This window comes from Xyrauchen texanus, chromosome 25 (assembly GCF_025860055.1).
Source record: "Xyrauchen texanus isolate HMW12.3.18 chromosome 25, RBS_HiC_50CHRs, whole genome shotgun sequence".
NCBI lineage: Eukaryota > Metazoa > Chordata > Actinopteri > Cypriniformes > Catostomidae > Xyrauchen > Xyrauchen texanus.
The window spans coordinates 24,292,991-24,399,522 of record NC_068300.1 but is presented as its reverse complement, the minus strand read 5'-3'; the positions used below and the strand labels follow the sequence as shown (position 1 = coordinate 24,399,522).

Here is a 106,532-nt window from a genome sequence, read left to right as displayed (position 1 = left end):
TTTCTTAGTTTTTGGTGATTCACATTATTCATGCATATTACCATCTACTGGACAGGGAGGAGAGTTTATAGTAAAAATAAAAGGATTTAAATATTTACATTTATGCATTTGGCAAACGCTTTTATCCAAAGCGACTTACAGTGCACTTATTACAGGGACAACCCCCCCGGAACAACATGGAGTTAAGTGCCTTGCTCAAGGACACAATGGTGGTGGCCATGGGGTTCGAACCAACGACCTTCTGATTAACAGAAGGATCTGTTTCTCAACCACACCAATCATATAGCTTCTGAAGACATGGATTAAACCACTGGAGTAGTATGGATTACTTTTATGCTGCCTTTGAATTATTTTTTGATGTTTTAAAGTTGTTGACCTAAAACTCTCTGTGTTCAGCAAATGAAAGACAGCCATACATATCTGGGATAGCATTAGGGTGAGGAGATGATGAGAGAACTTTAATTTTTGGGTGAACTATGCCTTAATATATGACAGTGTCTGAAAGATTTTGGTTTATTAATGATATTTACAATCTTGGTTTGTGAGTTGAGTGGACTTGATTCATCGCGGATGTTTTTTAGTGTAACATGTGTAATTTCACCTCCTCTCAGTTGTTTGTGTTCTAGAGAAGTGATTCAAGACCACACAAAAACACATGGAAGACAGATCCAGCGGAAACGAGCAACTTCCACAGTAACACCCTTACTCCCACTTTCTACGCCCACATGTTCTGACAGCTACACATGCCCACGTGTTCATGACTGATTCAGACTGTGAGATGGACAGTTTAAAGAAACATCCTCACAGCTGTTTGGATTCGAACCGAAACACCACGATATAACATTATTTTAGAATACTAGGCTTCATCGCTAGTATATAGCTGGATTAAATCAGACTGGATAGAATAAATATTATTATCACCACGTAATACTGGAATTTTAATTTGATTATCTTTAAATATTCAATGAGATTTTGCGTTTAATATCCAAACATCTGGTACGCACTGGTCTGCGCCTTTAAGACAGGGGCGGTGCTGCCGGCATGACGTAGCAATTCATAGAATTGTTTCCAGCTCGCAGTTTCCATTATGAAAGCGATCAATTGAGCAGCAGAGTCGTCGGCAGCATGTGCGTTTAGTTTAATTTATTTTGTTGTGTGGTTTATTAAGATACGCCGGGATTACTCACAGAATCGCCTCAGTTACACTGGATATAAGAGAGAAACACGAAAAAATGTATTAAGGAATATTTAACCAGTAAGTAGCCTTATGTTTTAGTAGAGTTGTTTATGTTTTAATGCGCTTCAGGGATATACGTGTCAAGAATGTTCAGGGCAACTCGCATTTTAGGTGCAACTTGTTTTTGTTCAAGTGAGCCGCCAACAATGGTTGTTCTTTGGACTGGAAAGAGTTTAGATGAGTCGCACCTGAGTCAGCCGGAGAAAGGGTTTGTCATTGGGTGTGTGTGTTGAAATGGATGTAGAAAACCTGTCTACATATCAGAGTAATCTTTATATTCGCACGTCACTCCAGAGAACTGTTTACAGGGAAACTGAATGCTCGAACAATCATTGAGTACGACCTGTCCCTGTGTAGTAGTAGTAGTAGTAGTAGTAGTAGTAGTAACCTAGTTTATCATTTACCAACATCTCTGTGGACACTTGCACGTCTTTTATAGCTCAAGTTGAAGAGTAAACATGACTCCTATTTTCTTTTTTTTCTTCTTTTATTTCTTTTTAGCATTGGGTATATAGAGAAAAAGTACGTATGAGTATTGTATGCTTGTCACTCTAATCTCAACCCTGGTTTTAACATTTCAGTTGTAATAAAAGTAAATTATGTTCATCTGCTCATTATGCATTTTGGCAGCAGATCCCATACAATGCGATACAATAAGAGGTTTAATTCTTATTAGACTGTAACAAAAACTGCAACGTTCTGGATAAGTTAGTTTAATATATATATATATATATATATATATATATATATATATATATATATATATATATATATATATATATATATATACACACACACACACACACAGGGTTGGGAGGGTTACTTTTGAAATGTATTCCACTACAGAATACATGCTGTAAAGTATCATTTGTAACGTATTCAGTTAGATTACTCAAGGTCAGTAACGTATTCTAAGTACATTGGGTTACTACTTCAGCACTGGTAAATTATTTCACTTATTTTGACTGTAAAAATTCTGCCAGTACATTAAGATAAAATATATGTTCTCTGAAAAACCTAAATATCTTATACAGTGTTGTTTCTTAAAACAAGAAGAGGATTTGTAGATATTTTACAGGAAGACAACACAAACATTATTATCAAGAATATGATTTTTGACCTAATATCAAATGTCTTAATAGAAAAAAGAAATTATCTAATGTGAATTTTCTTGATAAAAAATATGATCTTGCCTGGTAACATGTGCATGTAAAATGACTGGAAATGGCATTTAACTCCGCATAAAGCTGACAATTTACATAAGTTTTATTTCTATTTCTTCTGCTCCAAACTTATTCCCTGTCTGCTCGTATGAATGTAACACATCATAAAAAAATGTTTCACTGCTGTTCAAATGCACTTTGGATCACCATCAATTATATGTATAAATGTTTTCCATCTGAAAGGACTAAAAATTACATTAAATAAATGACAATAAAATGCAAAGTAATCTGAATGTAACTGTATTCTAAATACCAATGATTTAAATTGTAACTGTAGTGGAATATAGTTACTTATATTTTGTATTTTAAATTCGTAGACCCGTATTTTGTTACTCCCCAACCCTGTGTGCGTGCGTGTGCACGTTAAAAAGAACATCTCTAGAACGTAGTTGGTTCACAAACAGTAACCAAATGTGAACCATATACTAGTGACAAGGGAATGTGTTTGCTTTGTTGGTCACCAGTTAACATTAAATTGGCAGATATTCTTAACTTGATTTACTTGGTAACACTTTACAATAAGGTTCCATTGGTTAATGCTTTAGGCATCATGAACTAACAATGAACAATATGTTTATTTTTACTGCATTTATTAAAAAAATTTAATTGTTAGTTCATGGTGCATTAATGTGAACACATACAACTCTTGAATTAAAAATGTTATGTTGAAATTAGCACTAACCAAGATTGCTAAATGCTGAAAAGTATTGTTCATGTTAACAAAGTAACTTCTTGTAAAGGTAAAAGTGAAAACTATTAAGCGGAACGGCACACTCAGTGAGACTTTGCCCTCTCCGTAGTGACGTCATCTAACGTCAACCATTTTTCTTCTGACATTGTTTGTAGCCTACACGTGATTCAATTTCAACAACAACACCGATGGAGGATGCTAGTATCGGAGCTACACTTTTAAGGCCATTTTATACAAACTTTATCTTTAGGGTACAGTCTTTACACTGGGCACGTGAGACGTGCGTGCGGTTCTGCATCCCTGAAGCCACAGTGACGGAAGAGAAAAGGGCGCCCAGCCTATTTTAAACATGCAGCACATGCTGAACTCAGTGGAAAACATGTTAAAAATGCACTATAAACCAATTCATCAACACAATATTTTACAATTAAGGCTTTTGAATAGACAAAATACTGTAGGAACTTCTCACCCATTTACTGAAAAAAGACCTCTTGATGCAAGTCTTGAACACAGTAACAGGCACACAACAATTTCCTCATGAAAATAATATTTCATGATGGCTAAGTTTATAATATATTTAAGGTACCCACTTCCAATAAACATCTTTATATCTGTTATGTTATTTCTGTTAATGTAATTGGAAATTTAGCGCAATTATCTGAATAGAAGGCTTGAAGAACAAGATTGTTTACTCATGGCGACTGCCGACTTCTCATTGCTTTGTGCATCATACGTATTTGACCAATCATAGGCTGTAGCAGATCCTACAGTCTGTCGGTCTTCTAAAAAGTACCTATTCTGGTGTAGGGGCTACAAAGTCTCTATAAATGGCTTAGAGGGACTATAGTTCCTCATGTGAGAAAGCGACGAGAAGTAGTTCCAATTAAAAGTACCTGAAATGGGCTTTAGTCCATGCAGTGCGGAAGAGCCTATTTACTTCTAAGCTAAATGGATGGTTTTAGATATGTCTGTTATGTGCTTCACTTTCAATTTTGAACTTGTAGTGAAAGTTCAATTAATGTGACCCACTGTATTGTTACAGTTTATATTTGGCAAACTGTTGATGCTGGAAGTCATGGATCTGCATGTCCACATTGGCTCCACTCCCAGGCTCTGCTGGTGATGTCCTACCATACACCCCTTTAATGCCTTGATGGCAGGGCTTTAACCTCATGGATAAGAACTGACTGATGTAAAAATAAAAAAATAAAATCTACAGGCACTCTCCCTAGCATAGAAACACAATGTACTGTTTATTCTTTAGCGTAGCATCTGCATGAAGGTCTTTACTGGAAGAATGGACAATTGTTAGTTTCAGCCTTTCACGGTTCTGACTGAGGCAAAGCAGAGGCAGGGCATGTGATAAGTTGCATAATGGAACTTGCATGGGTATTTCATTGATTACATTCTGACTTGAGCCCAAGCATTCCAGGACCGTTCTAACTGAACGGTTTTGTTTTCGATCACAGATGCTTGATTGTGTTTGGGCTTAATTTCTTAAAATAACTGATGTTGCATCACTGACTCTTCATGGCTGAGCTGTTTGTTATATCTGCATGCCCGAATGTAACAATGGAAAAAACTGCATGTTCATCTAGCACAGCTTTTGCGAGACAGTTAATTTCCTCCCAAGAACTATTACTATATCACTATAAAAAAAAAATCTTTTAAATTGCCCATTTAGATGAACCTGTTATGTGTTTCAAGTGGAGATTTTGTCCTTTTTAAAGGGTTATAAAAAAATAAACACTTTTGAGATGGAACCTGTATCACATCACTGAAAACGATGGCTTTCATTCTTTATTGTTAGGGGAAAATGGTTATATTTAAGTTTTATTGAGCCATTTCATTCTTCCGGTTTCAAAACGAATATTGAAGCAACATCACAAAAATGACAGATTGGTAGGGCAGCACGCATTTACGTCACAAGATTCTGAGCGCTTCCCCAGATTATTCATCAGAAGGAAAGTTGTCATCCAGTCCCAGTGCTGCCTCATGCATGAGCTTGCAATAGAGCCTAGGAGTGTAACTATCCATCAATCTGAATTGATGAAATCGTATCGTTGGGAATTTGATCGATGCTATGTTGGAATTTCTGTCAATAGATGCAGCAATCTTATGAAATTCATTTTGCTTTAAGCATTATATATGCTTCTCATTTGGGACACAGCTGTGCTCCATCTATGCTCGCCTGTCAACAGGGCTGCGAGCTCCGGTTACAGGATAGCGCAGAGCGGCTCACATGTGCGATTTTTAAATCGGGCTTCCCTCGATTTCGTGGCACATGCAACACTGAAAACCATTTCATATTAATTTTTAAACAACACAATACTATTGTTTTAACTTGGTTATTCCACCAAATATTGATTTCTGAACACTTCCCCTGATTTTCAATCACAGCTTTCGTGCGTCTTGGCATGCTCCCTACCAGTCTTTCACATTGCTGTTGGGTGACTGGTGCAAAAATTCAAGCAGCTTTTTTTTCCACTTGATCACATTCCAGAGGTTTTCAATGGGGTTCAGGTCTGGAGATTGGGCTGGCCATCAGTGGGTCTTGATCCTGTGGTCTTCTATCCACACCTTGATTGACCTGGCTGTGTGGCATGGAGGATTGTCCGGCTAGAAAAAACAATGGGGAACATTGTCAGAGCAGAAAGAAGCAAGTTTATTTCCAGGATAACCTTGTATGTGGCTTGACACATGCGTCCTTCACAAAGATGAATCTGCCCAATTCCAGCCTTGCTGAAGCACCCCCAGATTATCTGCGATCCTCCACCAAATTTCACAGTGGGTGCGAGACACTGTGGCTTGAAGGCCTCTCCAGGTCTCCAGACCTGCTGGAGGATCAGTGATGATCAGGGGGTGCTTCACCAAGGCTGAAATCGGGCAGATTCACCTTTTCTGAAGGACTTAATTGGAGTATAAGCAATAATTAGATTAAGATGTTTGTATGATTTGGGCAAACCTCTTCAATCCTGTTTACATGCAACTTGCCAATATTCTGTTTATTCGCTGAGAAATTTGATGTTTTAATACTTTTTATAAATGATTAATTACAAAAAACATCTGTATCTACAAAAATATGTATCTTTAAATACTTGGCATAAGGAAAATGTGTCAGTTTGAGTCTTTTTGAACTATTTATTAAACAAGCTGGTTTTGATTCACAAAAAAAAAGACTCTGTTCATAAGAGTTTTTGTTTGTGAATCGGAATACACATGCTGGATGTTGTTGTGTTCTGCCCACAAGGACAAACTCATTTGAAAGAGGAGTTTCCTTGGCATTATTTTTCAGTTTAAGGTCTTTTTTTTTTTTTTTTTTTTTAATATCTCCCAAACATTCAATTCAGACCGTAACCGGACATTCACAACTTGGGGGAAATGTATATATTTTTTTTTTTTTGCCGTGGGTCTGTAGATTCTGCAGTGGGGGAGCAATATTGCTGGGATACAGTGCAAGAAACTCCCGTTACATGTGAAGCCAAGAAATAAGTGCAGTTTCTTCTGTTTCATCAAAGCGTTTACATGCTTGTATAACGTGATTTAAAATAGGAGTACTCCACATATCTTACCATGATTTATCATTATTCTGATTAGTAGCATAATCGCAATACCATAATTGCAGTATTTGTTTACATGAGCAATAGTTTAATCGCAGAATGTGGATGCATGTAAATGTAGCCAATTAAGCTGTCATGTATGGGGCTATGCGCGAACTGCAGAACGCTCACCCTGACGGACTGTTTATTGTCGCCGGAGATTTCAACCATGCGAATCTCAAGACAGTGCTCCCTAAATTCCATCAGTATGTGGACTTTGCAAAGAGAGGGGCGAATGCACTTGATCTTGTTTACACAATCATCCCAGGCACGTACTGGGTGGAGCCCCGCCCCCACCTCAGCTACTCAGACCACATGTCTGTTATGCTAATTACAGCATTCAGACTGCTCATCAGATGCACACAACCGCTTCAGAAGCTGGTGAAAACCTGGCCAGCAGGAGCCATCTCTGCTCTTCAAGACTGTTTTGAGTGTACTGACTGGCAAATGTTCAGTGAGGCTGCAAACAACTTGGAGGAATACACTGCATCAGTGACCAGCTACATCAGCAACTGCATTGATGTCAGTTTCTCCAAGACCAACACCACACGCTCCAACCAGAAGCCGTGGATGACTGCGGAGGTGCGTGCACTGCTGAGGACCCGAGACTCTGCCTTCAGAGCAGGCGACAAGGCAGCCCTAAGAACAGTGAGGGCCAAACTGTCCCGGGACATCAGAGAGGCAAAGCGCGCACACGCCCAGAGAACCAGTCACTTCCAGGACAGCGGTGACACGCAGCGCATGTGGCAGGGCATCCAAGCTATCACCAACTACAGGACAACATTAGTTGTCTGTGACAAAGATGCCTCCCTTCCAGATGCGCTGAACGACATCTATGCTCTGTTTGAAGTGCAGAACGACATGGTGGCGAGGAAGACCACCCCTCCTCCCAACAACCAGGTGCTCTTACCACGGCTGATGTGAGGAACTCTACATAGTCAACCCATGGAAGGCTGCTGGACCAGACAACATTCCTGGCAGAGTGCTCGGAGGATGTGCAGACCAGCTGGCAGATTAATGTGGCACATTAAGACCCATCTGCCCCCCTCACTAGACCCACTGCAGCTTGCGTATCGTCCAAACCGTTCAACAGACGATGCCATCGCCACCACCCTCCATCTGGCCCTCATCCACCTAGATAAAAAGGACTCATACGTTCGAATGCTGTTCATAGACTTCAGCTCAGCATTCAACACCTGATTGGAAAGCTGAACCTGCTGGGCCTGGACACCTCTCTCTGCAACTGGATCCTGGACTTCCTGACTGGGAGACCTCATTCAATCCGGATCGAGAACAGCATCTCCACCACCACACTGAGCACTGTGGCCCCCCAGGGCTGTGTGCTCAGTCCACTGCGGTTCACTCTGCTGACTCACAACTGTGCAGCAATGCACAGCTCGAATCACATCAACAAGTTCACAGATGACACGACCGTTGGGGGTTTCATCAGCAATAACGAGTCCGCATACAGGGAGGAGGTGCAGCGGCTAACGGACTGGTGTAGAGCCAACAACCGGTCTCTGAATGTGGACAAAACAAAAGAGATGGTTGTTGACTTTAGGAGAGCACAGAGTGACCACACTCCACTGAACATTGACGGTTCCTCTGTGTAGATCATCAAGAGCACCAAATTCCTTTGTTCCTTTGTTGGGACTTGCACTGGTTCGGACCACAAAGCCCTGCAGAGGATAGTGAGGACAGCTGAGAAGATCATCGGGGTCTCTTCCCTCCATCAAAGACATTTACAAAAAACACTGTATCCGCAAAGCAACCAGCATTGTGGACGACCCCACACACCCCTCACACAAACTCTTCACCCTCCTGCCATCTGGCAAGAGGAACCGAAGCATTCAGGCCCTCACGGCCAGACTGTGTAACAGCTTCTTCCCCCAAGCCATCAGACTCCTCGATACTAAGAGACTGGACTGACACACACACACACACACACACACACACACACGTCCTGAGATACTCTTTAATTTTGTCACTTTATAACTGGCTGCTACCTCAATAACTGTTATGTGCATAGAACACGATCTCATAGTATGTTATGTTTACATTTGGCATTTTTAGAAACTGTCATCTTTTGCACTACTGTGTACTATTCTTCTGTTTATTTGACAGGGACAGCGCACAATTTAAACAATTGTACCAGAGTTAGCTAACAGCTAATTTGCATCTGTTGTCACTGGTCTCTTAATGCGTCTATTGTCCTGTTCATTGTTAGTAATTTATTGTACTGTCCCGTACTTTTTGCACACGTTTGCACGTGCACTATATAGGTATGTTATTTAGTCTGTGTAGTCATGTGGTTCTGGGTTTGTCCTATGATGTTTTATGTAGCACCATGGTCCTGGAGGAACATTGTCTCGTTTCGCTGTGTACTGTACTAATGTATATGGTTGAAACGACAATAAAAACCACTTAACTTTATCAAACAATGTATGATCAAGTATGTGATGTAGTTTTTTTTTAACAACTGAAGTACCATATTTGGTTGTGGATGTCCCAATCTACATACTGGATTTGCACTTCAGAGAGCTCAAAATATTCAAATTATATTTTGGTTGCATTTGTGAGATCATAAATGCAATTGATTGTATAAAATATAGCATAAAACTTGTAATATTGATCTGAGGCCCATGAATTGTGAGGTATCGGATCACTGTCTAAGAGAATCGATATTAGTGATGAAACTTGCAATTTACAGCCACCACAGAGAGTTCAAACTTATTGATGTAACTGCTGTTCTGCAGGTGCGAGACTTCAACCGCGTTCTGGGAACAGACATGAGAGCTGACTTCTAAACACCATGGTCAGATTGAAATAACTCTAACACACCTTAATGCATATCTGGACAAGACAAGCATTTCTTGGCTGGAGTTGTGCTAGTCACGCTCCAAACTCCATCTTGTTTTCCCTCTTTCCGCACACAATACCCGCACAAGTTTATATTTTCCAGCAAATTTGGAGAGTCGTTTCTCAGTCTGAGGTGTGAAAAATTTGGCCTTAACTAGGTGGGTTTCGTGACCCTTTAATGATCACTATGCAAACGTGAAAGATTTTTGACGTGTTTGCTCTGTCTCAGTACATTTTCGCTATATAGTGAATCGAGGTAAACTGTGCCAAGTTTTGACATTGCAGTGACCCAATTTACCCCTAATGGTCCTTTTTGTCTGTAGGCCTATATTCAAATATTTTTTTTTTTTTTTTTTTTTTTCTACCTGCAGGTTTTCCCTGTGCCAACTATTGTGAAGTGTAATGGAATGATTGGAGTTCTGCAAATTTGAAAATGGTGCAGGGCTGAAATAGCTTCCATTCTCAAACAGGATGGCCTCTGCCCAGCCATACTGGGATCAACATCATGACCATAACACCATGGACAAGTGAGTGTGTATCGAATCTTCAGTTTAAAAGAATGGTTTACCCCAAAATTATGATCGCCCTTATGCCAACTCAAACTCGTGTGTCTGTCTTCTGTGGAGCACAAACAAATATATTTCGAAGGATATATGATTTCTGTTTGTCCATGCAATGCAAGTCAACAGGGTTCAACACTTTAAAGCTCCATAGAGGCAGCTTAAAGGTAATCCACATGACTCGAGTGGTTTAATCCATGTCTTTTGGAGTGGTATGTTCCGTTTTGGGTGAGAAACAAACCAAAATGTACCTCCTTTTACATTATAAATCTTGACATCTGCAGGCTTCTTGGTACATCACAATTTTAGGCTTGATGCACTTGATACATGCACTTGACATGCATTGCATGTACAAAGAGACATCATATGTCCTTTAAAATAGCTTTGCATATCAGGAAAAAAAATGTATTCGTCCGAAACCACACAAGGTTGAGTAAATTATAAGAGAATTATCAATTTTGGGTGAACTTTCTTAAAATGTTTATTTATTTATTACAGAAACTCTTACACTAGTCACCACAAGATTTTGATAGCCTTCCATTTTTGTATTTTGCAGGATGTTTTTTGGTTTTGGTTCCGAGTCCATGGATAACAGCTTGAGAATTTATCAGCAAGACTCTGCATCAGTGGCCTTTGAAAGTGAGTTTGTTCTTGATGTTGAATTATGTCTGCTCACACCGCACTTGATGGCACTTAGTGGTGCATATCACAGTCTGGTCACCCTCTGTTCTCGGAGCATTTTGTGTATGTTTCTCAGGAAGCGCAGAAGGTTATAGGAAGTTATAAGATTGTCATTTGCTCTGCTGATAAGTAAACCCTTTTGATAAACTCCCAGTGTTGTGGCTGACACAATCTCAGGAAAAAGAGCCTTTGCAAGATTAGTTGCCTCATTAGGATGATGCTACAATGATGTATATGACCCTGTTGATTGTATATGTTGTAGGTGGCTTGAATTACAGAAGAGCTTGAATTCTCATTTATGTTCTTTTATGTATTTTTGCTTCACAGGAAGAACGTCTAGCTTGTGTTCTCCACCATGTCTGTCTCCAAAGACTCGCAATCCTACACAGCTCCTCTTTTCCTCTCCGTGCCACTCACCTAGGGGAGACCAGGTGGTTCCATCCTTACAGAAACTGTCTGTTTATGAGCACATACCCCCTTGTTCACCCAGACAAAGCACCAAGCCCCTCCCTCCCCTCCCAGATATTGGCGACCTGTCCTCTGATGAAGCAGAGGACAATGAAGTTGAGTTTTTCTCCAGCACCTCGGAGAGTCAGTGTTTGGTGCCTGTACGCTGCTCTAAAACCTCAACCTTTAATTATGGCATGCCGGGCAGGCGCAGCTTCCGAGTAAGTGGTCAGATAAACTTTGCTTATTATGAACAGATACAAGAACATCAGAAAGTTTGTGGGGTGAAGCCTCAGGGGGAGCAGACAGTAACTCAAGACCGAGATAGACCACAGGAAAGGCCCCAACGCCGGCTGCACCGCTCCCTTTCTGGCCCAGCTGGATCTTTTAAGGCTGCCAACTTTAGGCCGGCCAGCCTTCACCACAACCACCCACAGGAGAAACCCGAAGTCCCACCTCGCATTCCAATCCGTCCTTGCCTGAGTGAGTGCACAGATGGCAGACGACTATCAACTGATGACTATTATGTGGACAAACCCCCTAAAGTTCCACCCAGGGAGCCCATCCCTCAGGTCATACCACGTACCATAAGTCCAAAGAGCCTCCCAATTTATGTCAATGGAGTAATGCCTCCTACTCAAAGCTTTGCTCCCTATCCTGAGTATGTCAGCAAGGCTCAACAAAAGCAGAGCTGTGATGGCTTACCGGCTCCCCGAACCCCAATTTTGCCCATTATGGAAGATGGCAAGAAAGTCAGCAATACCCATTACTTTCTCCTCCCTCATAGGCCTGGGTACTTGGAGAAGTTTCAGAGGTTTTTCAAAGACTCCGACTCATGTTGATTATAAGCCCTAGTGGAACCATTAGAATCTGAAATCCTCTCGGAAACTAGGAAGTACACTGAGGCCAGATATAAACTGATTTATTATTTGAATAAAACTTGCAGTGTTCCAAACTAATCTCCTTTTTTTTTTTTTTTTTTTTTTTTTGTGACTGGGCAGTATGTCCTTTGACTCCAAAAAGTCAGAAACACACATAATTGGTTTACTACTGCTGGAAACTCCAGGACAGCTTTGATAGAAGTGTTCTTTATGGATGATGTGTCAATGTTCTTTTGTTGTACTATTTTTCTTGCTGTATTAAGTTATAGTGGGCAGTATCCTTTTATGAAGGAATAGGATGAACTGTTACACTGTAAAATATAATAAGTATAATAAATATAATAATAAACCCGAATATAAGCTGGTCTTATTGTGATTTTGATTTGTCACTAGTTGAATGCTAAAGAAGGTCTTTTTGTTTTTCCTTTTAACCTGTATACAAACTATATAAATTCAGATCCGATTGCTGAACAATTGACAACGGATTGCAAGACTCATTGGATTACTAGCAAAGTTGAGAACTACACCACATGATGTAATCTGACCAATGAGATGTTTTAAAGTTGAACTTGTTGTTGGTTATATAGTGGTAAAAATGGTAAAGACTAGGCACAGAGGTTAGTATTCCAGTCTCCATGTGAAGATTAATTGCCTTTTTTGTGCTTTGTGTTTTGGACCATATAGATGAGATAAACTAATAAATGTATCATTTGATTTGAAAGAATGGCACCTGTAGTTGGAGCTAATTTCAGTTTGCCAAGAGCAAACCGATTCAGTCACGCCAAATGCCATTTAAAAAAAAAAAAATTGTATTACCCACCATGTCTGTTACACAGGCAGTAACACCACCTATTTAGTATTTGGTGTCTACAACCAGGACACTGGATATTAAGGAGATGTTTGCCATGAAGTTGCTTCACTGAAGCATTTAGCGCATGTATAAAAATTTAAGTTATGAAATCCCATGAATGGTCCTGGCCTTGCATTTTATGTTTCCAACTAAATGTTAAGCACAAGTAATGCAATTTGTGTTTTTTATTTTTTTTATTATCAAATTATCAAACCAATAACAGTTTTCAATTTCATGTTTTTCTTTAAACAAAAAAATTACTGTTTTCTATGTGAATGCTAATATTAACTGACTTTGTTTCAACAAGAGGAAACATGCACTATCTTTTAAAAATGTACAGTATTGGTGTAGTTTTTACACTCCATAATGGTCTATTTAAAGAAATAAAGCAATAACTTATTTATACACTGATGTCCTGAAATTCTTTCAGCCCTGTATTTATTTGATCATACTCATTTTTATCATACAGTTTAAATGTCTAATTCTATGTTCACAGCAAACCTAAACATTCGTTTTTGTTTCTAGATATTTAAGCCAAGTTAAGCTCCTGCATTGACCTAGAATGCACGATATGCTTAAGGGGTCGTATGTCTTAATCTCTGCTATTTGTTCAAACTTGTGATAATGAGTCGATTGTCAAACTGCTGACACTTCCGCATGAGTCGCTTCCTTTAAAGTGCCCACGCACCAATATGCCAAATGTTACAGAGAAGTGGAGTATTTCAGATGAAAGTTGCCCTCGTTGAGTCACCGTTTCTGTAGACTTTAAATCAGTACTGTATTCCAATCATGCAGTCTGAACTACAAGATCAATCAAATATAATTGTGTGTATATATAGCCTATATTTAACGTTTACTGCGTGTAAATGTTTTCATTTAAATAATAACTATAAAAATAAGTTAGGGTGTATAAAATTTACTTTGCACCATTCTTTAGCACGATGCAGTTTACTGAGCACAGTTAGCAAATCTGTGACGCACTGGTAGTCTGAATGCCAACAGCGCCACCTCTTGTCGAAACTCTCAAATTGGTGATTGTAAATGTTGACACGAGCAGGTTGTGTTGGAGTTTATGGAGGTTAAAATATGTAAGCTAGACCAGTGGTTCTCAACTTGGTTTGATTCACGGCCAAGTTTTCACATTGTTGATCAAGTGGTGACCCAATATGGTATAAAACGTTACCTGAATTTAATTACATTTAGGTTGCATTTTCTTCTACCTTGCATAATTTTGTTCATGGTTTTCAGGGATGCATTAAATGACATTCAAAAAATAAACATAGTTCCCTTACGACTTCAGTCCACTTGACATTGCGTTTACTAACGCATATGGGGAGTGCCTTCATACACAACCTATTTGAAACCTCTCTACAATAACGGCAATATTGTAATATTCGGAACCAGCGTTTAACCTACACCGTCACGTGTCATCTGTTACTTTTCTCAGCGCTGTTGTCTGAAGATTGCAAGGGCGGATTTCTATGTGTTTCTTAGGTCTAACCTGGAGTGCGCAGTGTACGGTGTGTGCATTTTGATTTTTGCCTAGTGTTAACAACAGGAATTTACTGAAAGCACATAAGCAGTAAAAGAAGAGAAAGGGGATGAAAAAAAAAACTACTTTTAACGTTACTTGTTAGATTACAAGTATTTAAGATTTCAATTAAACACAGTTTAGTTTACAATTTAATGTTAAACTATTAAATATTTTATAAAAATACAAATTTTAATCAAAATGATTGCAGTTTAAATTTGCATCACTGTCGAGTGCACTCACTCCATGAAGTAAGCCAATTTTAAGTTATAATGACTCGTTTGTTTAGTTGTTTTGCAAAATGTAAATTCGAAACTTGCATTATAATATCTAAGTATTTTTAGATATTAAATACTTTATTTTATTAAATCAGTAAAATATAAGTTATTAGCTGGGGTTAAACAAGCTCTCAAGCACATTAAACAGCAGAAGGAAACTGTCAAAGCACCTGACACCCCACACAACACTACATGAGCTTCTATTAAATGTTTTATATAGAGTGATTGGGTTGGGCACTTTTCAGATGCAGCTCAGTACCATTTTTCCAAATATAAATTTTTTCCATAAAAAAAAACTTGTCCAAATTCATATTAGTCCAACAAATGTTTTCTTTGTAGGAGAATATGTTGTGTCCACGTAACAGTCATCGTGCAACTCTCATATAAATGATGGTTCAAGTGCCTACAGTAACTATAGAAAATGTCTCGTTTACGTACGTAACTTCGGTTCCCTGAGATGAATGGAACGAGACATTGCGTTTATTAACACTTATGGGGAGTGCCTTCATTCACAGCCTATTTGAAACCTCTCTACAATAACGCCAATATTCTAATCGACTCTTGACATTGCATTTATTAACACATATGGGGAACAGAGTCCCTTCACGCTGCTCTACACGACATAACTTCCCAGAGAGGAAACATGGCGGCACAGTCTTATGGGATGGCGACTGACATGAGCATGATGATCCTCGTGATGGCCAGGAGGAGAGCACTCATTACGAATATATGAACTATAGTCATATAGTATGAATTAACTCCCTATGAAACCAGACGGAAGGGAGTTTATTTATAATAAAGTGCTTGGGACTTTATGAAATTATAACTGCCTGAATGCATGTGGCTGTGTAAATGATGGGGAGCCCGTACTTAAAGGGAAGGGCATAAGTATATATATATATATATATATATATATATATATATATATATATAGGGCCAATGAATAGCAAGTGCTCTAAACAGAAAGGACTTGTGAAGAAAGAGACATTATGTCAAGGTTGTAAAACCTTGGGAATGTGTTTTGCGAGGACCATCCTGCTGCAAAACATATGTCATGTAAGGACACACCATTCGTCCATGCCCATGCCTCTAGCTGAGTGTGCTTAACACCAATTGGGCAAGTCTGACCTTGCGACTCATAAGCCAGGGTAATTGCATCGCCAATCCAATGAGAAGTCTTTGCTTGGAGACGGATATTCCTTTTGTGTGTCCTTTATAGCATATAAAGAGCTGGAATTTGGTACATAGCCTTTCCTGGCTTTGAAAGTGGCTCTTGAAAGACCGCGACCAAACTCGACATGAATGCATGTCACCTTCCCATTTTACTGAGGCCAGAGCCAGCAGTAGTGCGGTCTATATGGAGAGCGTGTGCAAATCAACAGAGTCCAAAAGCTCGAAGGGGGGCCCTGCGAGAGCTTTTAGGACTAAAGTTAAGTCCCAAGTCGGGACTATAGTCTAGGTGGGTTTAATTGTCTTGCTCCTTTAAGGAACTTTATGATTAAATCATGCTTGCCTATAGAGGCGAGGTTTCATGTGCGTGATACGCAGATATAGTTGCCACATAGTGTTGACGGGGTGAGTCCTGCGTCTAACTGCTCTTGAAGTAATATTAGAATTTCATGTATGGGCAGTTTACTGGGTCCTTGCTGTGTGAGAGACACCAATCAGTGAACACCTTCCATTTTAGTGCATAGAATAACCGTTCAGGAGCCACACATGCAGTTTCCACAGCTGGGGCTGAGTATGCCAGATTGTGCCTAGTGCCTGAGAGAGGAGATCCCTCCTCAGTGTTATTACCCATGGTGAGCTGTACAGCCTCCCATCATTTCCAGAAACCATGGCTGGTTGGCAATTTCAGTGCAACTAATAGAACTGTTTCCTGCTTGAAGACCCTGCTTGTCTTCTGAAGTGATTTGATAGGTGTGGATGAGAAATAGATAAAAGTCCTTTTTTACTATAAATCTCCACTTTCTTTTAAACATAAGAAGAAGAATGTGAATGTGAAAGTGGAGATTTATAAAAATATAAATCAGAAATATCAAACTGTGGCATATATAAACCACCAAGGTGGAATTCAGGAGATTTCACCCTCAAACTGTATTGAGGATTTGGGAAATATCTGGGAAAAGCAGAAATCAATCTATTTGCCTCAGTGGAGAATACCCAACAAGTTTCTCACCCGCATCTATCAAATCACTTCAGAGCACATGTATTAAACAACTGTAGTCTTATGGATTACTTTTATGCTGCCTTTATGTGATTTGTGGACCTTCAAATGTCTGGCCACCATTCACTTGCATTTATGGACTTACAGAGCTGAGATATTCTTCTAAAAACGTTTGTTTGTGTTCAATACAAGAAATATAGTCATACACATCGAGTGGCATGAGGGTGAGTAAATGAGGAGAGAATGTTCATTCACAGGTATAATCAATGGCCAATCATCACATTAACTGTTTGGCTAATTCAACATTACACACTAAAGTAGTTTGTTTCAACACTGTCTCAGTGTTTGTTTAACACTCCTGTTGTGAGGAGGTATGAATGCTAAGGAGTGTTGATTTCATTAACAGCAAAATATGTTTTGTTCTATGGTTTTTAGATTATAAGGGGGAAAACATTATTTTGGTTTCCTTCAGATATTCGAAGAGTCAATAATAGTTATTTTGAATAGTTATTTCTATTAAATGCATTTTAAGTTATTTTAACTATTTAACCATTCAAACTTAAAGATGTTTTAGTGTCTCTTATTGAATGTGCAATCATGCTTATGTTTGTGTTTATTAATAATTATAATGGTTATAATGGCCGGGCTGTGATAATATTGGGGGCCTGAGTACAAAGTTGTCCAGCGTCCCAAAAATCCTAACAGCAGCCCTTTACATAACATCAGAGCCCACATGATCCACATCACGTGTATTCACATTGCATGCGTATATATCGGGTCACTTTTATTACAGATTTCTCAATCGCTTTGGCTCATTGTTTGAAACAGTCTTAACATTCTCTAAACTGTAAGTGCAATTGTCACAACTGTTTTATGGGACTTCACAACTCTATTGCATGTCTGAAAAATGTATTAACTCACCCAAAACATTTCATTCATGCTTCAAAACCTAGTTATTTTGTCATTAATTTGGCCAATGCCACCAAAATGAAAAGCTTTTTTGTCATCGTGTGAGCCGTACTGGTCAAAATGTTTAGATGTTTTTTCCCCCATGGTAGTCATCCCTGGAAATGTTTGTCATTTTCAAATGTAATATTTGATGACATTGACTGCTTACTGTACTATACAAGAATGTAGGTTTTGTCTAGCTGAATACTATTGTGTATCGCAGTGAACTTTCAAGCTACCGATTTCAAAAGTAGGTAAAAGTTTACTTGGAAAAATCAATACTGTAGTACACAGAAGTAGTATGCACATTTGAATATAAATTTTTTTTTGTAGCAATGTGTTACATGTAAACAGAAAATACACATTTGTATGCCCATTTTCACACATTTCTTACATGTAAAGTCAGATATATATTTAAAGAATATACATTTATGTCTGACAGATTTTGATAATTGAACGGATCATTTTGCATGTGATGGATCACTTGAAGGGCACATTAGAAGCTAGATGTGCAACGTCATTGGGATATCCTGGATATCCTCCCATGACGCCAACTTGCAGATCGATGTATCTCTTTCTTTATCCAGCAGATGGCGGTACAACATCCACAAATTTTCTTGCTCTCTGTGCTGTTGACGGGTACAGCAGGGAATGCAAGAAGAACACGCATCAAAATATAGCCTATTTGTATTATTATAAAAATATAACATTAAAATACTGAAAAATGAGCTATAAAGTTGTATTTCAGTATTTTGTGATGTGGTATGAAATTCATACCGCATCACAAAATACTGAAATGCAACTTTATAGCTCATTTTTCAGTATTATAATATTATATTTGTATATATTATATTTTTATTTATATTTTATATATATATCAAGGAGGCAGTCCTTGCAGCTGTTTCTTGCCTGTTTCTCTTGATTTTATATATACACTGCCATTCAAAAGTTTTGAAACACTTGACTGAAATGTTTCTCTTAAAAATCGTTTGATCTGAAAGCGTATGCTTAAATGTTTGAAATTAGTTTTGTAGACAAAAATATAATTGTGCCAACATTTTAATTTATTTACTAAAATACTAAAAATGTATTTTAAAAAAAGTTTTTAAATTGATGACCAAATAATAAAGTAAAGCAGCCAAGAAGTGCTCAACATATAGATGGGAACTCCTTCAATACTGTTAAAAAATCATCCCAGTGTGATACCTCAAGAAGTCGGTTGAGAAAATGCCAAGAGTATGTTTCTGCAAATTCTAGACAAAGGGTGACTACTTTGAAGATGCTAAAATGTAAATGTTTTTATTTATTTTAGATTTTTTTAGTCACAACCTAATTCCCATATTTCCATTTATGTTATTCCATAGTTTTGATGACTTTACTATTATTCTAAAATGTGAAGAAAAATTATAATAAAGAATGAGTAAGTGACCCCAAACTTTTGAAAGGTGTGTGTATATATATATATATACCACAGTTAGTTCCGGTCCTCGAATCTGATTGGACGAGTGACGTTCCATGAGCACTAATGGTGTGACAGCATCACTCAGATGCTTCACTGTGTGTGTATCACTCTGTGTTCATGCTGTTCTAAACTAAAGTGTAAGAGTAGTGCATATGTGTTAAAAGTTACTGTCTTTATTTGTGAAATTACATATGTTAGCCAGCAGGTGGTGGCTAAAGTTTGTAATATGTAATATGAGCCAGTTGGTGACATAAAGTGAATCCATTAGTCTTTGTTTACATAGAACAGTGCTCTGTGATCCCTGGTATTACGAATACATTACCAAAGGTAATAGCTTTAAACGGCTTTAAACTGACAACTTCAGGATTAAGGCTCATGCTGCGAGACACAACAGACTAATTTATTACAGAACTCATGAGCTTCCACATCGGATACATACTGTTTAAAATGGCGGAGGACATTGCTGTTTCTATAGTGAATGACTCTTGCGCACCGTCTACCCTGAAATAGAGAGGAATACCCCCACTTGGACAAATATTTTCCACTAAAAAAGCTGAAAAAAAGCAGAATCGAAGCAGTGCTGATGTAGGGCCATATCGCACTCTTGCTCGTGTGATATTGCTTAAATATATATATTTTTTCTTTTTAGTTTTATTTAAATCCCTTTGGTACTATTTTCACAAGCAAGTGGTACATTTTCAAAACTCTTAGTACAAAATACCAAACTGATCACACATGTAACAAAGCTAATCATTCTTTCAAAACCTGCTAACATGCTTTCATGAGGGTTGTACATGTTTCCTTTCATATAATCACTGTTTCAGAACACAAGATTATTGTGATGTGTTATAAGAACATTTACAACAGAACGATCTTCTTTCTATTTAGTCATTTTATCAATTTGTTCAGTCTGTAGCAAACAATGCAAGACAAATGCTTCAAATGAAACTTAAAGATGTTAAATAATATTTTTTTTTACAGTTGTAAAGTCACATTAGGAAATACACTTACAATGCTTGACCAAATTGACATTACTGTAAATTCATAATGCCTGTAATATTAACCCAATGTGTAATCAAAAGATATGAACAATGAAGATGCAGTATGATGCTGGACTGACATTCCTTGTCGATTCTGACAGAATATGTTGTCAAAAGGTAATCCTGTAAGAATCGTGTAACAAGTACAGTAATGTACACTGTAATGTAATTTACTGTACCGTACTCTTACAGTACAGTATGAATTGATAGTTTAGCAGATGCTTTTAAAGTAACCAAAAGTGAATTACAAATGAAACTCACACATTTGTCACAGTCCTGTAATATGCTTTACAGTAGTTAGGCCTTTGTTTACTGAATCACATAGTGGACAATGATGGGCTCATCAGATCCTGCCCTCATCCTCCTTCTGATGTGACCTCTGTGACCTCTGTGACTGGCTTCCAGTATACAAATTCATTGTTTGGTTCCTGTTCCTTGCAGTCTATCCTACGCTTTGTTGACAAATTGCAAATGCTCATACACACAATCTGAATGCATACTGTAAACAATATTGGTTACTTATGATATAAATTGGCAATACTGTACCAGATGCATTATGTTTTCCTGTTCTGAACATGTGATTTACTGTAGATGTTGGTATTTTACAAACACATAAAATAGTCAAACCAGTTGAAAATCTATAGATATACCAAATGATTAATTGATTAACCATTATGATCAGTTGGATGAAATTATACAGAAATGTTTTAAAACTGAATGAGGACAGATGCAAATGAAAAGTGTGATTTTAATAGCATTATGAAAGGCAGTTACTTTCAATGAAAGGTATATACAATGGCCCCCAAAAGTAATTGAAAGCTTAAGCTGAAATGCAAAGGAATTCATCTGCATGAATTCCTTTGCGTTTGAGAACAAAATATCAAACTTATTATAATTTTATATTATATAAAGAAAGATAAGATAAGTACACCTTTCAAGCTAAATATTTAACAAAAACAAGCTTATTATGTTTTGAATTATAAATTAACAGATGTACAGTATGGTTTAAAATTAGGAAAAAAATTATTTGGACCCTTGATAATGGCTTCATTAAAAATGACAAGTTCTAGTGTTTTTAGTTTCCAATCTGTGGCAAGGAGGAGGGTCTGAATCGTGCTAATCAGTCGGGAGGGGTTTGAAGATAACTGGAGGTGCCAGCTCGAGAGAGATGCATGCGGCCGCGCTGCACGTTTGTTTATGTTGGTTTTAAATTTACCATTAAACTTTATGTTTACTGTTCAGCCGGTTCCCACCTCCTCCTTGCCCATCCTTATGTGTTACAATGGTGCCGAAACCTGGGAGGGAGGAGGGATGTGCTGTCGTGGAGTCTCACTCCCACCTCACGCTTTCCCTCTCACCTTTCCCTCCCCTTGTCTCTCCCAGGGCTCCAGAAAGGTGGGGAGGAGGGCAGGCTGGGCCATGAAGGCACATGGCTGGCCCTGATATATACTCTAAATTACAATATATTTATTTGGAATTTATTTGGAATTTGGAAGAAATGTTATCAGTATTTTATAGAATAAGTACAAATTTTCATTTTACTCAAACACTTACCTATAAATAGTAAATCCATTCCAGAGAAACTGATAATTTTGCAGTGGTCTCTTAATTGTTTCCAGAGCTGAATATGTACTGTATACCTATACCTATATATATATATATATATATATATATATATAATTTTTGTCTAGGATACTATCATTCTGATGCAATTAAACTTTGTAATGCTGAGCTTTTCATAGTACTGTCTCCTTAAGATTTATCGCTTATGATGTATTTATTCCTCTTTTGTAAGTTGCTTTGTATAAAAGCATCTGCCAAATGAATAAATTGGTACAGAGAGAGTAATACGGCGAAAACCATACATTAGCTTAAAGAATAAGAAAGCCAGGATAAAACTGATACAAGAACATGCACAGAAAAACAGCAGCTTTTGGAGAACTGTCTTATTTTCAGATGAGTCCAAATTGAACCTGCATTGACCTAAAGGCAGAGTAATTGTGTGGAGAAAGGCAGGGGAAGAATTCCAGCTACAATGCATTAAGGGCATCTTAAAGTACAAATGTAAACATGTAGAAGTCTGGGGCTGTTTCTCTTACAGTGGTGTTGGTGAGCTTGTGTTCATTGATGGAATCATGAACTCTGAAATGTACAGAGAAATGCTGGATTCAAACATGCAGAAATCAGTGAAGAAATTATTTAAGACACCGAAGTGGATCTTTCAACAGGATAATGATGCAAAGTATACCAGCCACCTACTGAAAGAATACTTAGCAAAAAAAGAAAATTAAGGTCCTAGAATGGCCCTCCCAGAACCCTGACCTAAATCCTACAGAGCACCTATGAGACGAAATGGAGATGATAATGTCAGATCATTGATGTTCTAGTGTGGATGAACTTAAAGCTTTTTTGGCTGAAACCTAGAGGAAACTTGTTATTCTATGCCCAGACGTTGTCAAGAAGTTCTGCAAACGAAAGGATTGCAAACTAAAAATCTAAAACACTTGAACTTGTAATCTTTAATGAAGCCATTATGAATTCTCCAAATAATGTTTTGTCTTAATTTTAAACCATATATCTGTTTTATAACTTTCAGGAAGGGCAGCTGGCGTAAAACCTGCGCCAACTCAAATCTGCAGATCATAGAGGGTCCGCTGTGGCGACCCCTAACAGGAGCAGCCAAAAGAAGAAGTTATTTGTTTCATAATTTAAAATGTAACAAGCTTCTTTTTGTAAAATGTTTTGCTTGAAAAGTGTGCTTATGTTATCTTTCTTTACAATAAATGCAACTTGGTTTGATATTTTGTTTTCAAAAGCAAAGTACTTTGTTGATTTATATGTTCAGTAAAGCAGCCAAATACTTTTTAGGGCCACTGTATATAGATGAAACACTTATTTGCTGTGGTGATTACATTACTTACTGATTTTGTGTTTTGTACTTAGTCAAATAAAAATGTGCTAAAATGTTTTCAAAAATAGAATTTGTGATGATCTGTTGTGATATTAGAGTTTTGAAAATGTAGCACTTACTTGTGAAAATAGTAAGCGAATAATATTAATAATAAAAGAATTCGAGCCCAGAACATTTTACACACACATTGTTTAGTCATTGGGCAAATTCTAATCAATAATGATCATCCCTATGCCCTACTCACTCCGAAGTGCAGAGCTCTTGATGTGGCCACTCTGAAGAGAGCATGGCATTACTGGATGAAAGCAGCATTTGTGAGAAAACAAACAATCAAAAAAACACCCTGCTTGGAATGACCATTACTTAGAGTGGCATCCCCTACCTTTTACTCTTCTGAAACATATCTATACTAGATAGATAGATGGACTGTTGGATGAGTGGAAGGATAGACAAATTAAGAAAGAAAGAAAGAATGCAAGAATAAATAGCAGTCAATGCAACATGTTGAATCACCAGAAGCCATCTCACTCTATTTATCCCATATAGTGCAGAATAAAGCCTGGAAATGTTATTCAAGCATACAACGTCATTATCATTCATTCTGGTTTTGTGTGAAAAATCTGCCAATGAATAGAGACTTCAGATAATTATTTAGCAAACAAAATGCATCTTGCATGGTGGATCTGCAGTCCTTGATCAACAAAATGCCAACATTGATTCCGGAGGTGGCTCAGCCCCGCATGAAGGTCTCATGCTCCTCTGGATTCCAAGACTGTCTGTTCCAGTCATAATCGTTTATGAAAAACAAGTTAGAGATGCTGGGATGACCTGATAACACTCCAAGAAGTGCAAAAAATATCTCACCGTAATAAATTAGCTATGTTTAAACTTTGTTTTCAAAAACAAGGCCTTGCTATTATAGCAAAAGTGCATTTTATTACACATTTGGCATATGATTGATATATTCACATTGCATCTGGTTATTTTGCCAAAACAGTTTGAAAAAACATGACAAAATATAAAAATGTGGGGCCAAAAATCAAAGCAGGATTTTAATATGCCTGCAATATCAATAAATCAAAAAGGCAAACAAGGCAGATCATCCTCAACTTTCAAAGTCTCAGCATTAAATATTTTGAAAGGTATAGAGAGATTTTACTTTACACATATAGCTGTGTAAATCGAATGCTATTTTATCAAACAAATTACATTTTACCAGCAGTTAAATATCTAATTTCCCCAATTGTAGTAAATGAAGAATTAACCACCATCTCAGAGTGAAATATCTCAGAATTTAAATTCCTAAGGTCTGTCTAGATTGTCCACACGCACGCACGCACACACGCACGCACGCACGCACACACACACACACACACACAAAGCATGATACCTTCCTTAATTCCCATCTCTTATATAAGAACAAAGGCCTTGTTGAGTTCAATGGGAAATTTCTGTTCCATTTCGATTAGATTATCAATTGAACTAACATTTGTGTTTCAGTGTTTTGCTGTAACCTCCATGCTGATGGAACATAAATGACATCAAGTTCAGACAAATTTTGCAGAGTAATTTCATTTGTTTCATTGTTGATGCCCTGCTTGCCAGCTCACTCAGACTAATAAGGGTAAAAATGGGCATTAAATCAATGTTTAGGCTTCTGAGACAGATTCCAGATGCTTGTTGTCTTTTTAACAGGCATAATTCAGTGTGGCTGAATTTACATTGACAATGAAATGGAAATTTTAGATCCAACAACAAGGTTCCAGTGTTGTAAAATTTGGCATTTAACCCCTTAAACTCTGGTGCATTTTTGGGCTGCCGCCTGCAATGTTTCACACTAACATTTAAAAGTTCACCATTCACACCTACTGTGGACTAAATGCAAAAAATGTGTCAATTATTTTAGAGAACCTCCCAAATGAAAGACTCAAATTATTAATAAATATTATTGTATGTGTTTATAATCTTATGATAAACAAAAAATATTTTTGGAGAAAAAAAAACAAAACAACAAAAACTTTTTTGTTGTTGTCCTAAATTTGTAAACATGTAATTCTGGTTCTGTTCACTCAATCTTGCTTTGAATAGGCTCATTTTCAACGTGAATGTTTTGAGGCCTTATATTGTTATTTTAAGTAACATAAATGCAGAGGTGATGGTTAACTCTGAAAAGTACAGATTCTAAGCTTTCCAATGATACCTCAGCTGCCTTATGTATACAGAGTCTTTAAAAATTGTAAGCATAAACTTAAGGACCTCATATAGTTGTTGATGGATAGGTAGCATGGATGGTGAAGTTTCTAAACTTATAAGTCAAAGTTTTTAAGTTACAATGAAACGGAATTATAAAACATGATAAACTTGAACAGGACACCAGAATATGCATCCTTTTATGCACTCTTTGTTTTCATTGCTCTTCATAATTACACACACAAGGGGCAAAAGTCAGAGTTAAGGAGAGCCACAAGGGGCATCAAATGATGCTCTTCATGTGCTAGTCTTTCAAATTGATTTAGTGAAACCAATTGGGGCAGCATGTAATATTGTGACTGTTACTTTCATCTACATTAAACAGACCTCTTTCTTCTCTGACATTTTCTGGCAAGGTCCGGACAAACTGATTAAAGCAAAAAACAACCAGTCCATCACATGCTGATAAACCTCGAGAAATGTCTTATTAACCTTCGTGCTCATGCCACTGAGCAGTCCATTTGAAATACCCTCACTAAACTGATAAACACAGCATTGATTCAGATTATATTTTATCATAACATTTATTGAACAATTAGATTATCAATTGAACTAACATTTGTGTTTCAGTTTGTGTTAACATTTGTGTTTGTTGTAACCTCCACGCTAATGGAACATAAATGACATCAGATTTTTTTGCAAATTTTGCAGATTAATTTCATTTGTTTCATTGTTGATGCCCTGCTTGCCAGCTCACTCAGACTAATAAGGGTAAAAATGGGCATTAAATCAATGTTTAGGCTTCTGAGACAGATTCCAGATGCTTTTTGTCTTTTTAACTGGCATAATGCAATGTGGCTGAATTTACATTGACAATGAAATGGAAAATACAGACCCAACAACAAGGTTGGTGTTGTGCTATCAATATGTACAGGTAAAACATGTGTGAGCAACTGTACCTCACAGTAAACAGTACAACATCGTATAGTGATATACAGTACAGTAAGTGTGACCTTTACACATTTGCTATGGCTGTAGAAAGAAGATTCAATATGTGCTGTATACATTTTATATAACTGTATTCATAAAACTCATTTTGTGTCTTCTGGATATAGCGTATAATGGAACTGGAAGCAAGTTAACCACTGCACAGCTTCATCTACATGGATGAGGCTGGCTTCAACCTAACGAAAAGCAGAAGGTGTGTTCTAAATATCATCGGCCACAGAGCTACAGTTGATGTGCCAGGCCAACGGGCGGGAACATAACCATGGGTGCTGCTATCTCTGAGAATGGTGTGCTAACGCATTGTAAAGTATTCAATGGAAAGGAGGAGGCGAGAACCGGCTTTTCAATATAAATAATAGGTTTAATGATAAACTTAAAAGAAGACACAAACACACGACGGACATGTCCGCTAACGATCTCTCTCTCCCGCACGGCCCTCTGTAGTCAGCCTTTAAACCTCACGGAGGCATAATTAGCCTAATACGGGACCGGGTGTGTAGGATCACGACCCGGCCCCGCCCTCCGCCCTGCCACATTCCTCCCTCGTTCTCTCAGGCTGGGGAGCCCCCGGCCTGACGTACATCCCCTCTTTCCCTGGGGAGGGCGCCTTCCGCTGACTGCCGGCAGGTCATCCCCATCTACCTGGACGAGGGAGGGACAAGGGAGGGAAACAGAAATGATTCAAATGGGAGGGTACTCCTGTAACAGTGTAGTACCCCCCCAAAAAACTGTACAATTTAAAAGAGGATAAAGGCCAACGCAGAGCGACAGTGAGAGAGAGAGAGAGAGAGAGAGATGAAAAAAAAACAAACTTACTCGCCAGTTCTCCGAAACGCCGCAGCTTGTTCCTCGGCCACTCCTCCACCCTTTATCGGACGACAGCCGCGCCTCTCCGGGCGGATCTGAGGCAGTCCTCCAGCCCCTGGCGGACGGAACACCCCGCCACGTTCTCGTGGACTAGAAGGGGTCTCCCCCGCCCCTGGCAGCGGTTCCCTCGCTCCAGGCGGTCGGCAGTGAGCCCCTCCCCGCTTGCGGTCGGCGGTCTTAAATCCCGCCGCGTTTCAGCGGCCGGTAGGCAACTCCTCCGCCCTTGGCAGCGGCCCTGACCGCTCCAGGCGGTCGGCTAGGAGCCCCTCCTCCCCTCACGGTCGGCGGGGTGGACGGTAGTGGCGAGAACTCTACTACGGTGTATCCCTCCTCCTTCCCGGGCTTCGGCACCAGTGTAAAGTATTCAATGGAAAGGAGGAGGCGAGAACCAGCTTGATGATATAAATGATAGTTTAATGGTAAACTTAAAACAAAGACACAAACACATATGTCCGCTAACGATCTCTCTCTCCCGCACGGCCCTCTGCAGTCAGCCTTTAAACCTCACGGAGGCATAATTAGCCTAATACAAGACCGGGTGTGTAGTATCACGACCCAGCCCCACCCTCCACCCTGCCACACGCATATTCCCATTATTGGAACATACAATACAGAGCGTCTTGTCACCTTTTTAGACACTCTCTACAGGGATCTCATCAGATTGGAGATGACCTACCAAAGTACGTGATAGTTTGGGACAATGTCAGTTTCCATCGCTACAACATCATCAGGCAATGGTTTGCGGCCCACAACAGGATACTGATGGGGTTCCTCTCACCCTGCTCCCCATACCTTAACCCCATTGAGGAATTTTTCTCAGCATGGAGATGGAAAGTATATGATCGCCAGCCACATACACAGATGACCCTTCTGGATGCAGCATGTGATGACATCACAGCAGATGCCTGCAGAGACTGGATAAGACACTCTAAAAGATTCTTTCCACGCTGCATCGCAATAGAAGATATTCCTTGTGATGTGGATGAGAATTTGTGGCCCAACAGACAGGAACGTCAGGAGGTGTAGGAAGACTGCTCTGTAATTCCTACAGCACTGCATGTACAGTTTTCCGTAAGGAGATTGTCCCATGTTCACATTTCTACTTTTGTTTTTTGTTTTCTTTGTGCTATGCATTGCTGTCTTTTCCTTTCTGTATTGCAATGACATGGTCTGTCAACAAATTACAGTACAAACAGTAAAAGCTTAAATGTGAATCTTGTCCAGTCTCTTGCAATCAAACTCCCACATACACTAAGGTGTAACCTACAATTTACAATAATTGTCATCAAAACTTTAGCCAAACTCATCCGATTTTAGATCTTTGAGGCTTGAATCGCTTGGTCAGGGTGTTCAAGTTCAAGATGCTAACTGTCAAGACGGTCATGTCTCAGATCCAAAATTACGATTGGCTGATCACGATCGATCTCATGGATGCATATTTGCATATTGGAATTCTGCCACAGCACAGGAAGTTCCTGAGGTTTGCATTCGGGGACTAAGCCTTCCAGTATCGGGATCTTCCATTCGGCCTAGCCCTATCACCCCGCACATTCACGAAATGCATGGATGCAGCACTGGCTCCTTCGCAACTCCGGGACATCCGCATTCTGAATTACATAGACAACGGGCACAGTTGTCTCCCACTCGTATCACGTCCATTCAGAACACCCTGAGCAAACTCAGGCTAGGTCAAGGTTGCACTGTTCACCAGTATCAACAAATACTAGGTCTCATGGTGTCTGCGTCCACGGTGATCCCTTTGGGCCTGCTCCATATGTTTCAGCTGTGGCTAAAAGCCAGGCGATTTCATCCAAGGGCCAGTCCCCTAGGGCTAATAAGAGTTACGCCCCACATGCTTCGTTCCCTTGCTATGTGGTTCAGACCCCAGTTTCTTACCTTGGGTCCCACTCTAGGTGCGTCTCGTCATCGCAGGCTGCTAACGACAGACGCCTCCACACAGGCTGGGTAGCGGTCTTAAGTGGTCGTCCAGCTCAAGGGGATGGGAGGGTCATCAGCTCGGTTGTCACAGTAACTGTCTCGAGTTGATTGCGGTATTTCTGGCCCTGAAATACTTCCTCCAGAGGCTACCATGTCTTGGTGCGGGTGGGCAATACAGCGGTAGTCTCTTACATAAACCATCAAGGAGGTCCACGTTCACGTCAGCTAAATTTCTGGCACGTCGGATTCTCCTTGGGGCCCAGGGCAAGCCCCTGTCACTCAGGGCAGTTTATATCCCTGGATGCCCGTATGTGGGAGCAGATTTACTATCCAGACAGAAAATACCGACGGGTGAGTGGAAACTCCACCCCTAGGTAGTGGAACAAATCTGGGTGAGATTTTACAGGGTAGAAAAGGACCTCTTCGCCTCTATGAACAGCGCAATGTCTCCTCTACTTCTCCCTGAGTCACCCAGCCCCTCTGGGTCTGGACGTGATGGCGCATACATGGCCCTGAATGCGTCTGTATGCGTTTTTCCCCGGTTTCTCTGCTCCCGGGAGTCTTGGCCAGAGTTCGCCAGCAAGGGTCTTGCCTCTTACTGATAGCGCCGCGCTGGCCAAACAGGGTATGGTTCTCGGAGCTAATATCTTTCCTCGACGGCTCACCTTTGACGATTCCGGACAGGAGGGACCTTCTGTCTCAGGTGCAGGGGACAATATTTCATCCCCGGCCCGAATTGTGGAAACTTCATGTTTGGCCCCTGAAGGGTACCAACTGAGGGACACAGGGCTGTCACCTGAGGTTATCGAGACCATTCTTAGTGCTAGGGCTCCCTCTACCAGAAGAATCTACAAAAATAAATGGGGTGTCTTCGAAAAGTGGTGCAGTTCACATGGTGCAGATCCAGTTAACTGCCAAATTGTTTCAGTTCTGCACTTTCTGCAGGAAAAACTGTCAGCAGGCATATGCCCCGTTACTCTCAGGGTTTATGTGGCCACCATTTCGGCTTGCCATGCCTTGATGGACGGGGTGCCTTTGGGGAGGCATCCTCTACTCGCTCGCTTCATTCGTGGAGCCATGCGACTGAGGCCTTCTGTTAGGACCAGAACTCCTTCATGGGACTTAGCAATAGTCCTGGAGGGTCTGGTTGAGACCCCTTTGAACCTCTAGAGTCAGCATCTGACAAACTTTTGACTCTCAAGATGGTCTTTCTTATGGCGAGTACCTCTCTTAAGAGGATTGGGGATCTACAGGCTCTGTCTGTTTTGCCGGCCTGTTTAGAATTTGCCCCAGGTATGGCCAAAGCTATTCTGCATCCTCATCCTGACTACCTTCCTAAGGTGCCTTTTTCGACACTACATCCTGTCACTCTGGAAGCCTTCTGCTCCCCGCCGTTTTTAACGCCAGAGCAGGAAAGTCTTCACGGACTCTGCCCAGTCCGTGCCCTTCAGACTTATGTCCACCGCACTAGCCAGTGGCGTAAGTCAGGGCAATTATTTGTCTGCTATGGGGGCCGCAACAGGGGGGCAGCCGTTACCGAGCAGACTACACATTGGGTGAGGGATGCTATTGCCCTGGCCTATGAGGTGTGCAGTCAAGCTTCGCCAGTAGGTGTCAGGGCTCACTCCACCAGAGGGGTCGCCTCCTCTAAAGCCTTGGCTAGAGGGGTCCCTCTGCAGCAGGTTTTTGATGCGGCAGGCTGGTCCTCTCCGCACACATTCATCAGATTTGATGGTTTAGATGTTTATGCTACTCCGGGCTCTTATGTCCTTGAGTTGACATCTCAAGCTCATGCCTGAACAAGTTTGTGATGTGGCAGGCTGGTCCTCTCCACACACATTCGTCAAATTTTATGGTTTAGATGTTTATGCTACTCCGGGCTCTTATGTCCTTGAGTCGACATCTCAAGCTCATGTCTATTTACTCAGCTGTCCTAACTTGTAACATCTGAGCGGCCTCCCATCCACCAGAGAGAGCCCTCAGCTGAATACTGAACTCTGTCACTTCCTGTTTCCTGCCTCACCAGTTCCTGCCATGTCACTTCCTGTTTGCTCTGTATTTAAGCCATGCACACTCACTCACACCTTGCAAAGTATTGCCAGTTCTTCTGCCTTACCAAGAATTTATCTGTTGCTATCTCATTCTGCTTCATGTTATAATCTACTGCCTGTTTATTGGAATTACGTTATTTTACCCCTTTTGTATTGTTTGACTGTTTGGATTGATTACCTGTTGCCAACCTCTGCCTGTATTACTTACTATGTTTGTGATTTCTGATTTGGATGTGTTCATTAAAATCTTCTGCAAAATGGATTCTAACCCGACCTCTGATCTGAGTTCGTTACATTGCCCGATCTGAATCCAGCGGAAGTATCACAGATTCAAGCAGCTTTCAACTATCAGAGTGAAGTGCTACATGTATTCAAAACTCAAATTACCAGTCTACAGGCTGCTAACGAACCTCTGACCCATTATATTCAATCTCTTGCACCGACCAGAAAAGAATCTGTAAAATTTGCTTTACCTGAAAAATTTGATTGTTTGGCTGATAAATGTAAGTGATTTCTACACCAGTGTCAGATATATTTCTTCAACCAGCCTGAGGCTTTTCATCTGGAAAGGATTAAGTGTTCATTTGTTATGACTCTACTCACTGGAAAAGGGCTAGATTGGGCATCAGCCGTATGGGACACGGACAATCAGGTATAGACTTCCTTTTGATTATTTCACTAAACGGGTCAAGGAAGTGTTTGAATATCCTGCAGGGGGACAGGATATCTCTGTACAGCTTTTGCACTTATGCCAGGGAAAAAAACCTGTTGCTGAATAAGCTGTTCATTTCCACACACTAGCTGCTCAAAGCGGTTGGAATGATATCGCTTTGAGGTCTGTCTTTGGTAAGGGGCCTAATCATGAGTTACAAGCAAAACAAGCATACAGAGATGAGGCTACTACACACTCTAAATATATCAACATGGCTGTCAAGATGGACAATTTAATTTGTAATAATCCCGACCGAAATCTCAACCTTTTCACCACCAGCCATGTCTGGCAATCATTCAATTCCTGTACCATCAGAGCCTCATGCAAATTTGATATACCAGGTTGTTTTCAATAAAGATAAAGCGGCCCAACATCCACCTCACTGTCCCTGGGACGGTGCCATTGAACTCCTGCCTAATGCAGCTCCTCCTAAAAGTAAGGTATATCCACTGTCATTTCCAGAAGCTCAGGCTATGGAAAATTGTTGAAGAGGCATTAACTTCAGGCTTCATATGCCGTTCCACATCCCCTGCTGCAGCAGGATTCTTTGTGGAAAAGAAAGATGGTGGCCTCAGACCTTGCATTGATTACCGTGGCCTCAACTCAGTGACAGTCAAATAGATATACTCTTCCATTAGTTCCTTCAGCCATAGAACAACTATGCGAGGCTCGAATTTTCACTAAATTAGAATGAAACCTCATCCGAATCAGAGAAGGAGATAAATGGAAGATGGCCTTTCTCACCACAAGACGGCACTATGAGTATCAAGTCATGCCCTAGGGTCTTGCCAACTCACCAGCAGTATTCCAGTCTTTCATCAATGAGATTTTCCTTGATCTCTTAAACTAGCGTGGCATCACCTACATTGATGATATACTTTATCTACTCCAAAACCAAAGCACAGTACATTCAACAAGTTAAGACTGTACTAACTTGCCTACAGGAGAACCAACTTTATGTAAAAGCTGAGAAATGTGAGTTTAACACCACCAGTACTACGTTAATAGGTTATATTATCAGTCACCAAGGGGTAGAGATGGATATGTCAAAAATCAAAGCAGTAACAGAATCGCCAACTATCAAAGAACTGCAAAGATTCCAAGGCTTTCCAAATTTCTACCGATGGTTCATCAGAAACTACAGTATCTCCGCAGCTTTGTTAACTTCTCTTCTGAAAGGTAAACCCAAGAAGTTGCAATGGACTGACTCAACACAAGTAGCCTTTGAAAAGCTCAAGATCAAGTTCACAACAGCTCCTATTCTCAAACACCCGGACCCTAGTTTACCATTCATCATAGAAGTTGACGCTTCTGACTGTGGGATAGGAGCTGTGCTCTCACAAAGACATGGTACACCAGGCAGAATGTATCCTTGTGTTTTCTTTTCCAGGAAACTGACCAATGAAGAATGGAACTATGATGTGGGCAACAAGGAGCTTCTATCTATCAAAGCTGCATTAGAGGAGTGGTGACACTGGCTAGAGGGGTCGGTCCACCCATTCCAGGTAATCACAGACCACAAGAATCTTGAATACATTAAGAGTGCTAAACGTCTGAATCCAAGACGGGCATGCTGGTCATTGTTTTTCACTAGATTTCAGTTCACAGTCACGTATTGACCTGGCAGCAAAAAAAGCAAAGCAGACGCACTCTCCAGGAGGTATGACCCCCTCACATGGCCCCTGTTACCCAGACTCTACCTCGTACCCTCGTTCTACCACCATCTGTCATTATCATCCCCATCCAGTGGGACATCATGGAAGAAATCCAACGGGAGCAACAAACAGACCCCATCCGAACAGCATGTCCTCCTACCAAACAATACATACCATGTACTCTCAAACAATGCATCACCCAGTGGGTCCATACGTCTCTCAGCACCAGACACCCAGGTATCCAACGAACTATAAGGCTGGTATGTAGCTCATTCTGGTGGCCAAGTTTAATTCAAGATGTCAATAACTGTGCCAAGTCTCGCTCCATCTGTGCACAATCAAAGATTCCTTGGGAACTTCCTGCTGGACTACTTGAACCACTCCCCATTCCACAAAGACCCTGGTCTCCTCTCTCCGTGGATTTCGTCACAGATCTCCCTAGTTCCAACAGTTACACTACTATTCTGGTCATATTTAAAGAATCTGTCTATCATCTGATTCCACTTAAAGGTCTCCCTACAGCCATGGAAACTGCTAAGGCCTTGTTTCACCACGTATTCAGGATCTATGTTCTGCCAGAGGACATTGTGTCAGACCGGGGCCCTCAATTTTCATTCACGCGTATGTCAAGTATTCTGCAAACAGCTATACATTAACATCAGTCTCACCTCAGGCTACCGCCAACAGACAGGTGGAGAGACTAAATCCGGAGATTGGTCGCTTTTTCAAATCTTTCTGCAGCCATGAACAGGAAAAATGGAGTGACTTTCTTCCATGGGCCAAATATGCTCAGAATTCACTCACCCATTCCTTCACAGCACTCACCCCCTTCCTATGTGTTCTGGGCTACCAACCACCCATGTTCCCTTGGTCAGGTGAACCTTAGACGGTGCCAGCTGTGGACGATTGGGTCAGGAGAAGTGAGAGGGTGTGGGACAGCGCTCATGTCAGGCTTCAACATGCCATCCGGGCTCAACGTATTCAGGCCAACTGTAGGAGGCGTCCCCACCCCAACTACCAGCCAGGCTAGTGAGTCTGGTTATCTACAAGGGATCTTCGATTGCAGCTACCCTGCAGGAAGCTCAGCCACAGGTTTGTACTGAACTCTGTCACTTCCTGTTTGCTCTGTATTTAAGAAATGCACACTCTTTTGCACCTAGAAAATTATTGCCAGTTCACCTGCCTTACCAAGCGTTTTTCTGTTGCTTTCTCGTTCTGTTTCATGTTTTGATCTACTGCCTATTTATTGGAATTAGATTCATGTGTTCATTAAACTCTTCTGCAAAATGGATTCTAACCTGACCTCTGGTCTGAGTTGATTACATAACTATATACAATTATAATGGTTATTTGCATATAATTATTTACATTTAGCATTGTTTTATCCCGGCTGTTCACGACCCTATGAGAACATTTTTGGGTCACGTCCCACCAGTTGAAAACCACTGAATAGTCCATCCAAAATGTGTGCACTAAAAGTATTAGATGCCCTTACAATACTGAACTGACTTTTTTTCCTCACTCCCTCGTTAAATTGGACCGAGTCAGAGTGTTATTATAGGGCCAGAAGACCTCTGTATACCTATTATTCATCAGGTTATGAGTAGCACAAAGTGATCGCAAATCAGCTCATTTACATGAAAATTGTCAGCACATGATCCCTGATTTGTTTGTAGTGAGGAGTTAACAGTCCCTTGGAACATAGAGCAACACCCTACACTGCATGACCTTCCTGGTCATGACCTCTTCACGCTCATACTGTCCCCAGATCAGACTTCACAGCGCTCATCAACCCATGAAAGAGTTCAACAAAAGGAGAGGTATCATGTGAGCGGACGAGACACAAGAGTTCGTAGTGCAGTGGTTTGGTGTTCCTTGACTAGATCACATGCTCGGCATATGGAGGCATCCCTGTAGTCTTCATGGCACATTTAATGAATAAAAGATGGGAAGGGAGAGAATAATATATTGTACTTAACTTGAAATTCCTTTTTTATTGTAAAAGCATTGTTTTCAATGTTGCGTGCAAGAAAATAGCAGAGCAAAAGATATAACAGTGCTGAAATTTTTTTACGTTTAAATGTTAGAATAAAGTTTACATTTTTTTGACATTAACATATTACCATTCTTGTGTTTCCCAAACATCAGAAGCCATGCAGTGTATTCATCAATACCTTAATTCAACAATTTAATTCACAGAAGTTTTTTTCATGAGAAATCATATGTTAGAAATAGAGTTTTCTTGTTTAAAAACATTTAACTTTTACTCCCATAGAGTGAAAGTTTATCCCCTAACCAACTGAAAACAACAAAACCTATCATTTTAATTTTAACTTTTGTGTAACACAGAGAAATAAAATATTGGGGTTTGGAAGGAGACAAGCACATTCCAGGTAAATTACTTGCATCGGTCATTGCTTAAATATGGAATGAGTAACCACATTTGTTCACAGATGTTTCCTTTCTTAAATATAGTTCACTCAAAAATAAAATTATCTAATTTACTCACCCTCATGCCATCCTATATGCATTTGGCAGATGCTTTTATCCAAAGTGACTTACAGTGCACTTAATATAGGGACAATCCCCCTGGAGGAACCTGGAGTTAAGTGCCTTGCTCAAGGACAAAATTGTGGTGGCTGTGGAGATCGAACTGTCAACCATCTGTTTACCATTTCTGAGCTTTAGCCCACTACACCACTACCACTCCTGCATATAACTTACTTTTTTCTGCTGAACACAAAGATTTTTAGAAGAATATCTCAGCTCTGTGGGTCCATACAAGTTAATGGTGGCCAGAACTTTGAAGCTTCAAAAATCCCATAAAAGCAGCATAAAAGTAATTCATGAGACTCCAGTGTTTAAATCCATATCTTCATAAGCTTGTGTGTGTGAGACCAGATCAATATTTCACTATTTTTTTTTTTTTACTATAAATTCTATATCCACAAAGAATGCAAATCGCCAAAAACAAAAGAGGTGAAAGTGGAGTGTTATAGTAAAAAAGGAATTAAATATAGGTTTACACATATTTTTTTTGGAGCTTCAAAGTTCTGGCCACCATTAACTTGCATTGTATTAACCTATAGAGCTTAAATATTAAAAAAAAAAAAAAAAAAGATTTTGTGTTCAGCAGAAGAAAGAAAGATATGCACATCTGGAATAGCAGATGTGAGTTAATGATGAGAGAATTTTCATTTTTGGGTGAAATATCTATTTAAAAATAAAGTGTGGAAAGGAGGTAAGCTAAAATTTTATGCCTGTCTTGTATCAGTTTGAAATTCTGTTTTTTAATTGGTTGGTCACAATGGGAAGATTAGTACTACCTTTTCATGAGCCAAGTCATATGATATCATGCGATCTCACCATATCGTACGAATTATCATTTTATTAAAGCTTGTAATTTATCTATGTCTGCCTGCCATACCTGGAGGAAGTAAATAAAGCTATAATACTATCTATTAAATATTTCTGTGGGCTTGTATATCTGGAATGTTGACAAATCACACTCTATAGAACATGAAGGTTTATATGTTTTATTTGACATATTAGGTAATTTGGCTAAATATGATTAAATAACTCATTAGTGCCTCTAAATCCTGGATTTGTTACATCTGTAATAGCTGAGTCACCCCTCAAATAAAAAGGGCTTGAGAAACTGGCTTGGCAACATTTGTGCACCAGTTTAGCTTCTCCTGCATGCAGCACATAGTACATACATCTGTTTTGCAAGTTATTAGCCCCATTCACACATACAGCCTTTTCCAGAAAATTATATGAAATGTTCAGGTTAGAGGTCATGTGTGAACACGATCCTTTTGAAAATACTGGTAAATTTCCCTTAATGAAAAGTTTTATCATTGCCTATAGCTAAATTACCATATTGATGGTATGTGTGAACAGCACATATGGTATATTTAGCAGTAAAGGCAACCCAACAACTTTCCTGTAACTTATCTGGTTGAAATGGGCTATGCCTCTGTATCTCAAAATACTCAAAATATTGAGTGTCAAAAAAAAACAATATTTACACTGAATATTAATCTAAACTACTGTGATAATTGTTAGGAATGCTTGTGAGAAAGATTGGTCTACCTCACAGACATTCCTTTACTTGCTTTCAGTGATGTATGGGAACAAAATGTCATTACTGAGCCAGTGATTTAAATGCTTAAACGCTTCCAGCTGGAATGTTATTCTGCCCCAGTGCTAAAAGTGTCATATGGAACTCAACCTTAGTCTTCTGGGCTTTGTGTGATCTGATACACCTGCTCTCATTTCCTCTATCTCTCCTTGCTTGCTCTCCTTTTCTTGCATTCATTCTTCAGATGCTTTGACTCTAAGCAGCACTTCACTTCCACATCCCTAGCTCTTTCTTTCAGTCCACAGGACATCAGTAGACAGTAAAACTTGTTCAAAAGAGTCCTGCAACATTCTATTTTAAGCAGCACGGAAGTGTTTTAATTTGTAAAAAAAACAATATATATATTATATTGACAATTTATTGTGACAATTGTGTGTCATAATTTCTTAAAAGCTTTTACTATAGAATTAATTATGTTTTTTCACTAATCTAACTAATACCAAGCCAGAATCTCAGCCAGTATGACATGTTGTAAACACCAATTTAAATATATAAATTATTTTATGGATTTGTTTCACAGAGCTCAATTGGTATGAGTGGAGAATGTAGATCCTTGCTCTGATCAACATCTTAAAGGGTTAGTTCATATAAAAAGTCATTATTTACTCACCCTTATGTGGATCCAAAGTGTCTTCCGTGGAACACAAAAGGAGATGTTAGGCAGAATGTTAGGGACTGACAGCCTCAGTCACCATTCACATTTATTGCATATATTCCCATACAATAAAAGGGAATGGTAACTGAAACTAAACATTTTGCCTAAGATGTCCTTTTTTTGCTCCATGGAAGATAAAGTCAAATAGGCTTGGAATGACATGAGGGGGAATAAATAATGACAGAATGTTAAGTTTTAGGTTGACTATCCCTTTAATACATCAGTAGTGAATGGGTTTCACAAGATTTATGGTGATCATACACCAATCAGCCACAACATTAAAACTGCCTGCCTAAAATTGTGTAGGTCCCCCTTGTGCTGCCAAAACAATGCCAACCGCATCTCAGAACAGCATTCTCAGATGATATTCTTTGCACCAAAATTGTACAGAGCTGTAGCGTAGACTTTGTCAGTTCGAAACAGTCTAGACATTCTCTGTTGACCTCTCTCATCAACAAGGCGTTTCCGTCTGCAGAACTGCCGCTTACTGGATGTTTTTTGGTTTTTGCACCATTCTGAGTAAATTCTAGAGACTGTTGTTTGCGAAAATCCCAGGAGATCATCAGTTACAGAAATACTGAAACCAGCCCATCTGGCACCAACAATCATCCATGCGATTATCTAATCAGCCAATCACGTGGCAGCAGTGCAGTGCATAAAATCATGCAGATACGGGCCAGGAGCTTCAGTTAATGTTCACATCAACCATCAGAATGGGGAAAAATGTGATCTCAGTGATTTCAACCGTGGCATGATTGTTGGTGTCAGATGGGCTGGTTTGAATATTTCTGTAACTGCTGATCTTCTGGGACTTTCACACACAACAGTCTCTAGAGTTTACTCCGAATGGTGCCAAAAACAAAAAACATCCAGTGAACATCAGTTCTGCGGATGGAAACGCCTTGTTGATCAGATAGGTCTACAGAGAATGGCCAGACTGGTTTAAACTGACAAAGTCTACAGTAACTCAGATAACCGCTCTGTACAATTGTGGTGAGAAGAATATAATCTCAGAATGGTATTCTGAGATGCGGGTTGGTGCTGTTTTTGCGGCACGAGGTGGACCTACACAATACTAGGCTGGTGGTTTTAATGTTATGGCTGATTGGTGTATACTGTAGGTATGAACATGTTCTCTTGGTTAAATAATAGGGTATGTATACCGGAGTGGTGGTGGTGTAGTGGGCTAAAGCACATAACTGGTAATCAGAAGGTCGCTGGTTCGATCCCCACAGCCACCACCATTGTGTCCTCGAGCAAGGCACTTAACTCCAGGTTGCTCCGGGGGGATTGTCCCTGTAATGAGCGCAATGTAAGTCGCTTTGGATAAAAGCGTCTTCCAAATGCATAAATGTAATGTAAAAATGTATATCTGAATCCTGTGATGGTTGAAAAGAGAATTGTTTTCTCCCATTAATAGCTCAAGATAAAGAATAATACAATCTCAGTGCTTCAGATATATTTCTGAAATGCATTGGGCATTGTAACATCAATGACGAAACATTGCTTTCTTTTATCAAATCACAACATGAATCCCAGACACAAATTTAGAACAAGAAAAAAATAAATCCTAAGAAACTGCATTTTCGGTTCTTTAACACCATCTAGTGGCAAGTCATCTATTTTTTCTTTTCTTTTTCTCCCACAAATAGCCCAAAATCATGGAGATCTCCTTTTTTGATTCTGGAGAAATAGGTGACAGAGATAATGGTCCAGGTGATATTTAGGTTGCAGCGAATATATGCTTGAGTTTTTTGCATTATAGGCATTAATATCTATATGGCGAGCACATGCAATACAAGACATAGGCTAGTAGAAGACCTTATATGTTCAAGAAAATATCCTGCAATTTGTTTTTGTGATAGAACTGTTTGTATCACTACTTCAACAAATCCTTCAACAAAGGTATACTTTAAAAACGCGGAGAGTCATATAGTGGATGGTTAATAGGCTACCAATTAAACGAAGACTGAAGTGCATTTTGAAAACAGAGACCCGTCCAGGCAATATTCCGTCATCTAACCAATACAGGCTACCTGTGAGACAAGGCTTGTGTATAGGCCTACTTGTAGTCCATTAATGCATCATTAAACCTAGTAGCTAAAAAACATTAGAAATATGGATTCAAAGGCAATATGGCAGTCTCTCCCTTCACTCGTCATCTATTTTGTTAAATTGTTGTACTGCAGATCAAAATGAAAGTCAAGTGTTTCTTTATCTGTAAACAAGCCTATGTTGTAGACTTACTTTGTCCAGTACATTATGGACATTCAAATCAAAGGGATACAGACTACAAACAGATACGACTCTTTGAAGCATCTACATTATCCTTAAAAACAAACCAACTTCATCTCATCCTCGCTCTGTGGAGAGAGATTTAGTAAATGTGAAGTCTTTGCCCAAAAACTCGTATCCACAACATTTTATTTGACATCTGCAAGGGCTTGCTTCACTCCGCTGTCTATTTAAGAGACCACAAATGCATTCAAGCTACTTGTCCCTTGGGATGTGACATGCTTAGTCATGTGGAACTGAAGTATAGCCTATATTAACCAGCAATGTACACAACTTAACGATGCCATTGTTAACAACAAAGCACAGCTTTCAAGTCATTATGCCTGTCTGTTCTTAAAGTCGAATGCCAGTGTTTTTTAAACACACACAGGCACACCTAAGCAATATATGTGTTCACGTGATTGACTAAAATGTAGTTTTGTTAGTGGCTTATATTAGGACCGTAAAAGTTAGGCTGTAATTCAGTCAATTTCTCCCAGACGCAGTCATTTGTGATTTGGACTGTCAGTGTATGTGATAGATAATACATTTGTGCTCATCATCTGATGTAAGTAACTTTAACCATTGTCATTACGTAATACTGTCTTTATTATGTCTTTATCCGAAATAATCTTGATATTACATTTTAAAACCAATCAATTCTGGCATAAACATTTAACGTTTTCTCTAATACGCAACACATATTTTGGTCCTGTCTTTGTCCAGCTATAATTCACATTTCCCAAATATATTCGTTTAAAAATAATAAGAACTTTTTCGTGGTTTTCCCGTAAAACTTTTTCTTTTCCATCAGTCAAGATGAAAAAATGGGGTGAAATTGGTGTTTTTAAAAAAGAAAAGGGAAGTGTTAACGCGAATGTGTACGATGACACTTCATTAGTGACTGACAAACAAACAAACAAAATATCGAGAATTTTTTTTTTTTGCTCAAACAATTCCTGATTTCAAGTATCCAAGCATTAGCAGGGACATTAGCTTATGCACTTTTAATATTCTCATATAATATAATAAATTAATTAGCGTACAAACATCTGCATTATTTGTTTTAATCGAGCAGCTGCAAATGTACATGTGCGCCTGTTTTAGTTCGATCAGTTTTTTCGATATGAAAAACAGAAAATTGGTTTGCACAATTGGCGTTGTGTGAAAAAGGCATAGGCTATGAATACACGGTGCATTATGTATTTCAATTGTAAAAGCATTACTCTGCACTTTATACACAACAAAATCATAATTATCTTGGAATTATATAAAGTATCTCTATAAAAGAGCACTTTTTATTTTGAATTAAGACCTTATGGAAGTCTATCGAACAAATGTTTTGATTGTTTTAATCTAATGGGTGAGAATGAAAAGCCTAGCACACTGAGTGTCTGTTTGTCTTACCCTCTACTTTTTGTGATTGGTCGAAAAAAACTTGCTTGTTCCCCTCCATGGCCACATGAATAAAAGAAGATTGCGAGAGCCTATCGGCGCGCGGGACACCCCTCCTACACCGCGCGCTAAAGTTGTCCACTTCAACTGCTCCCAACCCCTTAGCAGACTTTGTCATCCAAAACTATCAGACCTTTTAGGAAAACACTGCAAAGAATTAAGTAACCTTTGTTCACTCGAGAGCATTTGGAGTACCCCCTCCTTGGCGCGCGCTGCATCTTGTTCCTAGTTGTTTCGTGCATGCCCCCCTTCGCACGAAAAGACAGAAGTATTTATATTTTTTGTTTTCCCCCCAATTTTTTATGAGGTCTCACATCTCCGCAAAGGTGTGGTTGGATAATTTTTTTATGTTCCCCTTTTTAATAAAGAAGGACTCCAGAACAATTTTAGTCAAGGAAACATTCACCAAGTCTGGACTTGCTTGAGCAGATTAAACACCAGCAGTATTGTGCCTCGTCAGATATTAAAAGTAGAATGTCATCTTTACCGGGAACAGTACCACGAATGATGCGACCGGCTCCTGGACAAAACTATCACCGCACTGGATTCCCCCTGGAAGGTTGGTATCAATTATATTGTACTGATATACAGTCAGGTAGGCCTACACATTAGACTGTAAGGTTGATATGTTGTACATTTTGTTCAATGTGTTGTAAACACTTTCGCTCTCGGCTGTATTTAGACCATAATGTTCTCATTGGCCAAACTGAAGTTTTTTTTTTCTTTCTTTTTTTTTTTTTTTTATCTTGATGAAACAATTGTTTCTTCATATTTAGTGCATCCGAATAATAATAATAATAATGACAATAATCAAATACATTTCCCCCAATACCATTTTGTTTGGTAGACACGGTTCGTGTTTAAGTGGCTCAAATAAACTTCCAAACACAAAGCCTGCATGTCACTGTAGGATTTGTTGAAGTGGTCTAGTGGCGCAAAGGAAACCAGTATGCATATCAAAGGATTGTACTAATATTGGAACAACATCAATGCGAATAATGAAGCAGGACGCGTCCACGGCTTCTGACGGCCGATTGGGCTCAATAACCAAAATAAATCTAGACCTTTTCATCAAACTAACAGAAAACACAATTGTTGTTGGATCTCAGGATGCGTGAGAATAACTTGTAAGTTTAGAATAGGAAGACCATCAATCAAGTTCAGTTTGTTAAATGTGAGCTTTTATAATTTTTTGTTGAATTTCTGTTGATTAGCCTACAAGGATAATTTTGCTCTTTTAAACACTGTATTTTAACACAGATAGATTAGTTAGCCTATAAAGTTTAATTACACTATTTCTAAGTTAACTGAGTGTTTTTCGTGTTCTTAAAACAGGGCTTGATTTAAGATACAGGATACATTTTTTTTATAAATATTTGTATAGAAGATTTTAGTCCGTCTTTTGAGGAAAAGTCGTACGCATTTTTAGAGTCGTAATGAAAGAAATCGGAAGTTTCAGTGAAGTTAGATTTAATTCCCGTTTCTTTACCGCACAGTTTCAACTCCTCTGGGTCAAGGTCGGGTGAACCAACTTGGCGGAGTATTCATCAATGGCAGACCTTTGCCAAATCATATCCGCCACAAAATAGTTGAGATGGCTCACCACGGCATCCGTCCCTGCGTGATCTCCCGACAACTTCGCGTTTCCCACGGTTGTGTGTCCAAAATCCTTTGCCGGTATCAAGAAACTGGCTCGATCCGTCCTGGAGCAATAGGAGGAAGTAAACCTAGAGTAAGTACATTATTATTATTATTATTATTATTATTATTATTATTATTATTATTATTATTATTATATAGTAGTATATTTTCAATGGGGACACATCAAAATAAAAAAAGGAAGGATAGTAAATAGAATATTTAGCACGACCACGACAATGTTCTAAAAGGTATTCTACTCTCTCTTTTCCCATTTCCCATCCTCTCTATTTTCCCACTCTTCGTATCTTTGAATGTTCTTGACCTCTCAATTAAACACAAAAGCAGGTGGCAACACCCGACGTGGAAAAGCGAATAGAGGAATATAAGCGCGAAAATCCTGGTATGTTCAGTTGGGAGATTCGGGACAAACTTTTGAAGGACGGTGTGTGTGACAGAAGTACAGTTCCCTCAGGTGAGGCCTCAACTGGTAAGCAGCCCCTCTTTTTATCATGTCAACATTTAATCACTCCTCTGGGTCTTACTGATTTACTGACATAATTTAGCTACTTTAATTGCGAAATATTGATGATGGCTATTTATAATAATAATAATAATAATAATAATATAAATAATAATAGTAATAATTAGTTTAATTATTTAGGCGTATGTTCACAATGTCTTCTTATTTTTATGTAATCTTTCATCAGTAAGTTCTATTAGTCGGGTTCTCCGCGCGCGGTTTGGCAAGAAAGACGACGAGGACGATTGCGACAAAAAAGATGACAGTGGGGAGAAAAAAACTAAACACAGCATTGACGGCATACTGGGAGACAAAGGTAAATAAATTAAGTATTCTTCTGATTGCATCATGCAAAAAGCATCTAAAAGCTTGTCCAAATAAACGTTGCACGTGAACCATTTTATAGATGTGGTTGAACGTTAAATCGGTGTGCGCTTTTTGTGTTCCTAAACGCTTGTCATTTCTCGGCCTGTTGAACTGTCATTTAGTCATTTGATTTAGTTGGTATTTATATTGACCCTGACGGGAGGAAGCCTATTTAGGCCTTGATTTCTTTGTACAACAGACTCATTTGACGCTGAGAAAACGGTAACTGACAAATGACCGATGTGGCAATCAATATCAATTACAGACCACAAGTTCAACGTTGCCCGCTGGTTCTCGCGATAATACGGCACGCTTATTCGCAAATTAACAGACATTTCAATCTGGCACAGAGTGAAGAGTATTTCCCGTAAAAATGTTGTAATGCTCTAAACTGTCATCTGGATACATTTTTTTCGTACGCTATTATAAAATAATGCAGAATATAATATTTTTTAGTAAATGTAGACAGAATTTCGTAATATTTTGGTTGGAAAAAGAAGAATACAAAAGTGAGAAATCATATTGTTTGCGTAGTTAAGAAATACAAAACATTGCTGTTTTTGTCCCGTGTCTTTCTTAAACTTGAAGATGAACTTCAGTCCAAAGATCTCTGCTTCACTGAAGCTCTTTTGGAGCAAAGAGTCTGTGCTACAAAGCAAACCCTAAAAGCAAGGCTTCGAAAGATGGAATGGATCCTTTCACATTTAAAAATCCGTAAAGGGAGGGGAAAACTTTTAACAAAAGGCCAAGAGGGGAACTATAGAGGGATGAATTATTCAATACACCCTTCTGGTAGATAGTTTTGTAATATTATGGTATCGTCTGTTGGAATAGAATGAGATTTCTGAGGGTACCAAATGTTTTATTCTTGTTTGAAATTGCCCCCTGCTCTTTTGGGGATCACTATTGTGTTTCTTAGCTGACGTTTAGAGAAGTGGTGTAGAGGTGTGGTGCTTGTTTCGTCGTTAAACTTATGTTATTTACACATCCGTTAAGTGAGTTCTAATGCAACCTCATCGTAAATGTACTTTGTTGTTGTACATACACTGAAAAATGTTTGATTAAATGTTTTCAAATCTGAAATGTTCCAAAAATGTCTTTCGTTTGTGCACTATTGAAAATAGCTTGTTGCATAACTTTGTACACAACTTACCTAAAATTTGTTTTGCCTTGGAGCCAACGTTTGTTTATGCGAATGTATGCGTGTGGGCATACTGAATGCCTTTTACACCAACCTCAGTGGACAGGCTTTGTGCTCAAGGTGTGCGCGAGCGACTGGCACGATTCAGAGGCCAGCATGCAGGAGCCACGGCGAATGGATTAAGAATATACGAAGTGACAATCCATGATTAGGAATTTCTGCCACGGCCCTGGATCAATTTCAAAACAGTGCATTAAGAAAAAGCATATTTCAAACTGTGCATGGACGTCTGCCAGGGTTCATCGACATTGCATTCGTGTTCAAATGAATAATGTTTATTTACACGTTCAGTCTCCAAATTCACTGCACATATTGTCATATGTATTTCCACTCTTTAAGCTGTACGGTGTCATGCAAATGCGATGGAGCTTTAATGCAACCTTTTTCAAGACTTAAAAGATTTTTTCTCGGGGGTTGTTTCACTTGATCATCCGACTGGCATTTAATAATGTTAAGACTTATTAGAGTTCGTAATGAAAACGTGTCTGTTGAACAAGCGGCTGTGTTGGAGATGGGTGTAATAGCTCACAGGCATAGTAGAAACTTATTTATCCCCAATCAGCTCTTACTTGCCGAGTTTCAAGCACAGCGTTATTTTGAAGGGTTTTAAAGCAGATTAAATTGAGCCTTTTCTTTCTCTTCGCTTTCATCTTCATACGGCCCTCACTGACTAGCCTACGGCACAAATTCACAAGATTTTTCGTTTTGCTCACACTTTTTAGGGATTCATATATTTCATTTGATAATATTGTTTTATTGTATTTGGCGGATTATTTGAGTTGATTTGACGCACAAACAGTAATGGAAAATGAAAGAGACTCCAAGCACACAATTTGTGGACAAATAGAGCATTTTTTATTATTATTGTGGGGGTGAAATTATTGAACAAAGAGAAGTGTGCCCTTGCTCCTTAACTAAGCCGAATCACTGCTGTTTTTTTCACAATCATGCAGGTTTAAAACATAAATTGGGCTATTTGTCCATGTGATCCTTTTGAAATGAGCTGAAATGCAGGGTCTGTCCCCAAAGCATATACATGTCATGATGTATTGTACTGAACAAATTTGGCGTCTCTGTGTTGTTGGCTGTGCTTTTATTTTTCACGTTCTGAAATGCATAATAGGCAGACGACAGAGAGGCGCGTGGACACATGTATTACTCGACCAATAAACGTCTGGCTCATTTGTCCAGAGGGGGGAAAAACAGTTGTCGGCCAATTAACTCAGATTTACGGATTCTCCATTTGACAGATTGATTTAACCAACTAATCCCACAGAAGACACCAATATTAGCAACAAATCGTTTACCTGAATTTGTTTCCTGATATGATTGGTCGATTAGGAAATAATAAAAAAGACCTGATGACTCTTTCCACCCTAGTGTGGCACAACGCCTCAGCTATTCAACGATCTGGCGTTAAGTGACCACACTGAATGTGAATCTGTATGGCTGGAGAAGAGAAAAGACTAATATCACAATATTTAGAGAATTACGAACAAGGCACATCGAATAAAATCGAATGAAATAATATGATTTTATAGCACGACTTTGGCGGAGATATCTAGCATAGCATACCGCTTAATGAGCAAACCTGTTTCGAGAAAACCACAAAAGACCAATTATATCCAGAAAATGAAAAGCATCAATGATGGCACGCGGGTTTTTCCCAGACATTTGTATAAAAACTAAAGTTATATGTGAGACTCTGAAATAACTATCTTTTAAAGAAAAGGGACCATAGGATGATTCGGGAGACCACTTTAAACAAATCCATCTGGAATGGAGAGAGAGAGAGAGAGAGAGAGAGAGAGAGAGAGAGAGAGAGAGAGAGAGAGAGCGAGAGAGAGAGCAAGAGAGAGAGATTTAGTGAAAGTATGGGGAAGTTATTTAGCTATTAATATTTTTTTTTCCTCAGGCATCGAGAGTCACTCCATCTGCACTTTCTCGCAGCTATTTGGCTGGGCTGAAATTGAGGGAGACCCAAATGTTGGGAAGAGATAACACAATCATCACAGCCACGGTCCTGCGCTCTGCATCAATGTATTAAACTCGGATTAACCTCCCCTTTCCCCACACTGCTACCCAACACATTTCGTTGGAATATTGTGTAGAGGGCCTGTTTTTGTAAAGAAAATAGCACTCATTAGCACTCATATTACTGTTTATTTACACAATTGATCGATTACTACAAATTAACACGTTAATGTAAAATGTCTTGTAATTATATAGCTACATGATCATTGTAGACATTAATGACAGTATACTGGAAAATGCACTTTTAGTCCATTGTAAAAAGTGGTTACGTGCTGGTACCTAAGGGGATAATTCTACTTGATCTTACCCTTACCCTACAGCAAGGGCATAGTTTCCCAAAAGCATCGTAAGCCTAAAGAGATCGAACTAACATCTTAGTTTTGCAGCCTGTTTCCCAAAAGCATCGTAATAAGTAGTAGGCTACTTGAAAATGCTCGTAGATTCACGAGTGATCTGGAATAATCGCAAAGAGCATCTACACTTTATGCTGAGACTTCAATATCAGGATAAATGTTTTTTTTATTTTTATTATTGATTTATTTTAAAAGTCGTTTAATACTACTACTACTACTACTACTAATAATAATATAGAAATACATAGGCTAAAATAGATGAACAGATTAATTAGTAAACAAATAAAGTTATTTGTGTGGACTAGTTGGACAAGTTGGTAACAACAATGTGGTGGCATGATTGACGCTGTATATTAATATGAGAGAGAGAGAGAGAGAGAGAGAGAGAGAGAGAATATAATAGTAATTATCTTGCTGCCTTGCATTAACATCGTCCCTATATATTTGCTCATCATCCTACATTTACATGTATTCATTTGGCAGAGGCTTTTATCCTCATCTCCTCTTCCTCCAACACACTCTCACGGCGAAATCGTCAGAATTCGAACAACTTTCTAAATTCATGAGATCCGGATGTCTGTCACACACAACAGCTTCCTATCACGTTTACACACTCTAACGAATGGTTAATTTTTAGATAAGGGGTTTGGGAAAGGGATGTCCTTGACGCATCATGGGGGAAAATACACTTACATTCTAAACATCCGGGAATTTGTGATGAGTTTTTGAGAACAAAATCGTGGGACATCACAGGAAATAGCCACCTCGTAAATTATGTACGATTTTAATGAGATCAGGTTGTCTTCCTCTCTGACACCAAATGCTCTCTCGCAGCACTACAAGTTGTGTAGCACCACACATGCCGCATTACTGTCACCGTTATCACTTTTGGGAGTTTTGGGATTTGACTCTAAGGCTGGGAAACGCAGCACATGTTGATTCGGTCGTATTAAATAATATTTATTTGACTAAAACCATTTAGTCTAATTTAGGCTATATATTACCACATAAATACATTTTTAAGTTTCCATTTTTTTTTTACAGTGTTAGAATACAAACAATACGACGAAAGCGCTTTTGATAATATGATGGACAATAACAATTCTACAAATGAATAGAATAAGTCTGACGTTCTTAGTGTGACGTTTGTAAAACCATCTCTTTGCAGGGCATCGTCTATGAGACCATCTGTGAAATATAGGCTACTAATCCAGAGATCTTTATTTTCCAGAAGTTCACCACTGATCAAGTCCATATAAAACTAGGCCTGCACCAAATCCAGATCCTTAATTCGTGGATCGAATCAAATAATAATAATAAAACGTTGAATCATGTCTCCTGTTTTTCCTTACTTCTTTTGACAGCTTCGCTTTCTTAGGCTACATTGCTCTATTGAATCGATTTTGGTTAACGACTAAATTTAATATTTTATTTGGATTATTTATTTACGAAAGACGACATTTATTTCAAGACATTTGTTTAGTGGATAGCCTACTGCCCTTAAATGAACGAACAAAACCGAATAGAACATAAAGTGTCCGAACAGAAATTCGGAACATCTGTCAATCAAGTGACATTCGACATTAATCATTTTGAAAACTCCCAAAGACTTCATCCTCTTGCACAGATTATTAATATGCAATTATTTTCAACATCTTTTCTGACCTGTTAACCTGGGGCGGACCTTGTAGATGCCATAAAGAGGATTTTCTGGTGCCTTTCAGATGTTTAAGGGAAAGAGGAAGAAAGAGGAAAAAAAAATAGAAAGTATGTGCAGAAAAGTAGAGGCGTCTGGAGGAAATTGAGAGGCTTATAGTCTTTGATCCTTGGTGCTTTTTCTTATCGGAAACATTTGTGGTGACACCAGGACAATGGGAGTTCAGCATATTACAGACTGCCAGTACTGCTTTCAAGACTGTCTGTCTATTAATTAAAGTATTTATCGCCATGTGGGACAAGGACTATCTTAGTGCACATATTGCTATGCGAATGGCTTTATGGATTTCTCGTTTTTTTTTATATAGGGACAATCTCCAATTTCGGCTTACTTAGTGAAATTCAAAAGTCTTCTGTAGAAGACATGCGGATGTTTTCTTCACATATAAAGCAAGCTCATAATCCATTCCCACTCAATAACTTCTTCGTTTTCACCAAAAATAACATTTAACCTCACAAGGTTTCAATTAAGCCCAACCAGCTATGACATGAAATAGCTGCCTGTAACGTGTACAATTACTACAATTAGATGGTCAAAAACGCATGCCATTCACAGATATTGGTACAGCGCTGTAGAGTGGGGGCATTCTGTTAGAGCTGAAGAACAAAACGAACAAACGACTGGGGAAAACTCCTGCTGGCACCAATAAAAGTATTGGCCTCCGGGCTTCCTATGTAATGTCACAAAAGTGTTTTTGATGCCCTGGACTCGCCATCTCTTCAGTGCTGTACACTGCCCCATAAAATTGGAAGGCCACGGAACTCTTGGTGACCCCACATAAAGACTTGGATGTCTTTGTCATTCATAGGGCCAAGATTTGTAATTGGAAGAGGAACAGTCAATATTTTACAATTCAAGAAAGGAAAAAATATTTGGCTATATGGGAAAAATTAGCTAAGCTAATTAATGAGCTGAGAATAAAATCAACAAACGACTAAATTCATCTTAAATATAAAGATTTTTATGAGCTCCAACTGATAAAAATAAGTCATATTTCGGCATAGGCCTACGATATATAATTACCTAATAAAGAATGAAGTATGAAGCCTAATTGCCCATATTTATGGACACGTAAGAAAACGAGCAAAGGTTAGCAAACCTTCAACATACGATTTGACTTGTTGATTTTGATCTTATTGTTCCGTATCGCTTTCAAAACCAGCTTTAATTGCCTCTTTGGGAATACAAATATACGAAAAGAGGAGTTTCCAAAGTGGAAGGGGGGTTGGACTGGGGGAACTGCTGCCCACTCCTTTACCATGGAGTGTTCAGTAGCCATCCCTTAATCCTACTTTCATTTTGCCGACAAATGCCAAGAATCCTGTCTGGAGACCCAATGGGAGACTGATCAGTTATAACAAAAGGGAATTCTTCCACAAAGCAGCAGTGCCAAACGTGGTTCAGGGCGCTAATAAACAGCCTAAAGTAAAGTTACATTTGCCTAGTGTTATACAAAGTTACCAATCATCACACTTAAAAGGCACCTTTATGGAAACTGACTAAATATTACACATATGAACCGTTCTCGATGAAAGGCGGGAGACTAGAACAAATCTTATTGCTCATCACTTAGGCTGTGTCTCGTTTGGAAGGCTGTGTCTTATTTGTCGGCCGCATATCAAGGCTGTCAGAAAAGCCAGTAGCACACTTCGAATGCGACCTTCCTTCACGGGAATTGGGTGGATGCATGAGGTGTAGCCTATAGCCTACTTCGTGGGCACCACTTTTCTTTGCTTCAATGGAAATGTCTAAATAATGCCAATTTGCCCATAAATATTATGTTCAAACGCAAGTACTGATAAAGGTGCAATATGTAACATACATAACATGTAATATTTGCCTTTTTTGCCAATGTGTGAACGGCTTGTAACGCAACTTAAAAAGCCCTTCCCGGACTTCCTAGGTTGCCTATTAAAGCCTGTAAACTGATTTTCATGTGAAGGGAGCGGGTTGCTTTTGCTGGGAAAATCCAATGACGTTTATGCACCTCCAAGCGCCTTGCCTGGTGCGTTCAGACCAGTGGCGTCAAAACCGTCAAGTCGACCGGAAGTCAGCGTTTCCCATCTGGCTAAGTGGAAAAGTTATCGTGGTCGAGCGAAACTAGAGTGAACATCGGTAGGGCATTTGATTACTGGAGGGACCGCGGTTCCTGAATTGGGGTTCTTCTTATTTGACAGGTTAATTTGTGTAACCGGCCCTGCTCACCATTCCGAATGGGACTCGAACCAGCGTCTCCACTGTGGGAGGCAGGTGCGCAAACAAGGAGGCTAAAGGCTACAGCCGGAGAGTGCGGTTTACACACTGCACAGATATCTACCAGCTGGCTCCCATTAGGCTTGCATAACTGCAAAGCATGTGAAATATAGTGCCATAACTGCAAAGCATGTGAAATATAGTGCCATAAGGATTGATTTGTGTAATTTTAGCTAACTTGATCTTGCATGCCAACGCTGACGAAATGCAAGCTACCTATAAATAATTTCAACAATCTGCTCTATAGTAAAATTCAGGTTAAGGTCAATGTTAATCTGTAATTATTCAGCAAGGTAAACTAAAACAACTCATGAAATGATAGCTACACATTCCTTAGTGTAACTTAACATTTTTATTCAGAAAATATATACATTCTATTATTATAAAACAATCGCACATCGATATATCAAAATCGGAATCAATACTGAATTGTGTCAACATATTTATAATGTACAGTGTATTATATAAACAGCTACTGTCATCATCCAACAAATTTAGCTAACAGCTGTTGATAAAGCTGGCTAGCTAAGGCTGACATAGGCTATTGTTTAAATGCAGACAATGTATCATGAAAAGAAAAGTGATTACTTCAAACTACAGTCTCACATAGTCAGACCTGTATCCACACTTTGTTTTAGCCCTGTTTCAGCACTGGAGAGTCAAATATAACATACAGTCTCAAAGTTTGTAGTAAAACAATCATAACTGTGTAATTTTAATTATGCTACCTCATCTGTCCGCATGATGCCTGTGAATCACGTTCATCTCTTTGTTTTGGTCCATGCTAGCTCCTGTGCTTATGGAATGTGTCCAGCTATCATGAGCAGGAGCAACAGGTAGCTGGCTGCAGTTCACTTAGTGCCACAGGTGTCATTAATAACAAGGGTTTCTGAATCTTAAATACTGCACCTTCAATTCCCAAGCTGAAGTACCTCAGTAGACAGGTGCAGAGTATATATGTATAATTATATTTATGTATAATCAAAATAAAGTATTAGACTAAAAGTACACCTGTAAAACCTATGTTCTTTGCTCTTTACATCATTATAACTCTCCTAAAATTAACCTCTTACATTTCCTTCTAAAGGGACTTTGTTCCCTTCTCACTCAAAGCGCTTGCGCTTGGAAAAGAGTGGCGTGCTGTCATAGCAACCATGATACGTTTCGTTTCCATTTGTCCTACGAAGGCCATCTCGTTTAAACGAGGCTTGTTTAAAGGAGGACACTCGGTATACTGCAGCCTTCAAAGGTCGGGTCCTACCTAGCACGCAGCCTTCGAAACGAGACACAGATTTAATCAGTAATTTACAACGTTCACAACATTTATTAAAAAAAAACATAGAATAAAACAAAAATTCTGAAGTGGAGACACACCACATGTTGTCGCGTCCTTCTTTTAATTTGGTTACGGAACAAACCATTTAGTCTGCATTCTAAACCAATTTGACTGATTTAAAATTATTAAATAGAAAAGGTTCCACCAAGCGTGTGCAGTTCACATTTGCAGCTGTGTATGTGTTTGTTTGTTTTTTGCGGTGGTGTTCAGTTGCAAAAGTAACACAAGTAAAAGTATCTGGAGAAACATCTAGGAGTAAAAGTATTATTTTCTCTTCAAAATTTTGTGAAATAAATAAATGTGAAACTCATATTTATTAACTTCTGTGTCATCTTGGACTTACACTGACACCTAGCGGCTTGGATGCTGAATCATTTAAAATCAATAGTTTTCAGTTTCAGATGCCATTGCAGAAATGTAATATTCACAGTCAGTCATAGTTAATTTAATCAGTGAGTTAAAGTGTCAAATATCAGGATGGCTACTGAGACTAAGCGAGTAGTATTCGGCTGGTCATGTGATTCTATCATGACAGTCCCCATGTGCGGACGCTCTTCGTGTAGAATAAAACAGCTTTTATAAGGTTACTGATCTGACCAAAATGTCAATTCATGTCTTTATGATTTAAACATTTTTAATGAGGAAAAAAAGTGTGTACCTTTAAGTACATTAATGAAGTATTTGGTTGTACGTTTTGAACAGAGCTGAAATGTAATGACCCACATATATGTTTGGGGAAATTAAAAATTTTTTAGACACTGTTTATTCACGCAGTGTACATTAGCTTATTAACTCCATCAACAGTTTCATTGTGTAAAAAAAAATAAAACTCACAAACGAGCTAAATTCTATTAAAATATTTTTAGTGATTCAATGATTTCTTTTGAAAACATCTTCACTGCATGTGTCTAAGAATTGGTCAAAATTTTAGCTTATTTGTTTTATTTGCTACTATACTTTTTTGGAGGGGAGTGCATCACATTTGCTTTTGAAAGGTGATATTTTTAGTAACACTTTGTAAACACTATATAGTTATATAAAAAAAATAAAGTAGCCTATTTAAATTTATGCATCATCTCCGACTAAAATCCCATCAAGATTTGTGTAATGGAGGCCATTGATTAACATTTAGCTCATTAATTATTGTACACACAAATCTACTATGTGGTGTTGGAGAGATAGAGTTTTAATGTGTTTCAAGGTGTACCTTTTCAGTTTTATTTAAAAAGTCAAGTCCTCCATTCTTCTGTGAATTAACTTTTGTTCCCTCAGTGGTTTGCTTTTTTATTTGACCAAAAATTATTCTGATGTCTGACAGCCCTCTTTCCTGATTTAAAGACAGTCACTTCAAAAGGCAGAAAGAATAGGGATAAAAGAACCGTCTGTTATTTTGTGTCTTTGGCCTCTCTGCACTGGCTATTCAGGCAAGTTGATGAACTCCTCCAAAAGTTTATTAAGAGGAGCAAAACAATAGAGTCTAAAGCCTTTAGGCAGCCAGAAGAGACAGTTTATAAACTAGCTGCCATTGTTCCTCTAAGGCAGATGCATGAATGCCTTTGAATGGGCTCCCTCAAACTGACACGATCAAGCTAGACAACAGCATTTTGAAAGAAACGGACTTTCTTTCTGCTACACAGATTTGTATCTTTTCTGCATTAATGTACATCTGTGGTAGGAGGGTCCAAGCCGGACGAGCCCAGTCAATACCCAAACCCACAGCCTTTGGGCTGTTTGAAGTAAAGTCCTATGTTCTGCACGCCCTCAGTAGGCTGCAGGTGTCACAAGCCTGAGAGAAATATGGTAATCTAAGTGCACAAGAAAAGAGTCACCCTCCTTCTGACGTTTTAAACAGAGCATTTTCCAAGTGAATGATTTGAAATTGGCTATTTGTAGGGTTTAGATTTTGTCTCAATGCAGGCAATGGGATTTACAGGGCCTCCATGTAAAGGTTTAACATTTTTAAAACGTAGACAGGCGGCAAGTTTAATTTTTCAACTTTCAAGTCTTTAGTTACATAGTAGCCTACTGCTTGAATAAAATATGAAATCTTTCAAAATAATGTAAAAAACAAAATGAACTTTGAATGCTAATTTTCAATTTAAAGAGCATAAGCACAAAAAATAATTTTAACTAATACTTCTTGTCAGTGTCAGTGTCCAGCGTACATTTTATTTTATTTTTAAATTGTCAATTTAACTAAGATAAAAGTAGATAATTTTCCCCTATAGAATCGTGAGTGCATTGAGCTACTTGAGTCAAATCAAATAACAAGTGAATACACCTAGCACAAAAATATTTATCATAAATGTGACATGACAATACAACATACAGTTATGATAATTATAATAAATAAGATACAAGAAACAAAATCCCTCTCTTACAGGTGAGGTCATTTGTGATCTCCCATCTACAATTAAAATGTTTAGAGAAATGACCCGGGAAAGACAGGGAGACCCACATAAATGGCAACATTGTCAACCATGGCAGGTGCTACCACTGGATATTTCAGCCGGTGAGTTTACCAGGGCAGGGCGAGACAACCAGAGGTGGAATCAAATAGAGGACCAGATCGAAGTTAAGAGAAGATTTCATTATGTGGAGTCTATAACTGAGGATGATCGTTATTTAAATAAAAAGAATTGCTACTTTGTTAGTTTTCCCAACACGAACCATCTTGTTTCCTTTTCATTATAATATGATCTTTGTTTTGCACTTCCATTCATTCTTGCTGTCTGTCTTGCTATTTTCAAAAATACTTATTTACTTGGCTTTTTACACTAACAAGATATGTTATTTATTCATATCTATAATTAGTTATTTATTGAGGACCAAATAGACCAGTGAGCAAGAGAGCACACATTGCTGTCTTTTTGACAGGAGAAGTAATTACATTCTCCTCGGGCCCACAATGTAGACTCTGTTTAGACATGAAGAAAAGCAATGTAGTTTTGGCTGAAAATTTACTAGTAACTGAATGGCATTCCTATTGTAAGCTTAGATGACAAGTCTTTCAGAAACAGAATGATGGGCCCAAACAAGCAATTTCCATGTTATCATCACTATTATCATTATTGAACTGTTAAGTTAAACAGCTAGACATCAGATAATATGATGCTTGTTGTCATGTTTTTTGCAATTCAGGCTTGGTGGATAAATCACCATTAAGATTTTACTGAGCACTTAAGAACACTACGGTCCTAATAAAGTACCCGACGAGGTCTTCTGCTGTTGTAGCCCATCCTCCTCAAGGTTCAACATGTTGTGCATTCTGAGATGCTATTCTGCTCACTATAATTGTACAGAGTGTTTATCTGAGTTACCATAGCCTTTCTGTTTGGGAACCATTCAGAGTAAACTTTAGAGACTGTTGTGTGTGAAAATCCCAGGAGATCAGCAGTTACAGAAATACTCAAACCGGCCAATCTGGTACCAACAATCATGCAACAGTCGAAATCACTGAGATCACATTTTCCCCATTCCAATGGTCGATGTGAATATTAACAGAAAATCCTGACTTTTATCTGAATTATTTTATGCATTGCACTGCTGCCACATGATTGGCTGATTAGATAATCACATGAATAAGTAGGTGTACAGGTGTTCATTATAAAGTGGTGGGTGAGTGTAAAAATACCTTCCTTTCAGAACAATGTTAACAACAGTCTAATTAAATAAATTAATCCATTAACTTGATGAATGACTTTGGGATCACCTGTTTAGAACACCTATTTAGAACACTGTGACTGTATTTTGGTCTTGGGCAATGGTTTAGTCACTTAATGATGGATTAGTGATTGCATGGCTAAGATTGTTTACAGCATTGCACTGCTCTGTTGAACTGCTGTGTCAGTTGCTGTAGAGCACAATTTTGTACAGTTTGAAGAAGTACAGAATTAATTTGTGTTTGACACAAGTTTGAAGATGTATAAAATTCCTTTTACCTTAAATCTAACAAAACATCTCATGATGTTATGTGTCATTGCCATATTATATATACATCAAGAATAGAAATACACAGACAATTCTGGCCAATTCAGATAACAATAGAAGCTTGGCCCATGTAGGTAACAGTGGTTAAGTAGGGAGGGTAATTGTGCTGCATCAGTCTTGTGATTAGTGCTGAACAACATAGACCAATGGCTTCACAATCACCATCAGCACACACTACTTATGGCCATAAAATTTCCCATTTTATGCTCTTTAGCGGCCTCACCCCGAGATTCTTCATTAGCTTTATTTATATGTGTGTTTTGCACTTGCACAAAGACAATAAACATGTTCCTAGAGTGTTGCAAATCAGAAATTTGCTCAGATTTTTTCCACCAACTTAAATTGTGAATGTGCTGGGCAGTGTGAGAGCTGCGGAGGGGCCAGGCATCTGTGAGTGAGTCTACCCGCTCCCCTCTCCCCACACAGGCTTCAAACAGGGCACTTGTCGTACATTTTTAACTAATGGGCTTATTTATGCAGCCATTGTCAGTTTCTCTTCAGGCTACTCTTTCCACATTGACTTTTTTCTCTCTCCCTCAACTATACAAAAGCAAGTACTGCTGACTAGCTTTTCTTCTATTTTGCATCTGTTGATATGAGATTTGCCATTAAAAGCAACTGAACTGGATTAGTGCTCTGTTCTGGTTGCAGTGTTTAGTTCTTAGGCCCAATTAAATTGTGTTTACAGGGTTGCCTCGTAAAGACATTAGGGCACCTCATTTGTGTTAAGGGTTGCTTTTCACTGAGCTGCGTTTTGACCGACTGCTGAAGAAAAGCTTGCCTCTTCCTTAAGAAGCACTATGTGGATGCATTTTGAATCACTTTTTTTTAAATAACTGATTACTTATCTGCTTTTCTTTTCAAAATAAGATTATGCCTTTATTATTATTTATTTATTTTCACTTTTGGCATTCGTATTTAAGCCTTAGGCTGTCCACTTAGAGCTCACATTGATATACTAAGATTTATTTCCCATAAGCTAAATCAGTGGTAAAATTGACACTCAGCATTTTTTGGTTTATGCAACTGTTTTATCTCAAGAAGAGACACACGCCACCGCTGTGGGAAAATCGGATAAAGGCTTTGCATGTAATAAATGGTAGTTTGCTAAGACATAAAGCCATGATAACACAAACATCTTTGTGAGGATGGAATTTAGTTCAGCGGCAGTTTTACCCTCACATGAAGAATTATAAAGTTCTCCACAAATGTACTTTATTGCAGTAATGCAAGGGAACTATGGCCAATTTCTTTTTTTTTTCTTTATCAGTAACACTTTACAACAAGGATCCATTCGTTAAGATTTGGCATTAGGTATCATAAGCAAACAATGAACAATATATTTTTACAGCATTTATTATACTTTGATATAATGTTAGTTAATAAAAATACAATTGTTCATTGGTAGTTCATGTTAGTTCACATTGCATTAACTAATCTTAACTAATACAACTTTTTAAATTATTATATGTTCAAAATTAGCATTAACTAAGATTAATAAATGCAGTAAAAGTATTGTTCATTGTTGATTTAGCTAAAGTTGTTAACTAATGTTAATGAATACAACCTTATTGTAAAGTGTTAACATATGTTTTTTTTAATTACTGTTTTTTAAAGTTATTTAACTCTGCACATATTTTTTGGTGCAATTGCGTAATTGTCATTCAACAGATTTAGACCATTTAAAATGTTTACAGCACAAATGCAATGGAAATGAACAAAGGCGGAGTGTTTGTGCATTTTGTATCAGATAGGTTTTTTATGTCTTTTGTGTGAAGCGGTTAGGCTTAGACACCAGACTCTTGCCCCAGTTGAAATTTGCTGAAAGAGTAGGTATGCTCGTGTCTTTTGGTCTTCTCTGACACACATATTAAAGTTTAATAAGCTAGGCATGCTAGTTTAAACAGCTGATTTTGCCATATTTCTCACCTTTTAGATGTTTGATTAAGTTCCACGGTTCTGATTGCTTTTGACCTCAATTAGCAAGATCTCAATCCCAGGAAATGAAAACTCAACATTAAAAGAAAGAATAAGACTGGATATAAATGGACACCTTTTCTTTTTCTCACAGGAACTGAATTAGTACTCTCCAGCTTCAGTTGTCAAAGTTAAGTCAGCACTTCCTACCAAATCAACTGTACTGCACATATCACTACAAGGATTTCCCCCCTAATTGCCGAAAGATAATTTAAGAACCATTTTGGAGTCTTTCTTAATAGCAGTGTAGTGAAATTGAACTAATACAGTAGAACAGATTTGATATTAATATTCACATTTTGAGCAGATCTGATAACTTCAGCAAAACTGAAGATTTATTTAACATGATGTCTGAATTTTTCCTGAAGTAGGTCTTATTATCCCAACCTTTTCTTTGTTCATAGTTTTCCCCTGTTGTTTAGCCTACCTGTCATTAGTTATAGTCTCAATGTCCGAACTTTTTTTCAGTGACCACATTCAAAACCCAAGAAACACAAGCCATCCTTAGCTCCATTTCACTTTCTCTCTCTGTGCAACCACCCCCTCTCCACTGCTCTTAAATGAATTCATATTCAGGCAGTATTTTCCAGTGGCGTTTGGGCACAGAGAGTCAATATGTCAGCATTTATTGATGCCCCACAGAGCTGCACAGGGTTGTCAACCCTCTTTTCAGTCTTAAATGGCCCCCTAAGGTGCGTCTTCTATTGGGGCTGAAAAGCCATGGAGGCCCCTGAGTCTCTCTGTTGTTTAAGGTGAGCACACTCTCACACAGACACAGTGGACAAAAAGCCTGCTCAGTCTTCATGCACATGACAAGACTTATAAAAGAGCATCAACCATCACCTCTTATTCGCATCTTCCCTCTCTTTCTCTCAAATGTTTTTCAGTGCTACAAAAAGAAAGGAGAGCTAATTGTTTGTTGTGGGAGCCAAAATAATGGTGCTTTCCCTCCTTTTTCACTCAGTCTCTCTGTTTTTAACTGCAGCCACTTCTTTTCAAGGACATTCTTCTACCCCATGAAATGAAAATGAATGAACATGAAGAAGAAAGTGAATTGGAACAGATCCTGTGTTAGCACAGATCCATTGTGTTTACCTTTGCCTTTATTCTAAAACAAATCTGGCTCAGGCTTATTATGCGTAAGAGTTGTATTTCTCTTGATATTTTTTATGTTATTTTTTAAAAGAATTAGTGCTATAAAAGAAAAGTAGCACCCAAATTATATGTTATTTACAATATGAGCATCATCAGGTTTTCAGCATTATTAGGAATTGGATTTTGATTCGTTTTTGGAATAATATTTTTTTGAACCCTTTACGCTCTTAAGGTGTTTTTAAAGATTTCCTGTTTCAGTGGCATACCCCAAAATTAAAGGCTTATAACTCTACAAAAAACTCAAAGAGAGTCAATTGTTTGGTATAATTTTAAACGAAACCTTTCATAGTTTTAAATTATATAGATTTTGATAAAGCCTGGGTAGCTCAACAATTATTGATGCTGACTACCACCACTGGAGTCGGGAGTTAGAATTCAGGGTGTGCTGAGTGACTCCAGCCAGGTCTCTTAAGTAACCAAATTGGCCCGGTTGCTTGGGAGGGTAGAGTCACATGGGGTAACCTCCTCGTGGCCGCGATTAGTGGTTCTCTCTCTCAATGGGGTGCGTAGTAAGTTGTGCATGGATCGCGGAGAGTAGCATGAGCCTCCACATGCTGTGAGTCTCTGCTGTGTCATGCACAACGAGCCACGTGATCAGATGCGTGTATTGTCTCAGAAGCGGAGGCAACTGAGACTTGTCCTCCGCCAACCGGATTGAGGTGAGTAACCGCGCCACCATGAGGACCTACTAAATAGTGTGAATTGGGCATTCCAAATTGGGAGAAAATGGGATAAAAAATTAAAAAATATAAAAAAGATTATGATAAATTATGAGACTCAAAAAAACTAAAGAAACTAGAGCTGAAATGTACTTTTTCTTTTCTTTTTTCTGATTTGAAATTTATACTGTATATCTCAGGGTGTAAATAATGTAGCTCTGAAAAACTGCTTTTGGTTTGTTCCCAATCATATTATCTGTAACATAGTAAAAGTTTGTGTTAATACGACAAAGAACTCAAAAGTTATAGCAGTACAAATATATTTTATCCTGGTTTTCAAAAACATCTCCAAGTTTCCAAAAGCCTCCCTAAACAAGTAAAACATAATACTTGTACATAAGAACAAATTTCACATACAAATACAACGACTTTAGGTATGCTCTCTCTCCTAAGCATGCAGGCATGAGTAACGAGATCTCATTCAGTTCCATTCTGTGTCATCTGAGCCATCATTGAGTTTGTGTCATGTACTTGGCACCATCTTCTGGTGGCCTTATGTAATTACAGAGAATGATCCTCTCAGCCCATATATGGATGAATTCCATCACTGGTTGCAGCGATTTGAATCCTAATATGATTGGTTTAGTGTTCCATTGATGCTGGACAACGTAATACATAATTTCCGATGAAGTCATCTGATCCAGGAAAGCTAACATGTCTTTAGCCAGTTAGCACATAATGTACTGTAGGTGCATTGTGCTTCGTGTGGATTATCTAATGATCTATGCTGCTTTTTTATAAAGTAAAAAAATGGCTTATAAGCCACACCTGTTTAAATTTAACATGTACTTTGCTATTACTCACTATATTTTTGTATGCCCGTAAAATAGGCTGGAATTATTTTACTCTTTGAGAGCTTTCCAAAGACATATGGCACAAGGCAATTTATTTTATTAAATTTGTTTTATTGAGTCATAAAGAACAGCAAAACATATATAAACAGAATCAATACTTAACCCCCACTAATACCCTAATAATAACAAGAGCTAATTTTGGCAAAATTGAGTTATAATTATTTTGATCATAATTCTTTTCTCAATGGGCCCTTTGTGCTAGACCCTATTTCTTCTGCTCTCTGAGGATTTGCTTCACACTAATAAGTAAATCATGGCAGGAGAGGTCCTGAAATTATATTGCACAGAAGCAGGTGCACATCATGTAAAATATGAGATTATTATATTTATAATTATACCTTATTTCATCCATATGACCAGAGAGTGAATGAACGTATCTGAATGAAAACTCATATGTTGATAGTTTGAAGGTCCATTCAGGAAAATAATTGCACCAGTGATTCTTTTAATTTTTGACTAAAAGCTAGTGAGGACATAAAAGCTACAGTACATTGATTTTAGTAGCCTATGATGAATTGTTAATTTATTGTGAAATAAAAAAACCTGAAAAAAGCAGGCTAAAAAAAAGCACTGTTTCTATTAAAACAGCAATGTTTTGTGCAAGCAACTTTCGTTGGGCAATGAATGGCGCTTTATCAAAGAGTAGGTTGCCAATAACACTAAGGTTGAATAATTTAAAAAACAAATAGGATACTTTTGAAGGATAGAACAGCTAAATTGATTACCAATTTGTCCTGTTTAATACCACACAAATGAATCTAAATGTGTTGGAAACAAGGAGGCCAGTTGTGTTCCTCAGCTAACTCTTGAAACAACCTGAGAGTAATGTTGTTTTGAGTGCCAGTTCTGATGAAGACAAATGTGTAAATGTTTGCTACCATGCTAAGCTTTGTGGAATGTGCAGCTGTGGAAGGCCACTTTACCCCAGGCCATTTAGCTTTTTACTCTGGGCAGGAGAGGTTAGAGGGAGAGTGAGACCAAGAAAGAGAGAATGAAAATAAAAAGACAACAGAAATGAGAAATAGGTCTGAGTGTGGCCGTGATGATGAATATCCCATCTGCTTACTAGTGATATGGTCTTCAGGGACAGAAGAGAAATGCTTTTGCTGGGTGGTCAGGGCTCCTCTTTGGCCTTGGTCACTCTTCATCCACAGCAGTTTATCACTGTTCTGTGTGCAGCCTCTCTCAAAGACTTTTATGCCCAGCTGTTAACAAAAGCTCTGTCAGGTTGGTTGTATAAAGCTCTGTGAATCAGTTCAAAACTGTAACAACGGTTTTGATTATTGCATACAAGTTTTACCAAAGGGCTTTCAATCAAATTCATATTCTAGATAAATTAGGGCAATTCTGCCCTGCTTAACTGCCTTTGATGTGAGTGCTATAAATCAGGTTGATCTGATGAGGCACATTCTATTTTAACCTCATGAGACTCAAGCGTGACTGCTGTGTTCATTTTCCAGTTCTCTTTTTGATTTGTAACTAGCACCTAATAAACAAGAATGAAAAGAAAAATAGTTTTTATAAACATTGTCCACATATGTGGACAGCGGGACTAAGTTGTGAAATTTGTGATAATTTGTGAAAAGTTTTCTTTTAATGAAATTGTGTATTATGTTTCCAGAAGTGTTGGTTATTCGTGTTTTTGAGACATTACATCACAAATTAGCATAAATAATTCTGATTAAAAGTAATGACCAACATCATCCAATCATGTCCAATGTGGGGCGAGTGAGGTTAATAACTGATAAGATGACAATTTTAATTATTGAAAATAATAGATTTGGGTATTCAGTAGTTGTCAGAGCTTGTCAGAAAGAAAACATTGCTCATTTACTGTCAGATTATCTTGCTCAGAAAATAATGTCTTTGTGTATTTTAAATTGAACAATACTACGAACCCTGGAGGAATACACGAATAATGGAATAATGTGTTCACATGAAATTTTAATTAATCAAATTTGATCAAAGTCCCTTGAACTTTTAAAAATGTCATTTTATTTTAACTGGATTGTTCATGTTCTATCCTGGTAAGTGCTTTTGGCAATGAACTATCAATATTTTTTAATGACAAATATAAAATGCTATGTTTTGCAGCATTTACCATTTTGCTACTGCAAATATCCCAACCTTAATGGTGTCTGCTCCAAGCCATCTCAGAGAAAATGTGTCTTACTGTTAGGAATAGGCACTTTTTATAAATTATATTTATGCTGCAGCACATTCGACATATCTGAGTACTCACCATGGTCACATTTGTCGGATGGGACCTAGCATGTCAATCATGGATCTCACAGAGACAAAGATGAGGTCCAGGTTTAGACACGTATCTGGATCTGCATCTGTTTCATTTCCATAATCCTATCTTCATTATACTGAGTGTAAGAGAAAGAGAGAGAGAGAGAGAGATGCTGACCTTTACCACGAGAGTGCTGTCAAACTTATTCTGGTTTTATCTGTCTGTGCAGGGCTGGCTGAGAAGCAGCTTGTGGGTTGTATGTTAAGGCAGCTAAATGACATTGTAATTGTTGTGACGAGGGCAGAATGGGATGTGGCAGAACACATAATCATCAGTCATACATGCGCAACTACTGCATCAAGCCTCTAGCATTTCAAATTGTGTTGCTTAGATTTGTCCCTCTGATTTTCATTTTTCTGTCCGAAGGGAAAATACAGGGGGAATCCAAAAAGTTGTTTATTACAGACCTCTGGTTCCTAAAGAAATCTGTTCTGATAATGGACCCTTTTCACAAACTGTGATGATGCATTTCTGCCTTAAATTAGCAGTGTAAGTCTTGTAATTCCTTTATATATCTATATATATATATATATATATATATATATATATATATATATATATATATATATATATATATATATATATATATATATATATATACATTTCTTATTATTTAATGTAAATGAATAACATTATTATTGTGTTATATTATGGCACTTAAGTAATATTTCAGGTTTAGTGCAGGATAAGCTCAAGCGACAGCATATGTGGCATAATATTGATTACCAAAAAATAAAATTGACTTGTTCCTCTTTTTCTCCAAAAAAATAAATAAAAATTGAGGTTAAAGTGAGGCACTTACAATGGAAGTGAATGGGGCCAATTTATGGAGGGTTTAAAGGCAGAAATGTGAAACTTATCATTTAATAAAAACACTTATATTCTTTCTCTTAAAACTCATGGATTATTTGAGCTGTAAAGTTGTTTAAATCATATTTTTTACAGCCCTTTAATGGTTTAAGGCATTATGCTGTCATGGCAACAAATCTGTAAAATCGGCACACTAAATTCATGTTATGATTATTAATTTTATTTTAATGATTTTTTGTGGTAATCAACATTTTACCCCAATTGCTGTCAATTGAGTTTAACTTGTGTTGAACCTGGAATATTCCTTTAATTTAAAAAAGACAATGGGGTTTCAAATACAGCTGCTGAGGGGGTGACAGTAAATTTGGCATCTTTCTCTCTTTTGTCTGCCATAATCCACCTCTTTATATTTTTTCCTCTTTTGGAAAGTCATGGAAATGTAATAGTGTTTTTTTTTTCTCTATGAGCAAATGGGAACACAAAAATAATATTTGCTGTGGTCTTCCATTCACCACTATAGAGGTTTATGCCAGTATAGTTTACTTCCACGTTGCAAACTGGGAAATGTGAAAGAGTCCATTATGCAGGTTGATGATGCAAAAGAAGGACTGGGAATAGTTGGATTTTCTTCTGCTTTTCAAGTCTAGCAGTATAGGGGAGAGCAAATAAATTCCATGCTGTCTCTGAAATGTAAGTGCCAGCCACCCTTTAGGATTCAGAGGTCTCTTTGGAAACGATCTGTATAGTCCACTGCATTTCAAGTGTTGTCACTGCAGGTCAAAGGCAAACCACTTTGTCACAATCTCTCCAAAAACAACAAAGGGATTTAAAGAACATGAGTTGCAATATATATGTATACTTGAGTGTGTTTTTACCACAGTGTTGGGATGAGGGGAGAATTTGGGGAAAAATAATCTTAAAAGAAAAGCAAAGGAATTGATTTAATTAATGCGGCCTCATGTCCTACGGCCACATGTAATCCATTGAGAATTCCTGAGCGTGAGCTCTGGGAGACAAAAAGACATCTACCAGAGGACTCCTCAAGTGTCCTGTAATGAGAACCTCCCTGTAATCCCATAATTCCTTGTTTAATTAAAAGACATAGCTGGCCGTCTGAGCCACTTTAATGGCTCTTTCATTGTTGTGCTTCTGGTTGGAGGCTATTTTTAGAACTTTTTGTCCAGTTCTTTATCTGCACAAACAAAAACACAAACAGAGACAAGCAGACAGATAAATTCCATCATCTGATGTTGCCCTTAATTTGGATTTTCTGTAAAAACCAAAGCAATGTCAAAGGTGACGGTGCCAAAGTAAACATTTTTCAATCTGAAGAGAAACATGAGTAAACTACTGTACATATGAACATTTTTATGTGACTTTATTTCTTGTCAAAAAAAGTTCCAACAGATAAAAGCATTTGAATGTGAAAAGAATTGGAATATTTGAAATGCATTCAATGTGCACTTTTTAGGAACACCTATACATATACTTATTCATGTGATTATCTAATCAGCCAATCATGTGGCAGCAGTGCAAAAAACAGTTCTGACTGTACAGAGGATTGTATAAGACCCTATTAAAAATCAGATGTTTAGCATGTGGAATGTATGTTCTGAACTTAACTGTTGATTTGTAGGTAGGGATGAAAACTCTAAGCACCATTTGCTTCTGTTCATACCTCTCATTCAAATGCCTCTCACACCTTGGGCTATTACACCAGGGCTAACTGGCATGGAGGCAGGGCAGAGTGAATGAGCAGGAAGTGTCAAATAAGGTCATGCCCATCATCTCATCACCAGATTAATTAAACTGCCTCTTTTGGCACAATCATTTTCCCCGAAGCCTATGGGTAGATGGCTCCTTTAAACCCTGATCTAGGCCTCTCCTGCACTCTTCATTAGCTGGGTATTTTTATGCTAACTCTGGCACAAAGAATGATGTGTGTCTGTCTTGGCTTATGGGTTAAGATGGAGAGAGAGAGAGAGCCTACACTGTGGCAGCAATGGGCCCATAAGGCTCCTCTATAATAAAGCGTGTTCAGAGGAGGCAGTTTGGAAGCCCACGCCAGCATTAGCCAATAAGCATCCAGGGTTCAGCCATCACTAATGTAGAATTGCTTCAATTTAGGGGGAAGTCATGGCCTGGATTAAGGCCAGTGTCTGCAGAGCTAGGCCCCAAATGTTACTGAAAGGGATTTTCAGGGATCAGCCCAGAGCCAGCCAAACTGGAAATAAATAAGGAATCAACTTGAATGAAATGATAAAAATAGAATGTAAGATCTTTCCTGCCATTTGTGGTGAAGGTGGATGGTCTTGATGCGACTAAAGAATGGGAATTTATTATTTATTCATTATTTTCCAAACCAATTTTACTTTTTTTCTTCTGTGGAACACAAATGGAGTAAGGCAGTATGCTAGTCTCAGTCACCATTCACTTTCATTGCATTTTTCCCCCATGTAATTAAAGTGAATGGTGTGTCAGGAACATTCGGCCTAATACATTTTGTGTTCCACCGAACAAAGAAATAAGGGGTTTCTGAGTGAATGTTCCACTTAATCTGTTCTGAGTTTTTTTTGTGCCATTGTACATGCATACTGTATGAACAGTTTTTAACTTAGTTACTGTTCGAACATGAGCAAATTTATCATTTTTGATTCATCAGCAGGCTACTATCATTTAAATACACACACCTCTGGTTTCCATAAGAACATGTGAAAGTGTATCGCAAATGCAAATTAATGAAATGAACACAGTAATATACTGGAATTATTTCCATAGTGCAAGTTTTGTTTCTGTTTCGTTTTAATGGCAAATACTGGTACGTGAATTGCTAAGGTGGTCTGCGGAGATTAAATCCCCCACTTTCCCTCAATGGCCTCAGGGCCAGCTGGGATGTGCGCTGATGTGGTGTTGTATTTAGCCATGCATTGAAATAATATTTGCTTGAAAGCTACCTAAATCCATATCATTTCAGTTCTTTGGGTCCACACATTCTTTCTGACATGCATACATGTCAAAATCAATATGATGAGAGTATTCATAATAGCCAGACAGCTATACTTGTCTCGTAGGAAAAGTACAGAAGTTGCCTGTAATTTATGTAGTGGTGGTCATTAGACACTTTGACTTACTTCGCACATTCTCTGTCCTCTGAATCTGCTATGATAGGTCGAATTGATGATGGCTCCGATGTGGAGTCTGAACCGGACCTGCCCCTGAAGAGAAAGCAGAGGCGCAGTCGGACCACCTTCACAGCCGAACAGCTAGATGAGCTGGAGAAGGCCTTCGAGAGGACACACTACCCAGATATCTACACCAGAGAGGAGCTGGCCCAGAGAACTAAGCTTACTGAGGCCAGAGTACAGGTATGATACCCCTTTAAATGTCAATATCCTTAGCAATTACACTGTATTACAGTTAAAAATTACTTTAAATATTAGAGCCATGTATGAAGTAAGACGTATAATACAACAGTAAATTCCAGTTTTCTAATTTAATTGGACAATCATCATTCTAAAAGTGCTGATTTTTCTTAAACTAGCACTGGAACACTTCACTGTTTGTATCACTTCACACACTGTGTTGCTCTGCAGCAGTGATCATGGTTTGGCTTCTTTTGGAGCTATTTTGTTGACGCAGCAAAAATGACCAAAATAACTGATCGTAATATGTCTAAAGAGTAAGTTACTTCCTTTTTGTTTGTAGAACTGTATAAAAGTAATCAACGGTTATTAGTGCTTGTGGATGCAGTTTACATAGAGGTGAGAAAGTATGTTATGCATAAGACTGAAGGTCTCTGTTGGAGATGTGAATGGCATTTCACTATGAAAGCTCAGTAAGAGTTCAGCAGTGAGTTCTATAGAGCTCTAATGTCACTAAACCTCTTGGACTAAGGTCTTCTGATTGATGACGCGTGTAACAATGCAACGGTTCATCTCAAAGAGAGTCCTAGAAAAACACAGTAGGCCTCTTCCTATCAGCCATATCTCAGTGGACGGCCATGAAGACAGAAACAGAATCAGGTGGCTCACTCGATGGCATTTCTTCTGTTAACATGCTTTTGGATGAAAAGTGTTTGAACTAGAGATGCAGCGGTGTGAGGTTTTTGGCAGTTAGATTACCATCTGAAAAATAATATGGTTAATTGGTTTTACGATTACTTGCAAATTAGCACCGATGCAAAAAATGCACATCATATCACAATTGAAAATCTTAGTGGATGTATTTCTAGGGGATATGTGGACGCTAAGGGCAGCCCTATAATAATAAAACTGATAAATACACAAAAAATAAATAGGATGTATATAATTAGAGACGCTCCAATCTAGGGCACGACACCGCTTATGCACATCCTGAGCTTATTGATGTGAGTAATGCAATCGGAGTGCTTCAAAAGTGGATATGTAAGATTATTGTGGGTGTGCAACATTCACATCATCGGACAGTTATTTTCTTCTGCAGCAGTTTAGTAAGTAAAGAATTCCATTGTCAGTCAGACATCCCAACATAACGAATCGGTAACAGACTCTATAAGAATACTGTCCACAACACCATACAATAAACCTGTAGACTATGCATAATAACGGGAACATTGCTTACAACAGGCAATTTAAAGTCTGATAATGTCTAAAATTGACATTTATTGTTGAATGCCGTGAATATACACAAGAAATGCTTTAAATAATGAGGACGAATTAAGATGCAACTTTTCAAACTTGTAGATAGTAAATACACGCAATGCACCACACTGTCAGCACGCTTAAACATTACAAAGTTGCACCTTTTAATTCATCACTTTAAAAACACCACAGTAAAAAAATATTAAAATTACTAGTTTGTTGTTGGACAATTCGTGTAGTATCCTGTCCCATTTGTAGGATGTTTATCTTATATACTTCTGTCTGCATATTTTATACCCGTCGTGTTTGGTCAGTCATGTAAATGTTCCCAAACAGCTGCTTTTTTTTTTGGTGGATAAGAGTCTGGTAGATCGAATTCCTCTGTTTTACTTTGGAGTTTGTTTGTAGCCCCATTTTCACGTGTATTGAAAGTTCATGTTCAGCCCGCGACAGCTGGTCATCAAGCACCACATGGCCATCCGTAACCATAGCAACAGCTCCAGTACCCACACAGACACAAGTTTTTCACATTTAGTCTTAGAACATCTTCTGAATAACTCTTTTATATTATATATTTGTACATTATATATAATATTTTTGCCACCTTAAAACATTTCACAATATTTAACCATTGATTCTAATTTCTTACAGTTAAATTAACCGTGACATTTATAATCGTGGTTAATAGTAAAAATATATTTGCGGCATCTCTGGTTTGAACCACCTTGTATTTGGACATTTATAGAAAAGCTCAAGCCTGATCTAAATTTACAATTTGTAGAAGACCAGCATAACTTACCTGGGGCAATTAAATTAAAGTTGATTAGTGTGTCATTTTTGCGCAAATATCGCTACCAAAGGGAATTGGAAATACTGTATAATGATTGTTTGAGCCAATATTTCTGTGTCGGGCTGGTTGGAATGCTTAAACAAGCAGAGCAATGTTTTGATTTAACGGTAAATGTGTTAACCTGTTGATATGCAATCCCCCCGCACGCATTGGTAACGTCACTCTGCTTACATTTAATATATAATTTACTGTCTCTAAATGTAATTAATGTTAATACATTATACATCTTTTCAAAGGTCTAAGGGTTCAACATTGATATCCGATCTCTGTTTTATGATAGCAATGCTCCAGAAACAGCAATTTAGTTATTTGTGCCAGGAGTACAAATGAAAACATGCAATATCAAAACGGGACTTCATACCTTTGTTATGAAAACACGATCGCCTTGTGATCCAGTTCTCCACACTTTGGTCAAATGTCCATGACAAGCGTTCATTGAAAAACATCCAACAGCACTTTTTGTCCATAAAAGTGATAAATCTGTGAAATATTGATATATTCTCCATTGTTTACATGAGATCTTGCCTGAAAGATTTACTCTGCGTCATCGTTCTTCAACAAACGATGCAATCTGAGCAGCATTCCTGTTGTAAAACTGTATATTATCTTATATACTAGAGTCTCATAAACAAAATGAGCATGTCTCCAAAGTCTATTTTTAAAAATGGGGTGTAGTTTTATTCATAATAGCCAAGCAGTGCAGTTAGATTTTGTGTCGTCTTGAAAGGCGAAGCCTTAATTTTACTCTGTACGTTTCCACCGATTTTACAGAAAAAAAGCTTGCAGGCACCTCATTTTTTGTTAGATCTTCTTTAAATTTGAACCGTAACTTCTTTAGACTTGTGGCTTTGAGAATATTGTATTTCTGGGTTGTCTTGGTACTTTTATTATTGTTTTTTAGATTGTAAAAACATGTTCAGCACAAAATATTTCCATTACTATAAACTTCAGCTTCTCTAACTTTATAAAATAACAACATATATTAATTCTGAAACTTTGGGAAATAAAGCCCAAAGTGTCGTCTTTCAAAAGATACTACAACTGTGTCCAAAGGGTCCAGTAAATACAACCATTTATGTTCAGGTATGTCATTTTCATGGTTTGTGCTCAAAAAGGGGGTGCGTATCAACAGTTTAATTGCGATTAAGAAAAATGAATGCGCAAAATGTTTAACATTAAAAAAATAACTCACCAACACAAATTTTTTATACAGAATCTGAGGGACAAAATTATACCTCTAAATAAATGATTTACAAATAGGCCCATGTGTTAGCATCTAACAAACAACAAGCAAACATCTACACTTAAGGGCCCTCAATTCTGTCTTCCCACCACTGGTCCTGACAGCTCATTGACCATGTGGATAGTTGAAACAATGAGGGGAAAATACAGTAGAGTTATGACAGCAGCTGTTGGGAGCAATGGGAGGGGGATAAAAAGAGCGAGAGTGCATTCCTGATAGATTTCTCACTTCAGTGTTTGGCTGGGATCTTTTCTTCCCACCACTGCCCCTTGTAAAAGTTGCTGCATATCAGAGAGCATCACACACTTTCTCCTGGGAATTCCTCTCCACCAGTAACATTAATCAATCAAGAACTTGTAAAAAAAATATGACCACTTGCTGTAGCCCTGTTGCACGTTTTACCTCTGCAGTGGTACAGGCGGGGTGTTATATTAATGTAATAATGCAGGACTGTAGTAAAATAGTGAAGTAGAGCAACAATGTGAGGTCAATCTGTCTCTTATGAGACTACTTTTTATCAAAACAGTGTCACAATATTTAGAGATATATTTCTCCTTGTTGAACTTAAAACTTGTAGGTCCCAAGTCTCTGTTTCTGAGTCCAAGTCCAGTCTCAATCCAATTGCTTAAGTGTGACTCATGTCCAAGTCTAAAGGCTGGATTATATTACTTTAGCCCTGATTTGGTCCTAGTTGTCGCTAGTTGGCTACATTCTGCAGATTTTGGTTGTGATAAGGGATTGTGTAGTATATGATCGGCACAGACTCCAAATTCTTACCCTCAAGCTATGATTCCATCTAGTTGTAGGATATCATAAGACTTGAGTTTCCATTTTTGGCCTTGGTTGTTAGATTTTGTGATACAAAGACATTTCTGTTTATATGTACATACTATGTCAGATGCTTGCGAGTTGCTTAACATAATTGCATAATTGAAATGCTCTTTCCTTTTCCCCTCAGCCACATTTTTGGGTGTGAGACGATTTTGTAGGAAGATTTTTACCACCCTCTTGACAAATATCTCACTCTCTGTAATTGTACCACTCAATATAGCTTCAGATCTTTTTATTTTGGTTTGTCTTGTTCGAATGGGTCGAAATTGGAATGAAAATGTTAACAGCATGGCTGAAGTTTGTGCCTAGACAAAATTTAAAAGTGATAAAAACTGATCCAAAACATTGAGGCATAGCTCTATTTAGAAATGGTTGGGCCATGGTGGGCTTTTGGAAGGCTTTTTTAGCAGAGAGAGGACCTTTCAATGGCAGTGTCAGAGAGCCTGCTGATTTCTCTGCCATGCTAGTGATTGAAAGGAGCCCCATTTGGGCATCTGGCCCTTTTGTGTGTTTATGGAAACTGATGCTAATTAGACAAGTGGACAAACATTACTGAAAAGTGAAATTTGGTTCTGATGGAACATTTGGTTTGACATGCACGAGTCAAGCAAGAATTATATATTGCAAAACTTAGAATTTAATCAAGAATATAAAAGATCATGAATAAATGGTTAAAAGATGCTTAAAATCTCTGTCATCATTTACTCACCCTCATGTCGTTACAGACCTGTTTGACTTTCTTTCTTCGGTGGAACACAAAAGGAGATATTTAGCACTTAAATATTAGTCTGTTCCTCACACAAAGCTATTGTATGGCTTCAGAAGACTTATACATATTGGACAAGTCATATGGACTTTTATAATACTTTAATTGAGCTTTTGCTTCCATTTTGAAACTTAAAAGCTGCAGTCCCTATTCTTTTTAACTGCATGAAATAAAACAACCAGTTCATTCTTCAAAATTTCACCTTTTGTGTTCCATGGAAGAAAGTCATAGGGGTTTGGAACAAGATGAGGATGAGAAAATGATGACATAGTTTTCATTTAAATCTTACTGGCAGATACGAAACCACCCCATTCTCAATGTCTTAGCCTGAGAGCTCATGTTTTGTTTTCTCAACCCTGTCATAGCCCAGCAGTTGGTTCTTGAGAGGCTGAGCAGATGATGTGTGTGAGTGTGTATTTGCGTGTGTGTGTCAGCGCTTTGGCTGAAGATGGCTCAGATGGAGATGCCAGGGCTCTGGGATCATTGCTTTTGTGGAGAGGAAGGTGTCTGACCCTGTTGGCTTTTGGCAGACCCCTCGGCCCTAGTGTCAACCCACTTGAGTGCAGCTGCACTGACACAGTATCCAGATGTGTTTGTGTGTGTGTGTGAGAGAGAGAGAGAGAGGAGAGGGGGTGGAGTATTCCTGCTGCCAAAGAGAGGAAGTCAGACATGGATCAGTGTTAATGTCAAAGTCATTCATTCCAAATGCTTATTTATGTTTTTGGTGCTTTTCTATTAGCTGTCATCTGTTTCCTTTGAGTACTATCACTGTGTAGTTATTCTGAAGCAAAGACGCTTTACTCATAATACCACTGTTTTATTGCCCCTTATGACAAATCACAGGAATGTTTCCATATCTGACTTACAGGTCTTACAGCACCGCTGCTTGTCTTTTGGATCACTGTTTTTTTACAAGACAAGAGGGAGATACTCTGTGATGAATTAATGCTGATTTACAGTTCATTTTAGAGGCAATGGCAGTTCTGTAATTTCCCAAACAGTTATTGCGGCAAGCAATCATGTTTGTGATGTGCTAAGTGTCATGTTTGAGGTTGTGCTACGACCACTCTGAAATATGAGAAGATTGACAGATGGACACTGGTTTAATCTTAACACAACTCTGAGGAAAAAATATTTCTCAAGGAAACTGTGTGTACATTTGAGATTTGTGGTTTTAAAAGTATATAAGCTTATGTAATTTGCTATCCTAAAACTGTATTTCACCTAGTTGTTTTTCCTTGCTGTCCGTGATGCTATCAGAACTAGATACTATGACCTAATTTCAACATGCACCTCTGTCCACTTATGAATAACGGTTATCCAGTTAAACATGACCTTCTGTGACCTGTGTGATTTTGAGTTGAGGAACTCTGTCAGCAGCGATCGAGGAGAGTTAGTCCTTCCACATGTTACACAAATGTAGACTTGGAGATATCTCCACATCCTTTCTTTAATCTGGCACCCTTTGATCCAATCTGGAAACAAGACTTCCAGGCCACAAGTGTCAGCCCCCAGTTGTGGAGTCATATCGCATGCATTGCAATTGATCCCAGCAAAGTCTGGATCCAATAATTCTATACAAGCTCCACACTTACTGTACACTCATGCCTTGCAGAAAAATGAGAGCTTCAATAAATCAAATACAGTAAATAGATGACATTGTGTGGGTTTTATATTTATGTATTTACTAGGGCTGTTGATTTAATGTGTTCATTTAGTACGATTAATTACAGAATATAAAAAAACATGTTAAAAATATACACAATTAATCATGCTCCCTGACTACGTAAATTATCTAATAAAAAAATACAGATTTTCCTTCCATACCAGCCGGAAGTGGGCAGAGAGATCTTACAATGTTCATTACATCCATGTGATGGTTGTAGGGGCGATGTCAGCAAGTGAAATCACCCACTTTTTCAAGCTTGAAGTACATCTGTTTTACGAGATGTACTTCAATAGGTGGCAGCACGCCTCAACAAACCTCACAAGCAGAACATCCAAAGAAAGAGAACCGCTCACTGAGGAAGAACAAAAGGTGGACTAAACACAACAGAATACAAGAACACTGAGACTTGATTTTGAGAATTTTTACTACTTTTAACTTGACAAAACATTCTAAAATGCGACGTTATATAGCTGAATAAAAAAACTTTTTAGTCCGTGTGAGGCACACACATGTAAATAGAGCGACAATGAAAAGTAGCTTTAGTCATCTGCCACAATAATGCATTTTTATTTCAAACTGAGTTTTAATCCGTATCCATATTAATTAATAATGCTGTGACTATTTTACCCACAATTTGTGTGTGCTATGTATATTTATGCTCATTAGATTGGCGCGTTGTTCCTCTCTTGTCACCTGTATTGAAGTCAGTAGAGGCGTGGATTTGTTACCTTCTGAATCGTTCTTTCATGAGGCTCCATTCTGGTTATAATGCTGCCATAGAAGACAGCTGCCTATATAGGCAGGAGCCAGTAAGGCAGCTCACTAAGTTTTAGAACAGAACCACTATGTTTATGTTTATGATTTTAAAAGCAAAGAAGATGATGTGAATGCACCCAACAGGGTTATTCACTCCATCCTAGTCATCTAAGTGATGTAGCAGTTGAATTTTGCAGATGTTTCTGGAGAGGGCCCCTGTTTCACAGAGTTTTAAAACACTGTTACCTTCAGGGTCCACTCTAGCCTGCCTCTGTCCAGTCTCTTCACCCATCCTCTCCCACTGCCCATCCCAACTCCTACAGCCCCTGCCAGCAGCCCTCTACATGGAGCCCCTGAGATTGATGTTGGCCTTTTTTACGCCTCTCAGCCACTGTTATGTTCTACTTTTTTGCTGTGAAATTCAATCACGTATCCAGGTTTTACTCCTCATCTTCCTGTCTGCTCACCAACCGCCCTGCACATGGCAACAGTAATCCAAGGAAGACATATAACCATCATTGTCAGAGAGAGACACCAAAAAAGAAAAGAAGAGGAACTGATAAGGTGGCCCGGATGATTGATATTGGATGAGAACGCAACATGTTGGCCTCTCCTTAGCTCGAATCTCTCTAGTGGATTGTGAAATCATGACACAGTCCACAATCAGATTTGTCTTCCATTTACCTCCCTCCTTTTGTCTCTCTCACTCCCTCTGTTGTGCATCACTGGAGATTGAGAGTATATTGAATTTTCAACTTCCATTCTCTCAAAACCAAATGCAATCATACAACAGCTCCTTCAGCCACACTCAGACGAATTGTCCTCACGTAAATGTTTTGTCAAGTGTCTCCATTCATTTTTAAGGACATTTTTGGAACTCTTTTTGAAATACGAAATAAGTCAGCCATCTTGGTTGGGTGTTGTGCTTTGTGTCTCCGCTTGAGCAGGGAAATGAGAAGAGTGGGGAATTAGAGAGAACAGCAGCAGAGAGAAAATCCCTGCTCAAGGTGCCTTTGCCATCAGGTTGCAGACTGGTGCTTTTAGAAGCCCCTGCTCACAGCAAGCCTCTTAGGAGATCCATCCTTTGAGTGTGGGGCGACAGGCACTCCAGCCTCTAACACTGAGATATGCGCCTTCTAATACCTCGTCCTAGTCTCCCATTCTGGCTAATGCCAGAAGCCATCCTCACCTAACACATGTAATATAATGTGGCTTGTGTCAGTGGGACTTGTGGTTTATGTGAAGGGTCATTGACACATTGTAGCAGTAGAATTGGAGGAGCAGTTTTGGGCAGCTAATGAGGGATAGTGGAGTGCTGCTGAACAGGGATTTTGAGTTTAAATTTTAAAAGATTTTATTAGCTTCAATTAAAAACAAATAAATACAAAAACAGGATTTCCAGTTGTCTAGCATTCGATTTGGTAGTTTGTGGCATGCTTATGCAAGTAAACAATTGCTTACCATGTTCCAAGCAGTAATTAGTCCCCTGGTGTGTCAATAAGCATAATTATATAGGTCTTATAAGTGTTTCCTGGGTCTCATAGGTGTTTTCTATTGCCTTTATTCGAATAAGGGATTGGAACGAGAAGGTTTCAAAGAAATGTCATAGTTTTGCTTTTGTTTCATGGGCGCATTTTGCTTTAATGAATTCTGGAATCCCCATTTTTAAATTTCTTAAATATTTTATGATTTATCCATTTTATTTATCACCCCATGATAATTTAGACAACATATTTTATGAAATTAATGGGCTGTGATTCATTTATCAATGGTGCTGCTCTTTTTGACCTCTTAAAATCTATTAAATGAATTAGCCTTAGAAATTATGTAAAAATAATCTGACTTTTTATCTTTCATTCAGTTACTTTTGTGTGCATAGATTGAAGGGGAGCCTGTGAGGATAAAAGAGAGAGGCAGAGAAAGAGTGTGTACTTATACAGTATGTCTATGCCAGCCCCTTGATCAATGCCCAGGCTGAAAGCGTCATTCTTGAGGAGCTGTTTAAAAAGGGACGCCCTCTCTTTGTGGTCTGATTCATTGAAGGGCCATTGTCCCCCTCTTTCACTTCCACTCACAATAGTGAATACCATTTGAAAAACAACAGTAGATTAACTGCACTGCCAGTGTATTAAAATCTGAAGAATGGCCCCTCTGAGGCATAGATCAATGTCATTCACTCTTTTGCATACACAGGGGCAGTGCCTTGGCCCCAGAGAGGTGCAGGTTATTTTCCGCTCTCCCCCTTTCAATGAGTCACATTAGAATTAAACTTTGAAAATGTGTCTTAATGTGGCAGAGGCCACATTCTTTCTTTTCTAATTTTGAAAAATATAAAATAAAGGATATATATATATATATATATATATATATATATATATATATATATATATATATATATATATATATATATTCTGTATACATACACCGATCAGCCACAACATTAAAAACACCTGCCTTATATTGTGTTTGTCCCCCTCGTGCCACCAAAACAGTGCCAACCCAAGGCATTTCCATCCGCAGAACTGCCTCTCACTGGATGTTTTTGTTTTTGGCACCATTTGGAGTAAATTCTAGAAACTGTTCTGTGTGAAAATCCCAGGAGATCAGCAGTTACAAAAATACTCAAACCATCCCATCTGGCACCAACAATCATCCATGCGATTATCTAATCAGCCAATCACGTGGCAGCAGTGCATAAAATCATACAGATACGGGTCAGGAGCTTCAGTTAATGTTCACATCAACCATCAGAATGGGGTAAAAATGTTATCGCAGTGATTTGGACCATGGCATGATTGTTGGTGCCAGATGGGATGGTTTGAGCATGAAGAAATATTTTTTCTTTTTATTTATCCCCTTTTCCCCAATTTGGAATGCCCAATTCCTACTACTTAGTAGATCCTCATGGTGGCGCGTTTACTCAACTCAGTCCAAGTGGCAGAGGACAAGTCTCAGTTGCCTCAGCTTTTGAGACTGTCAGTCCACACATTTTATCACATGGTTCATTGTGCATGACACCGAGGAGACTCGCAGCATGTGGAGACACATTCTACTCTCCACGATCCACACACAACTTTCCACGTGCCCCATTGAGAGTGAGTACCACTAATCACGACCACGAGGAGGTTACCCCATGTGATTCTACCTTGCCTAGCAACCAGGCCAATTTGGTTGCTTAGGAGACATGGCTGGAGTTACTCAGCTCACCCTGGATTCGAACTCGTGACTCCAGGGGTGGTAGTCAGCGTCAATACTCACTGAGCTACCCAGGCCCCATGAATAACTTTTTGATTAATAAGTACAGTATTAATAAGTGTAATTATTAAGCATTTATAGCATGTAAGTAAAATTGCTCACTATTTGTCAACTATTGTATAAAAGTTTGTATTCATGTTATAACAACATTTCAATGATTTATAATGCATTTGTAAATGATTTACTACAAAAGGAACATTAATGTAAAGTGTTACCATCTCTTCTTTTTCTGTTCCATTTACATTTGATAATTTTTTTAATTTTTAACATTTTATTTATATTTTTGTTAATTCCAGGTATGGTTCAGCAATCGACGAGCCAGATGGCGTAAACAAGCTGGAGCCAATCAACTGGCTGCCTTTAACCACCTGTTACCTGGCGGGTTCGCACCCACAGGGATGCCCACTCTATCAACATATCAGCTTCCTGAATCCCCCTACCAATCAGCAACATTACAACAAGGTATCTTAGCCAATCTTATCATGACTAATGTGATATATTTGTGTAGAATTCCACCCTTTTTCCATGTTTATTTAGCACAACTAAGCAAACACATCTTACAAATATCCTCAAATACAAATATGACTTGAAAATGTTCTCATCGTGTTATTAGAACAGTTTTGTAATGCAATTAAATGTGCTGTTTTTTCCAGATGGCTGTGGCACATTGCACCGGCCACAGCCCTTGCCCCCTTCTACAATGCATCAGGGCGGGCTCTCCAGTGACAGCAGCTCTGCCTATGGCCTCTCTTCCAATCGCCACAGTTTCACCAGCTACACTGACACCTTCATGAGCCAATCAGCATCCAGCAATCACATGAATCCCGTGAGCAATGGGCTCTCTCCACAGGTCAGTAAGGTTCCCTGGCCACAGTATTGAAACACTCTTTTCTATAGCCAGATGTCAAGAAGGCTTTCAAGTGGAATTACGAGACCTCTCTGAGATAAAACAGCATATTCTTTGTTTGCTACTATGTATGTTTGGTGATAAGATGAGTCTCGTGTGTACTGAGCTGACATGTATTTGAGAAATTGTCTTACCCTTTTGTGGTGCCGAAGTGCATATAAGATAATGCTTTTTAATTAATATTCCTTTTGTTTCTCACACTCACCCAATTAAAATAATGATTTAATAGTTTGATTAAAAGAAAATTAGAGCTTGAGTTTTATACAATACAGGATACCCAAAAGAGAACAAATACTTTGCACAGTAAGACAAACACAATCAAAGAGCTGGTAGCATTATTCCTATTTGAGAAAAGAAATAGTAATCTCACCAAACTAATGGGTCTGCATATTTAAGTGTCAACAAGTAATTTACAAGAATTAACAGACATTTAAACAATTCAGAATGTTTTAATTAACTAGAAAAAGACCAACAAGTATGGTTGTCTTGAAACTCTTGTGTGGCTCTATCTAGTCAATGAAGAAAGGTGAGAGATGCTGAACATTGTGGTGTTATCATTCGTCTTCCAGTTAGCTTAGTTCTGTTGGATTTAAGCAATTGTTAATCAAGCCATGCTTTTCTTGCGTATTGATATATAGAATGAAATAGGCACATTTCGTGTCTGTATTTGAGTGTGTTTTTGCATAAAGGATCTACATTAAGATATGAATTTCCCATTCTTGCCTGCTACCTTTAACAATGATGAAAAATACTGTAAGGCTCTTTGCTCAAGGTTGATTCTTAAGTGCTAAAAATTTAAAAATGGGTGCTATTGATGCAGATCATTGGTGAAGAGTAAATGACATGCAATTATTTACCAATAGTGGGCCCACCATAACCAAGAAGATCTGACTAACAGGCAGAAAATAAGATTGAAATGGTGCATAAGGAGTTGAAAATGAAATTCAATACTGCATTTATCCACAATTACTCCCTTGTTCGCATGTTTTATGACCACTCCCCCCTCACCAAATATTTCTCAAAGTAGATTGAAAACTGGTATTACTCTTTTTTTTTTTTCAAAGAGAGGAAAGAATTAGGGATTTGATGACAAAAAAGAGATTTTCTCTTGTACTTCAGAGTTGGGGATAACATAAGCATTTCTCAGCATGTTTGATTGTTAATCGTAGTGGATGGGCTTTAAGTACTAATGCTCTTGCTGCAAACTTGCATAAAATAACATAGAACATGGCTGGCGCTTTTTTGTGTTCAGAGAGTATTAACAGCCTGCTACAGAAATAAAATATAAAATAACAGCTCTTTCTTGTGTTACACTATAGATTACATTCACAATTTTAGTTTAATTCAGAATTGTATATCAATTTATTTACTTAAAGGAGGCTCCCCATGCATTTTTTTGCTACAGCATATTGCAGCATTTCCTTGCTTTGGCAATTTTTAAAAAAAGTGTGCAAATTGTTCAAATGATTTCCATTTTGTTACTGAAAGGGTCTATCCATGCATTTTTTACCAAGGCATATCGCATCATTTCCTCGCTTTGGAAGAAATGCATGTATATTGTTTACGTTATGTTGCACATCTTCATCAATGTATTTTTATACATTTAAATGAAGGGATGAGAGAGAGAGAGCAATTATAGCTGTGCTAAAATTGATGTCATAGAACATTTTCAGCTTGAAGTATTCACATTTTCCATGCGTTTTGTATGAATCTTGCACTAAAAATAAAAATGGTTCTCCCTCCATATCTGACCCCTCCTTAGGCCCCCTAACCTCCCAGTCCAGACCCTCTCATCTGGCTCCACATGTCACATGTGGCTGTTCCATTAGGCCCTTATTGTAGGAAAAATTAATGTTCTCTTTGACAGGAGTATCATAGTTCAACCCCAGAATCACACTGTGCCTCAATGTCCATGAAAGAGCCGCCAGTGCCCCACAAGGCACCCCACCCCCTCCATTATTCTCAGCTACAGAGAGCCCACATGGCAGTCCTTACAAGCTTGTTTTTGTACATCACGATTTTCTCCATCATTTGTCTTATCTACTCTCTTTCTTTTACTTATAATCCCCCCTCCAGTAATTTATTTTAACACAGTAATTTCATCTTCAATGAAGACAAATCATGCAAATCAATGCAAATATGCTAGTGTGTGCTAAATGAGTCTGTATGGATATGTTGAGTGTAATTTGTTACTACAAAAGTTAGCACAATTACCATTCATGACCTGCAAATTTTAAACAAAGGGAATACACAAGTAGTGCACAGTTTGTTTTTCATTTTTTGCTTTATTTATACGCTTTGGAAAGCTTCTTAACAAGCCATTTTGTAAAGATTTAAAGCTTAAAGTTGTTGTCATATAGTAGTATAATAGCCCACTGTGATTTTGCTGGACAAACTCCTCATTGAAACTGTTGAATTGAATTTAATAAATGTTTGGTGCTTCTTTGTGACCCATTTAAAAGACAGTTAAAATAATCCCTGCTTATTCTTTTCCGTTTATGACACATTTGTGTTAACCTCAATTTTGCAATTTTTCAGTGAGGCATTGAGAGTAGAGCTATATTATGATAACATAATAAAAATAATAATATATAAATAATAATATATAATCATATAAATCATACATTTTGCTATAAAATTAAAATGTGTAAATTTAAAAATATAAAACATTTTTTAATGTGTTGAGATCAGTTACATTTATATTTTTTAACAATTGTGTGAACTTTTACATTATCATATGTTTTTCTGTAATACAATCAGGATGGAACATTTCAGATCACAAAGAAAAAATCTTTGCTAATATGTGCTGATGTTTATACTATTGTTTTTCCACCAAAAATGACATAACTTCCTGAAGGATGATGTCACTATTTAACAGACTTTTGTTAATTATACTACAATTACAAAAAAAAAAAAAAAATAGACTAATAGGACGAAAGGTTATATGGAAGCCATAGGAAAAATGACCAATTAAAAAATCTTTTCAAAAAATGTTTTGTTAATTTTTTTTACAAATTATTAGAGAAAATGAAAAACATGATAAAATGCCTGAATATTTCATCCAATTTTCAGGCATCTATTTGCATGGAAACATTCTCTCAAACCAAAAAAGTTACATTATTTAAAGTTTACCCATATATTCACATAATTGCGATATTGTGATAAAAACATACTAATATGATTTCCATCTAAAAATTGTGATTTAAAAATGTTATTCAATAAATTAAGGGGAGGAATGACCCCACTGTTTATAGTTTAAGAAAATGTTATTGTAGCAGCATTTTTGCAGTGCAAAATATATGCAAATTTGCACATGTAAAAAATCATGGTGCAGATAGGCTGCTTTACGGCCACTATCAAGTAGAGAAAACTTGTGGGTTTCAGTAAATGTGCTCTAATGGCAGCTTGCCAGAATGAAATCGTACCCTGCTGGGTTCACAACACCAACAGGTGCACTCCCTGCTCTCGCTCTCCTCATGTGCCAGTAGAACCAGAGCACTTTTACACTGCACCTCTGGAAAACACATTAGTTTTAGTTCAGATGAAAATTATGCAATGCCAGTCCTAATCTCTATTAAGACCACTTTTGGACCAGGCCAGAGCTATAGACAGATCTCAATGGCCTTGACTGCTTGTCTTTTCTATGTTTCATTCTCTGGTTCTCATTGAGACCAGTCTAAACTGGATGAATGCAGTAATAAAGCTGTAGGCTGCTTACAGTCACTCTTCCTACAACAGATGCTTTTTCTGCAGGCGAGTGATTGAGTTTTACAATGGAAGATGTTCAAGTATGGTGTGCCTGATATGTGCACTTTTCGTGTTAGTTGTAACTGGAGAGCAAAACAACACCAAGTTTTAGTGAAACAAACTGTTCAGTATAATCAGTCATGCTTTTGTTTTGGGCCCTTTAGCAACAACACCACAGCTGAAGGCACTTCAATCATCTAGCAAAAATTCCAGTGTCCAAGTACTAATGAGCATTACTGAAATTTCTGTAGTGCACTGATTAATCTGTCAGTGTCAGGTAATGATCCATGCAAATGTTTTAGTGTAAGTGCCTCTGCGTTGCCCACATTACTGTAATTATTTAGTTAATTAATTATTGAAAACAAATTAGATTTTTTTGCTATTTTAGTAATTTACATTTAGGTTTGTAATTCTGTATTATTTTTAACAGATGTTTTTATTCAGAGCGAGTTACAATGAGAAATAATTCAACACGAGCAATTCATCATATATACTATATAAATAAAACAAATTGTGGCAAAGTTGTCCATTGAGTTTGGTAATGGATTCTTTAATTTCATAAAATAAAAAATTCATTTTTAAAATGTAGCTTTATTTATAATATAAAAAAGAGTATTTATCACTGTTTCAAATGTTTTTCTTTATAAATAAAAATAAAATTAATACATAAATAAATAAAATGTAATGAACTTATGAATTAAAATAAAAACTGTAAATAACAAATTAAATTCAAAGAAATAAAAAAATCAATAAACATTTAAAAGCATATTGAAATATGTTTAATAAACATTAAAAGCATATTGAAATATGTTTAATAAACATTAAAAGCATATTGAAATATAACAGGTTTGATTTAATAAACATATTGAAATATGTGTTAAATAAGTATTTAAAACAGTCATGCCTGTGGTCTATGGACACAGACATATTTACTGCAGAAAAAACAATTTGCCAACCAAAAAAAAAAAAAAAAAAAAAAGAATTAACAATGAAAAACAAACACATCCATAAACTGAAGTAAAAGGGATAAAACGTCAAACATATTTTTTATTTATTTATTTTTGCCCCTCTCTCCATTGCATTTGGAAGATTTGTGTTTTGGAATGAAGGAACTCTGGCTAGCATTTGATGTTAGGAAGGGAGAGCGAATAGGCTGGGTTTCAGCACTGGGGGATCAGAGACAGAGCAGTGCTCACCAACACTCCCTTTGATCCGTATCCCCAGGCCTCCCTGCCTGAGCCACGTGCAAAACTCAGGCCTCACCAGTGATTCCTGACAACTGTCTGCTAGAGATAAGGGAGGGGGGACTCCAACCTCTCTCCTCTGTTCCATTAGCACAGCAGCCACTTTAAACTGGATGAATTACATTTAAAGAAGCCTGCACAGCAGTTGCCAAAGAAGAAAAAATTATATGAGAGAGAGAGAGAGAGAGAGAGAGAGAGAGAGAGAGAGATGAAGAAGGGGTTGTGGAAAAGAAAAAAGATTGAGTTTTGTTTCACACCTTTTCCCTACTTTCTGCAGCTTTTTGACAAGACATTGTGCACCTGAATATCAATGAGTGAATCTGTGTGTCGTCTCTGCTATTATTAAGACTGCAGTATTAAGCGGCACGCTGGGCACGGTGTCAGCTGGCACGTGTCACCATCAACAAATCGAAAGACTTAATAAATGCATTTTTACAGCACCCCCGTACTCCAAGAGCAGAGGCCAAAATACTTGTTAATTGGAACCCGTCTTAAATACAGATGCTGTTTCAATTTGGCAAGAGTTAAAAAGTAAGAGGCTTTAAAAAAAAAAAAAGATGAGACCTACTCAGAAGCTGCCAAGAAAATCAGGGGAATTTAAATCATATCCACTGGCAGAATGTTTTCTGCATTAATTTATTTCATTTCTTTCTCTATCTATCTTTTTTCTCTCTAGCGCAGGCTGACTGAAATTGGAGTCTCGTGCATGTATTAATGAAACATAGTAGGTTTCTCAGGTCACTCATATACATATGTAAATTCAATGGCCCCTGCTGGCGAGCTGCAGCTGTAAAATATTTGTGCTTCAGAAGTTCTGCTGCATAACCCTATTCGTAGAGAAAGAAAAATGACTAAAATGAATTAAATTTAGCCTAACTTGATCCTTTCTAATGTATAGAGGAGACCGGGACTAGTTGTCATGCGTGGAAGTTGCCACAAAGTCAGTATCTCTGTCACTACAATCAAAGGTCAAATTACACAAATGTGTGATATCTCTACCAGTGTGTTGTTTTGAAGCACCTAGTTGAAAATCCTCTTAAATTAGAATAATGTTTGTGAATTATATTGTCTAAACTAAAATTACAATCAATTTGAAATAGTATATGTTTTATAATATTTTTTGCTTGTTGGATTTACATACTGTACATTCAAGCATAGGTCAACCATATAATAATAAGGTAGATTTTAATTGGAAGGCTGTTTTTTTTTACCCATAAAAGTCACATGTTATGTTAAATGTTGTAAATGTATACAATTTATAAATTACAGTATTTCTTTTTGCCAAAATAATGGTTTCATATTTTTACTTGAAGTAAAAAGTGTGACAACTAGCCCCGGTCTCCTCTATCACCATTGCCTTTCGAATGCATGTGAATCATCATTTAGAGTGAAGCAGTAGCTTCTCTGACCCACATCACAGAACCTTCATATTGCGCTTCCATATCTAATGTTCATTAACTGCATCTCTGATCTCTCTTTCACTCTCTCTTACTCTTTCTTTCCTCTTTCTACACAGAGAGGGATATTTTTCTCTTACATAGATGAAAGGCAATGGCAGACAATAAAAACGCTCTTTAAATTCATGGGTGTTTGGGTGTGCGAGAGATTGTTTTCCTGCAAAAAGTGAGCTGTTGCATCCTGATGAAGATAAATATAAGGGAATGTGATTTACATTTATCTTGCAGAGGCAGCCAATATAAATTTCAGTAAATCCCAAGAGATTTAAGTGAGAATGGCTGAGACAGTACACACACCACGTTCAGGGTGCCATGCTGGAGAATTAACTCTTCGACTGGAAAATATTATTTAACTCTTAATATTAGCTCAGCATAAACAACATGTATAAAAAAAATGGTTTGCTATATGAATTCATGTGGATTGTATATTTTCTTCCAAAATATGGATTCCATAAATCTTTAATCTTTTTTCTTATGATGAATGGGGAAAATCCTCAAATATTTACATATTATAGGTGCTAAAACAATATTCAGAACTACATGTAATGCATTTACAGCTATTATATTTTGAAGCATTATTGAACAGCTTGAACCAAGCTACAAATGGTTATTCACATGCATTTGAAAGGTAGTGGTGATGGGGACACACCTTTTTACTCAACTCAACACAAAATATTAATTACAAGGTGAACTTAGAGTAAAACATAAAGTAAAATAATAATTGTGAGTTCCTTAAACTTCTTTAGCTTGAAAATCGATAAAAAGTACAGAACTGAGGTTGTGGGGAATACCCATAAGCCCTTGAATAATTTAAGCATGTTTGTTTGGTCAAAAGGAACTTTTTGGGGGGAAATGAATTAGTTGTTATTAATATTTTAGTATTATTGATGTTGATTTACTACTTGTTTGTCTAAAGTCACCATTAGTGTGATTAGTGTTCCCTTTGGTGAAGTTGGATCCTGCTCATTCTATGTTATGTATTGTTCCTTGCGTTTCTGAGTGTACGTAGCTGATTTTTTTTTTACCCTCATTGGCCCACCAGGCTGTGGCATTGGGGGCTTAAATGTGGAGTGAGAGAGTGTGAAGGGTCACTGAGTCTGAACAGTAGGAGAAGAACATACAACAATTATCAATCTGCCGGGGGAGGGGTCTGCCTTGTGCACATGCTTCCTGTTAGTTCCAGATGCCAGTATGACAGGTGTAAAGCTATGATTAATACTACAGCCTCGCAAAAGCACAAACTGCCACTCACCCTGCCCGCCCACTCTCTGCTCCACTCCACTTGGGCCCAGTTTATGACGGACTTTGTAAGCTTGTCTTATTGTTTTGGATTTTGTATGTAAAGCTACAATAGTTTGACAGTACTGTGATGTGGCTTTACAGCATCTTAGATGCTACTGCCTCTGTATCCTTCCCCTCCCCCTCCCTCGTACTCACGTACGGTCCTTAGCATTTTAGTCCCCATCTGGCTGACACTAACTGCCCCGCTCGCTCCTCTCAGACTCCAGCTGAGAGCTATTTCACTATTTATTTACATGTAATTATCCCTATGAGGTGCAGAAATTAACACTGTCAAGAACAATTTGACTTGACATTCTTCACTAGGTCTGATCCCTGCTGTTTTTTGCAAACAAACACCCCCGCACTCCCTCCTCCCATCTTCCACGCTAACTCTCAGATCCACCTTGCATTATTCTTGGCTGGTGTAAAGCTGCTGCCGAGCCGCTCCTTGTGAAATTATTTAAAGCAGACGTTTAATTTGGTAGAAGCAGAGGCGGCGACAGCACGAGGCGTGAAAATACCGGCGGGTGGGATGAGAGGTCAGAGGGGGAGGTTTTTTCCTTGTGACTGAATCCATCTTGCACATCCGCAAACATTGAATAAAATAATCAGATTGCACCTCACACCTTTTCCCTATATGAACCCAACAGGAAGCATTAACCTTTGGTTAGCTGGAGGCCTTGTAGTACTTTGGGATATTTAGGGTGCAGAGGCATTGAAAAGCCTTGTCTGCATTACACTAGAGCAGCCTGGCAGTGAGTGACAGAGGTAAATTGTACATTTTTCTGGAAATGTGGTCACATTGGGTCACATTGGGTGTAATATAGTAATGATAATCCATACTTAAATTCCATAATCGATGCATCGAAATTTCTTTGAAAGAATAAATCTTTCACTGATGCATTTTCACACCCCTAAAATGCATGGGAATTTCATCAAACATATTTGGGTCTTTAGAGACCAGGCACATATATCTATCACAAACTGATGTACAAAATGCCTAGATAGTGTAAAATTGGCTTAATATTTTCAAGACAATTTTTTAAAATAATAGAATATAATACTTTTTGATGTTTTATTTTTCATACTAAAGAGATAAAGCAACAAATTAATGTGATATAGTATTTATTTGAATGAATATAGTACTAATTTATCTTGTAATAAACAAAGAAATTGATAGTACTAATATGATAGTAAACTTATTAGTACAGGGGGTTGAATGAGGTCCTGGGTCACTAAAGACCCGAGGTATGTGTTTAAAGGAATAGTTCACCCAAAAATGAAAATTCTGTCATCATTTAGACACACTTACGCCATCCTGGATGTGTATGACTTTCTTTCTTCTGCAGAACACAAATTAAGATTTTAGAAGTATATCTCAGCTCTTTTGGTCCACACAATGGCAGTGGCAAAATTTTTAAGCTCCAAAAATCACATAAGTCAGCATAAAAGTAATCCATAAGACTCCAGTGGTTAAATGCATGTCTTCAGAAACTATATTATAGGTGTGGGTGATCAATATTTTTGTGAACATTTAGTATAAAGTCTCATACCTGCACAGTCAATCTCCACTTTAACTTTCACTTTCTTCTTGTGTTGTTGGTGATTCACATTCTTCATGCATATATCCACTTACTGGGGAGATGGAAGAAGTTGGACTTAATGGACTAAAAACATTTACTTAATCTGTTTCTCAACCACTCTTTTTGGAACGTCAACATGTTGCATTGTATGGACCAACAGAGCTGACATATTCTTATAAAAATCATAATTTGTGTTCTGCAGAAGAAAGAAAGTCATACACATGTGAGATTGCATGAGGGTGAGAAAAGTATGAGAGAAATTTCATTTTTGGGTCTTTTGAACTATCACTTTAAGGATTCAACTTCTGATTTCCAGGCCTGAAAAAGTCATGAAAATAAGTTGAATGGAGTAAAGTCATGGGAATTTCTATAGTGAATATATTTCTTGTAGTTTTACTCTGCTCTAAAGTATTTGATCAGTAATACTGAATGACTGGAAAGGTCTTGCAAGCCATTGACGTTTGATAGTCAAAAAATTTGGTTGATAATCCTTGATATATATGTCTGTCAGTATACGTTTTAACCATGTGTTTACTGTGTTTACATTTTTCTGCATCATTCACAGATCAGAGTTTGGGTTACAATACAAGATTTAAAAGAGCCATATGCACAATATTTCCTACAGCTAACATGTTGCAAGAGGTGACAGCTTGTCTGGTTGCGTGCTAATCGTTCTCATCTGGGCCCAGCTTGTCAGTGCCCACTTTCTGTCACTGTCAATCACATGCCTAATTTGAAACAATTAAAGGCTCCCCAAACACCCTTCGGTCCTCTCCCTCCCTCTCTATTTCACAGTATGTGCCATCACTTCTTGCAGTCCCCACAACCTCGTCATTTTGGGGGACTCTTCTTTTCACTTTCAATCAATGTGTTGTGGCCAATTAACGCAGTGACATAGAGCCAGGAGAGGAAATCATCAATGTCATCTGCTCCCTGCCACTAGGGGAGGGGGCAGGAGATAGAGCGAGAAGGTCCTGCTGTAAATAGCTGGGTCTTCTAATTACCCACCTCTGCTTTCAGCCGTGACAAAACCTCTAATTGATTTTATGCAATCATTTTTATTTAAAAAATAGACATTTTGTCTCTCTGGTGTGAGAGAACTGACATGTTCTAATCTTGAGAAACCATTATTAATAATTGTGTCAGTTAATAATGGTGATTGCATATTGGAACTGATCCAAAGCCCCTGTGTTCTTTACTATAAATTGCGGTGTAAAGAAGAACACCACAAGACCTACGAATCTAGGAAAAATAAATGTGGGGTAGTAAAAAAATAAAATAAAAATATTTTAACATTTTAGGTGTAAAACTTAATAAGAGAAAGTTTATATTGTAGATCTGGAATTTATTTTAAATGGTCCTGCGGTGTGACAAATTCATTTTTTAAAGTACAAATATTACATTAATTAATATGAGGTCATAAAAGCTGCATGCATAATAATTCCAATTATAAGTATATCATATTATTATATAGTAGTATAATATAAATATAGAATTATCTTAAAAATATATATCCAAAACAATTTTTTTTTTATATGTATATATTTATTAAAAAATGTATGATGTTTATAAAATACATTAGTATTGTAATACTATTATAATAATAATAATAGTATTGTAATATATATATATATATATATACATACACATACACATACAGTATATACGGATACATTGTCATACTTACTGTATATTGTATTTTATTAATATAACTGTTAATTATAACATTTTGTGAAATGTTTAAAATAGTTTAAAAATATTAAAAATAGTTTTAGAGTTATTTTATGTCAACTACCCATATAATATATCATGCAAATGTAACTAATGAGCTATTCAGCATTGAGTCCTGATTATATTCTGGGTGGAATTGCATCACATCATGCTCAAATGTCCATATTTTATGTATGTATAAATGCAGTCTTGCCACTTGACATTTTTTGTTTGTTGATTCTGTTTTGAGGGGTGTTTGGAGGATTTTAAGGATTATGGCTTCTCTCTGAAAAGCGACTTCCTGACAAAGAATTACAGTGCTTCTTTAATTACGGTGGCATTGCATCAGATATTGCCTTTAAAATGTAATGCCAAAGATGTTTTTATACTCATGTCACTCAAGAGAACATTGTGCTCTATTTCCAAATCCTAAAATCCAATATTATTTTTGGAAGCAGTGTCTTGTTTTAATCTATTCAGAATAGCAAATCTACAGTTTGTAAGCATGATACTAAGTGCTGGGTCTGTGTTTGTAAAGGACATGTAACCTTTTGATTTGCAGATAGCCTTATGACAGCAGCTCTTGTAATTCCATCTCCCTGCACAGGTGACATTTTCCCAACATGCAGACATCTGCTTGTGTAGCCTATATTCCTGTGAAATGAGAGCTGGTCTCTTACGCACCAGCAAATCCAGACTTGGACCGATTAAGCTGTGTGTGAGAGTGTGTATGTGGGTGTGTGTATGTGGAAAGAGAGAGAAATTGTGTCTGTTTGTGTGTACAGATGCCAGGCTGTTAACTGGCCCACAGACCCTCACTGTCCTCAGTGTCCACCCATATTTGGCCTACTGCTTCCTCTCTCTCTCTTGTTTTCTCTCTCTCTAAGAGCAGGTGGACAGGCCAGATTCTGGGCTGTATTGTCAGGGATTCTGAGTGTCTTTTTATATTAATGCTATTATACTGCAGCTCTTTGCAGGTAATTCGCAATTTTCAAATGAATTGAGAAACACAATTCCTTAGAGAGTGTTTTTGCATAATTATAGCTTGCTGTGCATAATAGTGAATAATATTCAACACAGCTAAACCCTTTGCAAGAAGTTTCGTCTCTATAATGCTTTAGTTTTAGTAATTTTATGTGCTGCTGTTACAGCAATCAAAGCGCAGAATCAGCAATACATTACAAGACGATCACTGTCGGGCATTAAATGCTGTGCTATTAGTAATACTGCCGTATTTGTGAGGTGTTGTGGAGAGATTAAAGTCTTTTGCTGATTTTGTATGACACTGCTCAAATAAATAGTTGCATTAAAAAAGGTTTAAACTGCTTGATGTAGTGAATTAGATGTTGTTTACCCACAATATTATCTTGCAGCTCTGCGCTTTTGAATGCGCAGCAAGGATCTCCTGACGCACTCCAGTTACATTGAAGAGCGTCATTCTGTATTCAGGATGTGCATAAACAGTTTTGTGCCACTCTATCATGAAATAAGATGTTATATTTAGTTAGGCTATGTATTTGTTGAAGATCCGTTAGTCACCATGTTGAAGTGCTGCGTCAAGCATCCAGCGTTTCAATGGGGTCACGTGAACATAACAGAGCCTAATTATACATTATTATCTTAAAGACTGACAAGTCGACTAGTCATTCAAACAACCAACCGGCTAGTCAATAATGAAAATTTGTAATTTTGCACACCCCCGTTCAAGACAAGACTGGACATGTTTGTTTTGTAATGTTTTGATGGTGCCACAGAGCCACAATATTTACATCGACTGTTCAAATGTGTTACTTATACAGTAATATAATGTAATTATAACATTGAAAATACATTGAACATTGAAAATATTCCACACTTCAGCTTTAATTTCATCCATTCAAGGAACAGTGGTATATAGTGTCATTTAAGAAAAGTGTAAACTTATTTTATATTACATTACAATGGTACAAGACAATGGAATAATTTTGTTTATAAGCCCGAAAACCCTCTCTTTAATGTTCCCTTTTCACCTAAGTGAGGTGTCAGATATTTGTGACTTGTATTGATATATCACATTTGGAATACAGTGTAGTGTTTTTAAGTCATCATCTATGTAAGTGTTTAGTTCCAGCTCTGTTAAATTAGCCCCTCTGTTTTGCCCCTTTAAGAGAGGGAGAGAGAGAGATATCACTGTCATCATATGTTAGTTTTGTTACAGCTTAGCATGAGCCTGGTTCCATTTCGAAAAAAAATAAAAACTCCAACAAAGAGCCAAGTCATGACAAACATTTACTCAGACAAAAAATATAATTTGACAGTTAAGGAAATTATGGTAGTGTGAAAGGCTTCCTTTTTTATTGCCTGTGCACAATTTATTTATCTGAAAGGATGCACATTGTATCAATTTCCAGTTTTACATTCACACCGCTGCAGGCTAGAGGGCTCTGAAGTTGAGAGAATTAATTAAGTTTTATTATTATTTATAAAGTAATCTTTACGAGGGAAAGGAGAAATGCCTGCAGCTATGTCCTTTAAAATGGATCCTGCCTGGTATTATCTGCACTAGCAGCTCTCACACAGACCGACAACAAATGAAAGCCTAGCTACTGGGGGATGCTTCATAGAATGAAAGAAAAAGAGAAGGGGAGAGAGAAAGAGGAAACAGTTAGTGTGTGTGTGTGTTGGGGGGGGGGGGGGTAATATTTTGAAAGGGCTCAAGAAAGTTAAGTGTGTCTCAGACTCTTGGGGTGGGTTGATTTGTTCTCTGGTGTTGATAGGGTGGGCCTGGAGAGTCACACTATCTGGGGATGTTGTTTGTCAGCCAGAGTGATTGGAAAATAGTTCAACTTCCTCCCCACCTGCTGTATCAGTTACAAAAAGATTTTTACTTAGCAATGGTAGTATGGCAGGAAATAATAGATTACAACTCTGCGTCTGGCTGGGCTGTGAAGTCCGCTCACTCAACGTCGTCATAGCTTTGGTTATAGTCTTAAGTACTTACCGCAGGCAAGGTTATCCAAGTTATTATTTGTTATGATTTTTTACCCCTTTGACAGAATCTCTTATCTTAAACGTTTATTTACACAATATGCTTTTATAGAATTTATCGATCTTGATTAATATTAATTTATAATCTATACTAATAACGTTTTTGGTAACATTACAATAAGGTTCCATTGGTTAACATTAGTTAATGCATTAGGTATCATGAACTAACAATTAACAATATATTGTTTACAGCATTTATTCATCTTTGTTAATGTTAGTTACTAATATTGCAATTGTTCATTGTTAGTTCATAATGCATTAACTAATGTTAACAATTTAGATTTTAAAACTGGATTACAATATGTTGAAATTAACATTAATCAATATTAATAAATACTGTAAAAGTTTTGTTCTTTGTTAGTTTGTGTTAACTAATGTAGTTAAATAATATGAATGAATACAACATTATTTTAAAGTGTTACTGTACATGTACACATTTATTGTATAGTGCCACTGCAATATTTTGCACATTTGTTTATTTATCTTTAAAGCAATATAAGCTTTCTGTGTCAAAAATGTTAAGATGTGAGTCCTTAAATGGAGCCAGACCCTGCCGTTTTTACCCCTTCTGTTTTGATGGTTGTCACACTGTGAGTGCAGTAGCCCATGTAAAGAGTTCACAGGCAGTCCTCCTGTTTGTTAGTGTTTGTGTTGTGGCTCCATGTGCCCTTTAAGTTGAATGTCCTAATTACAGCTGGCTGTGCACAGTGGTTTAAAGCAGGCCTCTCTCCGTGGTGCGCTGTGCAGCTAGAGGATTGGTTTGACAATAGCTTCACCCCGTGCTGCCTCTCTTGATAAAGGCCAGGCTCTACCTCTTACCGTGCTGGAATATTCTCTGTTTGCCACTTTAATTGACGTCAATAAGGTTATGCTAAATTTCAAGATTTGAATAATTTGTCTTCCAGCACAATAATGGCATCACCCAGGCTACAGGCTGCTTAAGTGCAGGGCTGAATGGAGGTGTCAGGCACCCGGTGCTCTCCCACCACTCTGCCCACATTTTGGGCTGACACCCCTTGTGTTTCCGTCCCCTGCTCATTTGATTTAAACTCCACTCCTGGGGAGATGCTGAACTTACATAGGCTCAGGTTATAATATTAGCTCAAATTTGCTCATATTACAGTGAAATGTCTTTTATAGGGAAATACAGCGGATTATGGAATTTCATGACTTCATTGCAATTTGCTGGAAGTTCACTGCTAGTTTAAACAGAATAGAAATATAAACATTAAAGGAATATTCTGGATTCAATATAAGTTAAGCTCAATCGACAGCATTTGTGGTATAATGTTGATTATCCATCCATCCATCCATCCATTGTCAACCGCTTATCCTGTGTACAGGGTCGCGGGGGGCTGGAGCCTATCTCAGCTAACATTGGGCGTAAGACAGGGGACACCCTGGACAGGTCGCCAGTCCATCACAGGGCCACACATAGACAGACATACACTCACACTCACCTCCACATCCACACCTAGGGCAATTTTTTTGGAGACACCAATTAACCTAGCCTGCATGTCTTTTGCAAAAATCAAGGATGTCTTTTGGATGGTGGGAGGAAGCCGGAGTACCCGGAGAGAACCCACGCAGACACGGGGAGAACATGCAAACTCCACACAGAAAGGCCGGGGCAACCAGGGTTTGAACCCACGACCTTCTTGCTGTGAGGCAACAGTGCTAACCACTGCACCACCGTGCCTTTTCTTTAAAAAGAAGCAAAAATCAAGGAGTCACTTACAATGGAAGTGAATGGTTTAAGTTTAAAGGCAGAAATTTGAAGCATACAATTTTCTAAAAGCACACAACTGCAAAGTTGAATTTAACTTTACACAGAAAATATTAGTGAGTGATTTTATCACACTAAAATCATGTTCACATGCATATTTGTTACATCTTGTGGCTTTGAAACCGTAAGTATTTTAACGTTTACGGATTGGCCCCATTGACTTCCATTGTGAGTGCCTCACTGGTACCCAGATTTGTGCTTTTTTTTACCTGGAATATTCCTTTAAAGAAATAGTTCACCCTAAAGCAAAAATTCTGTCATTATTTCCTCATTCCAAACCTGTGTATGCTATTATTATTTCTGTGAATCACAAAAGGACAATTTTAAAGAATCTTCTCACAGCTCTTTTCCATACAACATGAGTTCATAGTTAGCATGTCTGTAACGCTCCAAAAAGGACAAAAAAAATCCCATAAAATCACCATAAATCTGGCCCATACAACTCGTTTGCTGTCTTTTCAAGTTATACTATAGCTTTTTGTGATGAACAGACTTAAATTTGCCATTATTACTGAAATCCTTCCATTGCTCTCAAATGAAATATGGTGCCTATGGCGCAGGTTAAACATCATACGGCATTGGTTCTTTCATGTCTTGTGACCAAATGGCATTTAAATATGGTGTTACGTCTAACTGTGTAAAGAAAGGTGCATACCACATTTAACTCAATAGTGCTGCATACAATCCTGTGAGGGGCGTTTAATTTAACAGAGAAAGCTGAATATAATCAGGCCTCAATTAAGCGCATGTTAAGTGTGTCTCCCCTCCAGCTGCCCATTCAGCCCCCTGTAAGGCATACGGTTTGCCCTTGACCCAGCGCCCCGTGTCCAGAGTCTTACACCAGTGCTCAGCAGCGTGACAGCCCGCCGTGTGCTGCCACATAAATTAACACATTTCCCTTTATTTTTCTCCTCCACCATGAAGGTCTCTTTGCTTATATCATATATCACATGCACCACCAGTGAGCAAAGGGACTTTCCACACAGTTCAACATGCTCTGTTTCAAGTGCCCATTCAAATATTTAATATGTTTCAAATACTGCACATTTTCCGGAAAGGATATTAGTCTAAATTCACTTATCTGTTGGAGCATGTATGCACACTGGTGGGCTAATGCCATGCTGGAGTGAGTTGATTTATTTCACAACATGCAGTTGACCATTCTCAAGTCCTCTGTCAACTCCTGGGTTGTATCAGACTTCAACAAATAGCCCATGGATGTTGTTGGAGTGGTGCATATGGACTTGATTTCACTTGCAGCAGCTCTGTGATGGGCTAATTGGTTTAGCACATCCTGAGATGGCCAAAGGGCAGCAGGGTGTAGTGAGCTACAACGTGAAACTGATGTTCAAGAAGATGCTTTGTCTCAGCCAGTGGATGGGGAGCATGTGGCAGGCAAAGAAACCACTGCAGGCAGCATCTCTGTACCTCTTTCTTTTTCATTCACAAATCATATTTTCTCTGCGCTTCTAACAACACCATTTTTTCCAAAGCAACTTTACAGAAAATTATGCTCTAACAGAAAATGAAGTAATTTATTATGGTCATTGTGTGCAGTTTGATGAATAAAGTAATTGTAAATGATTCCCTAAAATATATACAGTATGTATATATGTATAAATAATATATGTATTATATGTAGAGCTCCAGTGAGAAAGCCAAAGGTGACAAAAAAAAATAAGCTTATAAAAGGGAAGAGAAAACACTTCCCATATCTTACACTATCAGACTATTGGTATTTTAGCGCAAATTAATGTGTTACTTGGTAATATGGCTAATACTAATAACATTTTTGGAAATAACTAACCACGTAACTGTGGTAACATCTTTGCAAAATGATGCTATGTTGTTCCTTAAACTTTCCACGCTGAAATATCCAATGAGTGGTGCTAAATGTTCCCCTAAGCAGATGAGGGTTTTAAACGTAATGCTCTATTGTGTTTTTAATAAAAAAAAAATGACCTCCTTACACCTAAACTTAACAGATAGAGTCATAAAAGCAAATGTAACATGAAAATGCAATTGCTGAAGAAACCACATAATTTTTTGGTGCTTCTTTGATGCTTACGGCTCAAGTGTCGACTTGCGTGCTCTTCAGGACTCATACTCTGGTCCTTTGCAACGCAAATGCAACTCTCTGTCTCTGCACTATTTGATTGCCCTTGAACAAGTGTGTAAATGTATTTGGTTCTGTAATGCAAACGATAAAATGTATTGCCTTCCAAGTCATGTGTTATAGGACAAATGTTCATATGTAATAAGATATCATTGTGTGAGGAACAGGGTGAAAAAGGAATGTTTATGAACCGATAATCTGTGGATTTACTCATGGTTTGTGTGAAAGAGGATAAATGTATTTGTTGAATGAATGAACGTTACATTTATATAGCGCTTTTCTGACGCTACACTCAAAGCGCTTTACAGAGTGAACAGGGTACTTTCCTCAACACCACAAGTGTGCAGCAACCACCTGGATGATGCGACAGCAGCCATAGTGCACCAGTATGCTCACCACACACCAGTTATTGGTGGAGAGGAGAGAGTGGAGTGATAGAGCCAATGAATGGATGGGATTATTAGGAAGCCATGATTGATAAGGGCCAATGGGGGAAATTTGGCCAGGACATTGGGGTTACACCCCTACTTCTCTTTCGAGAAGTTTACTGGAATTTTTTTATGACCACAGAGAGTCAGGACCTTGGTTTAACATCTCATCTGAAGGACAGTGCCTTTTTACAGTATAGTATCCCCATTAATGACAGGGGCATAAGGACATACACAGTCTGCAGGGTGAGCACCCCCTGCTGGACTCCCTTATATCTCTGGCAGCAGCATTTTGGATTGCTTTTGTTGTAACTATTGTGGTACAATGTTGGGTCGCTACTTAATGTGCAATGCAAAATCTGGGTCCTGAAGTAAAACCAGATGAGTACCTATGCTCTAAACAACACTGCACGAAGCAAGGACAGACCTTGTAGACTAGAGTGTCTAATCTCTCAATCTCTGGGGGCATCTAATATGAGAGTTTATTATTTTAATCATTCATGAGGGCTGAGACTGTGGGATGGCTGAGTGCTCCAGATTAAATTCTCCCTGGGAGCTTGTTATGAACAAAGCCTCAGGACCTACAACCCTGGCACTATCTAAACATCCCCCCTCCCCAACCACCCAGCCCCATGTTGGTCCCTTCTCTCTACCTTATTTGTCTCTCTTATTTGGTTTGTTTTCAGGCTAGTAAAGTCTCCCTCGGGAGGCAGCCATGGGGTAGTTGTGAAGGTGTTTAACCCCTATGAAGGAGACTTCCTTTTTTTATTTCACGTTGCATGCAGTGACCAAAAATAAATGGCAATTTTATAGATTTACTGCTAAAATGAATATACAAAGGATTGCTGGTTGACCCTAATTATTTAACCAACACTAACCAGCATAAAACAAACTTGGACCAGCATAGACATTCATGCTGGTCTTTTCAGCAGGGGTGTTTTACATGTCTTGACTTACACTCTCTCCCTACTCTGCCCACCAGGTGATGAGCATCCTTAGCAACCCAAGTGCTGTGGCCTCTCAACCCCAGCATGAGTTCTCCATTTCCCCCCTGCACAGCAGCTTGGAGGTCTCCAACCCCATCTCAGCCAGCTGCAGCCAGCGCTCAGAGCCTATTAAGACTGCCGACAGCCTCCCCTCCTCCCAGTCCTACTGCCACCCTACGTACAGCACCACCAGCTACAGTGTGGACCCTGTCACTGCAGGATACCAATACAGTCAATACGGCCAGAGTGAGTACTTCTCTTGTTCCTAGTACTTTATTAGGAACACATTTACACCTACTTATGCATGCGATTATCTAATCAGTCTATCATATGGCAGTAGTGCAATGCATAAAACCATGCAGATATGGGTCAGGAGCTTCAGTTAATGTTCACATCAACCATCAGAATGAGAAAACATTATTTCAAATATGACATGATTGTTGGTGCCAAACGGGCTGGTATGAGTATTTCTGGAACTGCTGATCTCCTGGGATTTTCAAATATAACAGTCTCTAGAATTTACTACGAATGGTGCCAAAAACAAAAACCATCCAGTGAGTGGCAGTTTTGCGGATGGAAACACCTTGTTGATGAGCTGATAGAAAGGCTGCGGTAACTCAGATAACCACTCTGTAGAACTGTAGTGAGCAGAATAGCATCTCAGAATACACAACATGTCAAACCTTGAGGCAGATGGGCTACATCAGTGGAAGACCTCATCGGGCACTTTATTAGGACCATAGTGTTCCTAATATAGTGCTCAGTGAGTGTACATAAATGGCTATATCATTTAGTCCAACTTTTATTTGTCTTAGGTATGCCTACTATTATTAAGGCTCAAGTATACCTTAATTGACTGTGAATGTGTTCCTTTTGACACATACTAGGTATCATTCAGCATTATCTTTAATTTTAGTATTATAAAAGTTCATTTTTAAATGAAAACATTCAATACATTGGGTGAAAACAGACTCACCAAGTAGCTTCCTCTCTCTTTAATGGACACTCTGAATAATTTGCACTCTTTGTATGGTGGAATTTATATACCATAGGAGCAAATCATGTATGAATTATCACCCACAAGTGAATACACTGTCATTTGTACAAATTGTAATGAGACGCTCATGACTTACACAAAACAAAGACTATAGTAAGAGGTTTAACAAGGCAAAATCATAATCTTTATAAGAGGACGTTCAGACAAAACAAAAATACAGCGCAGAGCGAAGATGTCTCAAGACATGTTTTTAAAAGATCAAGTTCTTTTAACATGTAACAATATCTTAAAAATGTGACATTCATGTGCAAGACGCTGGAAGAACAGTGAGATGTGATGCAACAGTCAAAGATATCAATCTTATGAGTGTTTACATTTAAAAAAACAGTTAAGACCGACACAGTGGTGTTTGGTGTGAACATACCCCTAAAAATAAACCTTCAGTTATAATTTACTCACCCTCATGTTGTTCCAAACCCATATGACTTACTTTCTTCCATAGAGCACAAAAGGAGAGAATGTTAGGTAGAATGTTAGCATCAGTCACCATTCACCTTTCATTGTATGGAAGAAAGTGCAACGTTCTTCAACATTTTACAAAATGTCTTCTCTTGTGCTGCGAAGAAGAAAAATAAAACATTATACTGGTTTGGCGAAACCTGAGGGTGAATAAATGATGACATAATTTTCATTTTTGAGTCAACTATCCCTTTTAGTACCCCCTGGTGTATGCGCACCCCTGGTTGTGAATCACTGATTTAACCCACCTGTCTTATATGTCACTGAAATTCAGTAGACAGCTTAAGGGTGCACTTTGTAGAGGTGTGTTTGCATGTGTTTGCTATGACTGTGAGTGTCAGAGAGCAGATTCAGTGGGAGAAAGAATGCAGAGAGTCAGTCTGAGAGGGATTTAAGGAGTAAATGGGGCTGACAGGAGCAAACGGCATCCTGAGGGAGAGAGGTTAAATGAGCTGTGATTACTCTCTCTGCTAGCTGTCAGCGCAAGTGTCTCCTATAAAGACAGCTAGCCCGCCCACAGGTATGCGGCTTCTACCGTTCATGCCACCATTACTTGACAGCTTCCTTTCTGCTGTTGCTTACAGACGCTAACGTGCAGCGCTTACTGTCACACTGACTGATGTCTGGCACCGTCCGCATGCACCCTTGCTTTGCCCCACCTCAACATTTCTGCTAATGATGAATAAAGGAAGGAGAGGTTCAAATAACACCCCATCAGCCCAAGTAATCGAAGGGCCTCCGACCAAAAAACATCAGAGGCATGCCAACAGCTAATGCCAGTGTGCTAATGCTCACATTCAGAGCCTTTTTTATATCCATTAATCATAGATGTCTCTGTTGTGAGCTTCAAATTGTACGTTTTGTCATTATTGTCGAGATTTTGATCTAATGATCATTATGTTTACCGCTTGTCGGAAAAGGTGTGGCCCTGATTGCAATGCTAACTCCAAAGAAATGCTCAAGTTACACAAAACTCAATCCTGTCAATTTGAAAATGCAAAGCCCTCAGGTTTAACCTCTGCTTCACTGTTTCCACTTCCATTTTTCCATTTTGGCTATGAGGGTGGGGGTGGCACATTTATATGCAAATAATTACCTGAAGGTTACAACTAGCCCAGTGCTAACTTAATAAGTTAGCCAATTCCAGTTTGACTCAGGCAAAAACGGCAAGGGAGGCCTGGATTGGTTTTCTGTTTTGAAAGGGATGTGGATAGAGTGGTTAATTGAAGCTTCCCCCGTTTTTGCCCCTGTGCCGCACTACTTCCATCCTGTCCTTGGTTTGTCCTCACAACCCAAAGCCAGATTCACTGTCTTTTTCCACCAATCGAATGTCCTCTAATGTCTTTAGCTTTTTATGTATTTAAATTGAAACCGCGTGTGATGTGAGGCACTTCAATGCTGAGGTCCTGAGTTGTGAGCGAGACTTGGGGTGCCCTCTGACCCCAGATTATCCCACAGGATAGAGCCGACACGTGCTCCTGATAAAGATCTCCCAGCCAAGCCAGATTCCAGATCAATCCAATGAGAGCTGTGCCCTCAGGTGCCTCTGTGTTAGTCACACCGTGTTGTGTGTCACACCTATCTGGTGGGAATCTCTCCACTCCTTATGCCATCTCTCCCGCATGCTATTGCATTTTGTGCAGACGTACAGATACATATCTTGATCAACAGTAACAGTTTTCTCAAGCGTAGAAAAATGTGTGGACTTATTATCCAAATCTACACAGTACAGTCTTTTTTGTCTCCCTAACTGCTAAAGATAATGCACAAAAGAACTTGTGACGCTTTTCCAACATGATGATGGTCATGATATATGCTCTGTCTCACATTCCGATATAAAATCATAATTTAAACCCTCAAAAAGCTAACTGTTTACTTTACAAAGATTAGTTTAGTAATCGTTTTTAACCATTTAAAGAAATACATGTGGATCAAACTTAACTCTCCCACTTTACCCATCGTCCCCCTATTTTAGAAAATTTTAAACATTTACAGTTCACCTTAATTAAACATGAAAATGCAACTAGATGGAGGTAACACAAGACTGCCCTAGGAAATGTAATAACTTTAGACATTTTAAATGATATCAGTAAACGCTTTAATTTTGGCAGCCATAAAAGACAAAAGCTAAAATTAAAACTAACTAAACATGAACTAGAAAACACTGAGAAAAAGAAGACTAAGCTAAAACTAACAGAAAATGGTGAAAACTAATGAATGCTAAATTAAATTTAAATAACAAATTGAATAAAAAATTGAATTCAAACTAAATTACTAATTTTACTACATTTAAAATCCAAAACTATTTAACCCCTGGGGTGTAGCAGCTGCCACATGCCCCACTAATTTTCTTCAGGCCCCAAGAAGCACAAAAAAACAAATGATAATAATAATTATATATATACATTAATCCAATATTTACATATTTACCATAACCTTTAACTTTATTTATTTTATTCTATTTCATTAAAGTAATAAAATGGAATAGACTGGTATATCACAATGTAAATATATGAGGGAAAAGGAGAAAGGAAATGACAGTCATAATGAGTAATATGCAAAGGAAGACTCACTGCGACAGGAATGAGTGACATTGGGGAACAGGTGTCCATGTCTCTGAAATCAGCCCACTGTGATCTGAAGTGTTCACATCAGTAATATCATAATATTTTCTCTGAAACTGAACCCAAACTAAACCAATATTAGTTTGCTTATATATCATATTCATATGTCTGAGAAATTAATTGGTTCCCGTTGTCTATCTGTGTGCAGCTGCGGTGGATTACCTGGCCAAGAATGTGAGCTTGTCCACGCAGAGAAGGATGAAGCTGGGAGATCACTCTGCTGTGCTCGGACTGCTGCAGGTGGAGACGGGACAGGCCTATTGATGGAGCTCTAACTGAACATCCACCCATTTGTTTCACCAGCATCCCTCCATCTTTCTGCAGTGCCCGCATATGGCCGATCTGACAGAGTGTACACGACCAAGATAAATCACAGTCAGTCTTAGACTTATACAAAAGCCATTCCACCAAAATATTGACATTGTTGTGCCCCATCTCCTTCCTCGTCCTTTCACTCTTTCACAACAAACAGACACTTTCAGGGCTTCATAAAGCCAGGGAACAGGAGCATCGATTGTCTGAGCACAAATCACGAAAGGACTGCCCAACAGCATCCAATGATACCACACATAGGCAACATTTGTAGCCACTTGACCATTCCAAACTATTTGGACCATGTTGTTTATAGGACTGAAAATGATGCTATTATAATTATATATGTTATTATAAATGTGGTTGTTCCTATTGCTGTTGCATTTACTATTGTAATATCTCTGTTTACATGTTGCATTTTTATTTTTTCTCATGTTTAGTTTATTATCTTAACCACAAGGCCTTGCTTTGCAACATTTTTGATGGAGATACAGTACATGGAAAGACACTGATAGCTTTGCAGGCTCTTTGCATAGCTGCAGTACATGTGATTTTCTCATTTTAGAAGCTTGACATTCCAAAAGATCTGGGCTAGTCAGTGGGGCTTCTGGGTTGGTGGAATCTTATGAGAATGACTATCCTCACTTTTATCTGATATGTAAGCCACTCTAAATAATTTTGGCAATTTAGAATAACATGTTATAGATGAGTCAGGGCAACAGCCCACGAACTGCCATAAGCATTCAGGGGTATTATTTATGATAATTTTGTCTTAAAAAAAACATACGTTATTCTAGTATGATGACCAAATCTAAAAAATATGTCATGTCTATTCTAGTATGAATGCACACAGACTAATTGTCCTCTGTGTCACTATAATTACCATTAATCTCTCTAATTAAATTAAATTGTCAAGAGCCCTTAAGGGCAGCCATTTCAACATTTTATGGAATTCTACGGCTTTTTATATACTTTCCATTATGCTTCTCGGCTATTCATGTCAAGTGTTGTCAAAGTATTGAAATGCAATGACATCAAAAAACAACCATGAAAAGCAATCTGCAAACACACATTTCAGCTTATAGAGATGATGTTCTTAAACGGTAGCACTTCTTATTGATGGGGATCTTTATTTGTCTCTGTGGTCAATGTAAAATAAAGTGAACTGAACTTTAGAATGGGGATCAAATGTTTTTAGGACATACAGTTCATAGAGAGAAATGAAATCATGGGACTTTTCGAAGTCTTAATGTATTTCCTATTGTTACATTTAAATTAATTATGTTTTGAGGTAAAGCAGCACCGCCATTTTTGTCACCCTTTACATATGACAAATTTCAGACCTTAAAAATGAACAGGAATTCCAAGATTTATAATTGAGAGATATATGACCACATTTATAGCTTTTTGTGTTTACATTTTCTTTGCAACCATGGCTACTTTTCCCAAATTATCTCAGCTGAGTTCTTAACCTAAGAGGTGATGATTGACAATTTATGTGACAAGGATGAACTGTCACTGGATGTGCCCTAAGATGCCATATATTCAGGACAGTTACTGAAAAAAACACAACAACAAAAAACACATGACCATGTGCCAACTTAAAACTGATGACATAATCCATTTTAACACTTAAAACATTTTGTAGTAAAAAAAAAAAGACAAAAAAGAAAAGTGAAAAAATGTATTTCTAATACAAGCATTAATTTGCCTTTGGGATATTTAAAGCACTCGACGAAACACCTTTTCCAAGTATCTTTCCAACCTCAGTCGCTCTTTATTCTTTCATTGTTTACCTTTTTTTTGCATATATGTAATTTCTTTTTATATATTTCCGTTCAGCATGTGTGTATATTATCAAGGCATAATTTATTCAGCTGTATGAAATACTAGCATAGTGGGAACTTGTATCGGCATTTACTACCTTCAGCCTGTTGGTGTCTTTACTGTAGCACTGGCATATCTGTTATGGATTAAAGCTTAAAAACTGGACAAAGAAATAAAGATTGCTTCTTTTTTGCTCAACACTCTTGATTATGTTCTTACATGAAAATTCTGTCATCATTACTCACCTTAATGTTTTCCAAAACACTATGACTTCTTTCTTCTGAAATAAATTATAACAGAATTTTCATTTTTGGCTGAACTATCCTTTTAATAATTTATGTTTACAGGGCATATGTTGAACACTGGCTCTCATGTTAAAAACATGCAAATGTTTTTATTAAGCACATAATAGATCATTCAGCAATGATACATGCCCTGAAGTATCATGCACTGTAG

The 106,532-nt window shown here is 38.1% G+C and overlaps 2 protein-coding genes across 4 annotated transcripts; both read left to right on the top strand.

The window, feature by feature from the left end:
• The first annotated feature begins 1,106 nt into the window (after positions 1–1,106).
• Positions 1,107–13,415, top strand: LOC127619122 (ERBB receptor feedback inhibitor 1). Its single transcript, XM_052091887.1, has 4 exons — positions 1,107–1,255; positions 9,981–10,136; positions 10,726–10,808; positions 11,178–13,415. Exons 2-4 carry the CDS (start codon positions 10,081–10,083, stop codon positions 12,137–12,139), a joined length of 1,101 nt encoding a protein of 366 aa, XP_051947847.1. The 5' UTR covers positions 1,107–1,255; positions 9,981–10,080; the 3' UTR covers positions 12,140–13,415.
• Positions 13,416–42,377: 28,962 nt separating this feature from the next.
• On the top strand, positions 42,378–106,238 carry pax7b (paired box 7b). Of its 3 annotated transcripts, none has more exons than XM_052091851.1 (9): positions 42,378–42,873; positions 43,811–44,046; positions 44,298–44,427; positions 44,663–44,791; positions 68,705–68,901; positions 79,822–79,987; positions 80,179–80,375; positions 99,794–100,043; positions 104,086–106,238. In XM_052091851.1, exons 1-9 carry the CDS (start codon positions 42,789–42,791, stop codon positions 104,199–104,201), a joined length of 1,506 nt encoding a protein of 501 aa, XP_051947811.1. In that variant the 5' UTR covers positions 42,378–42,788; the 3' UTR covers positions 104,202–106,238. The 3 variants fall into 3 exon arrangements, with proteins under 3 accessions (XP_051947811.1, XP_051947810.1, XP_051947812.1); XM_052091850.1 differs by having other exon boundaries at positions 44,298–44,442; XM_052091852.1 differs by lacking the exon at positions 44,663–44,791 and having other exon boundaries at positions 44,298–44,442.
• The last annotated feature ends 294 nt before the right edge of the window (positions 106,239–106,532 follow it).

Coding starts and splice junctions, on each gene's coding strand:
- pax7b (XM_052091850.1), top strand. CDS start 42,789: ATGTCATCTTTACCGGGAACAGTACCACGAATGATGCGACCGGCTCCT. Junction 42,874..43,810: donor CACTGGATTCCCCCTGGAAG/GTTGGTATCAAT, acceptor TTTACCGCACAG/TTTCAACTCCTCTGGGTCAA. Junction 44,047..44,297: donor TAGGAGGAAGTAAACCTAGA/GTAAGTACATTA, acceptor TAAACACAAAAG/CAGGTGGCAACACCCGACGT.
- LOC127619122 (XM_052091887.1), top strand. CDS start 10,081: ATGGCCTCTGCCCAGCCATACTGGGATCAACATCATGACCATAACACC. Junction 10,137..10,725: donor GACCATAACACCATGGACAA/GTGAGTGTGTAT, acceptor TGTATTTTGCAG/GATGTTTTTTGGTTTTGGTT. Junction 10,809..11,177: donor TGCATCAGTGGCCTTTGAAA/GTGAGTTTGTTC, acceptor TTTGCTTCACAG/GAAGAACGTCTAGCTTGTGT.